The sequence below is a fragment of the Pleurodeles waltl genome, chromosome 8, assembly GCF_031143425.1.
Source record: "Pleurodeles waltl isolate 20211129_DDA chromosome 8, aPleWal1.hap1.20221129, whole genome shotgun sequence".
In the NCBI taxonomy this organism is placed as follows: Eukaryota; Metazoa; Chordata; class Amphibia; order Caudata; family Salamandridae; genus Pleurodeles; species Pleurodeles waltl.
Genome location: NC_090447.1, coordinates 1,540,358,586 through 1,540,502,764, shown reverse-complemented (window position 1 = coordinate 1,540,502,764; position 144,179 = coordinate 1,540,358,586). Strand labels below are relative to the sequence as shown.

The 144,179-nt window shown below is 47.4% G+C and overlaps 1 protein-coding gene across 1 annotated transcript; it reads right to left on the bottom strand.

The window, feature by feature from the left end:
- Positions 1 to 53,021: 53,021 nt before the first annotated feature.
- On the bottom strand, positions 53,022 to 125,684 carry WARS2 (tryptophanyl tRNA synthetase 2, mitochondrial). The gene is made up of 6 exons (XM_069203002.1): positions 125,549 to 125,684; positions 101,333 to 101,587; positions 88,888 to 88,968; positions 78,262 to 78,347; positions 61,339 to 61,457; positions 53,022 to 55,048 (listed from the first exon to the last, which is right to left on the bottom strand). Exons 1-6 carry the CDS (start codon positions 125,648 to 125,650, stop codon positions 54,600 to 54,602), a joined length of 1,092 nt encoding a protein of 363 aa, XP_069059103.1. The 5' UTR covers positions 125,651 to 125,684; the 3' UTR covers positions 53,022 to 54,599.
- Between the last annotated feature and the right edge of the window lie 18,495 nt (positions 125,685 to 144,179).

The window sequence follows — 144,179 nt, the reverse complement described above, 5'->3', positions numbered from 1 at the left end:
CTCGTTCAAAGTGATCCATTCATGACATTCAACGTAATTTTCTGAACTTATGGATTTAGTGCTTTTGATTGAACACCGATTATAAAAGAGGCAAAAGAAAATACGGAAGCACAGAGAAGTCACTCTAAATTTTCTAGGGATACTCCAGCTGGTCTATCAGAGATTTCAGTAGCTCTATTGACTCAAGAACAGTAGGAGCTCTGAGGAGTCATGTGACCCCCGATGACTGGTGAAAGGCTGAGCCAGGTGTGCATGGTGGTAATGATGGACCTATGATTCAAGGTTGTGCTAAGGGGTCTCAGAGGAACAACAGCAGAATCCAATCACCTCCTGCAATGGTGCCTTGTCTTCCTGTGGAATATAAAATGAATAGAATTGAGTCACTCAAACAAAATTTCTCAGGGAGAAGAGAACATTTCTCAAGTGTTACAAACTGCCATTGCCGATTAACTTCAGAACTTGTACAAGAGGACTCTTCACCACTGGAAGTCTCATTTCTGGATCACACAGAAGTGATCCTTTTTCCTTTATTTCTTCCCCCAATAATGCAATCATTTTTTTATTCCTTTGTTAAAGAGGCCTCGTCAGTGAGTCAAATAAAGAACTCAAACAATATCTTTGCTGTCAGAGTTTCGTCATCTATTTTGTTAAGCTTCAAGATGTTACTAGTCACCAACTGATGAGGTAAGGAACACTACCTCCAAGTTAATAGTACTCCACATCCTAATAAACATTGCCTAACATGTTATTATTACCACTGCAGTACCATGCTTTTTCTGCAGTTTTTCCTAAGCCTGAAGTTTGTTCACTCACCTCACTTCATAGGGAATTGGACTGTGCTGTACCAAATCAAACCTGGCACTTTGTTCCTTTTGGGCATTTTTATTCCTTGACTGGAAAGAAGATACTAAAGGCGTATTTACATGAGATTGTGAAAAGTGGCAGAATTTTACCTCTTCATTGCCTTCATTCAGTACTCAAGAAAGATCAGGATCTCCATCCTTGTATTGATCATTAAAGCTTAAATCGGATTACTAACAGGGTTAGATATACTTTGTTTCTTTTAAAATACAGCTCGAGTCCAGTGCATGGAAGAGGATTCTTTACTACAAGCGATTTATGAGGTGGTTATCATCAGAATTAAGACTACTTTGGATTTAGATTTTACTATTATTTTGCTGGCAGTTTTTTAATGATGTTCAAGACTATGGGCTCCCGCTCGCCAAGGTGTAACCGCCGTGCGGCCGCCAATGTGGCCGCACTCGCGCCATGCCCATTTTGACATCTCTGTTGGGCCGGCGGGCGGAAACAGAGTTTACGCCTGCCGGCCCAGTGGGGATGTCGGGCGCAGCATGGGAGCCGGCGGTGTTGCGGCCGTGCGACGGGTGCAGCTGCACCTCTCGCGCTATTCACTGTCGAAAAGCAGTGTGGGGCTGTGCCTGGGGGCCCTGCACTGCCCATGCCAAGTGAATGGGCAGTGCAGGGGCCCCCAGGGGCCCCGCAACTCCCCTTCCGGGCCAGCCTTTCCATGGCGGTTCCTACTGCCATGGACAGGCTGGTGGGAAGGGAACTCGTAATCCCCTGGGCAGCGCTGCCCTGGCGGATTAAAACCGCCGGGACCACTGTGGCGGAAAACCGCCGGTCCTGGCGGTGCGACCGTGGCACTTCCGCCGCGGTCGTAATTGGCAAAATTGTACCGCCAGCCTGTTGGCGGTACAATCGCCGAAACAGCAGGGTTGTAATGAGGCCCTATGTTCTTCCATGTCACGAAATAGCCCATATTGTTCTGACAGCTCTTCATTTTCATGGATTGTTTTATACTATCATTCCGGATAGAAATACTCAATAGCTTTCACATTTTTTCAAAAGGTTTGTGTAAATGTCAACATCAGGGCAGTGCACGCTCTACGGGCGACTGGAATGCAAAAACCCAGTATTTATGAGATAACGTAATTCATGCATTATGTTGATATGCTGTTGTTTAACCTTTTGCATTGCAGAATTTAATCCTGAAGACTTATATTCAAGGTGTTTGTAAATACTGTTCATTTGCAATGTATTGCTGTAGGCTTTCACAGTGTGTCAGGGTGTGGTCCCTTTCCAGGGCCTTCTAGAAGCTTTCTCTGCAGCATGAATGGGGGTGGTTTGTGGGCTGGGCCAGACTCTATATAACGGAGCCAGTCCAGGTCCACGTGCTCACTATTCAGAGGTCCTGGTGCAGAGCAGCAGCATTTTCCTGAGCTCCTGTTCTGGAGGCCTACCTTGATCTTCAAGGCCTTTGCCCTTCATTGTATTGGTGATCCTTGATCAGGGCGGTAAGACGGATTTCGGGCTGGGCTCCGATCCCGTTTTCGAAGGCATTCAAGTTTTTGGGCCTAGTTTTCATGTTGGAAGATTTTTCCTTGTGCGTGTGAATGTGCTCATGGTTTCTGGCATGTACATGTTGATATTCGAATCAGCAAGACCCGCGATTCATTCCGTGCATTTAACTCTTGATACTCATTGTGCGCTACCATTTCTTGGCATTTACATGGTGGCATTCGAATCGGCAAGACGCGCGATTCGTTCCGTGCATTTAACTCTTGATACTCATTGTGCGCTACCATTTCTTGGCATTTACATGCTGGCATTCGAATCGGCAAGACGCGCGATTCATTTCCTTGCTTTTACCTCTTGATATTCATTGTGCGCTACCATTTCTTGGCATTTACATGGTGGCATTCGAATCGGCAAGACGCACGATTCGTTCCGTGCATTTAACTCTTGAAACTCATTGTGCACTACCATTTCTTGGCATTTACATGGTGGCATTCGAATCGGCAAGACGCGCAATTCGTTCCGTGTATTTAACTGTTGATATTCATTGTGCGCTACCATTTCTTGTCATTTACATGGTGGCATTCGAATCGGCAAGACGCGCAATTCATTCCATGCATTTAACTCTTGATACTCATTGTGCGCTACCATTACTTGGCATTTACATGGTGGCATTCAATTCGGCAAGACACGCGATTCATTACGTGCATTTAACTCTTGATATTCATTGTGCGCGACCATTTCTTGGCATTTACATGGTGGCATTTGAATCGGCAAGATGCGTGATTCATTCCTTGCATTACAACTTTGATAATCATTGTGCGCAAACATTTCTTGGCTTTTACATGGTGGTACTCGAATCGGCAAGACGTGCGATTCATTCCCGCATTTAAAACTGATGTTTTAGATCGCTTGCAGAGTGTGCGATCATTTCATGGCATTTACATATCCTTGTTGAAATCGACAGTGTACGCGATTCATTTCCCGCATTTTAAAACTAGGTGTTAAAATTCAAGACCCGGTGGTGCGTTGTTGATGCGCCGAAGCACGAGGACATCTCCACAAAGACGCACTAGTAACAATAACATTGCCAAAGGCACACAAGGTTGCTGGAGACGTTCACCCCGTGGCCCATCACGTACCCCTAGTGTACAATATAAACAGGGTGTATAAAACATGCTAGGTAACGCTTACTGACATACTCGTAGAAAATACTCCGGTTGTGTAGGCCACGATGCTCATTTTACAGAAACTAAACCTCAACAGGAAGCACTTACCAATATAAACGTAGCAGGTGCCGCAGTCGAAGCTCAGCCTCTGGAAAGGACAAGCCACCCTGGCTCTTGGGCTTGGCAAGGATGAAGCACTGCTGTGCGCTCAGAGATCCCATAGCAGAGGAAGATCTGGATTCCTTCCTGGAGGTGAACTGATGGTGTGCTGGAGCGTGGTCTGTATCTGACTGTGACGCGCGGGTTCTATCTTCCTCTCCTGGAGACACAGAGTAGAAGGTTCTCCCTTTATGAAGCACCTGTAAGCTCCGCCCGCTGAGCCACGCCCCGTCCACCCTCGAAGTAGGTAGGGAATTCCCGCCTCTTGCCAGGATGACGGGCAGCTTTCCAAAACGACCCCACTGCGTTTTACCGCCGATTCCGGTGGTGTGTTGTTGATGCGCAGAAGCACGAGGACATCTCCACAAAGACGCACTAGTAACAATAACATTGCCAAAGGCACACAAGGTTGCTGGAGACGTTTACCCCGTGGCCCATCACGTACCCCTAGTGTACAATATAAACAGGGTATATAAAACATGCTAGGTAACGCTTACTGACATACTCGTAGAAAATACTCCGGTTGTGTAGGCCACGATGCTCATTTTACAGAAACTAAACCTCAAAGGAAGCACTTACCAATATAAACGTAGCAGGTGCCGCAGTCGAAGCTCAGCTTCTGGAAAGGACAAGCCACCCTAACTCTTGGGCTTGGCAAAGATAAAGCAAGGCTGTGCGCTCAGAGATCCCATAGCAGAGGAAGATCCAGAATCCTTCCTGGAGGTGAACTGATGATGTACTGGAGCGTAATCTGTATCTGACTGTGACGCGCGGTTTCTATCTTCCTCTCCTGGAGACACAGAGTAGAAGGTTCTCCCTTTATGAAGCACCTGTAAGCTCCGCCCGCTGAGCCACGCCCCGTCAACCCTCGAAGTAGGTAGGGGAATTCCCACCTCTTGCCAGAATGATGGACAGCTTTCCAAGGCGACCCCACTGCGTTTGCCGCCGACTCGCGTGGTGCGTCGTTGATGCGCAGGGGCGCGAGGACATCTCCGCGGGGACGCACTAGTGGCAATGACATTGCCGGGGGCACACAAGGTTGCTGAAGACGTTTTGCCCCCGTGGCCCATCACGTACCCTAGTGTACAATGTGGACGCGGCAGATGCCGCGGTTGAAGCTCACCTTCTGGAAAGGACGGCCCACCCTGGCTCTTGCGCTTAGCAGGGATGGGGCGGGGCTGTGCGCTCAGAGATCCCATGGCGGAGGGGATCTGGAATCCTTCCTGGAGGTGAGCTGATGATGTGCTGGAGCGTGGTCTGTGTCTGACTGGGACGCGCGGTTTCTGTCTTCCTCTGCTGGAGACACAGAGTGGAGGGTTTCTCCCTTTGTGGAGCACCTGTGGGCTCCGCCCGCTGGGCCACGCCCCGTCCACCCTCGAGGTAGGTGGGGGAGTTCCCGCCTTTTTACCAGGATGATGGATGGACGACTAAGTATTTTTTACCCATGTTTCTAATTATGTATTGTATGTGCAGATGTGTGTGTATAGTCATGTGTGTGTGTGTGTATAAATATATATATATATGTGTATATGTTGTTTCTGTGCCTGGCATGTTTCTATGAATTTCTGCTCTCTTTTTATCACACTTATCTACTCATCGCTCTTATGTCATGTCTCTATCAAACTATCCTCCATTCTCACTCGGACTCATCCCAAATCCCTTCGACCACTTCCATCTCCTAAATATCTCTGCCTAAGCTCATCCCTCCACCCCCACATCTAACTCACCAAACCTCACTCTACCTCTGTGACCTCCCACACAACCCTACTAAATTCTCCTGCATTCATCTCACCCTGCTACTATGCTCTCCCTAACCCTTCCACATCCTCTTTCCCCTCCGCCCCCCTTTTATTCATCTCAAGCCTTTGGATTGAGCAAATGAAGGATAAACTCCCAATTAACACTTCTGGATTTCTTTCCTCCTCCACCCCTCCATTACTCCAGTCAATCTAACTAACAAACTCTCATATCCGCAACTCAAATTAACTCATAATAATACTAAAACTGTACTCCTTATTAAATTATACTAATCCATCACTAATTCTTGTTGGGTACCGGAGTAGCGTGCTACTCATCGAAAAGCGCTTCGACGCCTCGTCAGGGGTAGTAAGCGCTATATAAATACGATTACAATTACAATTACAATTATATGTGCATATAAAGTCCTTCATACAATTCCTATTGTGTTCCAGGAAAAGTTCAGATTACTTTTGTTCTCATGTAAAAAAAAGACTATGGGGGTCATTACAACATTGGCGGTATAAGGCGCTTACCGCCGGGCAGAAGACCGACAATACACCGCGGCGGCGGCGGTAGACCGCCACAGCTATTATGACACACATCACGGAATCTGCCGAAATTCAGACACCCACACAACACCGCCATACCAAAGGTCAGCGATAAACATGTGGAAACAAATCCTCCACCTCCACGCCAATAGAAACACGCCCATGCTATTACGACCCACGAATCCACGCAGCGGTCTTTCAACCGTGGTATTCCATTGGCGGTACACACCGCTGCGCTCAAAATACACACACATCTCCAAAACACCGCCACATTGGACAATTCAAAATACACACACCTGATACACATACAGACAACACTCCCACACACCCAACACAATATAAAACACACACACACACATCACCCACAAACGCCTGCAACCAGAAATTCTGAGAGAAGGCCAGAGAGAGAGCACAGCTATTGACAACCCCATCACACAGAGGCACACAACACCATCATCCACACAACATCCACGCACAAAACACCACATACCACTACACTCACCACACTCATCACCACATACACCACCCCACACCTCACACACACCACCCCATGTCACGCCAAAGACACCCCGCTTCTCAGAGGAGGAGCTCAGGGTCATGGTGGAGGAAATCATACGGGTAGAGCCACAGCTATTTGGCTCACAGGTACAGCACACATCAATAGCCAGGAAGATGGAGTTATGGCGCAGAATAATGGACAGGGTGAACGCCGTGGGACAGCACCCAAGAAATAGGGAGGACATCAGGAAGAGGTGGAACGACCTACGGGGGAAGGTGTGTTCCACGGTATCCAGGCACAACATCGCGGTGCAGCGGACTGGCGGCGGACCCCCACAACTAACAACATGGGAGGAGCAAGTCTTGACCATCATGCATCCTGAGGGCCTCGGAGGAGTCGGTGGAGGATGGGACACTGGTAAGTCAAATCTTAACTATCACATCCCCCCACCCTACCTGCATGCTATCACACACCCCCACCCTCACACCCTCCCCTATCACCCCAAATCCTCACTAATGTACCCATAACACAAACCACCCATCCCAACACCAAGCCCTGCATGACACAACTAAGCATGGGCACCCCTCACTAAAGCATGCTCACTGCACATACCCAGAACACCCCCCTAACCATCATCACACAAGCCCCCACACAGGAATGCTTGCACTGGGGTACACAAACACCCACCCATTGCACACCATGGAACACACACATGCAATAATCATGTTCTCATACCCCTGCAGGAACCCGAAGGACCGTCACCACACCAGAGGGTCCAGACAACACCACTCCACCCCCAGAAGAGGCCCACAGTGACGACAGCAGCTCTGCCCCACTGGATTTTGATGACCAGCCCGGACCATCGTGGGCCTCCGGACAGTCGGTTCCCCTTGCCCAGCCACAGCCCAACACCGAGCTGGCACCCTCTGGTAACACCAGCACAGCACCCACCCAGCGGGCCCAAACCTCCCTACCCAGGACAGGTCAATCAGCGGTGTGTCCACCACTACAGGGCACCCAGGCTAACCCACTACCCCAACAACAACAGGGACCTGGGGGCAGTGGTAGTGGGCACACGGTCCAGGAACGGAGGCACAGGAACCCTGGGGAACTGGGAGGGCTGCTGTGCGACAGAGGGAGGACAGGCCAAGGGAACCAACTCTCCACGAGGCCCTCTCCTCCATCATGGGAGCATACCACCACTCCCAGGAGACGATGGCGACGGTCCTAGACAAGTTGCAGGAGACCCTGCGCCTGCAGGAGGAGCAGTATTTGGGGTTCAGGGAGGAGCTCAGGACCATCGGCTCCGCCCTGGGCACCATCGTAGGGGTGCTGACGGACATTCAAAAGACCTTGAGGGACACCGTGGCACTCCAAGGGGCCCCTGACACTAGCATGGACGATGAACTGCCCACCACTTCCGCCGGCGCTAGTGGACAGGACGCCCTGCCACAGGACCACCACACCAGCACCCCACCCCCTGCAGACGGACAACCACCACGCAAGCGGTCCCTGAGATCAAGGAACAGGACAGAGCAAGATGGCAAGACCCCCGCCAGGAAATAAGACCACCCTGATTGTCCTCCCACTGTCCCACTTTGTTACCCTGTCCATATTCGAACTGCCCCAGCTCCACTTCCTATGCCAAGATGGGCAGTGCACCTGTGAGACTAATAGACTGGACTCTGCCATGGACATTCCTCCACCTTCACCCATCACCATTTTACGACCCCCCTTCATTTTTTGAGCACTTAAATAAACACCCTTGAAACACCAAAAAATCTGGAGTCAGTCTATGATTTGGTACTTTGTATTATCAATCACAGTGTCATAATGGGTTACCCATTGTAAGGCTAACATACCTATGTCACACATCACAAGCCCTTGAAGGATGCAAGCAGTTGACACGTAGGTTACCACACTTGTGAAACTGAAATGGAAGGGTACAACTCAATTAACAAATAGTGAGTGAAATGTAGGTACAGGATAGAGGTAGACGTGTGAAAGTTAATGTAATGTTAAACATAAAAATGTTCTCACCTGTGTGTCACTGGAAATATTGCTGTATGACTGAATCCCTGTTGTCGTTTTCTTCTTCCTCAGCTTCATCCTCATCACTGTCCACAGGCTCCACAGGCTCCACAGCTGCTACAACACCGTCATCTGGATCATCCTCCTGCAGAAAAGGCACCTGGCGTCGCAAAGCCAAATTATGGAGCATGGAGCAGGCAACGATGATGTCGCACACCTTCTTCGGTGAGTAGAATAGGGATCCACCTGTCATATGGAGGCACCTGAACCTGGCCTTAAGGAGGCCGAAGGTGCGTTCGATAACCCTCCTAGTCCGCCCATGGGCATCATTATACTGTTCCTCTGCCCTGGTCCTGGGATTCCTCACTGGGGTCAATAGCCAGGAAAGGTTGGGGTAACCAGAGTCCCCCAATAGCCATACACAGTGCCTCTGGAGTTGACCCATCATATCAGGGATGCTGCTATTGCGCAGGATGTAGGCGTCATGCACTGAGCCAGGGAACATAGCATTTACCTGCAAGATGTACTGGTCTGCCAAACAGACCATCTGGACATTCATAGAATGATAACTCTTCCTGTTCCTGTACACCTGTTCACTCCTGCGGGGGGGACCAGAGCTACATGGGTCCCATCAATGGCACCTATGACGTTGGGAATATGTCCAAGGGCATAGAAGTCACCTTTCACTGTAGGTAAATCCTCCACCTGAGGGAATATGATGTATCTCCTTACGTGTTTGAGCAGGGCAGACAACACTCTGGACAAGACGTTGGAAAACATAGGCTGGGACATCCCTGATGCCATGGCCACTGTTGTCTGAAAAGACCCACTTGCAAGGAAATGGAGCACTGACAGCACCTGCACGTCAGGGGGGATTCCAGTTGGATGGCGGATCGGTGACATCAGGTCTGGCTCCAACTGGGTACATAGTTCCTGGATAGTGGCACGGTCAAACCTGTAGGTGACGATGACATGTCTTTCTTCCATTGTCAACAGGTCCACCAGTGGTCGGTACACCGGAGGATTCCGCCATCTTCTCATATGTCCCAGCTGACGGTGCCTACAACAGCGAAGAACCAGTCATTAATCCTCCAGGTATGTACCCACTGTTACACACAAGACTACACAAGACACAAAACCCTTCCTGTATGTGTGTTGAGTGTAGGCCTAGCTATGTGTGACGCAGTAGTAAATGAAGCCATGTGGGCCCCTGAAATGGCGGCTGCCTGACCTCTAAACTGGGACAATGGGATTGTGGGGTAACTGCGCTGGCGTTGCACACCGTCGCGGTAGGCGGTCGTAGACCGCGGCGCAATGCTGCATTGGTTAACATTGGGCCCCATGGGTCCCAGGAGCCAATGAACAGGTGCGCTGGCGGTGATGATGCGCACCGCCGCGGACGTCACCGCCATTTTCATTATGTTCACTCACTAGATACCTGACCTTCGACAGGAGAGGACCTACACTGCTATTGCTGCTGTGACCTCGGTCTGGAAGCGACGATGGCTGCTGCGTCTGGGGAAAGGGCCCCTGCCTTCACTGCACAGGAGTTGGAGAAACTTGTGGATGGGGTCCTCCCCCAGTACACGCTACTCTACGGTCCTCCAGACCAACAGGTTAGTACACAGGGAGCACGTTGTATGGGCTAGGCCTGGGTGGAGAGGGCTGGGTGGAAGAGGGAAGGGGGCAGAGTACATAGAACAGTTATGCATGGGAATGAATGGGCCACATGGCCAGAGTAGGGAGGGGGCCACTCACATTGACGGTGCAGTTGGTAATGACTGTACCTCTTCCCTTGTGCATGTCATGTAGGTCAGCGCCCACCAGAAGAGGGACATTTGGCGTGCCATCGCCAAGGAGGTCCGGACCCTGGGGGCCCACCAGAGACGGGGCACCCACTGCCATAAGAGATGGGAGGACATACGCCGCTGCAGCAAGAAGATGGCGGAGGCTCAGCTGGGGATGGCCTCCCAACGTGGGAGGGGTGCCCGTCGCACCATGACCCCCCTGATGTTCCGGATCCTGGCGGTGGCCTACCCGGAGTTGGATGGGCGCTTGAGGACATAACAGCAGACACAAGGGGGTGATTACAACCTCATTCTGCGGACTTTACATGCAGTGGAGGGGTCTGGGTGGGGAGGTGGCCTGTGGGTGTCCCTAGGCCAGGGCGAATTCGGTAGGCAAGGCCCTTCCGTTATGTAGGCCATGTGGCACTCTACCCCACCTCACCAGAGTGCCAAGTTGAGGTATAGTTGCCCCTGTGGCATCCATGTGCGGAGATGTCCACCATTGCCATGTAGGCCATATCCCAGAAAATGCATGTGCAGAGGGCAGGAGCACGGCGTAATGCAGGGGGCTGCTGCGTCTGTCTTGTCCGCCAACGGTAGCGGAATGCCATGCACTAAAACTCTCTTTCTTCTGTCTCCCCCCCTTTTCCTGCTCTCCCTGTCCTTTTGTACATCAGCATCATCAGGCGGAGGTACAGTGGCACCAGAGCACGAGGGAGCTGCATCCCACATGGCCATGGAGGGCCACACCACAGACTCTGAATGCACCAGTGGGACGGAGGGCGAGGGGAGCTTCACGTCGGCCACCGGATCACCAACCAGCAACACGGACTCGTTCGCCGATGGGAGCTCCCCTGTGGTGGTGGCACCATCTGTGCACCCCACTTATACAGGTACAGCCGCCACCTCCCCTACCAGCACCGCCCTCCCAGCAGCCCCTCAGCGTTCGCCCCGTGCCCACTCACCCAGGAGGGTGGGCATCACCTTCGCCCCAGGCACCTCAGGCCCTGCCCCAGTCACCCCTGCTGCCCTCAGTGATGAGGCCATTGACCTCCTCAGGTCACTCACTGTTGGGCAGTCTACCATTGTGAATGCCATCCAGGGTGTAGAACGAGAGCTGCAACACAGTAATGCATTCCTGGAGGGCATTTATTCTGGTCAGGCTGTCCTTCAGCGAACCCTGCAATCTCTGGCCTCAGCACTGATGGCAGCCATTGTCCCTGTGTCCAGCCTCCCCCCTCCAACTTCCTCCACCCAGACCCAATCTCCTGTACCCCAGCCCATCCCAAGCACACCTACAGACCAGCATGCACACAAGTCAACACACACAAGTAGCTCAGGCAAACATAGGCACCACACACACCACAGGCCCTCACGCAAGCCTCACCCACATACAGACAGACACAGCAACATCCACTGTCTCCACTGTGTCCCCCTCCTCCTCTTCTCCCTCCTCCCTCCCAGTCTCGTATACACACACACCTGCATGCACCACATCTACAGGCACTAGGACTCGCACCAGGACACCCAGCACCACAAGCCGCTCACCTGCACTCACCACCTCCACTGCCATTTACACGTCCCCTGTGTCCTCTCCCAGTGTGTCTGTGACGCCCCCTACCAAAGTACACAAACGCCGGCAATCACTCACCCAACATCCATCCACCTCACGACAGACTCCAGTACCTGCACCTGCACCCAAAACACCTAAAGTGACACCTCCTACAACCACCTCCTCTTCCTCCACCCCCAGACCCCCTCCAGCTACCCATCCCAGTGTTCGTCTGAAACTGTCCCTATGTCAAATTGACCTTTTTGCCCCCCCCCCCCCTCCAATTCATCAGTCCCGTCGTAGCGCCTCCGCCTAAAAGCCTCCAATACCAGTGGTGCCTGTTCAAGGTTTGTGGAGTGCACCGGCCAAAAGGGCAGGCAGTAGGAAACGGAGCCAAGGCACTGGCAGCCCACCCCCTGTAAAGGCTCTAAAATTGGAGAGTGGACGACGGGATCGTGTTAAGACTCCTGGTGGGACAACAAGTGACATGGGTTCGAAGGGGATTGGTGAGTCAGCTGTAACTCCAACAAAGGTGGGGAAGGTCCAGAGGAAGTCTGCCCAGCCTGTTGTGTCACGGCGGAGAAGTGCGCCATCATTTCCGGCGGTCCAGACACAACCGCCAGCACCGTTGTCACTGGTCCAGAGACCACCGCCAGAGTCACAGCCCAGGAGGGCCCAAGTATCGTCACTGGTCAGGAGACCCCCGCCACCGCTGGAGTCACAGCCCAGGAGGGCCCAAGTATCGTCACTGGTCCAGAGACCACCGCCAGAGTCACAGCCCAGGAGGGCCCAAGTATCGTCGCTGGTCAGGAGACCACCGCTGGAGTCACAGCCCAGGAGGGCCCAAGTATCGTCACTGGTCCAGAGACCACCGCCAGAGTCACAGCCCAGGAGGGCCCAAGTATCGTCACTGGTCCAGAGACCACCGCCAGAGTCACAGCCCAGGAGGGCCCAAGTATCGTCACTGGTCAGGAGACCACCGCCACCGCCGGAGTCACAGCCCAGGAGGGCCCAAGTATTGTCACTGGTCAGGAGACCACCGCCACCGCCGGAGTCACAACCCAGGAGGGCCCAAGTATCGTCACTGGTCCAGACCCCACCGCCAGAGTCACAGCCCAGGAGGGCCCAAGTATCGTCACTGGTCCGGAGACCACCGCCAGAGTCACAGCCCAGGAGGGCCCAAGTATCGTCACTGGTCAGGAGACCACCGCCACCGCCGGAGTCACAGCCCAGGAGGGCCCAAGTATCGTCACTGGTCCAGAGACCACCGCCAGAGTCACAGCCCAGGAGGGCCCAAGTATCGTCACTGGTCCAGAAACCACCGCCGGAGTCACAGCCCAGGAGGGCCCAAGTATCATCACTGGTCCAGAAACCACCGCCGGAGACACAGCCCAGAAGGGCCCAAGGATCGTCACTGGTCCAGAAACCACCGCCAGCGTCACAGCCCAGGAGGGACCCGGATGCCACAGCCCCGCTGGGCAATGATGGAACGTCATGCCACCCACCAATGCTCATTGTAGAGAACGTCATGCCACACACCAATGCCCAGTGTAGAGATCGTCATGATACACACCAATGTCCAGTGTAGAGATCGTCACGCCACACACCAATGCCCAGTGTAGAGATCGTCATGCCAAACACCAATGTCCGTACCAGAACCGCCATGGCAAAGCACCGCTGAACAGTCCATAGACCGCCATGGCAAAGCACCACTGAACAGGGCAAAGACCGCCATGGCAAAGCACCGCTGAACAGGGCAAAGATCGCCATGGCAAAGTACCGCTGAACAGGGCATGCACCGTGTAGGAATGAAAAGGCCGCCACATCAGGCATCCTTCTCCCATGTGCAGCTGGGACAGTGACCGGACATGAACTTTCACGGGGAGACTCATCCAGTCTGGGCCCCAGTCCCCCCCAGTACCAGTAGAGAACTGCATCTACTTGAGAGACTGTGGCTTTGCACTCCCCAGGATGGCACAGTGGGCAAACCACCCACTGTAGAGACTTGAGAGACTGTGGCCTTGCACTCCCCAGGATGGCACAGTGGGCAACCCACCCACTGTAGAGACTTGAGAGACTGTGGCTTTGCACTCCCCAGGATGGCACAGTGTGCAAGCCACCCACTTGTGAGACTTGAGAGACTGTGGCTTTGCACTCCCCAGGATACATCAATGGGCATGGAGCCCCGTCGTGGATCTGGCTTCGCATTTATCTGGCTGAGGTGCCCCCCTTCCCTTCCCCCTGAGGTGCCTGTAGTGTTTCTATCTGATGCCTCAGCAGTGTTCTCTCCGATTTTGGTCAGGTATCTATTGTGGGCCTCGCCCATGCATTTTTGGACTGTTGGTGCACGGACATTGTTGTGTACATATCTGCACTACTTCTCGGATTGGATGTGTAAATAAGAGTGATTTTGAGATATGTATATCTGTATATTTTTGTATGACATGTATATTGGCACATTACAATGTTTGCCCGATTTTCACATTGTCTTTGCATTCTTCCGGGGGGATTGTGGGTTGTTACTGGTATTTTTGTGACTGCATTGGTGTGTTGTAGGAGGCTGGACTGGCTTGTAGTGAGTACCAAGGGGTACTTGCACCTTGCACCAGGCCCAGTTATCCCTTATTAGTGTATAGGGTGTCTAGCAGCTTAGGCTGATAGATAATGGTAGCTTAGCAGAGCAGCTTAGGCTGAACTAGGAGACGTGTGAAGCTACTACAGTACCACTTAGTGTCATATGCACAATATCATAAGAAAACACAATACACAGTTATACTAAAAATAAAGGTACTTTATTTTTATGACTGTTAGAAATGGGGTCCTTGGTTGACAGTCAGGTTACCCCCTGTTCAAGCAAAGACCCTCACTCTAGTCAGGGTAAAAGAGAATCACCCTCAGCTAACCCCTGCTTACCCCCTTGGTAGCTTGGCAGAGCAGTAGGCTTAACCTCAGAGTGCTAGGCGTAAAGTATTTGTACCAACACACACAGTAACTCAATGAAAACACTACAAAATGACACAACACAGGTTTAGAAAAATAGGAAATATTTATCTAAACAAAACAAGACCAAAACGACAAAAATCCACCATACACAAGTCAAGTTATTAATTAAAAATCAAAAAGAGTCTTTAAGTAGTTTTTAAAAACACACTAGCGCTGCTACAATGAAAATGTACCTGGTGTGCGTCAAAAATAACCCCGCATGGGCGGGCGTGCGTCGAAAATAACCCCGCACGGCGGTACTCGAGTCAAAAATCCAGCCGCACGATGAGTTGACGATCCAGCCGCGCAGGTTGCGATCTCCCAGCCTCCGTCAGCGATGCTGCGCGTCGTTTCTCCTGCTCCGTGCGTCGATTCTTCGGTCGCGTTTCCGGCGAGCGTCGTTTCTCAGCTGCGGAGCTGGCGGCGCGTCGTTTTTCAGCCGCAGATCGGATTTGCGTCGTTCTTTTCCCCGCACGGCGCTCTGTGCGTGGATTTTCTTGTCCTTAGGCTGCCAGCTTCTCCTTTCAGGGTCCCAGGAACTGGATGGGCACCACAGGGCAGAGTAGGAGTCTCTCCAGAGACTCCATGTGCTGGCAGAGAGAAGTCTTTGCTGTCCCTGAGACTTCAAACAACAGGAGGCAAGCTCTAGATCAAGCCCTTGGAGATTTCTTCTCAAGATGGAAGGCACACAAAGTCCAGTCTTTGCCCTCTTACTCTGGCAGAAGCAGCACTGCAGGAAAGCTCCACAAAGCACAGTCACAGGCAGGGCAGCACTTCCTCCTCAGCTAACAGCTCTTCTTCAGGCAGAGGTTCCTCTTGATTCCAGAAGTGTTTCTAAAGTCTGTAGATTTGGGTGCCCTTCTTATACCCATTTTAGTCTTTGAAGTCACCTTTCTTCAAAGGGGACTCACACCTACTTGTGAAATCCTGCCTTGCCCAGGCAAGGCCTCAGACACACACCAGGGGGTTGGAGCCGGCATTGTTAGAGGCAGGCACAGTCCTTTCGGATGAGAGTGACCACTCCACCCCTCCCTCCTAGCAGAGATGGCTAATCAGGAAATGCAGGTTACACCCCAGCTCCCTTTGTGTCACTGTCTGGTGTGAGGTGAAAAACAACCCAACTGTCAAACTGACCCAGACAGGGAATCCACAAACAAGGCAGAGTCACAGAATGGTTTAAGCAAGAAAATGCTCACTTTCTAAAAGTGGCATTTTCAAACGCACAATCTTAAAATCAACTTTACTAAAAGATGTATTTTTAAATTGTGAGTTCAGGGACCCCAAACTCCACATGTCCATCTACTCTCTAGGGGAATCTACGCTTTAATCATATTTAAAGGTAGCCCCCATTTTATCCTATGAGAGAGACAGTCCTTGCAACAGTGAAAAACAAATTTAGCAGTATTTCACTGTCAGGACATATAAACCACATTACTATATGTCCTACCTTATCCATACACTGCACCCTGCCCTTGGGGCTACCTAGGGCCTACCTTAGGGGTGCCTTACATGTAAGAAAAGGGAAGGTTTAGGCCTGGCAAGTGGGTACACTTGCCAAGTCGAATTTACAGTGTAAAAATACACTTACAGACACTGCAGTGGCAGGTCTGAGACATGATTACAGAGCTACTTATGTGGGTGGCACAACCAGTGCTGCAGGCCCACTAGTAGCATTTGATTTACAGGCCCTGGGCACCTCTAGTGCACTTTACTAGGGACTTAACAGTAAAACAAATATGCCAATCATGGAGAACCAATTACGTACACATTTTAAACAGGAGCACTTGCACTTTAGCACTGGTTAGCAGTGGTAAAGTGCCCAGAGTAACAAACACAATAAAATCAGAGTCCAGCACACATCAACAACCTGGGGAACAGAGGCAAAAAGTTAAGGGAGACCACGCCAAGGATGAAAAGTCTAACACGTGTCCCCCCCAGCTAAAAGTGGGGAGCAACTACCCAACCTCATGGGAGTTCTCATCACTAAGGCGGAAGAACCTGGACAGACCATCAGCATTGGCGTGCTCTGTACCAGGACGATGTTCCACCGTAAAGTCCATCCCCTGTAGGGAAATGGACCACCTCAACAGTTTTGGATTCTCACCCCTCATCTGCATTAACCATCTGAGGGGCCTGTGGTCGGTCTGAACTCGGAAGTGAGTCCCAAACAAGTAGGGTCTTAGCTTCTTCAGTGCCCAGACCACAGCAAACGCTTCGTGTTCTATGGCACTCCACCTACGTTCCCTGGGTAGTAACCTCCTGCTAATGAAGGCTACGGGTTGATCTAGGCCCTCTTCATTAAGCTGTGAGAGTACTGCTCCAATACCATGCTCTGAGGCGTCTGTTTGCACAACAAACTCCTTGGAGTAGTCAGGTGCCTGCAGCACAGGTGCTGTGCACATGGCAGCCTTCAGGGCATCAAAAGCGTTCTGGCAAGCCTCTGTCCAGATCACTTTCTTGGGTTGCTTCTTGGAAGTCAACTCAGTTAAGGGGGTAACAATGGTACCATATCCCTTAACAAACCTCCGGTAATATCCTGTGAGACCTAAAAAGGCTCTCACTTCAGTCTGGGTCTTGGGAGGCTCCCAAGCCAGAATCGTATCAATCTTAGGCTGTAGGGGTGCCACCTGGCCACTCCCCACCTGGTGTCCTAAGTACACCACAGAACCCTGCCCTATTTGGCACTTGCTCGCCTTAATAGTGAGGCCTGCCTTCTGCAGGGCCTCTAACACTCTCCAGAGGTGTTGCAGGTGTTCCTCCCATGTGGAACTAAACACAGCAATGTCATCCAGGTAGGCGGCACTGAACTCATCCAGTCCTGCCAACACCTGGTTGACCAACCTCTGAAAGGTGGCAGGGGCGTTCTTCATCCCAAAGGGCATCACATTGAAGTGGAAGTGCCCATCTGGGGTAGAGAATGCTGACCTCTCCTTTGCCCCCTCAGTTAAGGCAATCTGCCAGTACCCAGATGTTAAATCAAACGTACTGAGGTACTTGGCAGCTCCTAACCGATCAATGAGCTCATCAGCTCGGGGGATGGGGTGTGCGTCAGTCTTGCTGACCGCATTGAGACCCCGGTAGTCCACACAGAACCTAAGTTCTGGAGTGGCACCAGGAGCAGCAGCCTTTGGGACTAAGACCACTGGGCTGGCCCAAGGACTGCTGGAGCGCTCAATAACCCCTAGGGTTAACATTTTGGAGACTTCCTCCTTAATGCAAGCCCTGACCCTGTCAGTCACCCTGTAAACCTTATGTTTAACAGGTGTACTGTCCCCAGTGTCCACATCATGTGTGCACAGGTGTGTGACTCCTGGGATCAGGGAAAACAGCGAGGCGAACTGTCCCAGCACGTGGCGACAGTCCCTCTGCTGCTCCTCAGTCAGGGAGGGGGAGAGGATCACTCCCTCCACAGACCCATCTTTCTCTCCTGCAGACAGGAGGTCAGGAAGAGGCTCACTCTCTTCCTCCACCCCGTCATCTGTCGCTAGGAGCATGGATAGCTCAGTTCGCTCAAAGTGTGGTTTGAGGCGGTTGACATGTAGGACCCTCAAAGGGTTCCTGGGGGATTGTAAGTCTACCAGATAGGTGACCTCGCTCTTTCTTTCCACCACCTCAAAAGGCCCAGTCCACTTATCTTGGAGAGCCCTAGGCTCCACTGGTGCCATGACCCACACTTTTTGTCCAGGCTGAAACTCAACCAGAGTGGCATTCTGGTCGTACCACCGTTTCATATCCTCCTGGCTTGCTTCCAGGTTCTCCTGAGCGAGACTCCTGAAGCGGGCAGTCTGGTTTCTTAGTGCCAGCATGTAGCTAAATACATCCTGGGGTGGTTTACTAGGAGCTTTCTCCAAAGCCTCCTTCACCAGACTGAGCGGTCCCCTCACAGGGTGGCCATAGATGAGCTCAAAGGGGCTAAAGCCAAGTCCCTTTTGAGGCACCTCCCTGTAAGCGAACAGAAGGCATGGCAAGAGGACGTCCCACTTACGCCTCAAGGGCTCTGACAGGCCCTGAATCATGCCTTTCAAGGTGCGGTTGAATCTCTCAACCAGACCATTACTTTGGGGGTGGTAAGGGGTGGTGAACTTGTAGGTTACCCCACACACCTTCCACAGAGACTTCATATAAGTGGATATGAAGTTTGTACCTCTATCAGATACCACCTCCTTGGGGAACCCCATGCGGGTAAAAACCCCCATCAAGGCACGTCCCACCACGGGGGCAGTGACCGTCCTTAGAGGAATGGCTTCTGGGTACCGCGTGGCATGGTCCACCAAGACCAGGATGAACCTGTTGCCCATGGCTGTCTTGGGATCCAGAGGCCCCACAATGTCAATTCCTACCCTTTCAAAGGGAGTACTGACTACAGGTAAAGGTTGGAGGGGAGCTTTGCATTTCCCCCCACTCTTGCCACTTGCCTGACAAGTCTGACAAGACCTACAATAAGCAGCTGACTGCTTGTGCATCAAGGGCCAGTAAAAGTGGGAGACAAGCCTCTTATAGGTCTTGTCCTGCCCTAGATGTCCTGCCAAAGGCACATCATGAGCCAAACCTAGTAGGAAGGCCCTGAAGCACTGGGGTACCACCAGCATACGAGCTGACCCAGGCTCAGGAACCTTAGGCTCACTATACAGGAGGCCATCCTCCCAGTAAATCAGGTGAGTACCTGGCGCCTCGCCAGCCGCCTGGGCTGCAGCCTGCTGCCGCAGCCCCTCAAGAGTAGGGCACTCCTTCTGCGCTGTGCAGAATGCTTCCCTGGTGGGTCCCCCTTCCTGCTGCCACTGTGACAGCTCAGGGACCTCCCCCAGTTCAGCCACCTGTTCCCCTGTAGGCTCCGGGGCATCACCCTCAGGCTCTGCCTCCTCCCGGACCGTGGGAACTTCTGGGGCCGGTTTCCCGCGCCCCCTGCCCTTCCTCTTCTTGGCGGTCCCCTGGGCCACTGTTTCAGGCTCCAGGGGCTCTTGACTACCCTGATTGGCTGCCATAGACAGGGTGGATACGCATACCCACCCAGGCAGACCCAACATCTCCAAGTGAGACCTGTGTTCCACCTCCTTCCAAGGGGAATCCTCCAGGTCGTTACCTAGCAAACAATCAACAGGCATGGTTGGACTCACAGCTACTTTCCAGGAACCTGAGACCCCCCCCCCCCATTCAAAGGGAACCTGCGCCACTCTGCAGAGGCGCTCAGAGCTGTCTACCGCAACTACTTGGTGAAGTACCCGGGGATCAATCTGCTCTTCAGACACCAGGTGACTCCTCACTGTAGTCACACTGGCTCCTGTGTCTCTCAGAGCCTCTACCCTCTGTCCATTGATGGTCACCCATTGCCTGTACTTCTTAGTGTTATCAGGCACTAGGTTTCTCTGGACCATCTCACTGTCCCCTAGTGAGACAAGGGTCATTTCTGCTGGTTCCCACCCACCTGAAACCAACTCCTCCCCAAGCGCTACACTGGCCAAACCCTGGGACGGTGCACCAGTGGGTGCTGGTGTACTTCTGGGGCATTTGGGGTCCCCCCTCACATGACCCACCTGGTCACATGCATAGCACTTACGTGGGGGACCACCTGCCACTGGCTTCCCTTTGGACAACCATGGCTTCTTTTCACTGGGGGGTTGGGAATCCTTACCCTGGGAATCAGTTTGGGGCCCTTTAGAGAACTCCCCCTGTTTGCCCTTACCCCCCCCTTTCTTCTGAGAGGGACCCTGCCCACCCTTGGCGTGGTCTCCCCCATACCTCTTTTGGACCCTGGTGCTCTCCCAGCGGTCCGCTTCCTGTGCAAGCTTCCTGGGGTCAGTCAGCTTGCTGTCAATGAGGTGCTGGCGCAGCTCTGGAAAACATAAACTGTACAAGTGCTCCCAAGCAATTAAATTGTAAAGCCCCTCATACGTGTTTACCTTACTGCCCTTCACCCAACCATCCAGTGACCTGCAAAAAGAATCAACACATTCCAACCATGTTTGGGATTCCTTTCTCTTGTAGGATCTAAACTTCTCCTTGTACTGCTCAGGGGTGAGACCATACCTGGTAAGTAAGGCCTCCTTCATGACAGGGTAGGTGAGATCCTGAGCATCCCCTAAGGCTGTCAGTGTGTCCCTCCCCTCTGCCTCAAAATGCTTCCACAGGGCTGCCCCCCAATGAGCTTCAGGGACCAGGTTCATGTGGAGAGCTGACTCATAACCCTTGAACCACAAGCAGATATCATCATCCCTCTTATAATCCCTCACAAGGTCTTTTGGGATGTGTACCCTTCTCTCAGGCTGCACTGTAGGATTGCTGCCACCATCTCTACTGGACTGACTCCTCTGATATATCTCTTTTAAACTGAGCTCATGAGCCATGGCTAACTTCCTTTCCTCAATGGCCAGCTTTCTCTGTTCCACCTCTAGACTGAGCTTTTTCAACTCCAATTGGTACTCCCTCTCTGCCTGTCTGTCCTGTAACTCTTCAGGTGTCAGACCCTTGGAGGATACACTGCTACTTGCCCTAGAGACTCCTTCCCTGGGAATAACAGGCCCCCCCAATATACCATTCTGTACTGATTGCTCTCTCTCCTCATCCTCAGTGTGCCCTCCAGTGCTTCTGGTTGTCACCCAGGCCCTCAGCGCCTTTTTCAGCTCATCCTTCTTGGAAGAGCTCTTAATGGGACAACCAAAATTTTTACAAAACTGCTTTAGCTGAGCCTTGTTATAACTATCCAATTGCTTCAGGTCAAAAACAGCTTCAACTGGTGCATCTCCAAGTAGAGACATGATAAAAGGTTAAAAGAGTGCAAAGTTCCAAATGCAGAAAAGCAAGTTCTCAAATGAAGTTCCAGAAAAGTCAATCACCGGATCAGCGAAAAAAGAAACTGAATGCAGAGCAAAAACAGTCCAAATAGAAAAAAACAAAAATCACAAGACTAGTAGTATGTGGTCACGTAGTGGTCTGAGATCAAAACAGTAGTGTACACTTAATTACTGTATGTCAAGCACAAATACAAGTCCAAATCCCGACCGCTGATCACCAATGTTAGAAATGGGGTCCTTGGTTGACAGTCAGGTTACCCCCTGTTCAAGCAAAGACCCTCACTCTAGTCAGGGTAAAAGAGAATCAGCCTCAGCTAACCCCTGCTTACCCCCTTGGTAGCTTGGCAGAGCAGTAGGCTTAACCTCAGAGTGCTAGGCGTAAAGTATTTGTACCAACACACACAGTAACTCAATGAAAACACTACAAAATGACACAACACAGGTTTAGAAAAATAGGAAATATTTATCTAAACAAAACAAGACCAAAACGACAAAAATCCACCATACACAAGTCAAGTTATTAATTAAAAATCAAAAAGAGTCTTTAAGTAGTTTTTAAAAACACACTAGCGCTGCTAGAGTGAAAATGTACCTGGTGTGCGTCAAAAATAACCCCGCACGGGCGGGCGTGCGTCGAAAATAACTCCGCACGGCGGTACTCGAGTCAAAAATCCAGCAGCACGATGAGTTGACGATCCAGCCGCGCAGGTTGCGATCTCCCAGCCTCCGTCAGCGATGCTGCGCGTCGTTTCTCCTGCTCCGTGCGTCGATTCTTCGGTCGCGTTTCCTGCGAGCGTCGTTTCTCGGCTGCGGAGCTGGCGGCGCGTCGTTTTTCAGCCGCAGATCGGATTTGCGTCGATCTTTTCCCCGCACGGCGCTCTGTGCGTGGATTTTCTTGTCCTTAGGCTGCCAGCTTCTCCTTTCAGGGTCCCAGGAACTGGATGGGCACCACAGGGCAGAGTAGGAGTCTCTCCAGAGACTCCAGGTGCTGGCAGAGAGAAGTCTTTGCTGTCCCTGAGACTTCAAACAACAGGAGGCAAGCTCTAGATCAAGCCCTTGGAGATTTCTTCTCAAGATGGAAGGCACACAAAGTCCAGTCTTTGCCCTCTTACTCTGGCAGAAGCAGCACTGCAGGAAAGCTCCACAAAGCACAGTCACAGGCAGGGCAGCACTTCCTCCTCAGCTAACAGCTCTTCTCCAGGCAGAGGTTCCTCTTGATTCCAGAAGTGTTTCTAAAGTCTGTAGATTTGGGTGCCCTTCTTATACCCATTTTAGTCTTTGAAGTCACCTTTCTTCAAAGGGGACTCACACCTACTTGTGAAATCCTGCCTTGCCCAGGCAAGGCCTCAGACACACACCAGGGGGTTGGAGCTGGCATTGTTAGAGGCAGGCACAGTCCTTTCAGATGAGAGTGACCACTCCACCCCTCCCTCCTAGCAGAGATGGCTAATCAGGAAATGCAGGTTACACCCCAGCTCCCTTTGTGTCACTGTCTGGTGTGAGGTGAAAAACAACCCAACTGTCAAACTGACCCAGACAGGGAATCCACAAACAAGGCAGAGTCACAGAATGGTTTAAGCAAGAAAATGCTCACTTTCTAAAAGTGGCATTTTTAAACGCACAATCTTAAAATCAACTTTACTAAAAGATGTATTTTTAAATTGTGAGTTCAGGGACCCCAAACTCCACATGTCCATCTACTCTCTAGGGGAATCTACGCTTTAATCATATTTAAAGGTAGCCCCCATTTTATCCTATGAGAGAGACAGTCCATGCAACAGTGAAAAACAAATTTAGCAGTATTTCACTGTCAGGACATATAAACCACATTACTATATGTCCTACCTTATCCATACACTGCACCCTGCCCTTGGGGCTACCTAGGGCCTACCTTAGGGGTGCCTTACATGTAAGAAAAGGGAAGGTTTAGGCCTGGCAAGTGGGTACACTTGCCAAGTCGAATTTACAGTGTAAAAATACACACACAGACACTGCAGTGGCAGGTCTGAGACATGATTACAGAGATACTTATGTGGGTGGCACAACCAGTGCTGCAGGCCCACTAGTAGCATTTGATTTACAGGCCCTGGGCACCTCTAGTGCACTTTACTAGGGACTTAACAGTAAAACAAATATGCCAATCATGGAGAACCAATTACGTACACATTTTAAACAGGAGCACTTGCACTTTAGCACTGGTTAGCAGTGGTAAAGTGCCCAGAGTAACAAACACAATAAAATCAGAGTCCAGCACACATCAACAACCTGGGGAACAGAGGCAAAAAGTTAAGGGAGACCACGCCAAGGATGAAAAGTCTAACAATGACAATATGCCAAAGTATCTTAGAGTGTACCCTCAGTGAGAGGATAGGAAATATACACAAGATATATATACACAATAGCAAACATATGCAGTATAGTCTTAGAAAACAGTGCAAACAATGTATAGTTACAATAGGATGCAATGGGGACACATAGGGATAGGGGCAACACAAACCATATACTCCAAAAGTGGAATGCGAACCACGAATGGACCCCAAACCTATGTGACCTTGTAGAGGGTCGCTGGGACTATTAGAAAATAGTGAGAGTTAGAAAAATAACCCTCCCCAAGACCCTGAAAAGTGAGTGCAAAGTGCACTAAAGTTCCCCTAAGAACAAAGATGTCGTGTTAGAGGAATAATGCAGGAAAGACACAAACCAACAATGCAACAACGCTGGATTTCCAATCTGGGGTACCTGTGGAACAAGGGGACCAAGTCCAAAAGTCACAAGCAAGTCGGAGATGGGCAGATGCCCAGGAAATGCCAGCTGCGGGTGCAAAGAAGCTTCTACTGGACAGAAGAAGCTGCGGTTTCTGCAGGAACGCAAAGGGCTAGAGACTTCCCCTTTGGAGGACGGATCCCTCTCGCCTTGTAGAGTCGTGCAGAAGTGTTTTCCCGACGAAAGAACGCCAACAAGCCTTGCTAGCTGCAAATCGTGCGGTTAGTGTTTTTGGATGCTGCTGTGGCCCAGGAGGGACCAGGAGGTCGCAAATTGGACCAGGAGGTAGAGGGGACGTCGAGCAAGACAAGGAGCCCTCTTAGCAGCAGGTAGCACCCGGAGAAGTGCCAGAAACAGGCGCTACGAGGATGCGTGAAACGGTGCTCACCCGAAGTTACACAAAGGAGTCCCACGTCGCCGGAGACCAACTTAGAAAGTCGTGCAATGCAGGTTAGAGTGCCGTGGACCCAGGCTTGGCTGTGCACGAAGGATTTCCGCCGGAAGTGCACAGGGGCCGGAGTAGCTGCAAAAGTCGCGGTTCCCAGCAATGCAGTCTAGCGAGGTGAGGCAAGGATTTACCTCCACCAAACTTGGACTGAAGAGTCACTGGACTGTGGGAGTCACTTGGACAGAGTTGCTGGATTCGAGGGACCTCGCTCGTCGTGCTGAGAGGAGACCCAAGGGACCGGTAATGCAGCTTTTTGGTGCCTGCGGTTGCAGGGGGAAGATTCCGTCGACCCACGGGAGATTTCTTCTGAGCTTCTAGTGCAGAGAGGAGGCAGACTACCCCCACAGCATGCACCACCAGGAAAACAGTCGAGAAGGCGGCAGGATCAGCGTTACAGAGTTGCAGTAGTCGTCTTTGCTACTATGTTGCAGGTTTGCAGGCTTCCAGCGCGGTCAGCAGTCGATTCCTTGGCAGAAGGTGAAGAGAGAGATGCAGAGGAACTCGGATGAGCTCTTGCATTCGTTATCTAAAGTTTCCCCAGAGACAGAGACCCTAAATAGCCAGAAAAGAGGGTTTGGCTACTTAGGAGAGAGGATAGGCTAGCAACACCTGAAGGAGCCTATCACAAGGAGTCTCTGACGTCACCTGGTGGCACTGGCCACGCAGAGCAGTCCAGTGTGCCAGCAGCACCTCTGTTTCCAAGATGGCAGAGGTCTGGAGCACACTGGAAGAGCTCTGGACACCTCCCAGGGGAGGTGCAGGTCAGGGGAGTGGTCACTCCCCTTTCCTTTGTCCAGTTTCACGCCAGAGCAGGGCTAAGGGGTCCCCTGAACCGGTGTAGACTGGCTTATGCAGAATTGGGCACATCTGTGCCCAAGAAAGAATTTCCAGAGGCTGGGGGAGGCTACTCCTCCCCTGCCTTCACACCATTTACCAAAGGGAGAGGGTGTAACACCCTCTCTCAGAGGAAGTTCTTTGTTCTGCCTTCCTGGGCCAGACCTTGTCGCGTGGGCTCTCATTATCCTAAATGAGACTACTGGATTTCTAGGCAGCAGGATCGATAACGGTGTGGGGGACTGAGTCTGACCCACGTGTAAGGAACTCTGTCACCCTAAATCCGGTTGTTGCTCCGGCTAACTAGCAGTGCCTCATTTCTCCCACGGGGAAGAAATGATTGGGCAGCCGAGCGCATGACATCTTCGGAACTTCTCAGGGAAGTCGTGGTCACTCAGATCCAAACCAACTCTCTCATTCACAATATGGTCTCATATACAAATGACAAAGACAGTATAAGTTTTATATAATGTTTTAATAAAACGACTGTATTTTAGATATTAAGGCGTGAGCCGCAATAACCAGAACAATACAACATAGTAGGATTGATATAGTAACCAGGAGAGTAAAACATAGAAATAAAGCTATCATAATTCCTAACCGTTTCTACTCTCCCTCTGCTTGTTCTATTTAGAGCACAGCATGTTAAGCTTTCAGCTTGCCATTCTGTATCACTAGGGAGACGGACACACTCATACCTGAGCAAAGGCCTGTGATCTGGTTCAGCATCTGCAACGAGGCAGTCAGCGTCTAGTTGTGGTTCCCTGGTCGGAATCTCCCTCTTGATGTATTGGGACAAGGAAGTGATTTTATAACTAACATGTCATCGTGATCACAAAATGTTCCTGCGCAGGAATGGCAAGTCTAGACTCCTACCACGTCTATCGGCAATGTACCAGACTGTATCCTTGACTAAAGCACAGAGTGAATATGTTATGAAGAACTCCAGTGCTGAAGTAGGCAAAACAGTGTGATATGAATAAAAAACAACACCGTAGAACTGGCTATTCTGTAAAATAACAGTACGAAGCCTAATAGAAAGCATTTAGAGTAAAGTGCACAGAGGCTCTAAGCTGTTAGCAAATAAATAAAATATATTTAGGGCAAAGTGCACAGAGGCCTAAGGCCTGAAGCTAATGCGCAAAATATACGTAAAACTGACCACACTACACCCTCCCCTTGTCGGTAGCAAGTGGTTCTAACAACATAAAAAAAAAACATGACCTAAATTTAAACCCAACATTTCGACAAGATGAGAAGACAGCAAAGTCATAAATTTAGGAAACATGTGACGAGAGAGCGAATTGCAATATAGTGTCAATTTAGTCGGGAGAGAGAGAAAAAAAAAATCCAATTGTCAGACAGAAGCAATAGAACGTAGAAGCTCCTCCACTTCGAGATATGTCAATATCGGAAGATCCACGCCACAAAGTACCATGGAGCAGGTGTGTTCCAAAGCCCCAAAACCATTCAGGGCGGCACCCCGTGTAGTGCCAAGGAAAGAGACAAAACCATCTTCCTCCAGGAAGGGAATCTCATAATCCGCTTCACGAAGCAAACGCAACCGTAGTGCACAAGTCTGGGAATGAGCCCTAATCGGGAACATCAACAGATCAAGATCAACCACTGGAGAGCGCTGCAGTGAGAGACAGAAAGCCAGTGCATGTTCAAACGAGCACCAAAGGCATCGAAACACGGGTTGCACACAATCCAAAACCGGTCGGAACGACAAAGACCAGTCACACTCCAAATGAGCCAGGAGTGTTGCTCCAAAACACTGCATCATGCGTTCACGACACAGCTGCGCTGACGGGAGCAGCAATACACGATCTCGTTGCGGCGGGACAGCCATTGCGAAAAAATAGCAACAATAGCAAAACTCCAGCCAATAAAGCCAAAGTAATTGGGAAACCCCCAAAAATGCTTCCGAAAATAGAGTGTATAGCCGAAGGTATCAAACCGAATATGGAAGAGAAGGTGTGAACGAAACCAACACCAACGGCTTTGAAAAAATGAGCAATACCAGCAGTGCTGGATGCATTAAATATACGTCCCACAAGTTCACCGAAGTGACTCGGAAAGTTAGTATTCAAAAGGGACTGTATCTCCGCTGATGACCTTGCCACTTGAAGTGCGTAGGTCTCGCTAGCAGATGTAAGGGCCACATGCTTTTGAAACAATAAAGCTTTCAGCCGACTCAACTTGTCGAAATCAACCTTGGAAGTAGCAATATGAGGCCAGATGTCCGCTACCTCCCTAAATTCAGTAGGGGGAAACAACACATTCCCGCAGCACGTAGCGGCCTTGTTGACAACGACGATGTAAACTATTCCGGCACGCATGCCACAGCAGCGTTCGCTGTTAAGAACAATGTAACTGCCGTTAGAAAGCACCTGGAAAGTGTTTTTAATTACCGGGACCGGAACTCCCTTCAGATAACAAGCTAAGTTAGCAATCGAAGCATTACACGCTCCGTGCAAGGACAGCTGTTTACAAACCATGGAATGGCTAACAGAAGTTTCGCAGTCGCTACCGCTAAGAAAAACTTCCCGCAAACCATTAACACATCTGTACTGAAAAGGAAGCTCCCACACCTCGTGTATGTAACTGTCACCCAATAGTTCATATCTTCCCACCGGAATGTGCTTCAAACAAGAAGTAAATTGCAGAGTGGAGATAGGCAAATTAATAACCCCATGAATCAACCACTCAGCTGACGGAATCTCAGCCACCGTAAAAGGCAGTTTCTCCAATTTTTCAATATTTAACATAACATACGTCGCTTCCTTCTTAGCCATCAATTGTTGTTGACGAGTTAAATTAAAGGAGATAAAGATCTCTCTGGCACGAATGTGCTGCCATGGAACGCGACCCGCCTTCAAGGTCTGAAGAGTCCAACCCAGCTGCATGATAGATCGTGTCTGACTCTGCCCATGATATAAAGAAGACATGTCTGATTTTATAATGTCAATAGCAGAAGAGACAATGCTGTCAATCGTGTAAACACGGTCAGAAAGGGTATGCATGCCATTATCAACAACAGACAAAGGGGGTTATTCTAACTTTGGAGGAGGTGTTAATCCGTCCCAAAAGTGATGGTAAAGTGACGGATTTACCACCAGCCGTATTACGAGTTCATTATATCCTATGGAACTCGTAATACGGCTGGTGGTATATCCGTCACTTTACCGTCACTTTTGGGACGGATTAACACTCCTCCAAAGTTAGAATAACCCCCAAAGTCTGCAGCAGATTTTCTCGATCAATCTGTCTTAACCTGGCTGCAGCCTCCTGCTGGGAAAGTTTCCAAAACTCATTATACACTTCGTATAAAAACCTTTTTCTCCGGGGCACCTTGGGACCTGACAAGAAATCTTGTAAATCAGTACCATTAGACAGTAACTTGAGGTGTGACTTAACTGCACCCAGCGTGGAGTACTTCAACCATTGTTGACAAAGTTTCCCCACACTGTATGTAGTTATTATATCTACATGTTCTGGTGAAATGTAACGAGGGTCTGCCCTACTAGTCCTGAACCCCCCAGAAGAGGTAACAAAACGTTGATGACACTGATTAGTGTCTACAGGCCACAATAACCACCCGCCCGGATGTAACGATGAAGCGTTAAGCGTACCATTCTGGACCCAATGCGTAAATTCACTAAAAGTAGCATTCACATAGTGCTGCCAGTTATTTAATTTAGAAGGGACAGGTATGCTAGGCAAAGTCAATTCTCTAATCGACGCCAAGCCCAAACAACTAGTCTGTTGTACTGTGTCATTGAGGAAAATCATTTGCACAGGGATAATGCATGCTCGAAATAATGTATCTGTGCCTTGCATCTGCCAATTTTTCGTACCCCAAACACTTTTCAAGTCAACAGTCTTCAACCAGTATTCATATCCTTCGACCGAAAGTTTAGATACAAACGAATTAGAATACAATAATTTAGTATCGGTCAACAAAATCTGCTTATTAGAATACGGTGTCACTTTAAAATAGTAAGACTTAGCGCTTCGCTGATCATGCCCAGAAAAATATGCAAATTTATCATTATACGTTTTCGAACTCCCTTGTGGAGGAGTCGAGCAATGTTCCCATTGTACATAATGAAAGATGGACTTAGGGCTACTCGCTTTGTGAATAAAGTGGTGTCCATAATAGGTGTAGCAAAACATATCACCATGATTATCTTTAAATTGGTAAGCATCTTCATCGTCATAGACAGTATAATATTGCAAATCTTTTAGCATAGCATCTACTGTCTTCACATCCCAATCATCAGAAACAATGCCTGGAATAACAATATCATTCATTGATAACTTAAGAACATACGGTATTTGAATCAATTCAGTGGGACCATATATTTCAAACATTACTTTATCCCACACAATTCCATCCGGAATTGGTATTGCAGAAATGTTCACATTGGATAAGTCTCTTCGAACCATATGAGACGAAAAATGTGGTCTCAACACAGTCTCCATGTGCTCAATGTCTGATCGATCAGGAAGAAAATGACCATGTATTACCAGAAAAAAGGTAACCACAAATCCCAACCACAAAAAAATAGTCAGTACAGCCATAAAAAGCCACAAATAGTTCCAAGGAACAACAAAATATGTACGTTTAAGCCAACTTAGTAGCTTACGTGGACCTCGGATTGAAGACAGTGAAGACGAAGAGCTGGATACAGCTGCATCCGCGTCGTTGAAGCAGCCAGAGGCAGTTCTCGCAAAAGGTGCAACAGTGAACAAGGAAGCTGATGGAGGTTCTCTCCTAGGCACGCTATAAATCACATGTTCAGAAACATCAGTAGAACGTACAGCAACTTGAGAAAAAGAATCGATATCAATCGTTGACTGTGGAACAATCGCAAGATCATCTTCCACCCTCCCCAAGCTCGGAGAGGAAACATGGTCGGTGCTAATCACCTGCAGCGGGACTTCTTCCCCAGTAGTGAGAGGGATGCCGGAACTACTGGGTGTCCCTCTTGGTCTGCTGCGCAGAATCGGCCACATGTTGTAACTTGACATTATCAATGGAAACAAAACGATTTCCTTTGGCCCCTTGCAGCGGCGGCAAAATCACAGTTCTCGTGCCGCTCACCCCCAACACCGGGACAGGTGCTCGATAAGAAGGACCAAATTATTTCTTTACTGCGACCTTTTCACGCACTAGATCCCCAATCCTGGGTATCCAACCAGTAGGTGTTACTGGCTCATCCTTAATTCCAGAGGAGGCAGCACTTGCAGAAGAGTTATCTTCACGGAATTGTTGTAAATCCTGCAAAACAGTGACACGATCATTTATGTCAAAGGGCGTATCTGCCGCCTCCACACCAGGACCATCTAGATCAGGAACATACATTTGTGTTCCGAACAGGCACTCATATGAAGTACGACCCCCCAGTGACCTTCTAGGCAAGTTATTAAGTGCTCTCTGTACTCCATACAGGTGGGCTAGCCAACTACGACCCGTACCTATAACCCTGGCTGTTAAGGATTGCTTTAAATCACGATTTAAACGCTCCACAACAGAATTTCCCTCGGGATGAAATGGAGACGAGAATTGGAGTTGGACCCCCAACGAAGCCATGGTGTCCCTGAATGCCTTAGAGGCAAAAGCAGGGCCCTGGTCCGAATGAAAAGCCGCAACTGCAAACGTATCGACAAAGATACGCAAATCTTTAATAACAGTCCGAGCGTCAGCCGAGCGCTGTGGCCAGACCCACACAAATCTGGAGCACGAATCTACAGCAACCAATATGTATTTGTATGCACTATCTGGTGTCAGTGGACCACAATGGTCCAAGTACACACACTGTAATGGTCTATTTGATATCAGAAGAGGAGTCTGCTGCGGGCGTCTAGCCGACGATGCTTTAATTTGTTGACAGACGTCACAACAAAGGACATACTGCTTTGTCTCCTTATAGAGACCAGGCCCCCAATAACGGGCCTGTAAAAGCGAAATCGTGGCAGCCATACCAGCATGCGCAGATGCCACCCCTTCATGCGCTGCAGAAATTAATCGAGGTCTCTCAATCTTATTCGGTAACTCACGTACACCAACGCCTGGAATATTAACAGCAGCATTTAGTGCACCACTCAAGCAGTAACTATATTTAGAAGGGAATCCTTTAGGAAATGGCGTGCCATCAGCCGTAGCTTTTATGGCAGCCGAAATCTCTATGTCTGGTTTTGAACTCGAACGAGTTACCGCGGCTACAGTGGCGATAGCCACTGCCGACTTTGCAGCCTCATCAGCCAAAGTATTCCCAGCAACGTGTATTCCAACGCGCTGGTGTCCAAGTGTATGTACAACATGGACTTTAGGAAGCGTTTCTTTCAGACCCGCAACCTTACCCCACAACAATTTATGTTTAATGGTGTTGCCTTTAGAATCTCTGAACCCATTCATTTTCCAATAATGCAGATATTCATTGAAGGATTGCACACAGTAGTAGGAGTCACAGACCAGCAAGGTCAATATCGCCGGCTCTGCATGCTCCAACGCTAACAAAAGAGCTTTGAGCTCAGCCAGCTGCGCCGTGCAATCTCCCAAGGTTTTAGTATAAGTATGTCGGGGGCAGAAAACTCCCCCCTCCATAGTCCCGCTCACCACCGCACAAGCAGCAGAATACTGTTGTTTAGTCCCAACCGCCGGTTGCGCAGAGCCATCGGTATACATGACTACTTCATATTGGTCAATAGGTAATGTGCCAGCAGGAACCGGGTACTCTATTTCATATTGAAGAAATTCTTGAGTCTGCAGCTTAGGGTCAAATATGTAATCCACATCAGTGGCCGTCAAAGACATAGCCCATTGTATCCACCGCGGGTGTAAAGCTTTCGAATTAGGAACACTTGCTTTTGTAACAGCCTCCAAGGCCGGAATTGGGGAAACGGCAATAATGCGTTGGCCCTGGGCTAGCGGTCTTTCTTTGATCACAGCCATCTGTACTGCAGTGAGAATGTTCTCAGTCTGTGCAAAACGTTGTTCTGCAGCAGAATACAAGTGGGACTTGTATGCTATCGGGACTGTCTCCCCTTCATTAAAGGTGACATACGTAAATCCAAGAGCCCCAGGAATCACCCTGATGACCAAATGAGTTTTATTGTCCCGCGTGTGTAAATGTTTAACCGCTAAGAGATCATTCTGCAGCTCTCGCAGTATGTGTGTATGCTCAATCGTCCAAAATCTACTTGAAAAATTCGGGCGAATCAGTTCATATAGGGGTTTTATACGTGTAGCATAATCAGGAATGTAAGTTCTGCCAAAATTCAGAAACCCCAACAAAGACTGGAGCTTCCGAACAGTATTAGGAGGCTGCAGTAAAGCACATTTCTCCAAAAAATGTGGCGCCAGGCTCTTGCCCTCACTCGATAACTCATATCCCAGGAAAATAACACTGAGGAAGGCAATCTTCGATTTCTTAAAATTAAACTTATAACCAATATCAGCAAAACCCACAACAATGCGCGATACGCGACTGAGATGTTGTAGAATCTCATCGTCCGTCAAATAAATGTCATCAACATATGATAACGCCTCAGGGTCCAACTCGTGCAGAAGTTCAGTCACACGAGCCGAGAACAGTCCTGGGCTATTCTTATACCCCTGAGGTAAACGACAAAACTTTTTCTGAGAGCCAAACGCACTGAAACCGGTATAGTCCCGACTTTCGGGTGCTATATTCTGGCAGAAAAATCCATTTGAGATATCCAAGGTTGTTTTGTATTTTTTACGCACTATATTATTCATAAGCGCAGCGCTATGTGAATTCTGTATAGCATATGTGCTTGTATGACTATTCAAATGTCTGTAATCCACCACTATCCTATAGGAATGGTCCGGTTTAGCAACCAGAAATAAGGGATTATTCATCGGCGAGACACAAGGCTCAATCACACCTTGGTACTCCAATTGTGTAAGAATTTTCCGAACCGATGCCCTTGCTTCAAATTTAATAGGATATTGCGGCTGTGGCTGAGGTTCTCCTTTAATGGGAATGACATGATAAGGTGATTGTTTATCCCACCCCACATTATTTCTATATAGGGCGGGGGCTTGTGCTAGAGCCCATGATTTACCATATGATTCCGCTAGTTCTCTCGGAACAAGTGGTGAAAAGGAAGGCGCAATAACCTCCTCCCCAACTGGACAGTCGCGAACAAAGTCAGGTGGCCAATCTTGTTCGGCCAACAGGACATCATATGATTTCACCATATGGTCCCAAAAGATGGCGTGTACAGCGCGGTCAATGTCCCCTTCTAATCGTAGAGTCACAAGATATACTTGATCAGGATCAGAGACTCGCATATCCGCCGTCTCGACTTGTATGAAGTCATCAGTTGCTTTCGCCTCCAGATGCTCTAGAAGACTCCGGCGAACTATTGTGACCTCTGCCGCGCTGTCTAACAGCGCTAACGCCCATGTCTTGTTCGTCAAGAGAACTCTTCTTGAGCGGCATGTCTAACTGAGACTGCTGCCACTTTCTTCTTTTTAAACTGCTGTTTTTGTTGCAGCGGTTTCTCTTCTTGTTTAATAGAAACCTCCGCTGAGCGTTGTGAATCCTGTCTCGGTTTCACGTACTCCGTCCTCCGCTCTGACCGCCCACCTCTCTCACTTCTTTTATCCGAGGAGTCCTGAAAGGAACGAGATTGGCGCGTATCAGTATATTGATATCGATCAGGCGTCTTCAAAGTATCCCTATTCCTGAGATTATACTTATTTTGTGGGGTCTCCGGTTGCGGAGACTGCCCACCATCTTTCTTAGGTGTTTGCTGTTTCTTATCCCAGCGCTTTTTCGCACCCTCAGGTTGCTGTTGCTTAGAATTATCCTTATTATTTTTACCCTGCAATTGTGGTTTCTGCGGTTGAGCCCCTAGGCTATCACGACCAATACTAGAATATGTTTCAGCTATTATTCTCGGAAGTTCCCGCTCCTGATTAATCTGCGGAACGTCCCGAAGACGCATTCGCACTGCTAGTGCTACAGCCTCCCCCTTGAGATTACTCAAAATAATAGAAGAAACCGCGTCAAAATTACCCATCAATTGCATGCCTAAATCCAAGGCAGGGGCAGCCCCATATTCATCCTGAATTTGTTTAAGCACCTCCGGCAAATTAGCCAAAGTCGGTGTACCGTGTGCTGTAGTATAGAGAGCGGCAAACACCGTGCCCCAAGTATTACAAAGATCCACCGTAGGAACCATCCCATACGGCAAACACATCGTCAAAATTCTATGCTTATCCTGAGGTCCCGTATGGGGAAATACTGCTTCCAGCGTATTAATTTTTTGCGCCAGCCAAAATGGAGTCTCCTCCCGTTTAGCTGGTACCTTGCCCATTACAGAGTGTACAGTGGCCGGATTTATTCCCGGCACCACCGCATGTGGATGAGCTGGAGCAGCACGCGCTGCATTAGTATTTAATGTCTGCATCACAAACTGAACTAATCGTCTGTACGTTGCAGTTAATTCCACATATAAACGACGCACTTCAGCCACTGCCACATTTGCCACTCCAGGATATGGTGTATATGTAGCCAATAAAGGCCAGGTCGGACCATCATTACTCAACGGACCTAACCGTACTGGTGTTACTGAATGTGGGAGGGCGCCATCAAGCCAATTATGGTGTTCTTGATAAGATAAAGGTATTTCTAAGTATGCATAAGCCCTGTATTGTCCAGGGACATTCGCAACAGTATATTCGTGAAAAGTATTTGTACCCCCATCAGCTGCTGGAAATACGACCCAAGAATAAAAAAGTTGTGATCTATAGGCTGCATGGGCGTCCACCACAAAAGTGACCGGACCCCCCTGGACCGTCAGTCCATGTGCTATCAGATGACCCGTGAGCGGAAATCGCATATTAAGCGGTATATCTACTACAACTGGATTCGCCATTAGTATAACAATAATAGCTCTAGGACAGAGAAGGCACACCAATATCGGGGTATTTCCTTTCAAAGTTCAAGCTTGAACAACCAACCACAAAGTATGAGGATGTACCCAACCCGTGGTGGCGGAAACCCTCAGCCCCACGGACGTCTCCGCATACTGAACCGAGGAGTCAAAATATATACGAGACCGAGAGAGTCAGTCGGACCCAAACATTAGAGCCAGACCAAACGTTGGCGGCGCCATGTCGCGTGGGCTCTCATTATCCTAAATGAGACTACTGGATTTCTAGGCAGCAGGATCGATAACGGTGTGGGGGACTGAGTCTGACCCACGTGTAAGGAACTCTGTCACCCTAAATCCGGTTGTTGCTCCGGCTAACTAGCAGTGCCTCATTTCTCCCACGGGGAAGAAATGATTGGGCAGCCGAGCGCATGACATCTTCGGAACTTCTCAGGGAAGTCGTGGTCACTCAGATCCAAACCAACTCTCTCATTCACAATATGGTCTCATATACAAATGACAAAGACAGTATAAGTTTTATATAATATTTTAATAAAACGACTGTATTTTAGATATTAAGGCGTGAGCCGCAATAACCAGAACAATACAACATAGTAGGATTGATATAGTAACGAGGAGAGTAAAACATAGAAATAAAGCGATCATAATTCCTAACCGTTTCTACTCTCCCTCTGCTTGTTCTATTTAGAGCACAGCATGTTAAGCTTTCAGCTTGCCTTTCTGTATCACTAGGGAGACGGACACACTCATACCTGAGCAAAGGCCTGTGATCTGGTTCAGCATCTGCAACGAGGCAGTCAGCGTCTAGTTGTGGTTCCCTGGTCGGAATCTCCCTCTTGATGTATTCGGACAAGGAAGTGATTTTATAACTAACATGTCATCGTGATCACAAAATGTTCCTGCGCAGGAATGGCAAGTCTAGACTCCTACCACGTCTATCGGCAATGTACCAGACTGTATCCTTGACTAAAGCACAGAGTGAATATGTTATGAAGAACTCCAGTGCTGAAGTAGGCAAAACAGTGTGATATGAATAAAAAACAACACCGTAGAACTGGCTATTCTGTAAAATAACAGTACGAAGCCTAATAGAAAGCATTTAGAGTAAAGTGCACAGAGGCTCTAAGCTGTTAGCAAATGAATAAAATATATTTAGGGCAAAGTGCACAGAGGCCTAAGGCCTGAAGCTAATGCGCAAAATATACGTAAAACTGACCACACTACAGCCTGGCTGGACCCCAGGAGGGCAGATGCCTGTCTGAGGGGTTGGCAGCAGCAGCAGCTGCAGTGAAACCCCAGGAAGGGCAGTTTGGCAGTACCAGGGTCTGTGCTACAGACCACTGGGATCATGGGATTGTGCCAACTATGCCAGGATGGCATAGAGGGGGCAATTCCATGATCATAGACATGTTACATGGCCATATTCGGAGTTACCATTGTGAAGCTACATATAGGTAGTGACCTATATGTAGTGCACGCGTGTAATGGTGTCCCCGTACTCACAAAGTCCGGGGAATTGGCCCTGAACAATGTGGGGGCACCTTGGCTAGTGCCAGGGTGCCCTCACACTAAGTAACTTAGCACCCAACCTTTACTAGGTAAAGGTTAGACATATAGGTGACTTATAAGTTACTTAAGTGCAGTGTAAAACGGCTGTGAAATAACGTGGACGTTATTTCACTCAGGCTGCAGTGGCAGGCCTGTGCAAGAATTGTCAGAGCTCCCTATGGGTGGCAAAAGAAATGCTGCAGCCCATAGGGATCTCCTGGAACCTCAATACCCTGGGTACCTCAGTACCATATACTAGGGAATTATAAGGGTGTTCCAGTAAGCCACTGTAAATTGGTAAAATTGGTCACTAGCCTGTTAGTGACAATTTGTAAAGAGAGAGCATAACCACTGAGGTTCTGGTTAGCAGAGCCTCAGTGAGACAGTTAGGCATCACACAGGGAACACATACCTATAGGTCACAACCTTATGAGCACTGGGGTCCTGACTAGCAGGGTCCCAGTGACACATAACAAACATACTGAAAACATAGGGTTTTCACTATGAGCACTGGGCCCTGGCAAGCAGGATACCAGTGATACAGTGAAAACACCCTGACATACACTCACAAACAGGCCCAAAGTGGGGGTAACAAGGCTAGAAAGAGGCTACTTTCTCACACAACCCTCCCCCCAAACGAAGGACAATAAGGCTAACCTTGGCCAGTTGAGACTTCATTGTCTAAGTGATGATAAGTAGAGAGTAGTTCTGCAATAGACTGGTTACTCCCTTTATCATCCACTATATGGTTACTTCCCTGTGGGGATGTAAACCACCCTGTTTGAAGTTTTTTAGCTAAGCAACAATGTGAAGATGTAGTTTCTATTAGTAAGTTTTAGTTTAGAGCAGTGGGAATTGTCCACTGAACCTATTTGTAGTGATGGAAATACCAGACAGGGATGCTGTCTCAGAAAAGCCATGGCTGGGCAAAAACTTTGTCCATAAGGCTGGAAGAGAGAACAGGGATTCTGTTTCTCTTGAGTTGGAGCAGGGCAGGGATGCTGTCCTATGAGCTCCACACTAGGGCAGGGATGTTGTCCTAAGTGTTGTGAGGCAGTGCAGGGTTTCTGCACTAAAGTTTCTCTGGGAGGGTTGGAGGGATGCTCCATGTTAACTAAAATGGTGCTCTTTTTGTCACCAATGTTAGTTATCCCACAGAGAGGTACTTCTACATCAGGGAGTCCAGCTTTGCCAGCTGATGATTCCCTTGGAACAGGTGCCACCCCAGGAGAGGTTTCTCCCACCACAGGAATGGTATCCTGAATGGCAGGGTGGTTAGGGGATACTGTGATACCCTTTTTACCTGTTGATGGAGAGGGATCCTGAGTTTTCAGGCCTTCTCTCCTTTGCTTTTTCATTTCAGTAGGAATGAGAGGGAACAATTCCTCTGGGATGCCCAGCATGGCTGCATGGGCATAAAACTCTACATCAGCCCAACCTGAGGCCTCTAGGTCATTACCTAAGAGACAGTCTACAGGTAAGCTAGGTGATACTACCACCTGCTTAGGGCCAGTAACTCCACCCCAACTAAACTGAATTATAGCTAAGGGAAGAAACTTAGTGGAGTTATGGACATCAATAATTTTATACTGTTGTCCAATGATGTGTTGTTCAGGAGCCACTAGGTTTTCAGTCACCAAAGTGATACTGGCACCTGTGTCCCTGTAGGCCAAGGCCTCAACACCATTTATTGAAACTGTCTGCCTGTACTTATCCATTGTAAGGGGACAAGCATCCAGTGTGGCAAGGCCAATGCCACTAGGTGTGACAGAAACTGTCTTGGGACTGACTACCCCAGTTTCTATTATGGACCCATAAGTGAACCCAACTACACCCTTAACTTGACTGTTGCCAGCAGTCCCACCACTAGTCCCACCACTAGTACCACTACTGCTAGGGGCACTAGAGCTTGATGTATTAGTGGTGGTAGGCTCAGGGGGGTTTACCTGGACAGGACTTATCCCCTGGCCTATGACCTCTGTTTTTACACACAAAGCACCAAGGCTTTTTAATGTGTGCAGTTTGAGAAGAAGAGGAAGAATTTGTTTTATCCCCACCCTCTGAAGAGTGTTTAAGATTTGAAGTGGGATCTTTGGTTTTACCCTTATCCCCATGCTTATCTTGAGATTTTTCACCATCTTTCTTCTTATTGCCATCTTTGTCACCCCCTGTATGAACTTTTCTGTTCACCCTTGTTCTGACCCATTTGTCTGCCTTCTTTCCCAATTCTTGGGGAGAGGTCAGATCAGAGTCTACCAGGTACTGGTGCAACAAATCAGACACACAATTATTAAGAATATGCTCTCTCAGGATCAAGTTATACAGGCTGTCATAATCAGTAACTTTACTGCCATGTAACCACCCCTCCAAGGCCTTCACTGAATGGTCAATGAAATCAACCCAGTCTTGTGAAGACTCCTTTTTGGTCTCTCTGAACGTTATCCTGTATTGTTCAGTGGTTAAGCCATAACCATCCAGGAGTGCATTCTTAAGAACTGTAAAATTATTGGCATCACTTTCTTTCACAGTAAGGAGCCTATCCCTACCCTTTCCACTAAATGATAGCCATAGGATAGCAGCCCACTGCCTTTGAGGGACATCCTGTACAACACAGGCCCTCTCAAGTGCAGCAAACCACTTGTTAATGTCATCCCCCTCCTTATAAGGGGGAACTATCTTATGCAGATTCCTGGAATCATGCTCTTTTGCAGGATGACTATGGGGAATACTGCTGCTGCCACCATGGGTTTCTAAACCCAACTTCTGTCTTTCCTTCTCTAATTCTAAAGACTGTCTATCCAAATCCAGCTGTTGCTTCTTAAGCTTCAGTCTGGTTTGTTCCACCCTCAACTTATTGAGTTCCCTTTCTAACAATCTGTCATCAGGGTTGGTGGGAGGGACATTTCTAGATACAGAGGTATAATGGGAATGAAAAGAAGGAGACCTGTCCCTTACAGAGGGCACCCTAACAGCTTGGCTGACAGTGTAATGTGAGAGCACATCATCTGTATGATGTGACTCCACCTCGGTACCAACTATGCTAGACTGTCTTTTAATGGGAAGGCTAAGAAGTTTCTTTCCTGAACCTTTTCCTGGGGGAGTCCCTGGATCAGATTGAGAACCATTAGCTACTTTTTCAACAGATGGGGCACTTTTAGCCTTATCTTGTTCTCTAAGCATGTTAAGTAACAGTTCCAAGGAAGGATTCTTCCCTACACTCAAACCTCTCTCTATACAGAGACTCCTTGCTCCTTTCCAGCTAAGGTGATCATATGCAATCTTAGACAGGTCAACATTTTGGCCTGTGCCAGACATTTTTAGAGAGAGTTAAAGTGATAGAAAAAGAGAAAAAAGTTTGTCAGAGCTTTTAGAAAGACAGAGAAAAAAACTTTTTAAACTTTTTAGAAAGTTTAGAAGTACTTTTCAGCACTTAGAAAAGAGTGAAAAGAGGAAATGCAAAACTTTTTGGCTATGTGTACATACACTGACCTTGTTTTGTATATTTTTCTCTTATGAAAAGTACAATGACAAGAGTGGTACGTAGTCTCAAAGCACTTATCCCACCGCTACACAACCAATGTAGGAGGCTGGACTGGCTTATAGTGAGTACCAAGGGGTACTTGCACCTTGCACCAGGCCCAGTTATCCCTTATTAGTGTATAGGGTGTCTAGCAGCATAGGCTGATAGATAATGGTAGCTTAGCAGAGCAGCTTAGGCTGAACTAGGAGACGTGTGAAGCTACTACAGTACCACTTAGTGTCATATGCACAATATCATAAGAAAACACAATACACAGTTATACTAAAAATAAAGGTACTTTATTTTTATGACAATATGCCAAAGTATCTTAGAGTGTACCCTCAGTGAGAGGATAGGAAATATACACAAGATATATATACACAATAGCAAAAATATGCAGTATAGTCTTAGAAAACAGTGCAAACAATGTATAGTTACAATAGGATGCAATGGGGAAACATAGGGATAGGGGCAACACAAACCATATACTCCAAAAGTGGAATGCGAACCACGAATGGACCCCAAACCTATGTGACCTTGTAGAGGGTCGCTGGGACTATTAGAAAATAGTGAGAGTTAGAAAAATAACCCTCCCCAAGACCCTGAAAAGTGAGTGCAAAGTGCACTAAAGTTCCCCTAAGGACAAAGAAGTCGTGTTAGAGGAATAATGCAGGAAAGACACAAACCAACAATGCAACAACTGTGGATTTCCAATCTGGGGTACCTGTGGAACAAGGGGACCAAGTCCAAAAGTCACAAGCAAGTCGGAGATGGGCAGATGCCCAGGAAATGCCAGCTGCGGGTGCAAAGAAGCTTCTGCTGGACAGAAGAAGCTGCGGTTTCTGCTGGAACGCAAAGGGCTAGAGACTTCCCCTTTGGAGGACGGATCCCTCTCGCCTTGTAGAGTTCCCGCCGAAAGAACGCCAACAAGCCTTGCTAGCTGCAAATCGTGCGGTTAGCGTTTTTGGATGCTGCTGTGGCCCAGGAGGGACCAGGTGGTCGCAAATTGGACCAGGAGGTAGAGGGGACATCGAGCAAGACAAGGAGCCCTCTTAGCAGCAGGTAGCACCCGGAGAAGTGCCAGAAACAGGCACTACGAGGATGCGTGAAACGGTGCTCACCCGAAGTTACACAAAGGAGTACCACGTCGCCGGAGACCAACTTAGAAAGTCGTGCAATGCAGGTTAGAGTGCCGTGGACCCAGGCTTGGCTGTGCACAAAGGCTTTCCGCCGGAAGTGCACAGGCGCCGGAGTAGCTGCAAAAGTCGCGGTTCCCAGCAATGCAGTCTAGCGAGGTGAGGCAAGGACTTACCTCCACCAAACTTGGACTGAAGAGTCACTGGACTGTGGGAGTCACTTGGACAGAGTTGCTGGATTCGAGGGACCTCGCTCGTCGTGCTGAGAGGAGACCCAAGGGACCGGTAATGCAGCTTTTTGGTGCCTGCGGTTGCAGGGGGAAGATTCCGTCGACCCACGGGAGATTTCTTCGGAGCTTCTAGTGCAGAGAGGAGGCAGACTACCCCCACAGCATGCACCACCAGGAAAACAGTCAAGAAGGCGGCAGGATCAGCGTTACAGAGTTGCAGTAGTCGTCTTTGCTACTATGTTGCAGTTTTGCAGGCTTCCAGCGCGGTCAGCAGTCGATTCCTTGGCAGAAGGTGAAGAGAGAGATGCAGAGGAACTCGGCTGAGCTCTTGCATTCGTTATCTAAAGTTTCCCCAGAGACAGAGACACTAAATAGCCAGAAAAGAGGGTTTGGCTACCTAGGAGAGAGGATAGGCTAGCAAAACCTGAAGGAGCCTATCACAAGGAGTCTCTGACGTCACCTGGTGGCACTGGCCACTCAGAGCAGTCCAGTGTGCCAGCAGCACCTCTGTTTCCAAGATGGCAGAGGTCTGGAGCACACTGGAGGAGCTCTGGACACCTCCCAGGGGAGGTGCAGGTCAGGGGAGTGGTCACTCCCCTTTCCTTTGTCCAGTTTCGCACCAGAGCAGGGCTAAGGGGTCCCCTGAACCGGTGTAGACTGGCTTATGCAGAATTGGGCACATCTGTGCCCAAGAAAGCATTTCCAGAGGCTGGGGGAGGCTACTCCTCCCCTGCCTTCACACCATTTTCCAAAGGGAGAGGGTGTCACACCCTCTCTCAGAGGAAGTTCTTTGTTCTGCCATCCTGGGCCAGGCCTGGCTGGACCCCAGGAGGGCAGATGCCTGTCTGAGGGGTTGGCAGCAGCAGCAGCTGCAGTGAAACCCCAGGAAGAGCAGTTTGGCAGTACCAGGGTCTGTGCTACAGACCACTGGGATCATGGGATTGTGCCAACTATGCCAGTATGGCATAGAGGGGGCAATTCCATGATCATAGACATGTTACATGGCCATATTCGGAGTTACCATTGTGAAGCTACATATAGGTAGTGACCTATATGTAGTGCACGCGTGTAATGGTGTCCCCGCACTCACAAAGTCCGGGGAATTGGCCCTGAACAATGTGGGGGCACCTTGGCTAGTGCCAGGGTGCCCTCACACTAAGTAACTTTGCACCTAACCTTTACCAGGTAAAGGTTAGACATATAGGTGACTTATAAGTTACTTAAGTGCAGTGTAAAATGGCTGTGAAATAACGTGGACGTTATTTCACTCAGGCTGCAGTGGCAGGCCTGTGTAAGAATTGTCAGAGCTCCCTATGGGTGGCAAAAGAAATGCTGCAGCCCATAGGGATCTCCTGGAACCCCAATACCCTGGGTACCTCAGTACCATATACTAGGGAATTATAAGGGTGTTCCAGTAAGCCAATGTAAATTGGTAAAATTGGTCACTAGCCTGTTAGTGACAATTTGAAAGAAATGAGAGAGCATAACCACTGAGGTTGTGATTAGCAGAGCCTCAGTGAGACAGTCACTACACAGGTAACACATTCAGGCACACTTATGAGCACTGGGGCCCTGGGTTACCAGGGTCCCAGTGACACATACAACTAAAACAACATATATACAGTGAAAAATGGGGGTAACATGCCAGGCAAGATGGTACTTTCCTACAGTGACTAAAATGCTGTGCACAGGACGTGGGCCCTAATCTTTCTGCAAATGCTGTATCTCTCGGAGGCAAACACTGCTGCACAGACTGAGCCCTTGCAGGGCACTCTCTAAGAGAGGATAGTGCAGTTACGCAGCAAGGACCGGCACTGAGATAGCTGCTGAATGAGTCCCAGTGGGAGGATCAGCTCTGCAATCACATTGTGGTGAGCACCTTCTAACCACAGCTACAAGTATGACCCAGGGGCTCTCAAAGGAACCTTGGGTATCCTGGGTCATCCTTCCTGGTCTGTAAATAGCTGAAAGGGAAGGCCATGCAAGGATAGAATGAGTAAAGTCCAACCAGCGGGTTGTAAATCTGCCCAGCAGAGATATTCAAACTTAAATCCCCAGTATCTGGGAGCTTGTAAGTGCTTACCACATCCCAGTTGGCAATGTGGAAGGCACGGTCACAGCAAAAGCTGAATACGTTCATCAGGTTCTTAGATACGCCCCCATGGAAAACATTAAGAAGGACCTGCAGATCTATAGGTAAAGCCATTTAAAGAGTGACAACTTAAAGATAGCACACCTGCTTAGAACAGTGTCGTCCTTTATTGATGAAAGTTCCTTTGAAGCGTAAAGTCTGAAAAAGTCTTAACTGCGTTGAGATTTCCCAAGTATAACTGTTCTGCCCCATCCTTTCACTGGCTGCCCCAGGATTCCACTGCCTGGGCAATGGATGCACCTCTAGGCTCCCACTGGGCTCCGTGGGATTTGCACTCGACCTTCAGAAGAGCAAACAAGAAGCTCTGTTGGTGTCATAGAATCCATCCATGAGGGATTTGTAAAGCGCTGGAAATCACCCGTAAGGGTCTCAAGGCGCTGGAGTTGCTAGCTGCTTAGTGGTGGCCCGTCCAATCAAATAAACCAATCAGGGATTTGTGGAGTGCTGTAAATCACCTGTGAGGGTCTAAAGGCGCTGCAGTTGCTAGCTGCTTAGTGGTGGCATGTTCAGTCGAATCAATCAATCAGGGATTTGTGGAGCGCTGCAAATCACCCATGAGGGTCTCAAGGCGCTGGAGTTGCTAGCAGCTTAGTGGAGGCGCGTTCAATCGAATCCATCAATCAGAGATTTGTAGAACGCTGCAAATAAACCTGTGAGGGTAGAATTGGGCTGGGCAAGGGATGCTTGGGCAGGACACAACCTTCACTGGCAGCAAGGCACCCCCCCATGAACCTCCATGCCTGCAGCGTCTAAATAGTGTGGAAAGAGGGCCCCAGTCTGAACTCCTGAGCTAGGTGAAACTACAAAGAAGAAAAATGCTACTTACCCTGTAACAGTTTGTAGCTTTTGCTGTTGAATTAGATGCTCTGCACTCTCCTGCCATCTGGTGTTAGGGGTGGACATTTGCAAGGTCTTTTCCTCCAAAGAACTCTTCGAGCATGCAATATCTCGACTCCTCCCAGTCTCTCACGGAAGATCAGAGCAATAATTCCACCTTATACTCTGTTTTGTCCCCAAGTGGGTGAGTGTAGCAAGTGGAGAGCCACGCAAAGCAGCAAAGTCACTGTGCACAGTGGCTTAATACAAAAGGTGAGAGAAAACCTCTGAAGCCCTAGGTTGTCGCATGGGAGGCGGGCGGGCACATGTGAATCTACAGCATTACAAACTATGAACCTACAGTAACAGGTTAGCATTTTCAGTTTGCAGCACATGCTACTTGAGGCCACACGCTGTGCAGACTACAGCAGTGCACGCCCCTAAAGGAGCGACCACCGAGAAGATGTGCCAGATGTGCTAAACAAAGGTCTGAGCACTCTTTCAGCAAAAGGAGCCTACTTCCGGGCCAGTGCTTAGTGAAATGTGCAGCCCAGGCAGCAGCCTTACATATGTCTGCTAATGGTTTGTTACCTTACAAGGCCATTCTAGCTCCTTTCTAGCAGAATATGTTCTGATTCAAACAAGAGCCAAACCAGACTCTGGAATTGGATTCATCAAGTGAGGTTCTGCAGAAGCAAGAGAGCTGCACTCTCTCATGGACAGACTTGGTTCTATCAGTGTTAAGCATTAAAGCTCTCTTAACATATATGTGCAATGCTCTTTCTGCTACAGTCTTTCGGCGCAGAAAGAAAATTGGCAAGTCACTGGCTTGGCTTACAAGCAACATAGCACATCGGGAAGAAAACAGGGATAAGCACCAAAAACACCATTGCGTACCTGAATGAAATTCTGCTATTCGCACCTACAATTCACTTACACTTCTTAAGGAAGCGAGCACCACAGGAAGAGCCACCGTTCACGAGTGGTACTGCATACCGCACAAATGGCAAGGCTCAAAAGGAGGTCCCAGAAGCCCTGGAACTGGCAGTGCTCCTGGAGGAATAACCCTTCTTAGTCCCTCAATGAATTCTTTGATGACTGGAAGTTTAAACAGGAAAAGGTGGTGTCTGCGTTGCATGTAAGAAGCGGCCGCTGCATAACGTAACTGAATCGATGCGTGTGCCTACCTTGCGTTTTGAATGTGCATCAAGTAGCAGACGATTTCTGCACAGATGACTTTAAAGTCTCACTCTGTTTGCTTATGTAATAATGGACATAACACTTCCATTTTGATGCGTAACATGCACATATACTACACTTAAAGGCCTCTCGCAGGATTAGCGTACATTGCTCAGGTACTCTGAGGTACGACATTTCTAGAAGCACGGACAGCTGGGGCTGTCTTGCCCACGTTGGTGAGACTTGAATAAGAATACTTATGTTTACTTAAAGTTCCTCCCTACATACGGAAGAAGAGGTCCTATAGGATAAGAGTAAGCAAATGTCCCTGACCAGCTCATCCGTCGTGCATTGCACGTGGACTGCATTACCCTTGGACAGTGGGCACCTGAAGGTGAAGCTAGATCAATTGAGGATAACCCCGCCCCTTTTTTTGTGGCAGTAAATCCAAAGGACTTCAAATCATCTCCCATCCGATTAGTTGTTGAGGTGTCCTACTAAGCAGGCCGGCAAAGCTCTCGTCTGCAGCCAGCAAGTACTCCGCTAGTAGCTGTATCCGCTTGCGAATGATCCAAGTCTGGGCCATGCATGGGTAAGCAGACTCCTAAGCTGCACGAGTGCCTCCTTATTTCTCAATTTCAACTCATGCCACTTATGTTGTCATGTTGTGGCTAAGGGTCCAAAAAGGGCCAGCCCAGTGAAATTTTTGTTAATCCACCATTTGAGGCTTCGTGGATTCCACCAACACTAGATTTTCCCAGTGACCCTTGGCTTTTGACCGCTGCTTGACCAGACACTCCTGCAGCCGGTGCATATGCAGCGTGCATACTGTACTATAGTTATAACGGAGGCCGTCATCCCCAATAGTTCCATTACTGTTCTCACAGATAGAGGACTTAATGTCTGGAAAAAAGCACCAGTCTTCGAACTGCCACCTCCCTCTATGGAGTGGGGTAGGCTCCCAGAATACTCCCAGAAAGGTCTCAATCTGCTGAGGACGGAGGCGGGGCCACTTGACATCCTTGCAAGAAACCCTAGCTAGGGTAGGAGCCAGACTGCTACTCGAGTGTGTGGCGGGTACAGCTGGCACCTGTCGCCAGGTGGTCTCCAGTGTACAGAGAGGCATGATGCCCTGCAGGGGTGTCAATTCCAAACGCTCTGACAGAATGTACAAATTGAGTGGCCTGAGGTCGAGAACAAGCCATCCTTTCTGGAAATGAGGAAACAGTGAGGACACACCTTGGCCCACTAGTACTTGGGGACAGCTTCAATAGCCCTCTTCTGAGAAGTGCTTGCACCTCCCCACCCCACAACCCACAGCAGTCGGATGCACCGGACTGTGCGACATTGTGGGGATATGTTTGGTGGTGTGGAACTCCAAGCAGTATCCTTGCTGTACCATGGACAGGATCAACTTGTTTGATGTTATTATAGGAAGCATTGATTAGGTGTGCTGAACCTCAGGAAGAAACTCTGATACCCTTAAGCAGGCACACCTCTGAAGGATGCCATCGTGCACAACTCTAGAGGCAGTGTTGGCTGCATACAGGGCGCATCTGATATTTGCACTGAAGAGTGTGTTCCCCTCCAGCACCAACTCCCGGTCTCTCTTTCTGCATGCCTGACGAAGGTACTTCTCTCTGATACTTGTCGTTCTTAGTGAGATCTCCCACACTGGAAATGAACCAGTGTTGCTGCCCCTAAAGCAACATGTTTTCTGTCTCCATCTGTCTTGCAGCCTTGCCAGGAATGTGAGCATTGCCTGCCCAAAAGCTCGCTTGCGACCTGCATGTACCACCATCCTATCTCGAAGAACACAATCGCAGATACAAAGTTTTTCTACAGCCTAGAAGTGTCCACTCTTGTGGTCTACCGCTATTTAAAGAACAGCGTTTGTATGCGGGGGCATCACATGACAGCAATGCCTTAGGGTAAGGTTCTAAGTGACCAACATTTTGAGGATTCACAGTGTAGTCTTCCCACAGCTCATCCTCTCCTGTGGTGGAATGGTTCATGTTAAGGACTCTGCATGTCATCTTGATGACCCTGATCAAAGTCACTATGATGCGAATCCTGTGCGAACGGTGACCCGCGTGGGGATTTTGGTGGAGGTGAATTGGGCTCCGCTGTGGTGGCTTGGACATATGGTGGCTGATGACAGCTCAGATCTGTGCCTACTTCGTGCAGGAAACAGGATACTCCTGAAGTTCCTCAGAGATCGCCTATTCAAAACTAACTCTTCTCTGTCCGCGGAGTGTGGTCTGGCTCCTGTGGTGGTGGTAAACGCGCCACAATTTTCTCAGATGTATGTAGAGCTTCCTGGGTTTGACATCTGGTGCTTTTGGAAGATAAATTACTGGTAGCGATTCACTTGAGGCTGAAGCTTGAGTCAAGGTTTTTTTGGGTGACTGAGGGCAGACTTCGGCACCAAAAGAGTCAGCAGAGGTGCAATTTCATACCAAGGCTCATAGCCTTCAGATCAAAGATTTCGCACAGTGGTGGGCGACTCTCTGAGCCGAGAGAGCCCTGAAACTACAGCCAAAGCAGCAGAATGTTGAGTGTCCAACTGAGCAGTTCCCGATCTCTACGCATACATCGTCTTGAAACCAAACCCTAGAGGGTCAGTCCTCATTTAGAAGGAGGCATAGTTGCTTTCTGGGTATTCGTTGCTCTTGATGCTAAATTCTCCCCCAGAACTCATTGCCTTCTCTATGTCAGTGCCGGCTGAGAAAAGGCTGTTCTCCACTTGCTCTTATGATACACATGAGATGGACTTTGCCATTCAGGGTACTGCCCCATGAAGCATTCTGGTCTAAAGACAGTCTCCAACAGGGGGATTTTCACTGCATTTTGCCCAGAGACGCTTGCCCCTGAATCAGACAGCCTTTTGGTTTGTTGAAGCGCTTGCAGGCCGAGCAACTGAATTCCTCAAGGTCTCGAGTAAAACTGAGGCTACGTACTTTGTGATGGTCAGAACACAAAAACTTGGAAGGGCATTTACGGCACAAATGGAAGGGCGTGTTCTCCTTAACCCTCTGCCGATTCACCATATTTGTTTTTTCGTAACATCTTTTGGACTTTCTGATGTACATATGCCATTGGTAGGTCACTCCGAGATTTCTTCCCCTTTTTCTTTCATTTTTCTTAATAGTGTCTTCACGTAGTTGGGTTGACGGGTTGCATGATCACATGGTTGTGTTTCCTTTTTAGCTCACTCTATGGTTTTATCAAGAGTGGTGGATGTTACGAGTTTCTTAACCTGGCACGTCACATATCTGATTTATTTGCACATGTGGTTTGTTGCATGGAGATCAGTAGTTCGGTGTTTATATACACATGGCACACCAATCAGGATGTGTAATAAACACAGCATACACCATTCTATACTTTTTTTTTTTAATGGTTTGTGGTAAAGTCACTTTGGCCTACTGAATTCCCTGTTATCGTACAACAATGTGTTTGACTGTATTCCTCTATTGTATGTCTACTTCACAGCCTTGAGGAAGTCTTGTTGACGAAACACGTGTTGGTTATTGCATCTTTTCGATTTGCATCGGATGAATAAAACCTTTTGGATATTTACTCACTTACAATCGGACTTTGATTGCTTCAATACTATGAGGATTGGACTTTCTATCACTACTGAGTGGCTTGGCATATTAATTTTTGATTCTCCTTGACCCTCGTCCCCACCAGAGGCAACCTCATACGACCTGGTCCTCAGTCACCCCCCCCCCAAGCAGGGCTGAATTGGAAGGGACAACAGTTAAGTTCTGTCATTTGATGCCCTTTCCTGGAAATTAGATGCAGGGCATCAAAGGGTTCCCAGTAATAGCTTGACAATCCCAAAACTGAACAAATACCCAAACCTAACGACCAAAAAAAAAAAAATCTGAGTTGGAGTCTTTGTCCGGATGCATTGTGGGACTCAGAGAGGAGTTATGAGATATCTTGAGACCGAATACATTTTGAAGAAAAACAATGTTGAAACATCCACTTCCAACATTAGATGACAGGAGTGTGCAAAGCATCTACAGCAGCACACGCTATAAGCACAAATTATTATCAAAGACAGCACCAACTAGCTCTCAGAAGGTAACACTCCCCCGAAAACCTTGAGAAGTGTCTAGTGGTACTAAGGTGAAGTCTAAAGCATTATGATAGTTGGAAATGGCCCTCTCTGCAGAGTCACCACTAAACCGTTTTCCTTTCTCCCCTCCACTTTTTGCTGAATTCATGTTTTTTCGCCTTAGGACTCTGCTACCCAGAGCTAAAGTCCTTGTGCTCTCTCTCTAAAACACCGTGGACCTAATTGCCATTTTTTAATCTACCTATAAGTCTTTGGTAAAGTACGCTACATGTGCCCTGGGCCTGGAAATTAAATGCTACTAGGGTGCCACCCACTTAAGAAGCACTTTAAAACATGTCCCAGGCCTGCCATCGCAGCCTAAAGGCAGTGATACACTGCCATGCCGATGTGGCATTCAAACCCTTTGCAAAGTCTTAAAATCTCCATTTATTACATATGCCACTCCTAAGGTAGGCCCTAGGTAGCTCATAAGGCAGGGAATTGTGTACCTAAAATCCAGGACACATAATTTTAAGGTTTACATGTCCTGGTAGTGAAAAAAACTCCAAAATCCGTTTTTCACTACTGTGAGGCCTACCTCTATCATAGGATAACATTCGGGATATTACATCTAATAAGCTGTAACTTCTGACTGGGAAGGGACAGACCCGTCATGTTTTGTAATGATAAATCCCCCTTATGGTTACAATTTTGAAACTGTCACTTTTAGAAAGTTGCCATTTTCCTGCTCTTAGACCTGTGTGCCTGCAGCCTGTTTCCAATACACATCTGGGATGGGTGACGGCTGAGCCTTGTGCATTCCCTCTAGACAGGCACACACAAAGGGAGCTTAGGTGTGACTGATGGGCCACCCTGGACAGGAAGGGCGGGAGGAGCTGGGCAGTCTCACACTTACACCTGAACAGGCTGTGTCCCCAAAGGACTGCTTGACCCCTGTAGTGAGTCTGGAGCCAGGGCAAGAAGGGAGGACCTTGTGCACTTCAAAGCCCTTCTTTGAAATCTACCCAATTCAAAGGCACCACTATGTATAAGAACTGGACTTCTGAAACTACCAACTCAGTGCACTACCGGACCTGTGAAGAACTCTGCCAGAAGGAAGGACTGCTGTGCTGCTACAAGGTCTGCCACTCTGGACTGCTGCTCTCGAAGAACTGCTTTTCTGCTGTGCTTCCCTGCTAATCTCTCAATCAATCAATCAATCATAGTATTTATAAAGCGCGCTATGTACCCGTCAGGGTTTCGAGGCGCTGAGAGGGGGGGGGGTGGAGCGCTGCTGATTTAGCGGTCGAAGAGCCAGGTCTTGAGGAGCCTTCTGAATGCGAGGAGGTCCTGGGTCTGGCGAAGAGATGTGGGGAGAGAGTTCCAGGTCTTGGCGGCGAGGAAGGAGAAGGATCTGCCGCCAGATGTCTTGCGCTGGATTCGGGGTACGATGGCGAGGGCGAGGTTGGCGGATCGGAGTTGACGTGTTGGAGTGTAGAAGTTCAGTCTGGTGTTGAGGTAGGAGGGTCCGGTGTTGTGAAGTGCCTTGTGAGCGTGGGTCAGGAGTTTAAAGGTGATCCTCTTGTCTACCGGGAGCCAGTGGAGTTCCTTTAGGTGAGGGGAGATGTGATTTCGGCGGGGTATGTCGAGGATCAGTCGGGCGGAGGCATTTTGGATGCGATTAATCTCTGCCCTGCTGAGGAAGGAATGGACCCATCTAACTTTAACCCGAGTGACTTCAATAGCATGTGGGCTTGCTCCCTGTTCCAAGTCGCAGGGACATCAAAGTTTTCTGACCATCCTGCAGCAGCACCTGGACTATGCTTGCTGCAAGGCTGGCCCTGTCATGTGGTGCCAATCCAGTCGTAAGCCCTTGAAAGTGGGTATAAGGTACTGCAACTGCGTATCGATGCTGTTACACCGATTGGAACTGATGCACCTCCCTCAACGCAGATGCGTCACCGCTGCTGCGAGAATCACAGACACCAAACCACAAACTGCGCAGCACTTCCCCTATGCTGCAAGGATCGCAGACACCCAATCGCCGACTGAGCGAGGCATCGTCTAGAGCTTCCACCGTATCTCCAACTTTGCGCGGCTCTGAGCTGATGCATCTCCTACATCCGAAAGATCAACAGCGATGCATCCCCTCCTCTGCGCCCTGCATCTCGCCGCATCCAAGAACCAAGGTTCTTTTTCAGTGGGCCAAATATCAGTCACTGTATCTGACCCGTGCTCCACTGCGGTCAGCTTGATCTTTTGGATTTACACTGGTGTAATGTGACCAGATAGCCCCAGAAAGAGCTTTAAGCACTGCAATCTCATTTCATCTTTAAAACTTCATAACTCTGGTTCTACGTATTGGGTTTTTATCGTTTTGGTCCTGTTTTGTTCACAAAAAATGAAGTTATTTTTCTAAACTGGTGTGGAGTCTTTTGGTTGTGTTTTCACTGTGTTACTGTTTGAAGAGTTGCACAAATACTTTACACATTGCTTCTCAAGTTAAGCCTGACTGCTCTGTGCCAAGCTACCAGGGGGTGAGCAAAGGTTAATTTAGGGAGTGTACCTTGCTTACCAGGACTAGGATTGTCGTTCCCGCTTGGACAGAGTGCATACATACCTCTGCCAACCAGAAACAATGTCTAACAATGATGAACAGCAAATACTTACAATTATGATAGACCACATGTTAACTCCAATAGGCCATTATGTGAACAGCCCTTTCTAAAGCCAATATGTAGAGGTCTATTATAAAAGTCTGCTTGTTAGTACATGTAGGTAGTGGTTTATTGGCAGTCAGTCAAAAGGAAGGGTCTAAATATTGTTTAAAGACTTTATTAGATTGCTCGCTTTTTCTCCATGTTCATTTATGGTTTCATGTGCAGTATTACAGCTGTCTGTAGAGCAAAGTACTTATTTTGAAAGTTAAAGCACTGGCTGGATTGATAGCGCTATTGCTGTATATTTGTGGAGTCACAAGTCTCTAGGCCGATTCTCTGAGCAGGTCTTACACTGTTATCTTGAGAGGCAACCGCTATAGGAGTGTACCTGGTGCTCAGTCTTGGGTCCAAGAGGAAGGTGCACCACGACAACAGGGAAAACGGTCCAGTTGACGCAAGCGGAGCCTGGTGACCCACAATCGTCAAATATCAACTCCCCAATCGGTCCCTACACCAGATGACAGCAGCTTACGTTTACCTCTCAAAATCTGGCAGCAGCATAGAAAAATTCCCCTGCAACAGGCAGAGCACAGGTAACAGCACTGCAAACTTTCAGCATGCACAGAGCAGGCACAACAGAGCCCGTGTAAGCTTGCCACATTGTTGGAAACGGTACAGCGTGGGCCGCAGAACTTCAAGCTTCATGTGCACACGGAACAGCTGCAGCAGTGTAACAAGGGCAGCCACACTACAAACGTTCCTTATACACAAAGCAGTTCACGCTGAGCGATAAATTTACCTCACACTGCAGATAATGGTACAGCAGACACACAAGGCTGTCCAGATTTTGCTCTTTCACTCGGACTCAAACAGTCCAAGTTCGGTAAAATGTTCCTGAAAGAGCTTAATTATTAACTCTACAAAGCTTTTGTAGCAGGTCATCTTCACCAGTTATTTTGGAAATGTATTACACCTTTTAACACTTGGAGGAAGAAGTAACTACGCTAGAAAGTGTTGAGAAGTGACAGTCAGCTCAGATCTCAAACTGCTGAAGGATGGAGAAGTGCAAAGTGTTCATCCAACAGTAAAAAGGACCATCATTCCTCCCACTCCCACAGGTATCACTTCACTCAACTCCACAGCAAGGGCTACTGCATAACCAGGGAGTAGGGTCAGTCAGAAGCCTCATGGTCGCGTAGCACTAACACTGCCCCCAACTCAATGCAGAGATCCTCAATCTTCTAGTGTCCACAGAAGGGAGATTTTAGGGGTTTGGGCAGAAAGGCTGTGTTTCAAAGAAAAAGACAACCAGTAACTCTACACTAACTAAAGTCAGTGGGACCACCGATTGTGTTCAAAAGTGAGAATGTTCTGCAAGGGATGAGTTTAAGATCTAAAATATACATTTACACTGATAGGAGCAGCAGTCAATTAAAATTATTGTGCCCTAAGAAGGTGTTGTGTTCCTTTCCAAGCCTCCCAGGCTATGGACGTGGTGCAGAAATATTTTCTAGCACAATCAGGATCCTTGTGGTTTGCTACCAGCCTGCAAGATCCCATAAATCTTGGATATTCTGTACAGTGAGACACCGGTTTCAGACCCAAAACAGGCGGCTGGAGAATCCTTCTCAAAATAACACATCCCTAACCTCAGTACGACCAGGAGTCCTGCATGGTCACTTGCAAAGGTGAAGGAGATAGTGAACACAGAAGGATATACGGAATGCTCTTTGGAAATCAGCGGAAGCCAACCAGTCTCCTCACTTCCTGGTAGACTGGGCCCGCCAGCTCTTTGGCTTTCTCTGCTCCACGGTCCAGCACAGTCCGCAGGTATCCAGGGTCTGCCTTCAGGCGCACAATCTCGTCCCGGATTGGGGAAAGTGTCTCAATGACTGCCTCGGACACCACTCTCTTGTAGTGCTCAGTATCAAGGCCTACATTCTGGGCAACAACCTCCTCCGGGGTCAGTCGCAGCACAGCAGCGTGAACAGAGATGAGGTTGGAGACTCCCGGTCTGCCTTCTGGGTCATAGGTCACCGCTGATGTGCAGTCTGTCACTGCCTTACGGAATTTGAGCATAATCTCCTCTGGACTGTCAGTGATGGTGACCGTGGCAAGTTTCTGAGGGTCCGACTTGGACATCTTAACTGTGGGATCTCGGAGGGACTTCACTTTTTTTGTTGCACCTGGGGGTAAACGAAAGCAATTTCAGTGATAGTTACAGAATCAAACCAAAGGACCATTGGTCAACATATGTTCCACATGGAGTACAAGCTCAGCACAACTGTAACCTTCATTCCGATCGGTGCGTATGAAACTGCATTGACCTTAACAGAATTTATAAACTATTTTCTTTTTTACAAATCCATAAAATCCCATTTCTCATACAAGCAGCATAGCAGTCTTTCCTATTCAGACTCCTATTTCTTTGATTGATCTGAGGTCATCTTTCTACCCCTTTGTATGCATTCACAAACAGTCCTCTTTCTGTGTCTTTTCAACCATACACAGTCCTGTTTCTATCCCTCCAGACCCACACAAAACAGTCCTTTTACTCTCTTTATACTCATCTAGTCCTCTCTCTCTCTTTACACCTGTGTACAAACAGTCCTCTTTCTATCCCTTCACATTCATACACAATCCTGGTTGTATCCCTGCACACACTCCTAGACAAACAGTTCTCTTTGGAGCCCTGCACACCCATACACAGTCCTGTTTGTATCCCTGCGCACTCACACACAAACAGTCCTCTTTTAGTGTCTTTTCACCCATACACAGTCCTGTTTCTATCCCTCCAGACCCACACAAAACAGTCCTTTTACTCTCTTTATACTCATCTAGTCCTCTCTCTTTACACCCGTGTACAAACAGTCCTCTTTCTATCCCTTCACATTCATACACAATCCTGGTTGTATCCCTGCACACACTCCTAGACAAACAGTTCTCTTTGTAGCCCTGCACACCCATACACAGTCCTGTTTGTATCCCTGCGCACTCACACACAAACAGTCCTCTTTTAGTGTCTTTTCACCCATACACAGTCCTGTTTCTATCCCTCCAGACCCACACAAAACAGTCCTTTTACTCTCTTTAAACTCATCTAGCCCTCTCTCTCTTTGCACCCGTGTACAAGCAGTTCGCTTTTAATCTCTTCACAACCATACCCAATCCTGGTTGCATCCCTGCACACACTCATACACAAACAGTTCGCATTCTATCCCGTTGCACCCATATAGGATCAGTCTTCTTTGTGCCTCTCTGAGACCCAGGGCAGATAAGGATGAGAAGTTCATGGTTTCACCATGAACACTGATGCTCACTCAGCAATGATGTACCTCATATCACCCACCTGCTCACTGGTGCAGTGCTGTTGCTACTTTTATTGCGCTACATAACCACCTCACAAGTGCCGGTGCACTTATGCAACCCTTTGCAGATAGTTATCTTGCCCTTAGCACTTTTATCTCAGCCTGGGAAGGCATGGAAGTGCATGGAATGGGTTGTACTGGCAAGTGCGTGGCACTTTACTACCCCTTGCACGTCTCAAAGCACATTCTGAGTGAACGAGTGACCTGGTAGTGCCTAAAACCCTCATGAAATCATGAAGCACTTTGGTTCACATAAGGTTCTGCGTGCCTTTCAGAAAGCATGGTTGAAAGGGTGTTTTTTGAAGTTTGTGATTTGTGGGACATCTTTGGTGAAGTGTGTGAGGTTTGAAGCAAGTATAGAAATACTCTGCGGATAATGTCACTGCACTCAAGCATGGGGTGTTGCAGGGAGTGAGAGAACAGATGCAGTCGCACATGGAGTCACCTACCATATCTTGGAGTGAACTGCTTCCTATGTAGAGGCTATCTCTGAGGTTCATTAGCTTCGTTCTCCAGAGCAAGTACTATCGGGACCCCACGCAGAAGCGACGGAAGACGAGCCCCACCGGGGCACTGTTATGCCACCAGAGAGTACTATCGGGACCTCAGCCAGAAGCGACGGAACGAGCCCCACTGGGGCCCTGTTAAACCATCAGAGAGTACTATCAGGGGCACTGTTATGCCACCAGAGAGTACTATCGGGACCCCACCCAGAAGCGACGGAACGAGCCCCACCGGGGCACTGTTATGCCACCAGAGAGTACTATCGGGACCCCACCCAGAAGCGACGGAACGAGCCCCACTGGGGCCCTGTTAAACCATCAGAGAGTACTATCAGGGGCACTGTTATGCCACCAGAGAGTACTATCGGGACCCCACCCAGAAGGAATGGAATAACCTCCAAAAAGCACATATAATCCTCTTTTTTCATAAAGCCCACTGACTGCCCTGTCCAGCTGCTACAGTCAGTCAAGGGCAGGGACTTAGCTGTACTCCAAGTTATTGTCTATCCCTAGAAACGGCAAAACTGAGCAATCTCCTCTAGCAGCGGAGGAGGATTCACTCTCTGGTCCTTAGCCGCGGGATATCACCCCCTTGTACATACAGAGTAAGGCTGGTCGGCCTTTAATGTAGATCTCTGTGCTATCTTTAACTAAAAGATAATCAGTGCCTCTTTTGTGTCAGTTTCCAGGGTGTTTTCATACTTAGTGAGCAATTGGGGAGCCACCTTATCCTTGCATGTCTTGTAGAATTCACATGTCCAGGAAAGGGGAACGTTAGAGCCCATGCACCCTTCCAGGGTCGTCATTACCTCATCAGTGTCTAGGGAGCTCACCAATGCTCCATCGGTCACCCTAGTTTGTAGGCGTGTTACCACATCCAGGCAGCAGGGAGTCAATGCCATGCCCACTGTATAGCAAAGACCCCAATAATGTCCTCTTTCTTAGCCATTAAACCACCAGCAGACCCAAACTCTGCTAAAGTAACCGCTCCACGTCCTTCCAGATCTCTCCCTCTCATTGTATATATATGTGCGTCCAACCTAAGGTCAAACAACGGGGCCTCCCTTTCACCAGGGCTTGAAATTCAGTTAATTCTGCCTTGATCTCTCTCAGTATTGTCGTAACCCTTCTTGTGGCATACCACACTTCCCTTCACCTAAGCTCTAATTCCAAACTGTCCAACTGGCAAATTATGGTTCAACTTGGCCACACAAATACGCCTAATGGATCCCTTAAAGCAGTCCACACCAGGCCCTGATCCTGCACTGATTGCACATTAGTGTTGAAATAAAACCTTAACTGGTCTGCACGGAAGACTCATCAAGCTGAGCTGTACTCTTGAAGAACCGGTGCCAACAGTCCCTGCAAGTCAGAGTGTTAGGCAGGCCAGATCTCAGAGAGAGCGGACAGTGGACATACTAGGACACGGGAATTCTCTCCTCCTCAGCCGGTGTTCACAGCTAAAGGATCATCTGCCAGCTTTGCACCTGACACTCAGGACATGGTTATTCCTAAAAACATTTTAGAAGACCCACCTTCTGCCCTTGTTTTGTCAATTCCTTTGCGCCATGATTATGCTACAAGTAATCGTGCACATTACTAATCTCAGGGGCACTCAAGGGGTGGAGCAACCCCACCAGACTGGTACAAGGGGGGCGCAATCCCACTGCAGGAAGCCCGCAGCACTGTGAGTGAGGCAGGCACTGCCAACGAGATGGCATTTGTGGGCTGCAGTCTGTTTCAAGTGCATGGTGCATGAAGTGACAGAGAAGGGCTGGGCCGAGCACAAACAAGATTAGACGTTCCTGCGAACACAAACACGTCCACGTTTCTAACTGAATGTCAAGGAGTAGACTCCAACGGGGAAAGGCTTGGCGATCACCTATCTTGCTGGCCTCAGAAGAAATCAGGTAAATAGGAGATATAGTATGAAAGGACAATGCAATGTGCATGAGACTACACTCCAGTCCCACCCACACAGGAAACACTCGAGGCCACATCAGATGCACCCCAGCTGTAACCCGAGGACCAAGTCAGACATCTCAGAGACAGATCCATCAGCACCTCGGATTACGTCTCTTCTGTGATTATCCACTGAACTTGGACCACACATGGCGGCACAGGAGATGCTGGGAACATTTTAAAATGCAGACCGCTCGCTGAGTTCACAGCATTGGACAGGACCCGGACTACGATTTCAGGCGTCTCATCCTGTATCCGGCGGTAAGGTGTCTGAGATAAGGTCTAGTTAGTATGACGCATGCCCAGACTGTACTGCGAAGGGACATTTACGATAAAATAGGCCTCAGGACTAAATGGCAACGAAAGACCCGAGGCCAGTTTAACATGCAACTTGTCAATAGATCCAAGAGTTTGACACTCCAAGACTACTGGAATGTACTGGTTAACAAAGTGTATAGGCTCATGCCCCACAGACTGAAGGCAGAGGCCAAGAAGACTTTACCATGCTTGTTACAAGGGAGAAGAAACACACGTCAGCAGAATTTAGGAAGCGGTTATGAAGCTCTGGAGATGAAGGCTAGAAGCAGTGACGGCCGCATGACCCGTCTCGTAGACGTAAAACTCCAGACAATCGTAGAGCGACGGAACCGGTTACAAACGCGCCTCAAAGGCAGCAGGACCTGAATAGACTTGCGAATAACTTTTATATTATCTTTGTCAGAACCCTTATGGGCCAAAAAGAACTGATGCGTTCAACACCTTCGATGAAATGAAAACAGTCGCCCCTCATTGACTGACTGATCTAGTGCTCACCCACAACATGAATAATCTCGTCCACGTGCAGGACCCCAGAGCACTTCTTAAGCGTCGATGTCACCCTTTCCGCAGGAGGCCAGGATAGGCACTTCATTCATTAAAATGTCTTGCATCCTACAAATGAGGGCATATTGGCCAATTCCTTTAATTTGCATCCAAGAAAGCATCAATATAGAATTAAGAACAGGAAAATCAACAGGAGCCGAGTAATTTGTCCATGTAAATCTCATTCACAAACGTTTTTTATTTTTTTATTTTTAAAGAAAAATGGAGAAGGAAGAGGACAACAAGAAGTAAGAGGACAATGTGGACATATAGGGTGCAGCTCTGCAGCTATGAAAAGTGACTATGCCCTTAAGGGCTCACAGCCCCCCAGAATCCCATCTTGCCGAGCAGGAAGCAGCTGGCTCAGCATTTCTTTTGGACTTCTGGTAACAGGATCTTGGAGCACTGATTTCAGCCTTTTTGGTGTTTTCCTTCAGAAATTTTACATCAGACTTTTTGTCAACACCTCTACTCTATTGTTTTGAACATTTGCAGGATTTTCTGTCATTTTCCGACAGGAAAACTATTTTTCTAGTCAAATAAAATGCATCTTTATTTGACAAAGGCCCTACTGGGGCCCAAATCAGATCCTCGTGATTGGTGTATTATGTGCCTTCCTGACAGATGTCAGCACTGGAAGGCCCTTTCCAGGCGTACACTGAAGGTTAATCTTCACGGAGCTGAAGAGCGACAGACAGCAGGAGGTGCAGTCTGGAGGTGAGCGATCACCCGAGCGAGGAGAGGGTCAGTCCTCTACTAGAGCTTTTCCACCTTCCTCTGAAATGAAGGTCTCCTCAGTCCAAGTCCAGATCTGGCTAAAGATGGCGAACAAGAGTAACTTCTAGACCGCCGCTCTCGGCACTCCTCATCAGGTCATTCCTCTAGGCGCAGCTATAGATGTTATCCCAAGTCCATATTCAAAACTAGGTCACACTCCGGACAGAGGTGTTTGTATTCTGCCTCTTCCTCTAGCACTGGAAGATACTCCCCAAGTGTGTGGCCACTTAGGAGGTCTGGACTCTTGTGGATTCTCACTCTCCAGACTTCCCTGCTCCACTCCTCTTCTGTGGACAAATCTATTTCAGAAGCAGAAGAGGACTACATGACGCAAAGAAGAAATCAAAGAGAACAGTGATCCCTACTACACATCAGCAATGGTTGAGATGGCCTGGGTGATGATTCTACAGTTTGCTTGTGACCACAAAACAATTATTACCTGTTGCGCTGTCTGAGCAACGCTGGTTCGGTGCCTGGAGTTTGATTGTTCAATCAATCAAATCAATCAGGGTTTCTAAAGCGCTACTATTCACCCAGTAGATTATGGTCTAGTACTAGATGGAACTCATAAAATATAATTATCAGTAAGTTAGTCTAGAAGCTCAAGAAGGTGCCCTTGAACTACTCTCACCCTGTGAGGATCCCTGCAACTGTTCCCACCAGTGCTCCCTGCAAATGATGCCCAGAGATCTCTCTGTAAATGCTGCAACCAGAGCTTCTAGAAGTGCTTATGAACAACTGCTACTTGCAGGACCCTTGGTAGCACTCACAATCAGGGCCCCTGGAACGCTCTCACCGGGACCACTGGACACGCTCCAGACACGATCTCTGCAGCTGCTCCAATCAAGAGTCGTGAACTGCTCCATTCGGGATCACTGCACTTCTGTCATCTAGCCTATGTTCAAGAGCCTCTTTGCAGTGCACAGGTTTGGATTGCCTGGTGAGACAAGTGTTCTAGACATAAAGCAATTCATCTACAATAAAGCAACGTGCTTGAGGACTTACTCAGTATTGCTTTCGGCACCGGAAAGAAGTCACCGTATTTCTTGTTGAAGATTCTTGCGGTTTCCTGGGCCAGTTCCATGTGAGTCACTTGATCGTCTCCCACGGGAACATGAGTGGACCTTCCAATAAAACAAGATCGGTACCACGAGAAGCTGTTAGACCACGGCTGCCATCTGATGATGCACAAGGAACAAAGTGCATTTTCCCACATTTCCCATATTTAATGTAATGGGCAAGTAATAATATATCCCAGGCAGGCAAGTATGGCTCTAAATATACTGCAGAAGTACCAAACAAGGATGTGCTTTTAAACTGAATGAGTGAATGAATCAAGGCATGACTACTTCTACAGTGCACCCACCACCACCCAGGGGCTTTTTGATGCCAGGAGAGAAGGTTAAGAAAAACTCCAGCGAAGAAAACAACTAAACCATGGAGTCGTCAAAGTGAGAATTACAACAGAACAAGATCCCCAGTGAGCTGCTAAGAAAGACACATTTTATGTTGCTGCTTCGGTTACTTTTAGAGCGAGCTCTCATCAGCGTTTCATGGTGCTGAATGCCCACACAACTACAACAACATACTTAGGGGTTGAACTGAAAGATTAAAAAAAAAAAGTTTTTAAAAGTGGAGCACTGAAGGCTCTCTGCTTAGAAAGAGAGAGACGAGTGCATTTTAGTTGCTGCAGCAACAGAAGACGCTCAATCGCCGTAGGTCACCGTCTTGGCTCGCAAGACACGTAACAGATCTTAAAGGTTCTACAGTTTGTGCATCTACATTTAGAGGACAGAAAAACCAGGAATCCCATAATGGTCAGTGTTCAGCCTCAATATCAATTTAAACATATCACGATACACCAATATTGTTAAAGACGGAGTATAATAACAATACTAATGCGGAGCACACTACTGCAGGTAAGAATATCTTTTAATGTTGAAAATATCAAAGGATTTCATATCGTTTTATTTAAAATTATTGCATAACCTACCTGTCTTTGATTTGTTGTAACATTTTATTAGTTTTTGTGTGTTTTAATGTCATTTATGTGTAATTATTTTTTAGTAAAGTTAATTGACTTGAGTTTGCAAAAGATTTAAATAATTACATTTTATTGAGGATTTTACAGTTATAAGTATTAAGCAGTTCTTTAAAACTGTTTAATATGTATTTTAATATTTGCTATTTTTATTTAAATGATTTATTGTTAGCTTTGATAAGGTATAATGATGTTTAAATTTGCTACTTTTTGGTGGGTTTGCTCTGCGTGTAAGGAAGTACTGCGGAAGTGTTTTTAAATATTAGTTTTCAGTTTTAATTATTGCTTTCTAACTGGTAAAACGATTTATTCATTAAATTAGGTGTTTAAATAATTTATATTGACTTTAGACGTTTTTAAATGTTATATACATTTTAAAACAAATTGCATTTTTAATTAAGCTTAAATGCATGTTTTGTTACTTTTTAATTTTTCAAATGTTTGATGTATATTTTTTATGTGATTTTCAATTTCAAATTGTATTTACATTGATATTTATTTTCATTGCTCATGATAATCTCACTTAACTAAGAAATAACAAAGAAATTAACTCAGAAATAACCGCTACCTGCACACAACTAAAAGACCAAAAGGATAAGAGACTAAAGAAACCTATCAAAAGGCTGTCTAACCTCAGAACTTGAACAAAAATGTCAAGTCTTCCCCACATCTTCAAATTGGCCAAGCAGTATGCCAAACCTAGGACCGTGATTACAGATGTTGTAGCCTCTGCAATTCAGGAAATAATCAAAACCTCATCTATGTGGTTTTCGAATTACCTGAACGATGAAAGGAGAACCCTACACTACGCTGAAAGGAGATGACGGCAAAACCCATCAGCAAGTGCCCTGTCCACACTTCAACATGAAGAAGAATCTACAAACAACATATCTTTATAACGAAAGCTCAGTTCATGAAACAACAACTTAAGTGGAAAAAGCATTGACCCAATCTGTTTGAGATTGTGAAAAATGCCACAAAGCCGTCTGCCACGGCAATCACCAATAAATGCAAAGAAGAAACCAAAGAGGTCTCCTATTGTTTTGCAGAGGGGGGAAAAAGAAAACATGAAAAGACAAACTCCCTAATCAACTTACCTAACGGCCACGACATCTACAGCATAACCAGAAAATCTAAGAAAAATGTAAGCACGTTCCAAGCAGACCTGATCATCAACATCTTCAAACCCAGAGCCGCTCCCACCCAGGGAAACCCATTCCCCAGCCTTCTTTGAAAGAAATTTAAGGTGTGTTAGTAAAAAACTCATACCATTGATTTGGTCAGACCAACTTGCCATACCTTTCCGTCTAAGCATATGTACTTTTTCTAACTTTACTCCATATACAGTATCGTCATTTAGAAGATCTTGGAAACATGAGTCGTATGGGTTGCTCGCTATTCTCATAATGAATAAATCCAGGGAAAGATCTGCCCACACCTCTTTTATCAATCCTAATAAATTGTAAACATCGCTTAACAAAGCTATTCAAAGGGCATTATACAGTGGTACGCCCCTGCAGGAGACATATGAGAAACCGGATACCTAACCCCAGCCCCTGGTGCACCGCAGACCTTACTGAGCTCCATCTGGAACTTCACCAACGTAAGAGGCACAAAACATCTTACTCTTCAACCTCATCATGGGTTATTGAATGAAGGCTAAAATATAATGGGGCAACACCCATCATAGCAAACATGTAGAGCGCGCACCCAATTTACCTAAACAATTGCAAAGAATCCTCAATGAGCTGCACTCCTCCCTCCTAAACCAAAGCAGCCCTATTATTTTTATTTATTTGTGTGGTTTTCCATTGTTCTAACAAGACCCAGAGGCATCAGAGCGCCTTCTATAGGAAGGTAAACATTGGATAGTCAGAACTAAACTGAAAATTAAAAACAAATCTAAAAACAAAAACAGAGACTGCCAAAATGTCCAGCTTTATAATTCACACCCGGATGCCAGGCAACTTTAGAGGCTACAACACATGCAGGGTAAAAAGTGATTGAACGGTGGAGGGAGTGAGGGATGGAGAGCTTGGGTGAACCAGTCTTTGACGCTGGCCCTAGGCGGCTTAAGAATATCAGTAACAGGTGACCATAGGTACAGGAAGAAGGCTAATCCATAGTTTGAAGTGTTTCTACATTATTGGTCTTCTTTCTAAGCCGGGTGGAAACAGATTCTTCAAAGCAGGAGGTGGCATTTAAACAGAAGGATGTTTAGATTCATTTTAAGTAGATGGAGAGAGGTAATTGTTCTGATTTCCAGGGTTATGGAATTTCACGGCGCATGGGGCATTCCCCGAGAACTATAGACCGTTTCTGATTACTTCATTTTAGGAGTTTCGAGGAGGGTGCTTCCACACTGCTTAGCGGTCTTTACTCGCCTGAGAAGACTTAGTGAGCTGCATAGGTGTGACTTACTGCACTGCTGTGAGTGGAGCAGGCAAACGCAAACTGGATCTTGCTTTGGTAGACAGCCGGTGCAGCACGATGAGATTGAGGAATAAATTATCAAATTTTCTAGTTCTTAAGACTATCCTGGCAGCAGCATACAGTCTTGCTTTGATGAGGGCAGGTGGATTTTGGGAATTCCAACTAGGATGGAGTTTTGGCAGTCCAGTCTAGAGAGGACTAGAGCCTGTGCAACAGGTTTAAAGTTTCATTCTAATCTGACGTCCTTAATTCATCTTACATGTTGGAGTCGAGTGCCCTTCAGGATGTCGTTGATGTGCGTTTGCAGCCCTAGTTGTTTGTCCAGGCAGAATACCAGAGATCTCACCAATCCGCTGTGGTTGAAGTGCTGTTATTAAGTGTGTTGTCTGTGCACCGGGCTTGTATCTGGGCGCTGTAATCAGTGGCTGTGATGAGGATGAAGTCTGGTTTTATTGGTCTGACATTCAGGTAAGTAGCAGTCCAGACTTGAAACACATGGACTTGGAGCAGATTCTTTGAATAAGGATATTTTTAAGCATAGTTGTGTATTGTTTGCATAGAGGTGTTTTGGATGTTTGATTTGCTAAGAATGAGGGCTAACGTTTTCATGCAGATGTTGAATAGTTGACAATATTGATCCTTGGGGGATTCCTTGGTAAAGGTTTGTTTGTTAGAAAAAAAGTGGTTGATGCTGATTTGTTTGCTCGAGTTTTCCATGAATGAAGCTGTTAATGTCCATCCTTTCTTTGTGGATCGTCAGAAAAGAGTCATTATTCACTGTCAAAGACTGCTGGCATATCTAGGAAGGTGAGAAGGCCAGATGCCACCCTTATCTAACTGCACATTACTCTGCACCACCCTGCTGTATGCCACTGCTCTCAACGGCAGTTCACTCTACACCACTCCAATATAGGTCACTCCACACAGTGCCACTCTTCTGTATGCTACTCTGCTCTGTGGCACTCTACACCACTCCACTGTACGTCACTCCACACAGGGCCACTCTTCTGTATGCTACTCTGCTCTGTGGCACTCTACACCACTCCACTGTACGTCACTCCACACAGGGCCACTCTTCTGTATGCTACTCTGCGGCACTCTACACCACTCCACTGTACGTCACTCCACACAGGGTCACTCTTCTGTATGCTACTCTGCTCTGTGGCACTCTACACCACTCCACTGTACGTCACTCCACACAGGGCCACTCTTCTGTATGCTACTCTGCTCTGTGGCACTCTACACCACTCCACTGTACGTCACTCCACACAGGGCCACTCTTCTGTATGCTACTCTGCGGCACTCTACACCACTCCACTGTACGTCACTCCACACAGGGCCACTCTTCTGTATGCTACTCTGCTCTGTGGCACTCTACACCACTCCACTGTACGTCACTCCACACAGTGCCACTCTTCTGTATGCTACTCTGCTCTGTGGCACTCTACACCACTCCACTATAGGTCACTCCACACAGGGCCACTCTTCTGTATGCTACTCTGTGGCACTCTACACCACTCCACTGTACGTCACTCCACACAGGGCCACTCTTCTGTATGCTACTCTGCTCTGTGGCACTCTACACCACTCCACTGTACGTCACTCCACACAGGGCCACTTTTCTGTATGCTACTCTGCGGCACTCTACACCACTCCACTGTACGTCACTCCACACAGGGCCACTCTTCTGTATGCTACTCTGCTCTGTGGCACTCTACACCACTCCACTGTACGTCACTCCACACAGGGCCACTCTTCTGTATGCTACTCTGCTCTGTGGCACTCTACACCACTCCACTGTGTGTCACTCCACACAGGGCCACTCTTCTGTATGCTACTCTGCTCTGTGGCACTCTACACCACTCCACTGTACGTCACTCCACACAGGGCCACTCTTCTGTATGCTACTCTGCTCTGTGGCACTCTACACCACTCCACTGTACGTCACTCCACACAGGGCCACTCTTCTGTATGCTACTCTGTGGCACTCTACACCACTCCACTGTACGTCACTCCACACAGTGCCACTCTTCTGTATGCTACTCTGCTCTGTGGCACTCTACACCACTCCACTGTACGTCACTCCACACAGTGCCACTCTTCTGTATGCTACTCTGCGGCACTCTACACCACTCCACTGTACGTCACTCCACACAGGGCCACTCTTCTGTATGCTACTCTGCTCTGTGGCACTCTACACCACTCCACTGTACGTCACTCCACACAGTGCCACTCTTCTGTATGCTACTCTGCTCTGTGGCACTCTACACCACTCCACTGTACGTCACTCCACACAGGGCCACTCTTCTGTATGCTACTCTGCTCTGTGGCACTCTACACCACTCCACTGTACGTCACTCCACACAGTGCCACTCTTCTGTATGCTACTCTGCTCTGTGGCACTCTACACCACTCCACTGTACGTCACTCCACACAGGGCCACTCTTCTGTATGCTACTCTGCGGCACTCTACACCACTCCACTGTACGTCACTCCACACAGTGCCACTCTTCTGTATGCTACTCTGCTCTGCGGCACTCTACACCACTCCACTGTACGTCACTCCACACAGTGCCACTCTTCTGTATGCTACCTGCTCTGTGGCACTCTACACCACTCCACTGTACGTCACTCCACACAGTGCCACTCTTCTGTATGCTAATCTGCGGCACTCTACACCACTCCACTGTACGTCACTCCACACAGTGCCACTCTTCTGTATGCTACTCTGTGGCACTCTACACCACTCCACTGTACGTCACTCCACACAGGGCCACTCTTCTGTATGCTACTCTGCGGCACTCTACACCACTCCACTGTACGTCACTCCACACAGGGCCACTCTTCTGTATGCTACTCTGCTCTGTGGCACTCTACACCACTCCACTGTACATCACTCCACACAGGGCCACTCTTCTGTATGCTACTCTGTGGCACTCTACACCACTCCACTGTATGTCACTCCACACAGGGCCACTCTTCTGTATGCTACTCTGCGGCACTCTACACCACTCCACTGTACGTCACTCCACACAGGGCCACTCTTCTGTATGCTACTCTGCTCTGTGGCACTCTACACCACTCCACTGTACGTCACTCCACACAGGGCCACTCTTCTGTATGCTACCTGCTCTGTGGCACTCTACACCACTCCACTGTACGTCACTCCACACAGTGCCACTCTTCTGTATGCTACTCTGCGGCACTCTACACCACTCCACTGTACGTCACTCCACACAGTGCCACTCTTCTGTATGCTACTCTGCTCTGTGGCACTCTACACCACTCCACTGTACGTCACTCCACACAGGGCCACTCTTCTGTATGCTACTCTGCGGCACTCTACACCACTCCACTGTACGTCACTCCACACAGGGCCACTCTTCTGTATGCTACTCTGCTCTGTGGCACTCTACACCACTCCACTGTACGTCACTCCACACAGGGCCACTCTTCTGTATGCTACTCTGCTCTGTGGCACTCTACACCACTCCACTGTGTGTCACTCCACACAGGGCCACTCTTCTGTATGCTACTCTGCTCTGTGGCACTCTACACCACTCCACTGTACGTCACTCCACACAGGGCCACTCTTCTGTATGCTACTCTGCTCTGTGGCACTCTACACCACTCCACTGTACGTCACTCCACACAGGGCCACTCTTCTGTATGCTACTCTGTGGCACTCTACACCACTCCACTGTACGTCACTCCACACAGTGCCACTCTTCTGTATGCTACTCTGCTCTGTGGCACTCTACACCACTCCACTGTACGTCACTCCACACAGTGCCACTCTTCTGTATGCTACTCTGCGGCACTCTACACCACTCCACTGTACGTCACTCCACACAGGGCCACTCTTCTGTATGCTACTCTGCTCTGTGGCACTCTACACCACTCCACTGTACGTCACTCCACACAGGGCCACTCTTCTGTATGCTACCTGCTCTGTGGCACTCTACACCACTCCACTGTACGTCACTCCACACAGGGCCACTCTTCTGTATGCTACTCTGTGGCACTCTACACCACTCCACTGTACGTCACTCCACACAGTGCCACTCTTCTGTATGCTACTCTGCTCTGTGGCACTCTACACTACTCCACTGTACGTCACTCCACACAGGGCCATATGGCACTCTGCTCTATGACACTACTTTACTCCAAGCTACTGCACTTCACGCCACTCAACTCTACACTACTCCACTCTGCTGTACAACACGGCTAAAAGACACTGGCAAAGCTAACAGTTCTCGCATAACAAAAACCTATTGGCTGTGCCAATGCTTGTTTAAATAGGTTGACTGGCACATGAGGAAAAACTGCCCAAACTGCCAATCATGGAAAATAAAGCCTAAGTAAGAAGGCGACAAGAGGAAACTAAAAGAATGAGTAAAAGAAGATCATAGGAGGAACAAAACCAAAGGAGGTGTTTCTGAGAACAATACAATCACAAACCACTAAGTTTAATTAAAAGAATGGTAAAATAGAAAAACAGCTGCACAGTGTGGAAATAGCTTGGAAACAAGCATTGGCAAAGCCAATAGGTTTCGCCTATGCAGAATCTATTGGCTTTGTCAATGTTTTTTACATGTTGCACAGCAGTTGCGTTACCCTGAAACCGGTCCCAGGATGCTTGTTTCTGGTCCAGGGAGGACCTGGGCTGGACTGTACACATAGGAAGCAGGTTCAAGACTGATTTGCATATGGCTGGGTCCTAACTGGGGTGGCGTGGTGAGCAAAAAGAGGATGGATTAAACCCAGATCCTTGACTGGGGGTGAATGTTTGCGTTGTTCAGCACTCCATCCATCATCTGTTCTTTTTGCACGTGGAGATAAGAGCACAGGATCAACATACAAGGTAAGGTACAGTCCAGACTTTGTATTGCCTAATCCCACCAAATACAACTTTGAACTTTCATAAAGAACTTCACTATCAGTCCAATCCAATCCAATTCAGATAGATTTGTATAGCGCGGCTAATCAACGGAGGAGGCATCCAGGCACTGACCTTATTTACCATCAAGGAGGTAGGACTCAATATTATATTTATTAGCACACATGCCTCTTGGCATAGGTGTGTCCACAAGCCTATTAACATCTGTATTTCCTAATGTAACGAGACATCTGGATCCTAGAAGCCTGTCCTGTCCACTTGGGAGCCTTAGAAGACACCAGAAGTGACTCCCTCAGCATCTATATTATAATTAGTTCTGAATTTTGGTTGTAGCAAGAAATGTTAGCAAGCGGTTTGTTTCACTATTGGAACTGTGATTGGAACCCTTTAAACAAGCGCCAGGAAGACTGAAAGCACTGGAGTGTATCAACATGGAGGATTTTGGCTCCGCCTTCAAATTCCCAGCTTCTCGAGGGTAAAACAGTTTGCTGGTTATGGTTTCTTCTTGCAGTGTGGTCTCTGGTTGCTGATTTTGGGCAATGCACCTAGACTAACAGTGTCTACTCCCACGTTGTGGCCATGACAACTTTTAGAAGTTTTTGCTTTAAATCATAAGGAAAATGTCACTTACCCAGTGAACATCTGTTCGTGGCATTAGTCGCTGCAGATTCACATGCTGTGCACATCCCGCCATCTGGTGTTGGGCTCGGAGTGTTACAAGTTGTTTTTCTTCAAAGAAGTCTTTTCGAGTCACGAGACCGAGGGACTCCTCCCATTTCGACTCCATTGCGCATGGGCGTCGACTCCATCTTAGATTGTTTTCCCCGCAGAGGGTGAGGTAGGAGTTGTGTATGCTAGTAATAGTGCCCATGCAATGGAGTGAATGCGTATGTACATAATAAAGTTTCAAGTAATCTATTTACAAATGTACAAATGTTTAAGATCTACTTCTAAACGGCTACAGGCTCCCGGGGAGGCGGGTGGGCGCATGTGAATCTGCAGCGACTAATGCCACGAACAGATGTACACTGGGTAAGTGACATTTTCAGTTCGGTGGCATGTGTAGCTGCAGATACACATGCTGTGCATAGACTAGTAAGCAGTTATCTCCCCAAAAGCGGTGGATCAGCCTGTAGGAGTTGAAGTTGTCTGAAATAATGTTCTTAAAACAGCCTGTCCTACTGTGGCTTGTTGTGTTGTTAACACATCTACACAGTAATGCTTAGTGAATGTATGAGGCGTAGACCAGGTGGCTGCCTTACATATTTCATTCATTGGAATATTACCTAGAAAGGCCATGGTAGCACCTTTCTTTCTAGTTGAGTGTGCCTTTGGTGTAATAGGCAGCTCTCTTTTAGCTCTAAGATAGCAGGTTTGAATGCACTTAACTATCCATCTAGCAATGCCTTGTTTTGAAATTGGATTTCCTGTATGAGGTTTTTGAAAGGCGATAAATAGTTGTTTTGTCTTTCGAATTAGTTTTGTTCTGTCAATGTAGTACATTAGTGCTCTTTTGATGTCTAATGTGTGTAGTGCTCTTTCAGCTACAGAATCTGGCTGTGGGAAGAACACTGGTAATTCTACCGTTTGATTCAAGTGGAACGGTGAGATTACTTTTGGTAAAAATTTGGGATTTGTTCGCAGAACAACTTTATTTTTGTGTATTTGAATAAATGGTTCTTAAATGGTAAACGCTTGAATTTCACTCACTCTTCTTAGAGATGTGATGGCAATTAAAAATGCAACTTTCCACGTTAAGTATTGCATTTCACAAGAGTGCATGGGCTCAAAAGGTGGGCCCATGAGTCGTGTTAAGACAATGTTGAGGTTCCATGAAGGAACTGGTGGCGTTTTTGGTGGTATAATTCTCTTTAGGCCTTCCATAAACGCTTTTATGACTGGTATCCTAAATAATGAAGTTGAGTGCGTAATTTGCAGGTAAGCTGAAATTGCAGCAAGATGTATTTTTATGGAAGAGAAAGCTAGTTTTGCTTTTTGCAGATGTAGTAAGTATCCTACTATATCTTTTGTAGATGCGTGTAAGGGTTGAATTTGATTATTATGGCAGTAATAGACAAATCTTTTCCATTTATTTGCATAGCAGTGTCTAGTGGTAGGCTTTCTAGCCTGTTTTAGGACCTCCATACATTCTTGTGTGAGGTGTAAATGTCCGAATTCTAGGATTTCAGGAGCCAAATTGCTAGATTCAGCGATGCTGGATTTGGATGCCTGATCTGTTGTTTGTGTTGTGTTAACAGATCTGGTCTGTTTGGTAGTTTGACATGAGGTACTACTGACAGGTCTAGTAGTGTGGTGTACCAAGGTTGCCTTGCCCATGTTGGTGCTATTAGTATGAGTTTGAGTTTGTTTTGACTCAACTTGTTTACTAGATATGGAAGGAGTGGGAGAGGGGGAAAAGCGTACGCAAATATCCCTGACCAGTTCATCCATAGCGCATTGCCCTGAGACTGATGTTGTGGGTACCTGGATGCGAAGTTTTGGCATTTTGAGTTTTCCTTTGTTGCAAATAGATCTATTTGTGGTGTTCCCCAAATTTGGAAGTAAGTGTTCAGTATTTGGGGGTGAATCTCCCATTCGTGGATCTGTTGGTGATCCCGTGAGAGATTGTCTGCTAACTGATTCTGAATTCCTGGAATAAATTGTGCTATTAGGCGAATGTGGTTGTGAATCGCCCAATGCCATATTTTCTGTGTTAGGAGACACAACTGTGTTGAGTGTGTCCCTCCTTGTTTGTTTAGGTAGTACATTGTTGTCATGTTGTCTGTTTTGACAAGAATGTATTTGTGGGTTATCATGGGTTGAAATGCTTTCAGCACTAGAAATACCGCTAACAGTTCTAGGTGATTTATGTGTAACTGTTTTTGCTGTATGTTCCATTGTCCTTGGATGCTGTGATGATTGAGGTGTGCTCCCCACCCTGTCATGGAAGCATCTGTTGTTATCACGTATTGTGGCACTGGGTCTTGGAAAGGTCGCCCTTGGTTTAAATTTATACTGTACCACCATTGAAGCGAGATGTATGTTTGGCGGTCTATCAACACCAGATCTAGAAGCTGACCCTGTGCTTGTGACCATTGTGATGCTAGGCACTGTTGTAAGGGCCGCATGTGTAACCTTGCATTTGGGACAATGGCTATGCTGAGGACATCATGCCTAGTAGTTTCAGTATTATTTTGACTTGTACTTTTTGATTTGGATACAAGGCTTGTATTACATTGTGAAATGTTTGTACTCTTTGTGGACTTGGAGTAGCAATCCCTTTTGCTGTGTTGATTGTTGCTCCCAAGTATTGCTGTGTTTGGCACGGCTGCAGGTGTGACTTTGCGTAGTTGCTTGAGAAACCTAGTTTGTGTAGGGTTTGTATGACATATTTTGTGTGTTGTGAACACCGTTTTAGCGTATTGGTTTTGATTAACCAATCGTCTAGGTATGGGAACACATGTATTTGCTGCCTTCTGATATGTGCAGCTACTACTGCCAGGCATTTTGTAAAAACCCTTGGCGCAGTTGTTATTCCGAATGGCAACACTTTGAATTGGTAATGTATCCCTTGGAATACAAACCTTAGGTACTTTCTGTGTGAAGGATGTATTGGTATATAGAAATATGCATCCTTTAGGTCTAGTGTTGTCATGTAGTCTTGTTGTTTGAGCAGTGGGATTACGTCTTGTAGAGTAACCATGTGAAAATGGTCTGATTTGATGTAGGTATTTAATGTTCTGAGATCTAGTATCGGTCTCAGGCTCTTGTCCTTTTTGGGTATCAGGAAGTACAGTGAGTAAACTCCTGTGTTTAATTGTTCTTTTGGTACTAATTCTATTGCTTCTTTCTGTAGCAATGCCTGAACTTCTAGTCCTAGAAGATCTATATGTTGTTTTGACATATTGTGGGTTTTCGGTGGGACGTTTGGAGGGAATTTGAGAAATTCTATGCAATAACCATGCTGGATAATTGCTAAGACCCAAGTGTCTGTTGTTATTTCCTCCCAATGTGTGTAAAATTTGTTTAGTCTCCCCCCCACAGGTGTTGTGTGTTGGGGATTTGTGACCTTGAAGTCACTGTTTGTTTTGAGGAGTTTTGGGACTTTGGAACTTTCCTCTGTTTCTTTGAAACTGTCCTCCTCTATATTGTCCCCGAAAACCTCCCCGCTGATACTGGCTTTGGTAAATGGGCTTTGTTTGTGAGGTTGTGGCTTCTGTGGTTTGCCCTCGAAACCCCCCTCGAAATTGTGTTTTCCGAAATGTGCCTCTGCTCTGCGGGGAGTAGAGGGCGCCCATGGCTTTGGCCGTGTCAGTGTCTTTTTGAAGTTTTTCAATTGCAGTGTCCACTTCCGGCCCAAACAACTGCTGTCCGTTGAATGGCATATTCAGCACAGCTTGCTGTATCTCTGGTTTAAATCCTGATGTACGCAGCCATGCATGCCTCCTTATCGTTACTGCTGTGTTGACAGTTCTAGCAGCTGTGTCTGCAGCATCCATTGCTGATCGAATTTGATTATTGGAGATATTTTGTCCCTCTTCGACCACTTGCTGCGCTCTTTTTTGAAACTCCTTTGGCAAGTGTTCAATAAGGTGTTGCATCTCGTCCCAATGGGCCCTATCATATCTGGCTAGCAAAGCTTACGAATTTGCAATACGCCACTGGTTTGCTGCCTGTGCCGCCACCCTTTTGCCTGCCGCGTCGAATTTTCTACTCTCTTTATCTGGAGGTGGCGCGTCTCCTGAAGTATGAGAGTTGGCTCTTTTGCGCGCTACTCCTACTACAACAGAGTCTGGTGATAGCTGTTGTGTGATGTACACTGGGTCTGTTGGTGGCGGTTTATATTTTTTATCTACTCTTGGACTAATGGCTCTCCCTTTGACAGGCTCTTCAAACACCTGTTTGGAGTGTTTTAGCATTCCGGGCAACATTGGCAGACTTTGATATTGACTGTGCGTAGACAACAGTGTATTAAAAAGGAAGTAATCTTCAATGGGTTCTGAGTGAAGGCCGACATTGTGAAATGCTGCTGCCCTTGATACCACTTGAATGTAGCCTGTACTATCCTCAGGTGGCGAGGGTCTTGCTGGATAGCACTGAGGACTATTGTCTGACACTGGTGCGTCGTAAAGGTCCCATGCGTCAGGGTCATCTTGACTCATCCCCGTATGTGTTGGGGATTGCATCATTGGTGGAGTGGCTACCGGTGATAGTTGAGGAGAGTGATGTGGGGATGGTGGTGGTATTATTTGTTTAGCCACTTTTGCTTGTGGCTGTTTGTCCTTGTCCTTGTTTTGGAAGGCAAGTTTTCGTTTCATTCTGATTGGGGGGAAGAGTGCTGATCTTCCCTCTATCTTTTTGAATAAAGAGCCGCCTTTGCGTGTGATCTGGCTCTATTGTTTGTAATGCCTCTTCAAATCTGTGTGTCTTCATTTGAGAGGACAGTCCTTGTTCCTCTGAATAGGAACTAATTTTCGGTTCGGATGCCGGATGTTTCGGCACCGAAACCTTTTCTGCTGCTTTTTTCAGCTCCGAAAAAATCTTTTTGCTTTTCGGCGTCGTGCCCTCTCGGTGCCGACCAACTTCGGTGCCGCTGTCTCGGTGCCAAATCTTTTCGGAGCCACTCTCACTGGCCCGAGATTGCTGCGTGCCTGTATCTCGACCGGAGTCAGATGACTTCGACACCAGCTCGCCCTTTTTCGGTGCCGATGGACAGTCACCTACTTTTCGGGTCAAGCCATGGCCTGTTGGCGGTGGCGACCCCTGGGCTTTGGCATTCTTTTCGTGAGTTTTTTGTTTCGACGTCTTACTCACGGTTTTCGGCGTTTCTTCGGGATCGACCTCCTCCGAGTCCGAATCCTGGATGGAGAATGTTTCTTCCTCCTCCTCGAAACACCCTTGTCCTGTCGGCGCCGACGCCATTTGCAGTCTTCTTGCTCTTCGGTCCCTGAGTGTCTTCCTCGACCGAAACGCTCGACAGGCCTCACAAGTATTCTCCCTGTGTTCCGGTGACAAACACAAGGTACAGACCAGGTGTTGATCTGTATATGGATACTTGCTATGGCATTTTGGACAGAAGCGGAATGGGGTCCGTTCCATCAGCCTTGAAGAGACACGTGGCCGGGACGACCAGGCCCCGGCGGGAATCGAAAAAAAGCCCGAAGGGCCACCGGAGCACTTCTCAATTCGGTGTCGATCTGTTGTAACTAACCCGATACCGAACGCAAACAATACAGACGATTTTTCCGAGATTCTAACTAACTTTCCGACCCGAAACACGGAGCGAAAAGGAACACGTCCGAACCCGATGGCGGAAAAAAAACAATCTAAGATGGAGTCGACGCCCATGCGCAATGGAGTCGAAATGGGAGGAGTCCCTCGGTCTCGTGACTCGAAAAGACTTCTTCGAAGAAAAACAACTTGTAACACTCCAAGCCCAACACCAGATGGCGGGATGTGCACAGCATGTGTATCTGCAGCTACACATGCCATCGAACACATATTTATCTCTGGTTTACATATGTTTTAAACCACTTTTGTAATATTTGCCCATTTTTCTTGTGTTGTTTTAAAATTTGTTTTTCAGTTTTATTGTGCTGTGTTCTTATTGTTAATACTGCTTGATACTGCTGGTGCCCCTCTTCCCGGGTGTTTAACATAGTTTCAATGAACTGTCTTGTTACGCAGCCAGATTGCATGGGAGTTTGAAGACAAGTCTCTTGCATGCAGAGAGTTCTCATGATCTAGTTTGTTGGTGGGCTGAGCTTGGTTCATAGTTTCCCTAGTGTTGTCCGATAGCCACTTGAACAGTGTCTTCAGCATTCTTAGGTTGTGGAAGCGGGGTGAGACCACAGCATGAACTTGGGCAGTCATGTCCAGTTTGTTGTCTATGATGATTCTGAGGTTTCTTGCTTGCGAGCAAGGCATGGGTTGGGTCCAAGGTCAGTAGACCATCACGTGAAGTCCCATGGCGCACCATCTTTCCCAGAAACCACCACTTCATTCAGTTTCAGGCAACTGAATTTAATTCACTTGGCCACTTTGGACATGCATGTGGTGAACTTGTTCTTGGAGTTAAAATGATTTAATCTTGCCAGTAATATTGGTGCTCACTTCTTTGTAATTGCAAAACATGTGCACTTCAATAGATGAATAAAATGATATTATAATTATGTGCATGACACACCACATATACTCCGATATATCACACAGGAAAGAGCACAGGGAGAACTCTGAAACTGGCCATGTTTGGGCTGTGGGTCACTAACACTATTTGTGAGAGGTCACCTCGAGATGCAATTCTGGTGAAATGTACTAGTGCAGTAACGCCACCACAGTTCTTTTCACTACCTGTTCACTAAACAGACTATGGTGACTCGTGTAAAGATAAGGGAATACATAGCTAGTTATTTCCTCGTGGACACAGATTGCGGTTTGGTGTGCTGGAACCCACTGGTGCACAGAAGTTGTATTGCGTTATTTGATGGCCGCGTGCTCTACGAGTGGGACTGGTTGCAAACACAGCTGAATGACTGCATCTCTGCTCGGCTCCCAGAATGCTTAAATGCTCATTCACAATGGGGTATATTGCTTTCAAATCAATTTACTGGGTGTAGGTTAGCCGAGGCAGATGTTAATATTACTGTGATTAAGTGGGGTGAAAAATTGTTTCTTCAGTGTAGTTGTGCATCTGAAGCCCATTACAGCTGTAACAGGTATTTGCGGCTTCTACATCCATTGATAGGTTGTTCCCTTGAATTCTGGCTCCATGGAGGGGTTATTCAGTATTTAGGTATTTGAATAGTTTGCTCAGAAGCTTTTGTAAGAAGGGGAGATGTGAGTTGAAGTGTTTGGTCCACTGTCTCTCAAGCTGTCTCTATTCCAGTTTCCTGAATGTACAGTGTTGTGTGTATTGCATGACACATTTTGTTGTGTGGCAGCAGATTACTCAGTTAAACCTCATGACTGAGCTAAGAAGAACAGATTGTAGTGTTGCGATTACTAGTGAGGGATGTGGCTGGTACTTTACAGAGACTACTCGAGTGTCTAGCTCATGTGCGCAGAGCTTTGAGTAAACCTCCTTGAATGTCACCAGTCACCCTCCCATCGTCACTGCAGTGTGCAGCATCACAACGTAAGAGTGGAGGGAGTTTGTACGACTCACTGCACCACCAGAGCCTAAAGGCGGCAGCTCGACAGGATGCATGCAGGACTGAGTGTAATTAGACTCCTACCTTTTTGCACAGGATAACAACAGTTCTAGGCTTTGTACTAGACTACAATTTTGTGTTGAATTGGTATATAAATGATACATTTAAGTCTAAAAATGTAAGTATCATGGTATATCACTGTTAACATATGTAATCAAATATTACATGCAGACTGCTTCCTATCAGCATACTTAGAGTAGAAAGGACGTTCAACAATACGGTCTATAGCAAATACGTAGCAGTAGGTGTTCCGCGGTTATACGCTGTGGGACATGTCGTGGCCTACAGTGTTGTTCGATCATAGTCTGGCTAGGACAGTGGACCCAACGCCCCAGACCTCTTACTTGTAAAGCAGGATGTCCGCACACTGGAGCACCGGGTAGGTGAAGAGGCCCACGCTGCCCTCGCTCTTCTGCGTCTGGCTCTTCACCTGTCGAAGTGGGAAAAACAAGGCAGGCTCAAGGATTCATGCAGATTTCATGGCGAGGCGAGGCCGGATTTTCACAACTCAGATAACATGACCCTGACAAACAATGACATGACGGCAGTGACTTCGCCAAACCGTATCATCACAGGCTCCTCGCTACTTCAATAAAAAGACCTCATATCTCCTACAACTATTGGTTTATTATGGTACAAGATTTCATCACCCTCAAGGATTGTTTCTATCGTCGGATCGTGCTCATGACATTGCATGGATGAGCAAATAAAATTCTATTGAGTCATCATTTGGGACCACACCCCTGTCACACCCCTGCCCACTCCACGGGCGGCAATGAGTCAAAAGGATTTTTTTTAAAAGACTGTCTTGCTAAGTCATCTGAAGACTACTGAACACACCACACCGCTACTGGACAATGTTTACAACAGCAGACACCCCAAACTAGGCGTACTCACCTCAAGTCACCTCTTGATGCTGTAGCTTCAAAGGCTTTGAGCATTTTTCAAGGATTATGAAACCAGTATGTGTAAAGCGCAGCAAATCACCTTTGAGCGTCTCAAGGAACTGCATTGTAGGCACGGGGAGATTTTGGGGGTCATTATGACCCCGGCGGTCGGTGATAATGTTGCGGTAGTACCGCCAACAGGCTGGCGGTACATACCAACATTGGCGAGTTGGCTGAAGCCAAACCGCCAATATACCACACCGACCGCCATGGCAGTACAAGCCGCCGGGCCGGAGATAATCTCCAGTCTGGCGGCCGCTAATGTACCACCAGCGGCATTTTGACCCTGCCTACCGCCATGGTTTTCATAGCGTTCATAACACCACGAAAACCATGGCAGTAGGCACTACCAGTGACAGGGAATTCCTTCCCTGTCACTGATAGGAGGCCTACCCCCCCAACACTGCCTAGATGCCCCCAAAACCCCCTCCATCCATCCATGCTCCCCCCTTCCAAACCCCCACCCCTCTCCCTCCATACACGCACACTCCCGCTAGGCCTTATTATTTTTCATAATATGGCTGGTGGCAGCCTACTGGCGTGGCGCTGCTGGTGGTAGTAGCGCCACTTTACCGTCCGCCAGTATGGCCACAGCCGGATTTTCCGCCATTCTTGTGGCAGAAATCCGGCTGTGGCCATAATTTGGTCGGACAGATGTTAGCCACAGCGATGGTCTTTTGGCAGCCGTCACCATGGCGGTAGGCGGCACTTACCGTCAATGTCGTAATGTGCCCCTAAGTGATCTGCCCAGAATCACAGGATACTGAGCTGGTGCTGAAGCCTGAAACCTGGTTCCCCAGGTCTGAAGTCAGCAGCTCAGGCCCTTAGGCCACACCCTCTCTCCCTTATTTGTATTTTTTATGGTTTATTTACCTCAGGTACATTATCATAATTCAATGTTACATGTGTTTTTTTACTTCAATTGTTTACATTAATTTTACTTTTCTGAAAATATTACGCCCTACAAATCAAAGAACGTGGCCCAAAAGAGATATTGAGGTATTCCATAAGATACCAGCTGTGGTTTAAGTCTGAGCTCACTCGGTCATCCATCAACCAATGGAGTGGAAGATCCAGTCTTAGCTATGAGGAATCAGTGGTAATCACGTGGGCATTGCAGGAAGGACTAAAGCTGCATCATCTGTGGGAGTGCAGGGTTTGAAAAATCTACAAATTACGAGCAAGATCCACAGGCCGAGTAACTTAAAGTTTGACACATTCACTGGAGATTAACATTTTGTAATATACCTCAAAGGACGAAGTAGGTGAATCAGACAAGAATAACTTCAAATTTACTAGAAGTGGTGATCAAGTTTTTGGCTAGTAAAATGTGGTAAACAAAGGAAATCATACCCACTCATTAGATAAGTGTCTGAGGTTTAGCCTTTCTGGCCCCCAACTGCAAAGCAGCAAGGGATGTTGACAGGAAGTAGCCTAAAATACCAAGATACGTTTGTATTACATTATGACATTAAGGTTAATAAATAAAATTTCAGAAGCCAATGATGATAAATGCTTCAAGGCCTTCATTACGAGTCTGGCAGTACTAGGACTAGCAGACTCGCGGTGGCGGTCGGAACGCCGCCAATGCAGCGGTCCGGCCTCCACATTATGGCTGTGGCGAATGCACCACGGTCGAACCACCAGCGCCGCCGCTTTTTCACCGGCCGATGGCCTGGTGGTGTCGGTGGTCTCAATCCGGCAGGGCAACACTGCACGCTGTGCTGCCCTGGGGATTACAAGTCCCTTCTCTGTCGGCTTTTACATGGCAGTTGCACCGGCATGTAAAAGCTGGCGCAGACAGGGCACCTCACTGCCCATGCATTTGGCATGGGCAGTGTAGGGGCCCCCATGGCCAGCCTCGTTGCGGTTTTCACGGTCAGCATGGCAGACAGTAAAAAGCCCGACAGGTGCTGCTGCCCCAGATGCACTGCAACATTGTCGCCGGCTCTATTATGAGCCGGCGTCAATGTTGTGGGCTGTTTCCCGCTGGGCCGGCGGGTGGAAACTCTGTTTCAGCCCGCAAACCCAGTGGGAAATTCGTAATAGCCCTTGTGGTCAGGTCAACGCACGGGTGGTTTTCTGACCGCACGGCTTCGGCGGACGGGCTTATCCGTCCGCCGAAGTCGTAATGAGGGCCTAAGTGTTCTGGCTCTAATTTGCGTGGCACAAAATCAGACTGATCACATATGACCAGCAGAACAATGTTCTTCCATGCCCCAAGAGCCTCTTTGTAAGGTTAAGATGAAAACTTTACCCCCTATTAATTCTAAAGACAAACACTTTACCCCTTATTAATTCTAAAGACGAAAACATTACCCTCTATTAATTCTAAAGACGAAAAACGTTACCCTTTACTAAGTCTAGAATAAAGAGTAAACCCCACAGAGCTCAGACCATTGAAAACGCAAACGTAGCAGGGTATTAGGCTAACTACAACATCATTAAACAGCAACCTAATAACGGAAAGGGTTTCTGAGAAAATTACTTTTCCATCCGTTTCTAACACTCCTGAGCTGCATGACTCTGCCACCTTGATGGAAGAGCACATGTTTCAAAATATGGACCAAATTTATCATATCAGTCCTGGAACGGCTTGAGAAACTGGTATCGGATGTACAAGAAATTAAAACCTCACAGTATGAAACAGCCACAATGGTCCAACCTAAATCAGATGATGTAGACCAAAAACTTGAACATTTAAACAACAGCTGTAAAAAGCTTGAACAAAGAGTTTCAACCTTGGAAGACCTCAAATAAAGTGTCAGAAACAAATAGTGGTGTTTCAGAAGGAGACGGGGGCTGCCAAAATAAACTTGAAGAATTTGACAATCGCTCCAGCAGATAAAGTTTAAGGATGGTGAGGGTTCAACAGAAAATGGATCAAACCTCTAACATGGTAGATGCATTAATGGAGTTAATTTTCCAAACATATCACAAGATGTGGAATGATTAATCCGTATCTATTGCAAGAGCTCAGAGTCCACACTGTTGAAAAGGGGGACAGATCACAAATCATTTTGGTTTATTTTCAAGATTTCAGACTAGGTAAAAAGGCTTTTGCTACAGCCATTCAATTAAAATCTATTAAAGTTAATAGAGATTTAGGTTCTAGGATTACCCGGATGGAAGCTTCAAAATTTTTCACCGACGTTGGGACTTCAAGTAGATTCCAGAGAATGTTTTTTCAATAGAGGCACAAATGCAACTTTTTCAAACAGCTAAACTCACAAGCCTCGGATGTGGCTGCTTCCACAGTTTTATCAATGTTCCTAAAGCTCAATAAATTTAATTGTAATTTAGTAACCCCAAATTTTGCCTAATAGATGTACTACGACTGCTAGGTATTAATTATTACTGTATCTGGATTTAATGCCAATGGTTTTTTTGCCTCATTTTCTTTTTTCATTCCAAGGCGCATTGTCAGGGCGCCAAGAAGCAAGATGCAGGTGCATAGCGCCCCCTTAGGGGAGGAAGGGATGGTGGCTATGCGTAGAGAAAGGATCTAAAGTAGGTGCATGGGAGTCTTAGTTGGTGTAGCGTAAGAACGTACAACCATTGCATAGTATTTAAGAACAATTACCATGTTTACAACAAGAGCGGCGGTCCAAATAGTTTAGAACAGTTCCATTAGCTTTAATGGCAATGAGCTGAATAACAAACGAACGAGAATGCGGTCATGTCCTAATTAAAACATCTCAATCACTCAGTTACTTTATTACAAGGAACATCTTATAAGAGGGCAAGAAGGTAAAAATATTAACTGTTCATGGAATTATGAAAGCCCCCCCCCCCCTCGCCCCTGTTAGCCCCCACAGCCGACAGTGGAGTGGTTGTTATGATTAATAATAAAACTCACATTCAATACAAACTTACTATTCCAGTTAGAGACTGCAACTGCGTAATTTGCCCTGTGCGTTGTGATACACAGATGTTTAATACGGTTTCCCGTTGTGGTCTAGTAACCGGCAACTTAAGACCATCATACGTTCTTTGGAGACAGCTAAGCACATCACCAGGGTCCACTCTGAGTGGGAGAGAAGGGATTACGTTTTTATCAATCGTACACTTAGACTGTACCAAGTGTACAATTAGAATGGGGAAAACACCTAGGGTTTTAAAAATTCTTTGTCAGCCTTCAAGTTTAAAATCAGTACATGGACACGTAATAACTCAGGGGAAATTATCCATTCTTGCTTTTCGGATACAATCCGCTCAGCTTCCAGGATCAATTATTTTTTAGTTCAATACACACCACCTGGAATAAAACTATGATATCAGCCAGGATGTTCTTCAGAACATTCACAGAGGTATTAGAATTCAAAACTAACACCACAGATACCTTCCCCAGAACATACATATGGTCATAAGATCAAACTTCAGTATTCGCTGTTAACAGAAAATCTTTGACCATAGAAAAAACAGAGATTACTTTTCATACCAGCCTCTGACAATCGAGAAAAAATGTAGGAGGTTATAAAAATATCTGATGGTGACTTTAATATCATTAAAAACACAGTGTACTAAGAAAGAAAATGAGTTATTGAACTCCCCACTGGATGACTTCAGTCTAGCCTCGCAAAACTATATTATTAGATAACATCTCATTATTTTAAAAAAATGTTAACACGCATTCTGATTTTTATCGCCAAAAAGAAACAGTGGCCCATAAACCATTTGAACAGTAAGTTTATGGGGGAGATGGAGGTGGCGAGAAGACCCTGGTTTTACCCTGGTCAGCAACAGTAAAAGCAATTGAAATTTGATTAATTCAGAGAACCCACCGCTAATAAACAAATAACACGCAAACCGCCAGAAACGGTCTTTAAATTATTCTACCTCTTCATATAATCAGACAAGGCTAAGGAGTAGGGAAAGTCCTTGAAACGTTTACATTTGTGAAAAATATAGACATTCCCAAATTATCTCAAGATAAAGTCCAATTCATTCACAATTTAATTTCAAATTCCCTTTATCAAAGTTCCGTAGGAAGTGACTTTAGCACCGGATTTTATTAAATATTTGTGGATCAATTAACTAGACCATTAGTCATACTACTTCATTCTATATTTGCTAGAGATACGGTCCCTCCCTCCTTTAGGAGTGGTGTATTGATTCATGTTCTAAAACCCTGAAAATCAGCAAGAGAATTAAGTTCTTACTACTCCATAATGTATTAACTACAAACTTTTAACAAAAATAATATCTAACAATTTTAATATATTGTTATCACATTTAGTCAGCTTAGATCTAAGTGTTTTGCTTTTTACCTTGTTCCAACCTCTCATCAAATACACATTATATGTCAGAGAACACTCATCTTGTGACAGCAGATAAAATCCCTGAATCTATAATTCTGTTAGATAATAAAAAAATACTTTCAACCTAATGAGCTCGGAGTTCCTTTTTAAAATCTTGGAGAAATATAACTTCTCACCCCAGAGCACTTCTTCACTCAATAATACTACCGCTGGTCAAATTCCCCCTAATAAAGGTGCTCATCATTGATGCTCCCCTATTCTAGTTAATTTTTTTAATTGAGATTTTGGCAAAATACATCCATTCTAACATGTGTATCCATGCTCCGTCGCCCAAGATTCCTAAATTGAAACCAAACGCAGGTTATACTGCACTTCTTTGAGCTCGCTATTACTAATATGTAATCTGCCCTTGCAGCAATTAAAGAACATTAAAAATTGAGTATCTACTGGCTTAATGCAACAAAAATTGAATCTCTTATTTAATAGGACCAAAGACGTATAAGCTCCTGTTCTAAGATGTATTCACATTATGTGCCATTATTCAGCAAGGTAAAGAAGCTTTTTTTTTTTTTCCTTTAAAAAAAAATAATATATCAATTGTTGGGAGACCATACTTCTACCTGTAATTGGGAGAACAGCTTCAATTAAAATGTTTTTTTCTCTCTCCCTTCTTTCTCATTTTTTTGACAATTCAGTGTATGCTCACATGAACCATTTTTAATAAGATGGAATAACTTTTTCCCAGTTTTATAACATGCAATAAAAAAGTTCTGAGTAAAAATAAGCGCTTTTAAAATTGCCACGGCTCGAAGGTGGACTAGGGCTGTGAGATCTTAGTCTCCACTATATGGCTGCATCATTTTTACAGTTCAGAAGATTTTCAGATTTACTCATATTTTGTTAATACTATCACCAATATTATTTTCAAAAGATTAGATTGCCCAGATGACTGAAAATCCCCAAAGCCACTAAATAGGTGAGACGTAGGTTCCTCTCGTCTCTTTGGTATGAGAGGGATAGCTACATTCACCAGGTTAACCTTCATATTATCTTGCTGAAATTCCTGTTCAAGATTGCACAAAACTATAGCCAATTGTCAAAAAAGAACTAGTACTAGGGTGGCAAAAACAGGGCATAGCCAAATTAGGAGACGTCTGTACAGGTAACTGCCAAGAGAAGTTATGGCAGACACTGCTGGTTCAGTTAATAGATTATTTTTTTCTACACTACAAAAACTAGTTATGTTTATGACACAAAGCACTTCTATCAGAGCCAAATGGGATAACCAATGAGGCTAGAAAAAAATGGGTGGATCTAACAGATGTTTACATTGACCTCAAAGATTGGAAAGATCATCACTGTGTGGGCGATACTATTTTAAAAGGGGCTAATTTCCATCGTATCCTTATTTGTAACGGATAAAATATCCCTGGTAATTACAGAGGTTCAAACAAGAGCGATTAACTGTTTAAGTTCAAGACGTGTGGAGAAAACACAGTTTCGGTATGAATTTTCTGGAAGTTAAAGACACTGGTATTAATATTCAACCTCAACTCAAAATTGCATTTTTGGAATATTAGATAACCTTTAAATTAGGATACTAATTTAAAAATTACGTTTTTATTCCAAAGTTGACCTGATCCTTACTTACAACATATTGGAAATCTCCAAGTAGCCCCATTTCTCAGAATGGTGTGCTGAAATGTTAAAGTAAGCCACCACAAGTCTTCGTATTCTGCTTGGATACATTAAAAAAATATATATTTACAACTTTGAGGGCGTTTTGCACATAGTGAGTATGTACTTCATTAGCACTCGTAATACAACAGGGTTACTTTGCAGAAATGAATTAATTGTGCTGTGTGTTTTTAACTAGGATGAATTCTGTTTAACACATTCTTAAATTGCACTTGATTGGTTTTGTCTGAATATTTGTGGTTGTTGTATTGAATGATATTGATATAAATTGTGTACATTGTAGGGTGACACATTCAAATAAAAAAAATTAAATGTTGATGGCAGATCCAATGGCAAATTACATTTATCTGTATCTTGAGTAAAGGTTTCAGTGCAGCTCCAATAAATGTCTGTTGTGATTATCATTGGTAAGGACTTACTGAGAGGCCTTGGATTGAAGGCTAAGCTCGAAGTCGTATCTTCCAAAGCAAAATACAAACCCTCCTTATTTATATCACAAACACAGAACAACAACTGAGTGAAATGTCATATTTTTGCAAAGTACACTTCGTGCAATGGTCTGAAGTCTCTGGAGGACTGCTTCAATCTAAAAGAAACTTGTTTCTTCCTGTACATGATCACAGAAAACACATTGTGGATGTGAAGATTCCCCACTACAATATCCATGGCTTTCTGTCCAATTTAGTGGTCCGCTGTATAACACTTCAGGCCTTCTGACCTCCCAGACTAGGTGTGCGACTTGTAGGAGTCAGCTCAACTATATTTGTAATTATGCAGCACCTCTAACAGATGACAACTCTCAGAGGCTGACTGTGTCCCTGAAATAAAACAATGCCTCAAACTTTGCCCATCATCTTTGTTTCCTTCATCTCATGGTCATTGCTGCCATTACAGAAGCTCAGTGAATCAACACCCTTCAGGAAGAGTCGCCTTCACCTATTTAAAGTCACTCATGCTACCAAACAACAAGAACTACAGCTTCAGCAAGTACTTGTGGGCCAGAAAGTCTCCTCACCGGTTGAAAGTCTGAACCCAGAAGGCTCACCACTGAACCCACACTCTCAGCACGTGCCAGGAACTTATGTTCCATGTACGCTCTACAAATACCAAGCTCTCAGGAATAATATAGACATACTTGTGCCAGAGGTCGTGATTCAAGCTGCAATCCTGAATCATCAAGGATGTTGGATCAGAGTCCAAGCCGCTCATCAGCCGCCATGTCTCAAGGTTTCTCACGCCTCCATTTACCATGCAGTAAACAGATTACTTCGCTGGCTGCTACCAGCACCCTATGGGTTTCGATTCCGCCATCTTTCTGGCTGTATCCATGACTGGAAAGCGTTACAACATCCAACAGTCATTTCTCAACTTTCATTTGCACAACTAGTATCAAAAAGGTACATTCTATGCCTGAAACATGTATACGAGTGTCACCCCCCAGCTGCCTACATCAGTCAAGAACAAACCTTACTCCTCTCCGTTCACACTTAACATACTGCTCGTCTTATTAGTGCCACAGCAATGCTTTAGTTAGACAGGAACTGCCCTAAGAGGTCTCCTTAAGAATTGCCTTTGAGGAATATATTTGATTTAAGTATGAACTGTGACAACTTTAGGAAAGAGAGTTGTAAAAGCAAAAACGTAATGTGACCCCATTGTTTTCATTCTAATTCTTTCCACCTATATAGCTTTCCAGAAGACTTCACCCAGGCCTTAGGCAAAAATAAAATTAATTTCTAACCAGCCAAGATGGCAGTTCTAGGGAACAATCTGTGGCAACTCTAGAGGCTTCTCCTACATACTCTAAACTAGTAACAGGAGCTAGACAAAGTTAAGGCTAGTTCAGTGCAGGGCTTTTCAATGCAGAGTAAGTCAGGTGGCCTTTTTGAAGAGGGGGGCTTCTTCCTAAGAGCTATGTGTGTCACAGATGAGCACAGATGCCTGCCTCTAGACCAGGAGTGTCTAAATATGAGGTGACGTGCAAGGCATAGAAGAGCCACAGAGCCACGTGTAGGGTTTCTAGTATTAAGTAGGTGCTGTTGCAAAGGAATGTGTAGGCTCCGAGACAGAAAGCGTGGCAGGAGATTCACTGAACATATTGCTTTATTTCAGAGTCGTATACGGGGCTGAGAGACAAGACTGCATGTTGTCCCAAGACATGACGTATGAGTAAAGAACACTACATATGGTTCGGAGATGAGAAGTGTGTGTAGCAGAACCATGTTGGGAGCTACCACACTTGTGAAGCAGTGCGAAATGTATATTAAGATTCAAGTAAGTAAAAAAAGAGGGTTACATTCATATAGTTTTAAATATGAAATATCTATGTGGTAATAATATAGGGAGAAGTACTAACTTGTAAAATAAAAAGTGCCTGTGTCGAAAGGTTTGGCCAGAAGCGTGCACTCAGCGCTACCAAGGCTGCGCAGTCCTGATCCCACCTCAGGTCTCTTCATTCCACCAGCAGACACTCCCTGCCTCTATCTCATTTATCCAGCTTTTTTCACCCCCACTTCCTCCCTTTGTCACTGTTTTCAGTCTCTCTTCCTTCTTTCCCTCTTTTGTGTTTTTCTCTCTCTAGTGCCGGATCAACTACAGTAGACCCCACCCGCAACCACTGGCACAAATTAAGCACTGACATGAATCTAGCCAAAAGGTAGCAGAGCCCTGAATACAAAGATAAAGTCAAGGTATGATTTGAGGAGCATCTGGTTTCTAAGATCAAATGTGGACTGTTACTACATCCTGATACAAGAAGACTTAAAAAGATGCCTGTTAAGGTCTTTCCTAAACTGAAACAGGGTTGGAACTTTCCTGATTTATACAGCAACATTGTTCAGATCCTCGATGAAATGCAAGAGCTTAAAGAGCAGAAGCGTTATCAAAAAATGTAATGGTGAGAGGCCAACAATCCAGCATAGCACAATCTCATGTACAAACATTTTGTAAGAGAAACGATGGGCGTGGGATGAGAAGCATAAGGGGTAGAACACAGGAGAGAGACAAAGAGACAGAGATGGCTCTGCCACGATTCACACCCTGGACTCGGGTTATCGCTCATTACCTTCCACTGGGGCAGGTGTCGCACACGCGGTATGGACGTCAGGCACCCCAGGATCCAGGCCAGCTCTGCGTGCTCCGACACCTGCAAGTAAAGCACACCAGCAGTTGTTAAGCGCTCACTATGTACACCTACACACTGTACTGCTTCCGCAAGTAGGTTCGCAGTCCTGGATTATGTTGTGCACCAGCTGGATAATATGCAGACTGCCTCGTCACTACCTAAAGCCACCCAACATCCATGTTCCGACCACACTCTGAAACATAGTGGCACATTAGAGTACTTTACATAAAGACACCTCTTTAATTAGTCCCAGAGTTTTCTATTTGTTGCAGCTCAAATGAAGATTGTTCCTAAGCAGAGGGCCCTAGACAAGGCGCCTGAATCCAAAGTTTCCCCTTTCTTCTTGTTTCTTGTATTAGGAGCACATGATTCAGTCTCACTGCCCAGCCATGCACAGCTAGACTACTTGCCACTGGCTGCTGACTGCTGAAAGGGAGAACCAGGGCAGTAGCAGAAGCATGGCTGAAACAGTGGGAGGGAGCCACCTCATGCCTAGAACACAAGAATGTGCTCTTCATGCCACTGGTAAAGAAGCATGGACTCCCCAGTAGAATGCACTGTTCGGGCACCCAGAACTTGGCCACCATGGCTCCATACTCCACAGTAGGGGAGGCACTGCTAGCAGGATGGAGGCAAGAACCAGGGGCTTGTACACAACAGCAGCAGGCTTCACGTGGAATGGGCGACCCTCTAAAGTAGACAATACATTACCAGACAAATTAACAATGAGGGGCTCATTGGGCAGCACAGAAACTGTTTGCCATTGTTAGCGCAATGGTGTGAACACAAGTATGATAACGGTCATAGATGCACTGAAGCACAGAGACCGACATTTCACAGTTTACGAGTACAAGTTCAAAAAGGGTAATTTCATACCCATCTAAATAAAAGGTTTAGAGATCTTCCCAGGACATACAGTTCTTCAACACAGTCTCCTGCACCATGGAAAATAACAGGGAAAAAGCTACTCTCCAGGTCTATTTCCAAAGGACTGACATGTTGAGTGTTCGATCGGAGGAGGATTATGTTGAGGAACTAAGAGGGTAGTTCAAATGGGAGGGTCACTTTAGTGGGGCTACCCCATAGTAAAGCCATTTGGATGAATATTTTAATCCAGTCTCATCATTTACACAAATTCTACTTCTGCTTTTTTCAGAGAATTTATGGTGTACGCTATTTTTGCTTGGTCACAATATGTCAGAAGTGCAATAGGTCTATTTTGATTGAAATATTTCTCCATTTGTGTTTCCACTTTTTTTTTTTTTAATGTGAACATACATCTGGCACCGGTGCCTACGGTTCCCTGAATATTGAGTGGGAATAGGATGGGCGTATATTCAGCTAGCTCCGCATGCATGAATCCATACTTTCTATAGGTGCTTAAAACACGACTGGAACCCCAGAGCAAGATGAAGAAGAGCGTTATACAGGAAGGGCACATCAGATGATCAGCTGCTCACTCAAAGATGCCGCATTTGTAATTAGAAGTAGCTGAAATAATTCACCAGAGCCTAAGCGTCATACCAACATATAAAACAATTAAAAACGAAAAACCACATAAACTAATCTCAAAGGACTAAAAACAGGAAAGTGCCCAAATGGTCCACTTCGCACCTCCATTTCTTGATCCAGATCTACAAGTAAAGAACTTCCCTTCTAAAACATGGGAAAAGGTGCAGCAGGTCAGCAAGAAAATGGCTGCACGTAATGTCCTTCCTCACACAGATGCAATAGTCTTTTTCTTAGGTCAGGGGCGCATGCATTACCAGCGCCCTTGCAGGTGGATTCCACCAACATCAAAGGACGCCACAGCACAATGATCCTTCCGCGGTGAGGGTGCGCTTGTTTCTTCACTGTGCTGCTGAGCTCTGTCCTCCCCGCACTTGACAAGGGGCTGAGATCAACTTTCTTTGTGTGCACCACTTCCTGCTATTTTGACATCCGGTTGAGCTTATACTTACCTTATGGAACGCACACCCAACGTGTTCCGCTCCGTTCTTGGTCTCAGTACACACCGTGGTTTCATTTGCTACAACAGGATGAAATGCACTTGGTTCCTTGGTGTTCTCACCTCTTATCCATCACATCAGGCAGTTCATCTAGTTATTCTGTCCAGTTCCTCCTGCAAGCTCCTGGTTTTAGAGATGACTTTTAATCACAACAGGCTTTTCCTTGCCACAGCTAATCTCAGGTGTAAGCTTTCCTCCTCCTGTACTGAGGCCTTCTTCAGCTCATCTGCAGTGTCATCATTGGAGGCAGGTAAGAATGGAGCTGGAGCTTAATTTACAGAAGACCTCAGCCACTACCTGTGAGATGTTGCTCCTTTTCCAATGGACAGCTGAGAGCCTCCAGCGCCATGAGGTTCCATTCCCAAGGTTTCAGCCCAAGGCACTATATAAACATAAGTATGTTTTAAACACCATATTTTTCAAGATTTAAATAACATACATAATATGGTTCGTGAATAGGTAAATACAAAATAATGTTTATATTATTAGAGAACAGTGTTTTCTCCTTAACAAAAATGTGCGAAATGTATCTGACAACCAGCATGATCCCGATCGACACAACAGACAGAGCAAGCGAGTTTGCTTCTCTGGATGCGGAAAGACAGGCCAGGATGATGGGAAATTAATTTGCTTCTTTCTGATGGAAAATTAATGAGCAGTTCGGTCCAGATGGCCTAGCAGCCAGCCACGCAGAGAGCCTCAGTGTAGGGTTTCCAGCCTCAGCAGTGAGGATGTGGGCAGTGATGAACGAGCCTCGCTACAGGCTGGGCAGCCGACCACGAGGCCCAAGACGGCGGCTTCTCAGGTATGCTTAAGGAGCAAAATGCCTTTGGAACAAAACCTTCCTTCATAGGAAGTGTTTCTTTCTGGTCTGACAGAAATTGATGTGATCAGGACCCCCCACAGAAACCCCATCCTGCTGCGACTGATGCCAAGGGCTATACTCAGTTTATCATTTATATCAAGAGGCTACCAGTTGGCTGGAATCTCAATCTTCTCTCTCTCTCTGGGGGTGGCCGTCGCATGTCCTTGCCTGGAGTCCACTTCTCAGAGGATAGAGCTGGTAATAACGAGTGAAGAGACTTGTACGGTGCAGAACGGACTCAGCTTCAGGAGCTCCCACCCAGGGAAGCGCCGATCGGGAGAGTGAGGAGGTATCTGCCCAGCTTCTTTCTTAAGGCCCAGGAAGCACTTCGGTGCCCGGGAGTCAAATTCCATCATCCCACGTCTTCGAAGAAAGAGCGGTCACCTCTGGAGCTGCTGTGAATATTATTCTACTATTATTTTATGGCTAAAAATTTAAAAGAAAACATTTGTTGTGTTTCCACAGGAACTCACTGGGATTCCGTTACAACTGGACATCCGTGGTGCACAAGAACGTACGGAGTTAGGAGGTGCACCGTGCAAACACCCGGTCCCTGTGCGCACATGGCACAAACACTGTAGCAGCGCTCTCCTTTAGTGAGGCCCACGTCTGGGGCTTTCTTTAGACATCGAGACACAGGAAGCTAGGTTTATAGCCTGGATATATACATATATGGAGTCTTCTTCCTCAGCTCAATGACTGCAAAAGCACCTGAGGTCCTCCAAGCACTTGAAGAGAAGACAATTAGTTCACTTGGAACTACCCAGCAGATGTTCACGTCAGACACTGAAGCCGAGAGGAAGGAGATGGTTGGTCCAAATGTGGACAGGACCTGTATGTCCATGGAGCAGGTCCAGGGACCTCAGTCTACAGGTAAAAACCTGCACTGGCATTGTATCTTACTACAGAGATAAGATACCTACTCAGGCTTTACTATATATAATGGTTTACAAGCACTGTGCAAGCGCTGATATTTCTATTTTCCAAATTAGACCCTCCTCTCAATTCAGGGATGCTGGAGGCACACAGACGCCCGGCAGTGAAACTGCTGAACCTGGAATGATGTCAAACGTAGCCTATGTAACCCAGACTGCCATTAGTCTCATCAGCACATGCCCAGGGGGCACTAAGCCCTTGCTCAAGGTGAAGTGGTGGATGCTGTAAAAACTGAACCTCTAAGACAAGGGATCTGGAATCTGAGAAATAAATTTTCCTTACAACAACCCAGCCTTAGCAATACCTTTGGAACCTTCCTGCAGCCCCGGAAATGCTGGAGATCCAACTGAAGGAGAATAAGGTGGAAGAACTAAAAGAGCAGGGAAATGCTATGAACTCCCAGTCAAGTAAGCTTGCTGTGACTGAATCTGAAGGAGACCCACCTTTCCTTATCCAGAACTGTGACTGCGTTAGTCTAATTACTTCAACAGATGCAAAACTAGACCACTACGCCCAGAATCCTTTACACTATCACACATTTGAACATGAATTCTGTTGTCACCGTCTGACTCTGGGCCCAGGATGTCTGTCTGGGCCAGATGTCATCTATTCACCTAAAGACATTACAAAGGAATAAATTGGAACTTTTCAACTTTCTATGATGTGCCGTGGTTTTTCTGTTTCACTATCACACAAGAGTCCAGGACTGGAAACAGTGCCTGTAATGACTCGAACATCCGTGTTCAGCCTAACCAGCACAAACATACAGGAACTGTATGTGTCACACTAACTGGAGGCAAACCATTACTACACGGATTACCCATCCTGACAAACTTCAAGCCTCCTCTGACCCTTTAGGAGGGTCCCCAGCCAGGTCAGCTCCTGAGACACTGATGGATTCAGCTAGTGAAAGGCACACTGGGAGGTGCGGCAACTCCAGGTCTCTAAGGAGAAAGGCCTTATATTACAATGAAGTGAAAAGGGTGGAGAGACTGTGGGATTGTGACAGCATCAGGCCAGGGAAACTTCAATAGTACGTATAGCAACTATTTCAAAAGTCCTTCCTCCAGCCAGTTACCACTCCTGAAACAGGACTTAACTTAAAACTAGAAGAACACCCCAAATACTGCAGGAAATCCCCCTACTAACAACAAAGGGACAAAGAAAGGGGCAAGTTTCAATCAGACATGAGCCTCTGGTTCTGGGGCAGCACCCAAGCATTGATGATGCAAGGTAACTTCTGGAGCAAACCTACAAGGTTATTGCAACCTTCCCTTATGGCAAGAGAAGCTTCCCATTGGGAACAGCCCCACCGCAAGGGCCAGAAATACACCAGAGACTAAAATCGGACAAAACAAGAAACTATTCCTAACTAGAGAGCCGCACAAGTCAACTTCTAGACAAGGAAGGCAGGTCTTGACAAAATATAGAAAATAATAATCAACAAATGGCCGCAAAGTCTTGTAGCTCCTGTAACTTCTTGAAACTATCAGACCCAGGATGTCTTGTCGCCACTCATCCAGGTCTAGATGCAACATTTATTTTTTAGATACTAATTTGATGATTAGTAATTACTTTATTTCAGTAAAAAAAAAACATGAAAGCATACATAGCTATATAAAATTGTACATTTGTTAAACACTCCATATAAAATACACATATGATTTTAATAATTTAGGACAAAAGAAGAATATATTTTTTAAAACTACTTAGAATGAAGCTTTAAATACAGATACAAATAAAAGGAGGGAATGCATATTTCAAAAAAATGCTAATCTAATAGATCACCAGCTGCCCAAGACAGAATACAGGGAACCTTATTAATTACCTAGAAATGTGCACTGATATCTCTTCCATTTTATCATGTATGGAAAGCCAAGATTCTACCCAAGTATATATGGAGGAAGGAGACAATTCACCTCCAGAATATATTATTTGGAACTACTGAAAGTACCATCTTAAAGTGCGTTGTCAAAGAGTAGACCAGGGACACGTTTAGTGATAACAGAGCTCGAATATATCATCAGCGTCTGGTTGCCTCTATAAACACTGAAGATGCCGTATGTACAGGCAATTAGTTACAAATTCCATTAGGGCAACCCCTACAGTCTAATGTACCATGGCTGCTCTAGGTATTTAGTGATGCGAATACATTCACAGCCTTTGGGTCGTGTTTAAGAATTCTCAGGGTCTCCCTATGATGCCTGACACACAGACGTTTGCAAACCGCAATTATCCAATTTCTGCGCAGCTGTTTATACTGGAGGGAAAAAGAAAAAAGAGAAAATGAGCCCGAGTTTCGATATCCGATAGACAAAAGGGGCAGAACACTGAAGAATCTTGCTTTACTCATTTGGCCCTTACGGTTTTTAAAGGTAAAAACCCACATCTAAATTGAAGATACAGCCATTTTGCAACGGGTGGGTAGATTTCAACCATGAACTCCTCATAAGCTGGAGAACATTTGACATTTAAAAATTGCCCGGTCAGATTCTCGTTATCATAGTTCAGCCAAATCTGTTCTAGGGCGCGATTCCAATAGGCATTTTTCACTGTCTGCCTGGCTCCCTTAGTGGCAACTGCTGGCGAGTTCCAGAGGTCTATCATTTCAGCGTCTCGCACTGCGTCTTAACATTCCTGAGCCATAGTTAACTACCCTGGTATCACAGGAAATCAGATCACTTAGGGAGTCCCTAAAAGGTGCCATCTCCTCATTTGACCACAGTCTTACCCAATCCAATAAGGGTTTTAAAGTCACTTCCAGGTTAATAGGTTTAAATGCTAAATCCAAATCTCAGTGGGACTGCGGCTCGTACCCTTGGCAATCTTAAATAGACCTGTGATAAAAGTTAATTTCACCCACTAAGAGGGCCGTTGCGTCCGCAAATCCCCAGATTTCAGCCCCATAATTTGCTGCCGGTAAAACTGAAGCTTTGTAAACCTGAAGGACCGGGGAGACTGCCCCCCACACCCGTCAACTTCTGTTTCCTACTAATCGGATAAATTCTCTGATTAAGAAGTTTTTTACTCTTCTCTATTTGGTGGGTCCAGGTCAATGTGTCAGACAGCCGAACCCCTAGATAGACAAAGTGTTTGACCTGTTCAACTGTGGAGCCTTCAATTACCAGTCTCCCCTTGAACGATTTATGGGTATTAACGCCCATAATTTTTGTTTTCAGAGGGTTGATTTCAAGGCCCCGCATCTTGCAGAAGGCCACAAAAGACTCCAGCTCTGCCTGAAGACCCGTAGGGGTTCTAGAAATGAGCAAAGTATCATCCCCGAACATTAAAATTGGGATTGCGGTTCCAGCTAACTTAGGGGCATCTTGCATACATTGGGAGAGCCACTTAACTGCACCATTGATGTAGAGGCTAAATAATGTCGGGGTAATGCACATTCTTGTTTTACTCCCCGCTTGATAGGAATCTTGCTCGTTAGGTCCCCAACCAAATGGAACCTTACTTTTGCAAGGGAGTTTGTATGGAGAGCTCTTAAAATCCATAATAGTTCACATGGGACCCCACAAGCTTCAACAAACTATCCCTTGGGACTAAATCGAATGCCGACCGCAGATCTATAAAGGCAACGTACAAATGGTCTTTCTTCAGGGTAATATACTTCCAACACAGCAGCTTGAACCGGAAGCCCTGATCAAGGGTACTAATACTGGACCTGAAGCCTGCCTGAGCGTCTTCAAGAATATGATTATCTGCAACCCAGGACTGTAGCTTCGCCAATACCAGCCTACAGATAGGGTGTTATCCAGCAATCTAACTGGTCCATATTTGGCAGGGAGGTCCCTACTCCTTTTTTAATCGATTGGTACAATAGCTGCTCCTCGCCAAGTGGGCGGTAATTCTTCACCCCTCATAATGGAATTACTAAGGGCATTAAGAAAGGGACACCACACCTCGGGATGGAATAGAAAGAGGTCAGCCGGAATACCATCAATCCCGGGGCCTTTTCCTTCTTCATTAGCATTAGCGCTAGCCTTGTTTCTTCCAAGGTGAAGTGGGGGGGGGGTCTGATTCAATGTTATCCACCCTCTGTAAAAGGTTAGCTCGAGCCACTGGAGCATCAAGGCAACCCACCTCATTATGCTCCTACAATGCATTCCCAACGTGCTGCCACCCCTTCTCACTGTACAAGGCCCTGAAGTGTTCTACCCACCCCTCAGGCTGCACTACTGTGTCAAGTTGACCATCAATTATCTTTGAGCTGGATGCTACCAGTCTCCAAAATCCCTTCGTCTTCTTGCTCTTAAGTGCATTGGTCAGCTCATACCATGGATCTCCCAACTCTTTTTTGCTTTAGATAAAGTAGACTTATTATGATTCCTTGCAAAGGTTGTTTGTATTTTGGTGCCAGACTTCAGGACTACCGAGAGCTTCGTCTTAGCATCCGACATTCCTTGGTGTACCACCCAGGGAACATCCTCTCTTCCTATCTTTAAAGAACAAGGCCTTAATTGTGCCATTAAGGGGCAGTGCACAGAAACCATTTCGGGCATACACCCTCTCTTGTTAGTTGCCTCAGCTAAATTGTGCACAAACCACGCATAGATTTGGGTTTGGATAGCTTTATTATCCATAACTTGTGCCCATTTGACACTCCTTCTATTAATACCTGCCTCTCCCAGACTCATATTGTAAGTTGGTGATAGGTTACTGCTTGTGAACATAACCGCTGCAATCACAGCACTTATAGCGTCATGGTCGCTATCTGCTCTAGAGAGGTCACCCTTATCCATTAAAGAGCCACACATCCTGATCCAGCAAGAGGCAGTCGATGTGAGATTGAACAGGACCTCTCTTAAAGGTCGGCTTGGGAGGGATATCTGATCTAGTGCTGCCATTTGCAATTCTTAAGCCAATGCTCAAGGATCAGATCCTCCAATTGAGTTGTGACCGCACTCGAGGTTTCTATGAGTTGATCAAACACCCCGTGGATAACCATTGGACTAATAGGATATGGCAAGCAATCTAGCCTCCTCTGCCCTATTCCGAGCCTCGTGTTACATTCACCAGCAATAAGTTTCAGAGAACTACCTTTAAGACTCTGCAAAGTACCATCAAGGTTTGCCACTATGGGGGAGAGTACATTATAGGTGACAGATCTAATAGACATTAATAGCAATGTGACGAACCCCCATGGACGTTTTTACTTTTACATCTACCCCAGCAAATCCTTAGTCCCGCTACAACTTTTTTCACTACTGGGAAGAGATCTAGTTTCAGCCAAATAAGCAATCCACGAAGTAACCACGTCTGCCATAAAAGTGACATACCCACATCTAAGTACCGGAGCCACTGCCCACGTTTCCTACAGAAGTAATATTTGATGGGAGTCCATAAACTCTCCCCACTCCGGGTCTGCTAGCTTAGCTCGAAGACCTGCCACATTCCAGTAGTATTCTTATTGAGTCGTTACCAGGTGACCCTCTCCCAGTCGTCCACCCCCCACTATTAATAACCTGGACTTCCAGAGTAGGGATCACCTCTGCATACAAGGCTATATCCCTTCTATCTCTCCTAGCACCTAGCTCAGAGTCCTGGAGCATCCTTCCTCTACTAGTAGGAGCCTGAGATTCCAGAGTAGAGTTCGCCTCTGAGTGGAAAGCTGTACCCCTTCCCTTGTCTCTACTGGCACCTATCACTGTGTGCTGTGTCAGCAGTACTCTGCCGGCCCATCCAAGCCACCGTAAGAGAGTTGGTTACAGGTAGCTTCAAGCCCTGCGTTCCCTTGTTGTTAATCAACCTCGGCTAACATGGAACACTCGTCCTTAAAAGCAGGGCAATGTAAAGAGGCTAGGGGATTGCGTGCTAGTGAATTTAGGTTGCCCTTTGCTGGGTTAGGGGCCGTGAGTTTGAGTCTTATATTTGCCCTTTAGTGGGGCTTGAATCATAACTCCCAGGCTAAGAACCCATTCATCTTTTTATGGCTCCTTAATTTCAGCCCTATATATAGTTGATTTAGAGTCCTGCTGGGCTACAGCAAGTAGCATACAGGATGTCATCGCTAATTACCGACATACATCCCCTGGTGTAACAAAGCCAATGGATTACTTCGTTCACACAGGAACATTATGATTCTCTACCTCCAAGCGGAAGTCTAGGGACATCTATCAAGTAGATGTCACTCGAGTTTAGCGTGTGCTCCGTGTTACTGCTGGAACCACGGTACCCAGAGGGATTCTGGTCTCTCTGCCTGGCATTTCTCCAAACAGGTTGTATTCTGTGGCTACTATTCTGCTGACAAGTGTATCTTCCCTCAACGAGCTCACCTCTTTCAAAGCCTGCGGGTAATGCCCTTGCTAGAAAACCTTCCTTGCCTGGGACTAACTCTGGAGCCCTTTGGCAGTGCAAGCTTGGGGTTTGCCTACTGTTCTGAGTCACTACTTTAACAGCACCTATTTTAGTACAGATGTTCTCCACCAGTAGTGAACGTTTAGCCACCTTTATGTCTGAATGGTTAACCAGCTTGCTCATACACTCACGCAAGCTTTTGATCTCTCCCCTTAGTAGGTGGAACTGTCCAAGAGATTCGCTCAGATTGGACTGGCTAATGTCTCTCAAAACGACAGGCTTGGACGTGCAGGAAGGATCCTTCTTCTGGGTGAAGCCCCTGCACCAGTGGCCAGGGGAGCAAAGCGATTGGAGCAGTGACTATTGATTACAGGTGAGCTTTTCATCTGGAGAGTTCCCAAACGCTGATCTCCATCGGCCACTGACCCGCGTTTAGCAGGAAGTTTTTCACACAGGGCGGTGTTGTCTTCCTGCCTTACCAGCCATGCTACCCAGACTGTGGAGGTTTTATTAAAGTATGAGAGTCCCTTATAGGTATTGTCTCTAGACTCCCTCCGCTGGGAGAAGACCGCAACATTAGATGCCAGAGTGCCCTCCACCTCTACTATTAGATCATCTATTTCATTCAAAGTCCTTTTTCTGCTGAGTGCCTTGGTATCTTTCTTATAAACCTGCTGCCCCCGCAGGTTTCTCAGTAACTTTACATTTGCCCATAATTAAGAGAGCAGAGAACGCAAAGAGTACGTTGAACACTAACACGGTCAGATAAATCAAACAGGTCGCACCCAACGCATTCCGGATGCGCCCTACCTCAGGAGTTATAGACTGGCAAAGCAGCTTAAAGTCGTTCACCCACAAAGTGCTTGCAGTCTTTTATATGGTTACCCAGTCAAACAGCAGTTTATTGGCCTTTAGGACCTGGTGTAATGATGATGGTTCTTTGTTACAAAACAATCTCAGATATATCCGCCCTCATTGATAGCCCAGGTGCGCATACGAGATCCTTGATTCACTCAGCACTTGCCCCTTATGAAGATATTAACGAGTAAAGCCAAGAAGGGTGGCCATGCCCTGCCTCTTCCTGTGGCTCATGGGCGCAGCATGGGCCCGCCATTGGCCTGCGGGAGCCCCGCACTGCATTGAGAATGAGGCATTGAAGTAGTGCAGAATCAGGGCAGGTGTGCTAATGACAAAGGACCGCCTCCTGGGGCCCAGTGCCTGCTGATAGCTGGAGACTGCCCCTGTAAAAGCTGGTTGTCTAATGATTAGCTTCTTTCAAATAATAGATATTTTAATTCATCAAAACAATTTTGTGCTTCCTTTTTAGCATATAATGCAGTGAACCGGTCACATGTTATGGTGCAAGGGATGTGACTGCGATTTGTGACTCCACCCTCTTTTTAGAAGGGATCCCAACAAGCGAGTGAGTTCACTCAGCTCTTCTGGCTTCTTAGTGTCACTGACTGACATGTGACACCCAGTGACCGTCACTCTTTCAGAGGCAGTTCCTTGGCATAACTGACTTCATCTCCCCTTCAGGCCTGTCAGATGTGAGCCTGGCATGTGACCAACCATTCCTCTGTCCCGAAAGCCCTTCAATGGCGATGCGGACATGAGATTTACTATACTCCCACCCTGCTTGCATATCAAAGGTCACTGTAACATTAAGCCCCAGCGCTCCCATTGCCCTAGGTCATGTCTATCTCCTTCAGCCAATCCACGCTTTCCGAAGACTCACACCCCAGGCTCCTACGGCTTTTGGCTACAAAGACAAAACCGGTTGAAGCCATCACTCAAGATAAGGGACCACTTGTCAATTATGTATCAGACTGTTCCCCAACCATGTCGACCTTTCAGAGGCAGGTTAGGAGAGATGCTCCAAGAAACAATACACTGCAACCTTACAAAGCAAGTCAGAGATGTGTTACCATAGTAACCCAAAGACTTCTAAGATGCTACAGAAATGACAATCTGACCTTCTGCATTTCCAGAAAGTTCTTCCAGTAATTTGATTTCTCATTTGCGCAGCGTGGACACGCACACATACAGAAGAGGTCACATAAACAACTCTAATGCTCACAAATCTGGCATGGAACACTTGTAAGAGACGTCAAGACACCAAAAACATTACCAGCTTGGTTCCATCTGTATTTAGTCTCTTCTATCCAGTCTGTGTACCTTTATGTTTACCATGTGAAATCACCCTGAAGTGGCACAGAGTTTACACATATGAACTAGTACAAAGCAAATATAATAAAAATGAGCTGACCTCAGACTGCTGGAAGAGTATGGACTTCTCCGGGTCGATGCCACATGCTAGCAGGCAGGCAGTCATGTCCAGCACGCTCTGCCGCAAGGTAGAGGGGTCCTGGGGGATGGTGACGGAGTGGAGGTCCACAATGCTGTACAAGACCCTGCTGAACTGCTCCTGCAGCTGCACCCAGCTCTCGAGGGCCCCCAGGTAGTTGCCCAGGTGAGGGATACCCGTAGGCTGGATGCCAGAGAACACGAGGGCCTTGGCGTTCTGCAACAGAAAGGGAAGAAACATGGAGGTAAGCGAGGTGCAAAAACACACTTCTCTCAACCACAGATGTAATGCTCAGCAACTGCAGGCAGGTCCTAATCTACAGAAGAGGACTGAGGGATGCCAGGCCCTTTCAAGGTACCATGGGGAACTTGAACTCAAAATTGGAGTAACCAGCTCAAAGCTGTCTGATGTGCACAAGGATCACCACCCATCTGTACAGCTCTCAGGACAAGGGCTTGAGATCACGAACTGCGTGTTGCACAAATCGCACAGGAAGCCTGGGTACTTGTGGAGGACGCTGAAGAGGACAACAGAAGAGCAGGTGATCTGCAGCCCTTCGTACTGAAAAGGGCACCATCCAGTGTATGCAGGGTGCAAGGTGTACTGTTCGTGCAACTGGTGATGCGTTGTCGTCTTGGAGAGGGACGTGGCTAGGCTGTCGCCTCAGAGGCTTTTTGCAGTTGCCAAGTGCCTATGCTTTCCCACCTCTGAGAGGGTTGTGCAGTTGGTAACCGCCAATGCTTCATTGTAGCTCTTCGTTGTGCACAGCTAGCGAGCATGCATGCTTTGTCGCATCTCAAAGGACTGTGCATTTGGAGTGCACCTATGCTTTTTGTGCAGCTGGCGAGTATGTTTGAGTGTTTGTATCAAATGTTTTTGCAGTCGAGCACCTATGCTTTGTCATGTCTGAGGCTTGTGAAATCGATGAGCAGATACGCTTTATCGAGTCTGAGAGGTTTGAAGTCGGAGAGCACCTAGGCTTTGTCCCATATGATAGTGGGAATTGATAGAGCAGACAGGCAAAAGCAAAGAAAGCAGATTTCAGTACCTTGGATCAGCCAGAGAAACTTTACCACAAATCCTAGTCCTGAGTGAGAGCTGTTATCTGGTAGTGAACACACACCTACTCCCTCAAAGTATGCTTTATAGTTTAATTATCATTGGTTGTTCAAGGGAATCAAATACGTTAGTCATAAAACTGAAAACTGAAAATAGCAAATTAAGAACACATAAACAGATATACATGTATCAATCAACTTAACTCAGCTCATAAATAACAATAAAACCAACTAATCAGATTATATAGAGGCACCAGTAACACCACCATAGAAACAATATACGTATCGACCTCTATTCAAGTTGCAACTCTTAAATGGGATTTGACAAATAGCTGTTGTTGGGCACTTTCTAAGACCAATGAACGGCAAAACATCCACATCCCTCCACGTCCGAAAAAGCGCGGGATTCTTTTCCATGCCCGACCTTCCACTGCCAGGACATGAAGTTTAGCTTTCTGAACCAACCCTCCAAATTCGTGTGTAACTTTGTCAAACCCGACAGGTTTGGCGGGGTGTCACAAACCCTTGGTGTCACAGACCCTCTTTTGAGGGTCAGTCTTTACCATTTCCATACCAACACTACCCAGCCACCAATGAAACACTTCATAGCTCTTTCCGACTGTCACAGTTTTTGGATGGAAAAACATAATTTGCAGTCTATTGGGCAGTTAGAGTGTAAGGCTTGCAGCAAGCTCAACGGAGACAGACCGGTATCACTGCTTCAACTCGTCAGTGGAAGGTGGTAAACCCTCTAAGTTTCAACTTGTGGAAGATCTAAGTGAACAACACCAAGCACATCAAATAATGCACCGTGAATGAAATCCATTAGGGTCTCCAGCCTAAGGACCTGATTAAAGTATAGAGGATGGGTTTCTCCATCACAACGGTGACAGATATCGCGTCCGCTGAAATCTAAATCCTATAGCATATGGGATTGTGACACAGTAACCTATACACAGAGTTCTAAATCAGTCCACTAAGTTTCTTTGGAGCCAAATGTAGGAAAGTACCATCTTGTCTGGCATGTTACCCCCATTTTTACATGTATGTCAGTTTGTTTTGGCATGTCACCCTGGGATCCTGCTAGCCAGTACCCCAGTGTTCATAGTTGTGGCCTGAATGTGTATACCTGTGTAGTGACTGTGTCACTGAGGCTCTGCTAATCAGAACCTCTGTATTTATGCTCTCTCTGCCTTTAAAATTGTCACTATAGGCTAGTGACCACTTTTACCAATTTCAATTGCCACACTGGAACACCCTTATAATTCCCTAGTATATGGTACCTAGGTAACCAGGGAATTGGGGTTCCAGGAGATCCCTATGGCCTGCAGCATTTCTTTTGCCACCCATAGGGAGCTCAGACAAACCTTTACACAGGCCTGCCATTGCAGCCTGAATGAAATAACGCACACGTTATTTCACAGCCATTTTCACTGCACTTAAGTAACTTATAAGTCACCTATATCTCTAACCTTCACTTGCTGAAGGTTAGGTGCAAAGTTACTAAGTGTGAGGGCACCCTTGCACTAGCAAAGGTGCTCCCACATAGTTCAGGGTCATTTCCCCAGACTTTGTGAGTGAGGAGACACCATTACACTCAGACACTACATATAGGTTAATACCTACATGTAGTTTCACAATGGTAACTCAGAATATGGCCATGTAACATGTCTAAGATCATGGAATTGTCCCCCCATTCCAAATCTGGTATTGGGGAGCCAATTCCATGCATCCCCGGGGCTCCACTAAGGACCTAGGGTACTGCCAAACCAGCTAATGGGGTTTTCCCTGCAGCTACCGCTGCTGCCACCCCACAGACAGGGTTCTGCCCTCCTGGGGTCTGGGCAGCCCAGTCCCAGGAAGGCAGAACAAAGAATTTCCTCTGAGAGAGGGTGTTACACCCTCTCCCTTTGGAAATAGGTGTTAAAGGCTGGGGAGGAGTAGCCTCTCCCAGCCTCTGGAAATGCTTTGAAGGGCACAGATGGTGCCCTCCTTGCATAAACCAGTCTACACCGGTGTAGGGAACCCCCAGTCCTTGATCTGGCGCAAAACTGGACAAAGGAAAGGGGAGTGACCACTCCCCTGTCCATCACCACCCCAGGGGTGGTGCCCAGAGCTCCTTCAGTGTGTCCCAGACCTCTGCCATCTTATTTCCAGAGGTATGAGGGCACTCTGGAGGCCTCGGAGTGGCCAGTACCAGTAGGTGACATCAGAGACCCCTCCTAATAGGCGCTTACCTGACTAGGTGGCCAATCCTCCTCTGAGGGCTATTTAGGGTCTCTCCAGTGGGCTTTTCCTCAGATTACGACTTGCAAGAATCCAGCAGGACCCCTCTGCACTTCTCTCTTCGACTTCTGCCAAGGAACGATTGCTGACTGCTCCAGGACGCCTGCAAAACTACAACAAAATAGCAAGAAGACTTCCAGCGACATTGTAGCGCCTAATCCTGCCGGCTTTCTCGACTGTTTCCTGGTGGTGCATGCTCTGGGGGCTGCCTGCCTTCACCCTGCACTGGAAGCCACGAAGGAATCTCCTGTTGGTCGACGGAATCTTCCCCCTGCTTCAACAGGCACCAAACTTCAGCTTCACCGGTACTCTGGGTCTCTCTCATCTTGACGAGCATGACCCCTGGAACACAGGTGGTAGACCCAAGTGACCCAGACTGTCCAGTGGTCCAACTGTCCAAATTTGGAGGAGGTAAGTCCTTTCCTCCCCCTCCAGACAGTAATCCTGTGCACCGCATGATCTACATCTACAAGGGCTTCTATGCACATTTCCAAGAAATCCTGCATGCACAACCGAGCCTAGGTCCCCAGCCCTCCGTCCTGCGATGCTCAGCTCCCTGAGTTGATCTCCGGTGTTGTGGGACCTCTCTTTACAGTGTTGAGACAACTGCTGTGTACAGACTTCTTGAACCCGTGTTCAAAGACCTCTGCAGGTGCTTCCTGCCTGTGCATGCACTCTCTACGTTGCTGAGGGCCCCCTCTGTCTCCTCTCCCAAGTGGCGACATCCTGGTCCTTCCTGGGCCCGTGCAGCATCCTTTTTCTTCAACCACGACTCTTGCAGCTAGCAAGGCTTATTTGTGGTATTTTGCCAAGGAAACAACTCTGCATCCTCCAGCACGCCGTGAGACATCTTCTGCACGAAGAAGAACTTCCTACCTCCTTTCGTTGTTGCAAAACCTGCAGCTTCTTCCAACCAGAGGCAGCTATTTCGCACTTTCATCTGGGGTTTAGTGGGCTCCTGCCCCCCGGACACTTTAGCGACTCTTGGACTTGGTCCCCTTCCTTTGCAGGTCTTCAGGTCCAGGAATCCGTCTTCAGTGCTTTGCAGTCTGTTGTGGTCTTTGCAAAATCCTTTATCATGACTTTAGTGTGTTTCTGGGTAAAATAGTAGTACTTTACTCCTACTTTCCAGGGTCTTGGGTGGGGTCTCTTTTACTTTACACTCTTAGTGTGTTCTTACGCTCCCAGTGACCCTCTACACACTACACTAGCCTAGGGGTCCATTCGTGGCTCGCATTCCACTTTCTTAGTATATGACTTGTGTTGCCCCTAGGCCTATTGCATCCTATTGTATTCTACAGTGTTTGCACTACTTTCTGACTGTTTTACTTACCTGATTTGGTTTGTTGTGTATATTCTGTGTATGTTACTTACCTCCTAAGGGAGTATATCCTCTGAGATATTTTTGGCACATTGTCACTAAAATAAAGAACCTTTATTTTTTAGTAACTATGAGTATTGTCTTTCTTATGATATAGTACCTATATGATATACGTGGTATTGCATGAGCTTTGCATGTCTCCTAGTTCAGCCTTGGTTGCTCTGCTATAGCTACCTCTATCAGCTTAAGCTGCTAGAACATTACTACACTCTACTAATAAGGCATAACTGAACCTGGCATAAGTTGTAAGTACCATTGGTACCCACTACAAGCCAGGCCAGCCTCCTACACCCAGTGAGCGTCTCAGAAGAGGCTCATCAGTGCACAGTGGGGGTGAGTACAGAGGTGCCTGGTGTGAGCCTCGTGTCATCAGTGCACAGTGGAGGTGAGTATAGAGGTGCCTCGTGAGAGCCCTGAGAGTGTCTCAGAAGAGACTCCTCATTGCACACTAGAGGCGAGTACAGCGGTACCGTGTGAGAGCCCCATGAGTGTCTCAGGAGAGGCTCATCGGTGGACTGTGGAGGTGAGTACAGAGGTGCCTCCTGAGAGCCCTGTGAGTGTCTCAGAAGAGGCTCATCAGTGCACAGTGGGGGTGAGTACAGAGGTGCCTTGTGAGAGCCCCGTGAGTGTCTCAGAAGAGACTCCTCATTGCACACTAGAGGAGAGTACAGCGGTACCTTGTGAGAGCCCCATGAGTGTCTCAGGAGAGGCTCATCGGTGGACGGTGGAGGTGAGTACAGAGGTGCCTCCTGAGAGCCCTGTGAGTGTCTCAGAAGAGGCTCATCAGTGCACAGTGGGGGTGGGTACAGAGGAGCCTTGTGAGAGCCCCGTGAGTGTCTCAGAAGAGGCTCATCAGTGCACGGTGGGGCTGTTTACAGAGGCGCCTCGTGAGAGCCCTGTGAGTGTCTCAGAAGAGGCCCATCCACGCACGGTGGGGGTGAGTAGAGGTTCCTCGTGAGAGCTCTGTGAGTGTCTCAGAAGAGGCTCCTCAGTGCACAGTGGTGGTGAGTAGAGGTGCCTCGTGAGAGCCCATTGAGTGTCTCAGAAGAGGCTCATTAGTGCACGCAGGGGGTGAGTACAGAGGTGCCTCGTGAGAGACCAGTGAGTGTCTCAGAACAGGCCCATGCACGCACAGTGGGGGTGAGTAGAGGTCCCTCGTGAGAGCCCAGTGAGTATCTCATAAGAGGCTCATCAGTGCACAGTGGGGGTGAGTAGAGATGCCTCGTGAGAGCCCATTGAGTGTCTCAGAAGAGGCTCTTTAGTGCACGCAGGGGGTGAGTACAGAGGTGCCTCATGAGAGACCAGTGAGTGTCATCAGTGCACGATGGGGGCGAGTACAGAGGTGCCTTGTGAGAGCCCCACGAGTGTCTCAGAAGAGGCTCATCAGTGCACGGTGGGGGTGAGTACAGAGGTGCCTTGTGAGAGCCCTGTGAGTGTCTCAGAAGAGGCTCATCAGTGCACAGTGGGGGCAAGTACAAAGGTGCCTTGTGAGAGCCCCATAAGTGTCATCAGTGCACGGTGGGGGTGAGTACAGAGGTGCCTTGTGAGAGCCCCGTGAGTGTCATCAGTGTATGGTGGAGATGAGTACAGAGGTGTCTCGTGAGAGCCCCATGAGTGTCTCAGAAGAGGCTCCTCAGTGCATGGAAGGGGTGAGTACAGAGGTGCCTCGTGAGAGACTCGTGCGTGTCTCAGGAGAGGCTCACCAGTGCACAGTGGGGGTGAGTACAGAGGTGCCTCGGGGGAGCCCAATTAGTGTCTCAGACGAGGCTCCTTAGTGCATGGTAGGGGTGAGTACAGACTGGTGCTTTGTGAAAGCCCCATTACTGTGACACGAGTGCATGGCACAATTTATATTAAAGGGGCCATGGTGAACTCTTGGGGGCATATTTATGAGCCTTTTTGCTATGCTCTTGCGCACATTAAGCCCTCGCTTCCAACTGTCACAAGAGCAATGCAAATGAAAAATTAGATTTATGATGCTACACAAAACCACAGTGTGTGGCCATGCATGGCTTCATAAATCTCAAATAATGTAACGCAGCTCGGTGCCTTGACTTACTCTGCGCCAGGGAGGCATTTCCATGCATTCCCAGATTTACAAGATAAACCTGGGAATGCACCAAAAGATAGGTCTCCTCAGGAGAGACAGAACGGGAAGACTGTGGTCTTTGCAAAATCCTTTATCATGACTTTAGTGTGTTTCTGGGGAAATAGTAGTACTTTACTCCTACTTTCCAGGGTCTTGGGGTGGAGTATCTTTTACACTCTTAGTGTGTTCTTACACTCCCAGCGACCCTATGCACACTACACTAGTACAGAGGTGCCTTGTGAGAGCCCCGTGAGTGTCTCGAAAGCGGCTCATCAGTGCACAATGGAGGCGAATAAAGAGGTGCCTCGTGAGAGCCCCATGAGTGTGTCAGAAGAGGCTCATCAGCGCACGGTGGGGGTGTTTACAGAGGTGCCTCATGAGAGCCCTGTGAGTGTCTCGGAAGCGGCTCATCAGTGCACGGTGGAGGTGAATAAAGAGGTGCCTCGTGAGAGCCCTGTGAGTGTCTCGGAAGCGGCTCATCAGTGCACAGTGGAGGTGAAGACCACAATATCCTTGAAGCCTCCCAATCCGGATTCAGAAAAAACCATAGCACTGAAACGGCCCTCCTGGCGCAACAGACGATATCCGCTCCCTGCTAGACAAGGGAGAAATGGCGGCACTCATCCTGCTAGACCTCTTGGTGGCCTTCGACACAGTCTCCCACCACACCCTAATACGCGGGCCACCGCGGCCACCCCCAGGGGCTGCGGGCCATCTCGGACACCTCCAGGGGCTGGCGTCCACCTCGGTCACCCCCAGGGGCTGGCGTCCACCTCGGCCACCCCCAGGGGCTGGGGTCCACCTCGGCCACCCTGCAGCACCTGGAGCTGCTGTCTCAAATGAGGACTAACGTCCTACCGAGACACGTGGGAACCCAACAAACATGGACTCATTGATACTGTGCACACCAGGCTCTTGTGACTTTCACCTCTTCAACAACAGCTTCTGGCGTCATCCAACTCGAGGTCCCCCGTGTCACAGACCCTGGGAGGATGAGTCATTAGGACCCCTCAGGATGCAGAGATATGAGCTGTCACACAGATCTCTGCAGCCTGTGCTCAGGCCACTGAGCTACCTGGGCAATGTCTGGGGACATTCAAGGGGCTTCTTATGATGTCAGAGAAGAGGGACCGGGCCCCAACGCCCCTCTAGACCCCCAGGTGAGCAGTCTAACTCCCCAGGGACCATCCAGCAGGTCTGTCCTGTCCTGGTGTTAATGCCGCAGGGTTTGGTATGTTCAGGGCCAGTGGGATTATGCGATTCTGCGGCAGCGATTTTCGCACAATTATAGTTTTGCCGCATTCGCCAGATAATCCCTCATTTGCTGCATAATCAGCGATTTTTAACAAAAAAATGCTTCTAACTCAAACGGATCAAAAGTTTTAAAAAAAAACACGGTGACTCCAGTTCCCACGCACCAGGCAGCTGTTTGCAAAGGGAGACTGGTCATCTTTTAGTTACTAATTGCTGTATTTGGATGTTAAATTGGTACTAATGAAGGTGAACTCTTTCCTCAGCCGCGGTTACCAGGTGAAAACAAAAATCACAAAATGAGATAGTATGACAATATGTGCCGCATAATTTGTCTTTTCTTGCCGCACAATTTGGCTCTCCGCTGCCGCATAATTCAGTGGCCCTGGTGTATTCAGGGCCCACGCAATAACCCCAGTTTGTGCTTCCGACCAAAGACCACCGGTCTACGCTATGGCCACCAGGGTGGCACATGACCCTCGCTTCCCACAGCTGTGTGCAGCCCAGGCAGTGTGTCATCACCTCCCCCACACGCTCAGCACAAGCAGGTGGCGAGCGGGGCTCTGCCTAGCGCCTCGGAGGGTGGAGTTGGCGCTCCAGAGATAGCCGGGGCTCATGCGCCAGGAGCAGAGGGATCCCGCCGACAGCTCTGACGGGATGATGGATGGCTTCCCGCAATGGGTCCCCCTCAGTGTCCGCGGCCGGTGGGGGCCACAGGCGGAGCGAGGTGCCCAGACAGAGGTTTGCTGTGCCAGCGGCAGGGGGGCCGAGCGCATGGCTGCCACTGGACGGGCCATGATTAATGGGGTTCAAATGACGCAGGACAGCGCCGGCCCTGGGGGGGCAGCCCCACCACATCTGCAGGAATATCATCCTGTCGGCCGCGGAAAAACAGAGCATTCCTGGCCAGCTCGGCGAGGGCTTGGCTACCAGAGCTGGAGGCTGCCGACTTCCGAGTCTATCAAGAACTAATCCATGGCCAGGCTTCGGCGTCACCGCGCCTTTACGCACAGGCCCACACACTGGGCCAGCCTCCGGGGGCCAGCCTGGCCTGCACCAAGGGAAGCCCCCAGCTCCCCGGTCCCCCGGCTGACATGCGGCAGAGGCAAGGCCTGGGGCTGATACACTGGACGCTCACACCATGGCAGTGTTCACCCCCCAAGGGTTGGCACACGCGGGAGAGGCGTGCCGCTCACAAAGCGGGAAGCGTTGCGCCCTAAACTGCTGGAACCCTTAAGCACACGTGGAGAAAGTGCGCAGTTTACAACATAGGAAGTGATGACCCCCACCCCAAGGCTTGGCACCCCAGTATGGGAAGTGTTGACCCTTCCACTCCCCAGCAGTGGCACCCCTCGGCACATGTGGGAAAAAGATCTGCCGCTCACCACATGGTAGCGTTGAACCGCCAAGGACTAGCCCCCTTTGGCACATGTGGGGTGCTCAGTCCTGTTGGGGTCACTTTAGGCCTCTGCACCAAGAGTGAGGCTGCAAGCGTCTCCCTGCTAAATAGGCTAAAGATTAAATCAATCAATCAGGATTTGTAAATCAGGACTAATCACCAGCGAGGGCATCGAGGCGCTGAGAACATAACTGCTAAGGGGTGCAGCCCAGCAGCAGGCCTCGGGTCCTTTCCTGAATTCCAGCAGAGAGGATGAGGTCCTTAGATGAGGGGAGAGGTCGCACCAGGATCTCACTGGGCGGCAGGAGAAGGAGCGTCCTCCGGTGTTGCTTCGACGGATATGGGGGTGTCTGCGAGGGAGAGGGAGTGGAACACAGTTGTCTGGTCGGTTCGTTCAAGTTCAGGCGGTGGTTGTATGCTGATCCTTGATTGTGAAGGGCCTTGAAGGCGTGGCTCAGCATCTTAAATTGACATCTCTTCTGAGTGGGGGCCAATGCAGCCTCTGGAGATGGGGGGGTTGGGTGATGTGGGTCCATTTGGGGAGCTCAAGTAGGAGCCTGGCTGCTGAATTCTATATGGTCTGCAGTCTCTTCAGGAGGTGGAGGTGATTCCTGCGTAGAGCGCGTTGCTGTAGTCCAGTCGGCTGGTGACTAGGGCTTGAGTGACGGTTGGTCTGGTGTCGACAGGGAACCACTTGAAGATGCAAAGAGGGAGGAAGCAGGCAGATGAGACTGCATTGATCTGTCTGAAACGAATGATAGATGATGCTTTCAAGTCAAATATCGTTTCCAGAATTTTCAGCCAATTTTTCAAACTTTTGTTCACTGCAAAAGAGGCCGCATCAAACCGCCAGCACTTGAGCTGAGGCCTTTGGTTTCAGGAGGTCACTCCATCCGTATCCAGGGTCCTCTACTGGACTCAGTGTATGGTGCATGCAGACAGAGGGAGCTGCACGCTGCCAGAGACCGGTCATCATGACTGCCATTGAGGGCACAAAGGCTCAGGACACAGAAGAACCTGCTCAAATAAGGGGAGGGATTGCGCCTGTCAACGAATCTAGTTCCCCATTTAGGTTTTGACCAGCACGTGCTAAGGTTCCAACAGCGGTCCCCACTCCTTCCAGCCAAGCAGGAGAGCAAGGCTGGGGCCACCTCTCCTCCTTTCTGTGACTCTCAGGACAACCTCCGCTAAGGACTGATGAAGACAAGAGCACTGAATGTTAGAGTCCCAACTACCACAATCCTGAAACCCCCCTCTCTCACACACACACACATCACCTGATCACAACTTCACACATGTGCATACTGAAGGCACCAGCCAATCACATTCTAACTCAAACGCACTGCAGACCTCACACCAGCACACCACTACTCCGGAACGAAAACATTGTCACCAACCAGCCACTGAAAACTCCCCCACTGTCTCATATTTATTAAGAAACGCCCTGCTGTCCCACATGCAACCAAGCCTGACATTTTCACCTTGAATAACATGGAACCATTTTGATTGTTTCACACCAACCACATTCTATTTCCATTAATTCCTAATGCACCAGGACAACAGAAAAGGACATGCCAGATGCAACATTACAGTCATCCTCCAAGCTGCGCGACTCTGCCTCCTCCAACAATCACTGTCTTCAGCACCTTCAAAATCCAGGCCAGCCGTCTTCCCCAGACTACAACAATCCAAAATTCATCCATGAGATATCCAACTTTACCAAGGCTGCCTCCACCAGCTCATCCAATGACCTCTTTCTTGGTGAGTTCACCATCTGTCAGATGCTCTACAAAGCAGAAACTGGAAACCAACATCACACAAGACATCCCAAAATCACCAACAAAATGTGCCCCTCTGGTTCACGTCTGCCATCAAAATTCCATGAGGACTAAGAACAGATCCTTAGTAAAATATGTGTCTAGATGCCACCCCAAGGCCATGGCACAATTCCGAGAGCCTCATCAAACCCAGCACTTATGTAAAAACACTCCTACAGAAAGTCACCATGCTTCTAATGACAGAAGACATCATGCATTCACCAGCCAACTCGCCACTTTTATCGAAGACCACAATATCCTTGATGCCTCCCAATCCGGATTCAGAAAAAACCATAGCACCGTAACGTCCCTCCAGGCCGCAACAGATGACATCCGCTCCCTGATGGACAAGTGTTGAAACAGCAGCACTCATCCTGCTAGACCTCTCAGTGGCCTTCGACACAGTCTCCTACCACACCCTAATACGCAGACTTCATGAAGCCGGCATCAGAGACAAGGCCCTTGACTGTATCCAATCCTTCCTCTCAGGCAGAACTCAACGAGTGAGACTCACCCCCTTCCTCTCAAACCCAACGCCTACCACCTGCGGAGTTCCCCAGGGGTCCTACCTCAGCCCCATGCTATTTACAGTCTACATGGCCCGCTGATGGACATCTTCAGAAGCCACAAAATCAACATCGTCTCCTATGCTAACGACACCCAACTCATCCTCTACCTCTCCAACGAACCTAACACAGCCAGACACAATTTCCGAGAAGGCATGGGAGTAGTCACCAATTGGATGAAAAACAGCTGCCTTCAACTCAACAAGAACAAAACAAAAGTACTCAACATGGGCCCTCAACCTGAGGCGTGGAATGACTCCTGGTGGCCACCCACCCTCGGAAGTCCCCCTACCCCCACAAAGCAAGTCCGCAACCTCAGACTCATCCCGGACTCCAAACTCCACACGGACCGTCAAATCAACGCAGCCGCATCCACCTGCTTCCGCACCCTCCGCCTCCTATGCAAGACCTTCAAATGGATCCCCCTCGAACACAGAAAGACCGTCACACGCGCCCTTATCACCAGCAGACTGGACTTCGGCAACGCGCTCTACGCCGGGATCAAGAGTAAACTCGCCTGAAAACTACAGAACATCCAGAATGCCGCCGCCAGACTGGTCCTCGACCTGCCTCGACACTGTCACATTTCTCAACACATGCACACTCTTCACCGGCTCCCAACAGAGAAAAGAATCACCTTCAAGATCCTCATCCATGCATACAAAGCCCTCCACAACACCGGACCAGCCTACCTGAACAGGAGACTCAACTTCCACGTACCCCACAGGGCCCTACGCTCAGCCCACCTCTCTCTCGCAGAAGTACCCCGCATCAGGAAACCAAGAGCAGGGGGATGCTCTTTCTCCCACCTCGCAGCCACAACCTGGAACGTTTTTTCGCTCCACCTCAGACAAACTACCCCCTCCTCAACTTCACGAAGGAGCTGAAGACATGGCTTTTTGAAGAACCACCTTACTGATGGACGCTACACACACCCCTCCTCCCCCGCAGCGCCTTGAGACCCTTTGTGGGTGAGTAGCTGCACTTAATAAAAACCTGATTGATTGACTGAATTACTGAAATTTTTAACCATGAAGCTCAAACCATCTACAAGCAAAAAACCTCAAACCGCAAACTCAACATCTGATGGCCAGAAAAGAAAGTGAGATAGGCACAGAGGTGCTCACCACCTTGAAATAACCCCGTATCACCCAAAGTGAACTCCTAAAGCCAAGATCACATACTACAAAAGCAGAAACAACAGTGAGGACTTAAACCAAAACAGACATGTCACAGCCATCAAACATTGCCTAAGCCCCTTAAGAGAACCAATTATCACATTGAAAGGAGAACTGTCACTAAAAAAATTCTTCCAAGAGAAGATTGAGATGATCCAACACCACAACACCAGTACCCTAATATCTAACCTCTGCACTTCAATCGCACCAATCATCAAGTCTTCTGAGAAGACCAGAAAGACATACTCCAGTCTGTGAAGGCCACCCTCCAAGAAAAGGATTTAATCCCCCAAACACAGAATGTAACAGGGGCAGTACTCAAACCTGTACAAAACACTGTCTACAGGTAAGCTTCGCTTCAGCCCCGACATGGGAAAAACCATCCAACTCCTGAAACAATCCATCTTTCAGCCAATTACCTTGCTGTCTACTGCCTAAAAACAAGCATTGGCAAAGCCAATAGTTTCAGCTTTTGGGATTCATCCCTAATGGAGTACACTATGGCTAATAAATATGGAAAAAAGCCCTACACGTCTGGATGAATTAGTAGGTGTGCACCATGCATGCACACACCTGCAAACATTTTTTTTCTTTTTGTTTGTCAACCAGAGTTGGATCAATAAAAAAAAGAAGTAAAGAACGCTAAGAAATCAGGTGGGGGTGTGTGGAGCAACACAGAGAGCGGACTCTCAGAGGATGGACAAGCAAGAGGAGGGCAGTCTGGGAGCAACACAAGGGTGAGCAGGTAAAACGTAACAGGGCCCAGGTGGGGAAGCAAGCTAGAGGAGAGGGAAGCAAGCAAGGGCAGCAGCAGAGAGGGGGGCTGAAGTGAGCAAGAACGAAAGGGCAACGTGGAGTTAAATCGCACTGAAAAGCGGCTCAAAGCTGTGGAAAGTGACATTTTAAAAATGTCACAAAGGAAATGTGCTGAGAGAAGTGGGCAAACAAGCTGAATGGTAAAAACACACGCACTCTCATGGAATGCTTAAGAAAAGCACGGCTTAAGTGTTTTATTTTATGACTATTAACATTAAGAAAAGAAATGTGTATATAGAAGTATAGGACGGAACAGGAAGCGGAAAATCAAATCTGTAGGAAATCGTAAATGCACTGAGAGTGGCTCGAAAGGAAACAAGTGTTGGAAGCAGAACTTTAATAATGTTATGAAAATAAATATGCTGGAGAAGGGGGGAACAGGGGAAACTCATGCACTCTCATGGAGTGCTTTTAGAAAAAGATACAAAGTTCCTGAAAAGCAGACACTTATGAAGGGCAAAAAGAACCAGTCAGAGACATGGTAAATAGGTTGTGCTCCACAGGAGGGACAAAGACTAGATATACGGGCTAAAACACATAAAACCATTGAATAGAAAGCAAGAAAATAAGAGTGACAAAATGGAAAGTCAATGGAAATCAATGGGTGAGGTTGCTTTCTAGGTCAGATATCGACGAGGCCCCTCTAAATCCTTTGCAGGATACACACTGCACACAAAACTAAGACTGTATGACATCAACTTTTCCAGCTTTACCAAATTAAACCTTGGTGGCTGAAAGCTGTAGTCTCTTCTCGCCCATATGGAGGTAATATTTACTCCTCTGAAAAGTACTCTTCATGTCCTGTCTTGCCTCATGAAAGTTTGACAAAGACAGGGGAGGTCTCACGGAATAGGTGTTCTCTCTTCACCTATGTATCCTTTTCAAAGCTAGTTAGATCATATATAAATTGGTCCATGGTGGTGTGCTGAAGTGTCTGGCTTCATCATATCAAGAGGTCTCTAAGAACCTGTGGTCACACCTTGGACAGCAATCTAGAGGTCAAGAGAGGAAAGTAAGAGAAAATAAGATGCCAGGCCATCTCCAGCTACACTCATTGAGTGTGAATTGACATCCAGGTAACATTATTCTGGGCTTCATTCATCCTCCACTTGAGAAAAAAGTTCAAGACTCTGCTCTTCAAGCAACACATCATCAATATAGAGCAATGTATTCATGAGTCAGCATGTCTCAAGAGATTCAACTGACTGCCCCTGTTACGTACCTAGGTTTGACAGTCAACTATCCTTAGACCTTTACTCCTTTATCAGCACATGTTCTGCTTATATTATTCCAACTCCCTGCCCCGTCAACAGTCGAACCACCTCTGTAATGCTTCCACTCTGTGCAGGCAGACATTTTAAGGCATGGGGAAGTGTGTCCTGCATCATCTCTGCACCCTTTCCCACATATTATTGCTTTTAAAGGATTCTGCAAAGGAGAGAGTCATCCTTTGTCTGGACGCCGAGAAGGCATTAGATCGAACAAATGGCCCTATCTCTTTCGGATACTCCAGTAGTTGGAATGTGGGGACAACTTTATTCCCAAGGTCTAATGGCTAAACGAGGAACCCACAAAACAAGTCAACTGTAGAGGTTTCCTTATGGACTCCTTTGAGTTCAAGATGGGGACCCACCAAGACTGCCCTCGGTCTCCTCTGCTGTTCTTACTCACCGTGGAGCCATTAGCAGCTACCATTCAGCAAAATGGAGCACATACTGTTCCAATGCCCAAAGCTTTCTGCATATTGGACCTCCGTATGGACCTCACTTAGTGAGGGTTTGCATACTCCCATTACCCTAACAGGACCACTAGTCCACCTCCGTGACACAACTGATTTCCCATCACTGACGAATGTGACGTCTACTCGCCACACGCCTTACAGTGGCCAAGATCTGTATCCGGCGCCATTAGAGAGCACACCATAAACACACAAGGAATGGCTGACTGAGATGTATATGACGACCTTGTACAAATGAGTTATATGTAGAGGGCAAGATACGGCAGACACCTTTCTTCACATGTGGGAACCCTTCCTCACTGACAGGGCCCGCACCCCTAGACTGATAGTGACGGATGTCACTGACAATGGGAGAGCGATAGGTATGCATTTAGACATCCTCGCTCTAAGAGATGATCTCCCCCCAGCCTCAACTCAGAGTCCCCGCCCCTCACTGTTCACACAGATGGTTTGATTATTTTGCTTAATATGCTTTTAGATGGCCCCATGCAGCCATACGTTATCACTGGTGTTCTTGATGGTGCTTTTGTTGCAAATGAGAAGTCACACCTGTGCATTCTGCACTCGAGAACTGCTTGTATTTTTGCAACTGCACTTCCTTCTTTGCTGTACAAGTGGTATCACTGTCTGTGTTTAGGTTCCTCACATCATGGTCTCTGCTTCGCGTGGTCCATGTAAATGATGGTTGAATGAGAAGGTGACACAGTAAAGAAATACCACAAAAAAGGCGTGGGCAAGTGCAAAGGGCCTTCCCTTGTCCACGAGCCCTCTGGCAAGGCGCGTCACAATTCCGGCCATAATAAAGCTACTCATTAAATAAACTGCTTCTTTTTCTAATTTCATAGCTGAGCATCCTGAACAGAAACTTAGGGCCAGAGTTACTAAGAATATGTGGTGAGGCAAAGTCATTCCACATGACTCAAAGGAGCACAAACTCTTGCAAAACTATCTACATTCCAGCACAAAAGGTGAGAAAAGGTGCCCTTTTCTCAGCACAAATAACACTGTGTTCCTTTAAACAACTATGCAACAGGGAAGTGGTACTGGGGATCAGCTTGGAAATACTAGAACAGGGGATCAGCTTGGACATATTAGAACCAGAACCTATAGTTCATGACACTTAACTTAGTTTATTGTGACAGACATACCAGGTTTTCCCTCACTAATTAATAAATCTGGCCTTTAGTGTGCATGCCTGGCCTGCCCAGCCGTAACTCGCACACTCAGACAGGTGGCAGCAATAAAATGGAGGAATTGTTTTTCTGTCTCAATTCAATCTCCTTAATTAACTTTGCCTCATTTGCCTTAACCCCATTTCTTCTTCTCAATGTGCTTTCATTCTCTCTGTATATATTTCAGCTCTCTCTACTTCACCTTTGTGTTCCTCACCTCTCTCAATATACCTAGAGTACCTCATTCAACTTCATCTCTGTCTCGAGACATTGCCCCTAGATCACTTTTGGAACCCTCTGTACATACAACTATCACTCTCGGGCCCTTCTTTAGACCCATCTTTCGCTCTACCTCATCCTCCCTCTTTCTGACCTACCTGTAAAGTGAAATGTCCGACAATCATGCCGTACAAAGAGCGTGAAATTAAAGGCTGTCCGTTTTTTTTATTTCTTTTAAACACACAACACTTAAATAGCTTGCAAATAAACTGCACAAACATTTCAAAATATGTTTCAGTAGTTTGCAAAGCACATTTTCATAACTGTGTGATGAAAAAAAATAATAAGATGAAAAATCAAAAGAGTTTACTTGGTGATTTGCAAGTGAAATATTTCTGCTGAAACCCAGTTTCCAAAGAGTTTTACCTCTACACTATATAGTTTTATCACAAAAACTGCATGCTAGTAGGAACGTTTGTGGCAACTTCAAAGGAAATGTGCTGCTTTTAAATGGCAGTGTGCTATCACATCAGGCTTTAGTAATATATTATTACAAGTAAGTTTTTAAACAGGAGCTGAGAAACATTCCGTCCCCCGTCCTGATGACAATACTATTAGGGTCCTAAGGGGCACATCAGGGGGTCATGTGTACCCTGTTTGTGGGCTAGATTCTTATTATACATGAAGCAAAGTCAATTAAATCAAGCAAAAGAGTTTTTGTAAATCAGAAATGCTGAACTCGCGTATTTGAAGGGGCTCTCATGTAATAATGAAGAAAAAGGTGACTCTGTAAAATAAAATATTTGCCTAGGATCAAGCAATTTCAGACCAGTTTCCGGGTCAAGAACATTACAATTTGGTCAAATAGATTATTCAAGTTACTAGATTTGCAGGTTTGACTTCTAATTCAATAGGGCTTGAATGAGTCAAAAGGGACAATAAATTCAAACTTGCTCTAATAAGCAGGGGTCCCAAAACATATCTTGCCCTGAGCCCCACAAATTCTGAAGCTATCACTGTGTACAGGCTTCTCTACCTAATGTGTCCTGGTGCTAGGATACCAGCTGGAGAATACAGGAAAGACATGGTTAGTGTTCAAAAGGCCATGCCTTAAGCAGCATTATGAAAGCCAGGTGGATGCTACAATAGAGGCGGGAAGCTCCAAGCTTTAGCTGTTTGGGAGGAAAATGAGCGTCCACCCTGGTACACTAACTGATGTTAGGGAGCGTCAGGTAGCATGAAGACAACTGCTTGAATCACCAAAAAGTTATCACTCACAGGGGAAGATCTACTTCAAGATTTTTAAGTAATGAAAACAACCAGAAGATAATTTGGAAACTTGTGAAATAAAAAAAAAAGCGTTTACTATCCAAAGTCATCTCAAAGTTTTACATTGGAGTGGAGTAACGGCACACATTAGATGGACACTATTGTTTCCGCCAGACTTTGGAAGGACCACCTAGAACAAAGAGCTTCGTTTTCTCAGAGTTTAATTAGAAGAAGTTGTTCTTCATCCAATCCGCAACTGCTATCAAACAGTTGCAAAATTTGGATTTGTCAAGGTATTACTTGCCATCTAGATGGAGAACCAGCTGTATCATCTTTATAGCTTTTTAGTGTGCAAAAAGGATCCAATTAGTCTGGCTAATGGCGCAATGTAAAGATTACAGCGTGGGCTAAGGGAAGAGCCCTCAGGAAACTGTCAAGAGTCTTCCAGAAGGACTAAGAATAAAATGGTTAGCAACATTCCTGAGAACAACAACCCAAGACAGAGTCAGCCGTGGCAATAGTTTGCCCTTCATATGGACCTCGTGTACTTTGGAAATTAGTACTGCATGAAAAGCGGTATCCAACGAAGCAGGCTGGTCCAGGGGTGTGAGTGCAGGAAAAACTCCCTGAGCTTTGATCATTTTCAGTTCATTCTAAACATACATTAACACAACTTCTCAGAAGTGGAATGACCCAAGCCTCATTGATTTTCTCTAAAAGCGGCAAGGTGTTGAGAAAAGTAGAGATCTGGGCACTGAGCTCCTTCTTCACAATCTTTGTGGCAGACTGAAGCTGTGAAAGCAGTGATAAGAGGTTGTAAATACTCTCAACAGCATGTTCTGCAGAGGAACAACTACTGGTGTTTTCCTGACAAGGAAGGAACTGATCCCACACTGAAGGCAGAATTAACAACACACATAAGCCAGAGATGATTGGACGTGCAGAGCTGTTCTCTTGATGTAACCTGGAGAGCATGCAGAACCTGCCAGGTACTAGGTTCTCTGGTACAAGGCTCTCCGTGTTTTTACTTGTGTTATTCACATGTGCTTTTATAGTTGTGTTCAGTTTCATTTTGGCTGCCTGGCTGGAGGTTGCTGTGGTTTTATTTACTGCTTCACATATTCAACCTATGTGCTTTCTAGATATATCCCTTGGTGTCCCTGAACATAAATTTATAGGTGGTGGGGAAAAAAAAGACTATAGAATCGCCTAATGGAAATTTGTGTTAAAAATTCAATGTAGACATTGTCTGAAGAAGTGACTTTTCACACAAAAGCTTGCAAATAATTGATTTATTTGGATTAATATACATTTGAATATACTCTTGTGAGCTAACCAATTAGTCTGGGATGATTTTATACATTTTTGTTGAATGCATTAAAATAATAGCCTGTATGTCTGAAGCAAAGGAAGTTGGCCAGAAACTTAATGACCCCTTCTGGAAATATTTTCTAGTGCAGTGTTTGAAGCAGTGTATAATCTTTTCAGCTTTTGGATGTATTCCACTGCAACCCATGTACCACCATATCTGACATGATGGCTCAAATGAACCCGGACCAATATGAGATGTGCTTTATTTTAGACCTACAAAATGTTTGCCCCTTTTCCACCGATAGCTGGGAGACCCACAAGGACTAACATAAATTCCTTCTGCAACTATTCTGCAAAGACACAAATACCAAACACAGAAATGATCAACTCGTACTGGGCCAGTCCACCAGATAAATGCAAAGAACCAGACCTGGGGTGACAAAATTAAACAGGGGCACTTGAGGTGTGGTGTAAATTAAGCTGAAGTATGCAGTCTCTTCAGTCACTGTAGATGATTTTAGTTTTCAGCTTACAGTTTCCACTTGAGGGCCTTGCGCCCCTGCTGGAGCGTAAATTTTAGTAATGCTTTTAGTGACCCAGATGTCAGCAGAAGGTTTCATGTTTAAAAGCTTAGTGTAGAGAAAAGCTGCACTGACACGCATTTTAAAAGGGCTCAAGTTTTCATTGTTGATGGACACCATTGTGCCTACCAGGTTTAACAGTGTGCTAACAAGATTTAAATAATGTCCAAGTATATTTTAAACACAGCAACTGCTAGTAGTCAAACAAATTTGATTTTATAATGTTTAATGTGTGATTTATGAGTTTAAACAGGTGTGTGTGTATAGAAATTCACTTCTGTCATATTTAACGTAATGCTTTAACAAGTCTGCAATTCATAATGAAATGTTTTAATTATTTGGACGATACATTATTAATGGCGAATTTAAAAGTTTGCATATTATGTGTGTATTATTAACTACGATGTTAATGCATTATATTTCTACTGTTAGCATAATTAGGCCTACAGACCTCGTATTTGCAGCCAAGTAAAAGTGATCAATCATTTTTCTAACATGAATTTTTCCATTAAGTTGTTCTTATGAATAGTAAAGGGTTCCTTTGTTTAACTTTACAAGACTTGTTTCTAAATGACCTTGGTTTCAGAACATTTAGGCCTTTGGACTAAAATGTGAAACAAATTGTTTCTACTGACGTGCTTTCACACGGGAAAAAGACAACTCCATTATATAACCTGGGAAGCATTCATCTTGTTGCAAATGAATAGAAAATGATAACTGACAGCTGGATTCACATGAAAGATGACTTCAGACCAAACCTGAGAAAACTTTGCAATAGTTCAACTATGACTTGCGTTTAGACTCTAATTGGCTATCGCCCCTTTTGCGTGATGTGGGACCACTGAACTGTTGAACTGGAGACATTTGGGTACTTTACTATAGGGATGGACTTCGTAAGTTTCAGTTGGTTGCCCCGGAAGACTGTTCTTTGTGCAGCTTGTGTTCTGCAATTACCCCTATGGTGCTTCTACCAAACTTTGCTGATGATCTACATGCTTTGCTGATAAAGATACCTTGAAGGCTGACCCTAGGAGAGGTAAATCTCCCGGTTAATGTTTTTTCCCTTGACTCGTCCTTAGTAGCTAGTATGCTGACACCTACCTATTTTATTTTGCTAGTTAGTTTCTCTTAGTCTAAGACAGATTGTTTAACTCATACTCAACCCTTATTCTTGATCTGTTTAATTTGATTTGTCAAATGTCAACACAGTCTGATTTGAGATATGTTTCTGTTGCTCAGATTATAACTTTAGTAATATGTATTATTCTTCTTGAATGCTTAATGGTGCTGATGCCAAGTAGATTAAACTTGTTTTGTAGTTTTGGGCAACCAATGATGTTGATTTATCTTTATAATTCGATTTTGAGCACAGTGTACGTGACTTTAGCTTTGTGGATGTAAAATAAAGCCTTGACACTTTGACTGATTGGAGTTTTCCTTCTGTGGCCACATTGGTCATGGTGTTTGAATTTGTTTGAGTGGGTTTGAAATGATTGTGTATGGTTAACCACACTTTAGTGAGTCAAAAGGTCTGTCGACCTCGGTGAAGCATTTTGATTTCTGTGAGGGATGAGAAAACGTGTTAACACCCCCAAAGAACTGATTCCTCTCAAATAAAAAGACAGACAGGCATGCAGGGTTTCCTGGAGCACAAGGAATAACACGCTGTCTTCCTGCATGAAGGTTTGATGTTAGCGCAGTAAGGGTACCCTCAGAAAGGTCAATGCACTTCTACACATATCACCAAGAGGTGCTGTCCTGCAGTGAAGAGATCCCTGACAACAGCTTCTGTTCTCCTGCACGGGTCTCAAGCAGTGCCGCGGTGGAGCACTAAGGACAGCAGCTGCACTCCAGCTGCAAGCCTTAATGAGAGTGGTAGAGCTCCTGCAGAAGAGGTCTGTGAGAAGAGATACTTTCTTCCTGTAGCAGGCCTTCGGAACATCCCTGTCCATTTTCATGGAGCCCTTAGAAAAGTTGGTGTACATCCAAGAACTGGCACTGGACCCCTAAAGGGAGACCTGAGAAGAGCAGAGGTCTTCCGGCAGCAAACTATCAGAAGAGCAGCTCTCGTCTTACACAGATCCCTAAGTAGGGATCCCTAAGAAAGAGACTCTGCCCTCCTGCAGCAGAGATCCCACAATACCTCCAGTGTGAAGCCTTAAGAAGAGGGCTCAGAAGAGTCCTTTTTCCCCTGTGTGGATCCCTGAGAAAATATGGTGCCCTCCTGGGAGAGTCCTGAGGAAAGAAATGCTCTACCCTTAAAGGGAGCCCTAAGAAGAGCCAGTGTCCAATTGCAGTGAGCTTTTAGAAGAGCTCCTGTTCTCTTACACACATCCCTACGAAGAGAGCTACAATTAATATTTATAGCAGATCTGGAGTGCAATGGGTGAAAGAGACTATTGCATGATTAGAAGGTGGTCTTAGCAGAGAGTGATGTGTTCACTTCTTGGAACGATGGGCCATGATGTGCCATGGAAACGCTCACTGAAGGTGGAAGTATTCCCAGATCAGAAAACAGAGGATGTGTAATTGGTCTTTGTAGGTGGATTCTGGCATATTATGAACCAGGGTTCTCTGCAAATGGGTGGAACCTTTCCGCCATGCAGCCTTTCCTCCTTCTGAGGTAGATAAAATGAGTGCCACTGAGTTGGGTAACAATAAACACGTGTTATTTCAGGCAGCACTAAGATACCACTGCTGGTCTGAACATATGTTTTATCAATACATATCAAGTTATGTAAAATGTCAGGGTGGCATATATAGTGAGGTTGGATAGTATGTGCCAAATGTCTTTAGATGCTGGTAGATAGTGTAAATTACTGCAGGTACAGAGAGGACAATGGATTTTTTTGGCATCTGAAGTTGGAAAGGATTAAGTTCACCTGTGTTGGGACTTTCGCCACATGGCAACATAATAAACAGTTGATTTTTTTCTGCACAGATTGCATGATTGGATGTAGGAATATTTGCACAAACGATTTCCAATTTAAATACAGAAAATAAGAAGTCAGTTTTTTTATGAACACGCTACGTATGTCTGCAAAGAGGGATATGTTAAATGATATGGTTTATTTGCAGTTTATATAGTGTAAAGCAGTGTTAAATGTGTAACCACATTACCGCAGGTTGACAATAACGTAAATAGATCAGTGAGTGAAAAATGGAGGAAAGGCAAAAAGGAAAATGTGAGTCGTCACAAGAGAACCAAACCAAGGAAAGATGAGGGCAGGGAAGCAGGTGCATCAGTGAGAGGAGGCACTGGTCTCCTAGGGAAAGGGCTAGAGCAGGATGTGTTTATCAGCAAACCAAAGAATCTGCATATAAAAGAGGATGAAAGAGGAGAAATAAGGTTGTAGTGAAAGATGGAAACAGGTATTAACTGAGACAGACAGGCCCAGCTTAGTGGCTTGCGGGAACTCGCTGGAAACGCCTGTGCATCGTGTTAAAATCGTTAATAACCTTGCAGGAGGGCTGCAAGTTCAATGAAGCCCCTTGTAAAGCCCAATGCTGTGTGGAATGAATCTCATTACTTGGACACAACTGTTTGGTTCTGCGGACCTAAAAGTGCCACAGACTGTGATATAGGGACTCATTGGAGACATAGCAATGTCACACACATCCACACCTGAAACCTGGCAGCTTCACATGTCTGGTTTTTGCCCAAAGTGCCTCCCAGGCCACTGCTCCTATAAACCAGCAGTGACAGAAGTGTCACGTGTGCACCAAGACGCACTGTGCTCATGTGTGCTCCAGGCAGGGTGATGCGCCTCCATGCACCAGTCATGTACAGAGTGGGCTGCAGTGTCCTCTGTAAACTGACATGTATGTCATGCGCTTCTACACCAAGGCGCACGGTAACATGGGCCGCGTCATGACGCTCGATTACGCTGCGGTTCACAGGGACGTCAGATCTGCTTGTCCCTGTATTACGTGGTTTACGCTAAAGCCACATTGCTGTGCTGATGCTCTGCCTTCCGGTGGCTGCGGAGGCCCCCCTCGTTATCTCCCGTACCCCCACAGCCCCTCACCCCGGCAGCGGAGAGTACCTGAGGGACCGGCTCCGCTTCAGGCCCGCCACTGACACCCGCCAGGCCCCGCAGGAAGGGCCGCACCCCGCACGCCGCCCTACATGCCCTGTGCAGCGCCATCTTGGAACCCCTGCGCGATGACGTCAGGCGAGGTCACGCAGAGCAGCCTGCACAGGCGGCGTCCCCGCTGATTGGTTGGCAGCCGGCAGGCGTCTCGCGCTGGGGGAAGGAGCACGTGTCTGTGCAGCGCTTCACTGCCCAGCCCCGGGGCTTTAAATGAGGCGGGTCCTGGGAGGTCTCAGACCTGGCATCAATTAAAAACTGAATCTGAAAGGGTCTCTTATCAGGCTCTCTATTCATCTCATCAATGTACAGGAAAAATACTGACCAATGCCTTGACAATGACTATTAACACCTTTGAAATAATCCATGTCAGACCTGATTATATTCTGGCTTTACTTTACCTTCCTGTTCAGTAAGATTACTTGCTTTTACAGATGTTTTGTCCTTGTTTTAAAAACAACAAACCTTTTGTGTAGTGCACACTGTGAAATGAGTGGCCTCCAGTAGTCTGGGGGGATCAGGTTGTGGGTGGGTGTTTACAATGAGGCACTATTGGGAGGTCTGAGGCTGAAGACAGTGAGACTACCTCACAGTTCCTGTCAGTGTGTAATAAGGGTGGCTGGGCTACAAGCACATCCAGTCATTGGCCTAGTGGTGGCCATGTATCATTTGTAAATTTATTTATTTATTTATTTATTTAATGCGTTTTTATATAGCGCGGACTTTACCCGAAGGTGTCAGAGCGCTTCACAATAGGCAAAGTAAAGATACAAGAGGAGACAAATTACAAGTGAGCCAGTTACAAAAACAAGCGTTACATTACAAGAGGCAATCGTGATAATTGTGCACGTATCAAGAGCAAAAAAATAAACGAGGTAGCAAACGATACGTTATGAGAGGAAAAAGTGACGTGTGCAGGTTACAAGAGTAAATAAAGTACGAATAGAGGTAAAAAAGTTGCAATCAATGGTAGACACTCAAAACACTAAAACAATAGTTACGTTACATGAGGCAGTGGTGGCCGTTGTGCATGTATCAAAAGCAAACAAGATATAAGAGGTAGCAAATGATACGTTGAAAGGAAAGGTGCCGTGTGCATGTTACAAACGAGTACAAGATACAGGTAGAGGTAAAATACTGCACTAAATGGCAGACACTCAAAACACAAAAACACCCTGGGAAGGCACTTCTATAGGCATGGAGAACAGAATATCCTATAATGGAAGGACTTCCTTCTGAAAACAGAGGGCTTGAATTAACTTAGGAAGGAAATGTGGGAAATCAAATCAAATCATAAACATTTATAAAGCGCGCTACTCACCCGTGTGGGTCTCAAGGCGCTAGGGGGAAAGGGTTACTGCTGCTCGAAGAGCCAGGTCTTGAGCTGCCTCCGGAATGCGAGGTGGTCCTGAGGTTGGTGGGGAGGGAATTCCATGTCTTGGCCGCCAGGTAGGAGAAGGACCTCCCACCCGCCGTGGTGCGGCGGATGCGAGGGACGGCGGCGAGAGCGAGGTTGGCGGAGCGAAGATGACGGGTGGGTGTGTAGAAACTGAGGCGACGGTTGAGGTAGTCGGGTCCCTTGTTGTGGAGGGCTTTGTGTGCGTGGGTGAGGAGTCGGAAGGTGATCCTTTTGTTGACAGGAAGCCAGTGCAGGTGTCTCAGGTGGGCGGAGATGTGGCTGTTGCGGGGTATGTCGAGGACGAGGCGGGCGGAGGCGTTTTGAATTCGCTGCAGACGTTTCTGGAGTTTAGCGGTGGTTCCTGCGTATAGGGTGTTGCCGTAGTCCAGGCGGCTTGTGACAAGGGCGTGGGTCACGGTCTTTCTGGTATCGGCGGGGATCCAACGGAAGATCTTTCGGAGCATGCGGAGGGTGAGGAAGCAGGAGGATGATACGGCGTTGACTTGTTTGGTCATGGTGAGAAGTGGGTCCAGGATGAAACCGAGGTTGCGTGTGTGGTCTGAGGGGGTCGGTGCGGTGCCAAGGGCCGTTGGCCACCAGAAGTCATCCCAGGCGGTCGGGGTGTTTCCGAGGATGAGGACTTCCGTTTTGTCTGAGTTCAGTTTCAGACGGCTGAGTTTCATCCAGTCTGCGACGTCTTTCATTCCATCTTGCAGGTTGGTCTTGGCGCTGGTGGGGTCCTTGGTGAGGGAAAGTATCAGCTGAGTGTCGTCGGCATAGGAGGTGATGATGATGCTGTGTTTGCGTACGATGTCGGTGAGGGGGCTCATGTAGACATTGAGGAGAGTCAGGCTGAGCGAGGAGCCTTTTGGGACGCCGCAGATGATCTCGGTGGGGTCTGAGCGGAACAGTGGGAGGTAGACTCTTTGGGAGCGGTTGGAGAGGAAGGAGGTGATCCAGTCCAGGGCCTGTCCTTGGATCCCGGTGGAGCGGAAACTGCGTGAAAGAGTTACACAGCTGTTGAAATATGGAGAGCACCAAGGGAAAAGAGAATGTGCTGCTTACAGGTGAGTGGATGAGGTGTGTGCATTGGGGAGATGATCAAGTGGAAGAAAATGAAGAGAAGTCTGTGCAGAAAGAGACAGTCACAAACTTGCCAAAGAGGAAAGAGATGACGTGTGAGAAATGAAACTAAAACATTTCAGAAGTATGTGGGCAGTAAAAGGGTTACGCATCAAATAGAGGGGGAGACTGCAGAGGAAAGCGGAATGGGGGGAGCACAAGCTTGAATGAGACAGTTGAAGATCACTGCCCCATTCCCAGACCTTAGTAATGTTTAATTCTAGTCCACTTGTTTTCAGAATTGAAATAACTTCAATTTCTAAGCTTCAACAAAATCAGTGTTGTTACTCATTTATTTTTTGTTTGTTAACAAGCATTAACAAAGCCAGTAGGTTGGCTTGTTTTACAATATGATCACTGTTGTATGATATGTCTTAAGGCACTATATGAGGCTGGCATGGTTTGTAGTGGGTACCTTGGGTACTTACACCTTATACCAGGTCCAGTTATCCCTTATTAGTGAACTGTAGTAGTGTTCTAGCAGCTTAGGCTGATAGGGGTAGCTATGGCAAAGCAGCTTAGGGTGAACTAGGAGACATGCAAAGCTCCTGCAATACCACTTATAGTTGCACAGTACTTGAACACAAGGAAAGAAAATACTAATTTTTACCAAAAATAAAGGTTTTTATTTCGGTGACACAGTACCAAAAATATCTTGGAGACAATACTCCTTCTGGAGGTAAGTATTATACACAATATATACACTAGACACCAAAATGAGACAAGTAAATAATCATAGAACAATGCAAACAATAGGAAATGCTATAGATTGCAATGGGAGAAAATAGGTCTAGGGGCAACACAAACCATATACTAAGAAAGTGGAATGCGAATCACAAATTCCCCCCTAGACAAATGTAGTGTGTGCAGAATCGCTGGGAGAGTAAGAATACAGTAAAGGTAAGTAAATGACCCCACCCTATAGCCCAGAAAAGCAGGAGTAAAGTACTGCAAGTTTTCTTAGGACACACTACACCTCGTCATTGGGATTTTGCAGTAGCCAACCAAGTCTGCAAAGAACAACTGCTGAATTATTGGACCTGAAGACCTGCAAATGAATGGGACCAAGACCAGAAGTCGAAAGAAGTTCCAGGATGACAGGAGCCCATGCCAACCCAGAAGAGGGTGCAAAAGAGTCCACGGTTAGTTGAAGACTGCAGAAATGCACCCTAGGAACATAACAGCGGGTTCCTTCATGATGCAAAGGATGTCCCACAACGTCAAGATCGTTGCAGACGTAATTTCGTGTTGGAAGTCGCCAACAAGCCTTGGCTACTACAAAAGTGTGTTTTGCGTCAAAATGGCGCTGGATGGACCCAGGAGGGACCTGTGGGCCTCAACTCTGTGTGAGGAGAAAGAGGGGGCTCTCAGCACTTTAGAGAGCCCTCAGGATGCCAGCTAGCACCCCTGGACGTCCCAGGACACAGGGACAAAGGAGGTACAAAATGCAGTTGATGCAGCACAACAAAGGAAGGTTCCACGCCGCTGGAGAACAGCTCAGCGAGTTGAGCGTCACAGGATAGAGTGCTGGGGACCTGGGCCAGGCTGTGCACGAAGGAATTTTGCAAATAGTGCACAGAGGCCTCAGGAGATGAAGAAGACGCAGTGCACAGAGGCACCGTCGCTCTCTGGGAAGGCAATGTCTTTCCTCCTCCAAATCGCATCAGCAGGACCTCAGGACAGTCTATGTTGATGATGTCCACCCTCTGTGTCCTTAAGAGCACACTCGTCGCTGTGAGAGGAGTCCAAGGGTACGTTCGTCGTCTTGGAAGGTGCCTGCTTGGAGCAGGGGAGTGACTCTGTCACCCCACAGGAGATTTCTTCAGGTCTTCTGGCGCAGGATGAAGACAGGGAGTCCCCAGAACGTGCACACCGTGGAAACTGTTGCAGTTGCTGACTTGGAGCTGAGGTTGCTGAATAAAAGTATCTCTTGTGGATACTTTGTTGCAGTTACAGCGTTTCTTGGAGGAGGCTGCAGTTGATCCGAGGTCAGAGGAACCTGAAGTTGTTGCAGAGGATTCCTGAAGGAAACTTGCAAGCAGAATCTGAAGAGAACCCACAGGAGAGACCCTAAATAGCCCTGAGAGGGGGATTGGCTACCTTATCAGGTATGGACCTATCAGGAGGGGTCTCTGACGTCACCTGCTGGCACTTGGCACTCAGAGCCTTACAGAGTGCCCCCACACCTTGCAAAGCAAGATGGCTGACGTCTGGGACACACTGGAGGAGCTCTAGGCACGGTGATGGACAGGGGAGTGGTCACTCCCCTTTCCTTTGTCCAGTTTCGCGCCAGAGCAGGGAATAAGGGGTCCCTGAAATGGTGTAGACTGGATTATACAAGGAGGGCACATCTGTGCCCTTCAAAGCATTTCCAGAGGCTGGGGGAGGCTACCCCTCCCCCGCCTGTAACACCTATTTCCAAAGGGAGAGGGTGTAACACCCTGCTCTCAGAGGAAATGCTTTGTTCTGCCTTCCTGGGACTGGGCTGCCCAGGCCCCAGGAGGGCAGAACCCTGTCTGTGAGGTGGCAGCAGCTGTTGCTGCATTGCAAGCCTCAGAGAGCTGGTTTGGCAGTACTGGGGGTCCATGGTGGAGCTCCCAGGATGCATGGAATTGGCTCCCAAATACCAGATTTGGAATGGGGGGACAATTCCATGATCTTAGACATGTTACATGGCCATATTCTGAGTTACCATTGTGAAGTTACATATAGGTATTGACCTATATGTAGTGCACATGTGTAATGGCATCCCCGCACTCTCAAAGTCCCGGGAAATGGCCCTAAACTATGTGGGGGCACCTTTGCCAGTGCAAGGGTGCCCTCACACTTAGTAACTTTGCACCTAACCTTCAGCAAGTGAAGGTTAGACATATAGGTGACTTATAAGTTACTTAAGTGCAGTGAAAATGGCTGTGAAATAGTGTGTGCACTATTTCACACAGGCTGCAATGGCAGTCCTGTGTAAGGGTTTATCTGAGCTCCTTTTGGGTGGCAAAAGAAATGCTGCAGCCCATATGGATCTCCTGGAACCCCAATGCCCTGGGTACCTAGGTACCATATACTAGGGACTGATAAGGGGGGCGGGGTCCAGTGTGCCAATTGAAATTGGTAAATGAAGTCACTAGCCTACAGTGACAAATTTTAAAGCAGAGAGAGCATAAGCACTGAGGTTCTGGGTACCAGAGCCTCAGTGACACAGTCAAGCACTACTGACAACACATACATTAGGCCACAAACTATGAGCACTGGAGTCCTGGCTAGCAGGATCCCAGTGACACATAACAAACATACTGACACACACTCACAAACAGGCAAAAAGTGGGGTTAACCATGCTAGAAAGAGGTTACTTTCTCACAGGCACCCAAAGTCTCTTCAGGTGGCACACTGTGGAATGCACAGGATTTTAGTTTCCTTTTTTAAGCCACACCCTTAATTACATGGGGTGCTCTTGAAAAGCATTTTTTTTTTGCTTTTTGGCCACTATCTTTTAAGAGGCTCCCCCCCTTTTCGTGCCACCTAAACCCCTGCATAAACAAGGCTTTGTGAGTGGAGAATGAGAAACTGGAAAACCGTAACCAGCAGGGTGCATGTGGAATGATCTCTATGCATGATGGAGAAACCAAACTTTACAGACTGAATGCACGCTGTCACCATTTTGATGTACAAGTTAATATATGATGGTGTTTGTTCTAGATTAGAAGATAAGTTCTCCTTTTAAATTCACTTTTGATTACTTTTGTAGATTGGCGGTTATTTCCACATGAAAGTACAAACGTTGTACCAAACAATGCGTTCTTCAAGCAGAGCAATGTGTTTTTGTAAAACGCCATTGGTGGCCTTCGTATTCCTGAACCTAAATCCTGCATTGTCCTTGTTCAAATCAACACAAGCTTTATTCGGTCATAAATAACCATCAAAGCATAAAACCACAATAATCCAACATTACATATTGAGTAAAAAAGAAATATAAATTAGAAGCATTAAAAAACATCAATCAGCATTTAAAAAGAAGATTAAAAAACTCACATTTCATATCCTACAGCATACATAATTACAAATTACTATGGGGGTTATTCTAACTTTGGAGGAGTGTTAATCCGTCCCAAAAGTGACGGTAAAGTGACGGATATACCACCAGCCGTATTACGAGTTCCATAGGATATAATGGACTCGTAATACGGCTGGTGGTAAATCCGTCACTTTTCTGTCACTTTTGGGACGGATTAACACCTCCTCCAAAGTTAGAATAACCCCCTATACTTTTAAAAGACGAGTGCGTATATGCCATGCGGCCACAAGGAACTTGCTAACAACACAGATTAAAACAGGTGAAGTGTTGCTCTTCAGAATCCTTAGGGCGATACCATATTGTCCTTGTTCAATTCATCGTGTACATCACGGAGGTGCTGAAGGTGCAGAACACTACATTATTGCAAATGCCAGCAGAGTTGTATCTTTCAATGTCAACTCACCCTTATTCTCAGAGAATCACCCTTCCTCTGCTCATTTTAATGCTCCAAACGAGCAAAAGGTCTTCCTTATTCTCCCATAGGATCACAGCAGTGAAAAGCTTCCTCACCATACAAAAATGTTCATATCCAGTGCTTTAAATGGGCAGGTACTGTCCTGTACTGAGTACCAGCACTTTTTTATTTTGAGTGGGAGAGTACCTGCACTTCTCAAGAAAAACGCAATAGTTTTAAATGGAGAGTACCAGCACTTCTTAGAAACAACAGGGTCTCTGGTACAGAGTACCTGCATGTTAGAAATGGGGTCTTTGGTTGGCAGTCAGGTTATCCCCTGTCGAAGCAAGGACCCTCACTCTAGTCAGGGTAAGTCACACACAATCCAAATTATCCTGTGCCCACCCACTGGTAGCTTGGCACTGAGCAGTCAGTCTTAACTTAGAAGGTAATGTGTAAAGTATTTGTGCAATAAATCATACAATAACACAGTATAGCACCACAAAAATACACCACACAGTGTTTAGAAAAATATATAATATTTATCTGGATAAATGCAAGTCAAAATGATCAAAGATGCAATAAGTACATGCAGAGATATCACTGAAAAGTGACATAAAGTATCTTCAGCAAACAAAGTCTCTTTCAAGCACAAAGTACCTGGTTCGCGTGAAAAATCTCCGCAAAGGGCCGCAGAGGAGGAGCAGCCTGGAAACAAAGGGGTATGCGTCAATTTCTCGGGCCGCACGCGGCGATGCATCGTTTAGTTTCCATGCAGGGACAGCTGTGCGTCGATTTCCGGCGCTTGGTCGTGGATCCTCTTCGGGTTGCAGGGTTTTCAGACGCCCCGGGGTCTGTGCATGGAATCCTGGGCTTGCGGAGTGAAGTCAGAAGCGCTACGTCGATCTGGTGGGCGTTGTGTGGAATTTTCTCCCGCACGGCACGTGCTGCGTCGATTTCCCCTCTGGAAGTTGGGCTGCGTCGTCCCAGGTCGGCTGTGCGTCGATCCGGTGGGCCGTGCATCGAAGCTCCGGTCGCAACGGAGGCACTGCGTCGATCTTCTCCTTGCGAAGTCGCGCTGCATCGTTCCGTCCGATTCGGCATGTGGTGAATTTCTCACTACAGGGCAGGCTGTGCGTCGGGTTTAGCAAGCTGTACATCAAAGTTTCGCCGCACAAGGAGTCCAGTTGCAAGAGAGAAGTCTTTTTGGTCCTTAGACTTCAGGGAACAGGAGGTAAGCTCTAACCAAGCCCTTGGAGAGCACTTCTTCAACACACCCAGAGAGCAGCAAGGCAGCAGGCCAACAGCAAGGCAGCAGTCCTTCACAGAAAGCAGTCAGGTGAGTCCTTTGGGCAGCCAGGCAGTTCTTTTGGCAGGATGTAGGTTCTGGTTCCAGTTATCTTCTCCAGGAAGTGTCTGAGTTGGAAGGGGCAGAGGCCCTGTTTATATATGCCTTTGAAGTGGGGGAGACTTCAAAGAGTGGCTTAGAAGTGCACCGGGTCCCCTTTCAGTTCAGTCCTGTCTCCAAGGGTCCCAGTAGGGGGTGTGGCAGTCCTTTGTGTGAGAGCAGGCCCTCCACCCTCCCAGCCCAGGAAGACCCATTCAAAATGCAGATGTCTGCAACTGAGGCTGAGTATCCTGTGTTTGGGGTGTGTCTGAGTAAATGCACAAGGAGCTGTCAACTAAACCCAGCCAGACGTGGATTGTAAGGCACAGAAAGATTTAAGTGCAGAGAAATGCTCACTTTCTAAAAGTGGCATTTGTAAAATAATAATATTAAATCCAACTTCACCAGTCATCAGGATTTTATATCACCATTCTGGCCATACTAAATATGACCTTCCTACTCCTTTCAGATCAGCAGCTACCACTCAAACAATGTATGAGGGGCAGCCCCAATGTTAGCCTATGAAGGGAGCGGGCCTCACCGTAGTGTAAAAACGAATTTAGGAGTTTTACAGTACCAGGACACGTAAACTACATAGGTACATGTCCTGCCTTTTGCCTACATAGCACCCTGCCCTATGGGTTCCCTAGGGCATACCTTAGGGGTGACTTATATGTAGGAAAAAGGGGAGTTTTCAGCTTGGCAAGTACTTTTACATGCCAAGTCGAATTGGCAGTGAAACTGCACATACACGCCTTGCAGCGGCAGGCCTGAGACAAGGTTAAGGGGCTACTGAAGTGGGTGGCACAATCAGTGCTGCAGGTGCACTAGTAGCATTTAATCTACAGGCCCTGGGCACACATAGTGCACTCTACTAGCGACTTATAAGTAAATTAAATAATCCAATTGGGTAAGATCCAATGTTACCATGTTTAAAGAGAGAGAGCATATGCACTTTAGCACTGGTTAGCAGTGGTAAAGTGTGCAGAGTCTAAAAACCAGCAAAAACAGTGTCCAAAAAGTGGAGGGAGGCGGGCAAAAGTTAGGGGTGACAACCCTAAGGCTGTCAGGTCCAACACTGCACTTCTGTTTTTCCATTTCAAGCACTGTTCATATCCATTGATTACAATGGTGTCACCGTCAGTATCTGCTCAACCTCACCTGCCTTAGAGACTGAAAGTGTTTAAAGGAATGGCTTTCAGCAGCAGCTCCTTATGAAGGGCTTCAGAAGCACTCTCTAGCTGGATGTGTGGATTGTGTGTATCTGAGTGGCGTAGTTCAACTTCGATCCCCTCACGCAGGTTCAATCCATTTTATTTAGCAGACATACTGTGCATGGTTGAGTCAGCACAGTATATCTGCTAATATGTGGCTGTCAGGGCACACACCAGTGTATGCCTGAAGCCTATGAGAAGCCACACAGAGCAGCAGGGGCAGGATTCCCGGTGCTATCCCAGCCTCTCTCACCTTGGTACTAAGCACTTCTCTCCCTTCTGCCACCTTACCGGATATATGGAAACAGGCCACAGTACTCCCTCAGCTCCAACAGCCTTCTGTGGACCCAACCATGCTCGCCAACTACAGGTCCATCTCCCTGCTAACGTTCCTAGGCAAAGTCCTGTAAAAATGTATCAGCATACACCTCACCAACCATCTCAATAATGGCCTACTCCCCAACATCTGGCTTCAGACCCACCCACTGAACAGAAACAGCTACAGAAGACATCCGTATGATCTTAGACAGAGGACACGTGGCTATCCTCAACCTTCTGGCTCTCTCTGCAGCATTCATCCCTGTGTCCCACCACATCCTCATCCACTGGCTGCTTGAGATTGGAATCCAAGGACCCAGATTCCATTGGATATGGTCCTTCCTGACTGGAAGGACACAGTCAGTCATCCTGGGTCCCTACTCTTTGGCTCATCTGTGGAGTTCCACAGGGATCCTCGCTGAGCTTGATCCTCTTCAACGCTTAAGGTGTCCCACTCCAGGAAATTGCACTAAGTGTGAAGTTTTGAAATCTGTGAAAAATCATGCCGAAAAGTACTCACCAGATTCTGATTATCTTGTTGTCTAAATTCATTAAAAAAATGTGTTATTTTCATAAATTGGTGTTGGATTTCTTTATTGAGAGTGTTTTTTGCGTACTGACTTTTTTGTGTGCAATCAATCAATCAATCAATCAATCATAGTATTTATAAAGCGCGCTATGTACCCGTTAGGGTTTCGAGGCGCTGAGGTGGGGGGGGAGTGGAGAGGCTGTTTAGCGGTCGAAGAGCCAGGTCTTGAGGAGCTTCGGGGATGCCCGGAAGCATTCAGTGGAGGGTCCGCGGTTGAGGGCGCGGAGCTCTTCGGCCGAGAAGTGGGCGCGGGAGGCGCGAGGACCAGGGGGGGTGGCGCTGGGCGCGGTACAGGCGCGGACGGGCGCAGACGGGCTTGCCTCTGGCGCGCCTCCGGCGAGTAGATGCTTAGCACTAGATGCAATAGATGCTTAGCACTATCCTTTTATAAGCCTAACTGCTCACCCACACAAGCACAAAAGAGAGCTTTTAGGGTTATTATTTTAACCCCTTGTAGGGAATAAGGGTCATCCTGGACTATCTGCCCAGTGTCTCCCTACATTGGTACTTTACATAGCTTCCTACAGTCTGGTAAGAATAATATGAGTAGCAAGACACCAACTCTTCTGTAAACTTCTGGACTGGTGAATACTCTGCCAGGAAGGAGTGTTGTGCTGCCACAAGGACTGTCACTTTGCTAAACTGCTGCGCTGAAGGACTGCTGCCCTGCTGTGCTGACTGCTGCCTGTTGCCGTCCTGACTAGGTGAGTTGGACTGGACCTGCATCTGTTGAACCCAGGACCCCAGAGTGACTCCAAGGGCAAGTTGGCTGGCCTCCTGACTAGAGCTTCCGAGACAGAAGGCTCCAACCACTTTGAACCCAGCACCTGGACTCTGTCATCTGTGAGTCCTACCCTGCCAAGTGATGCCACCCCAGTCCTGGACCCTTGGAAGTGGACATGGAATGTGCTCTACCAACCCATCTGCGTACCCAGCAGAGCCGATGCATCCCCTCTGCTGCGCGGTGCAGTCCCGAGCAGAACTGACACATCGCCTCTGCTGCGAGGGTTCTCTCAGTATGGCTGCTGCACAAACCTTCATCATCCCCGACCCTCACATCGCAAATCTCTTTGCCGATGGCAGCCTCGACGACAACGCAGGTTTTTGCATCGCAGCATCACAGCTCCTTGGAACAGATGCATTGTCGCAGTTGTGCGACGCATCTTCAACACCGCACTTTGCATCGCAGGCCCTCATTGACGGTTCCTTGACAATGACGCACGACCTCGAACAGCATCTTCACAGTTCCTCAGAACTGATTCAGTGCTCCTGTGGCGCGACATATCCTCAATATGGGACCTCGCAATGCTCCACAACCAGGATTTAAGGTACTCTTGTTCATCAGGGCTAACTGGGTCCCTGTAGCTAGCCCATGCTCCATCTTAGTCGGCCTGAACCTGTGACTTTGTTCCGTTTCGGCACAACCAGATAGCTGCAGTTGGTGCTTTGTGTTTTTTGCCACTATGGAATCTTTCAAATTGCATATCTCTGATTCTACCGTTTGATTTATGTTGTTTTTGTCATGTTTCATTAATTGAAATCTTCTTTATTTTTCTAAATCTGGTGTGAGATTCTTTTGTGGTGTATTTACACCATGTTAATGGGGCTCTAGCATCTCCCCTCACCAATTAGTCGCTGCGTCTGCCCCTGACCCAATTCCTCACCTCTCTTTACACCCTTCTCTCCAAGTATTCTCTATGTAGAGGGAAGGGGAAGTTGCTGTGACGTTTTTGTATCTCCGCTGTACTGAAGTCAGAGACATGTCTGAAATAGAAGCAACTGTATCCAACCCTTCATCCCTTTTTCTTCCAAATTGGCTTTGTCCGCACTCTCGATGACATTTCAATGTTAATCACTCTCACAGGTAGGTTGCTAGACAGCAAAATGGAAGATTCCTCTTTGCACCATATCTGTTATTTTGTCAACCTGGTGCTAAAAAAGATTGCAGTCTTTCACACTCTTTTGGTCATCATTATCATCCAGTAATATTAGTTTTCTAGGCCCTATGCCTCGCACTTAAACGCTCTGAAGGGTTAGTGCAACTCATGTTCACCATACAACTAGGCCTGATTTGTATGTAACGTTTGTTTTGTCAGAAAAACCGCGCCACATATGGAACCCCTTCATGGGAGACAATCAGCAGATAAATACCCATTTACCCCAATTTTGTATGTTTTATTTCTCATAAATTATGGCAAGCAATTTCTGTTAAAGACGTTCAGCTCTAAATATGTATCCCTGACTACATAGGGCCTCATTATGACCCTGGCTGTCTAATGACAACAGAGTTGCTGTGGTGGTCGGACCGCCAATGCTGTGGTGGTCGGACCACCACCAATGTGGCATTCTGAGTGCCATATTGCAACCGCGGCGGTAGCGCCACGGTTGAACCACCAGCACTGCCAGATTTCAACTAGTTGATGGCCTGGTGGTGCTGGAGGTCCTAACCTGCCAGGGCAGCACCCGCTGACCCACAGGGAATCCTGTAAAATGTTTGAAAATATATACCCTACGTTATGCAAACCTGAACTTAATGTTTCTGTACATAATTCTAAAATACTCTTTCCTGCTATTTTAATATCTGCTTTGTCTGTTGTGTTAGATACATTGTTAGAAGTGGGGTCTTTGTTTGGCAGGCAGAATACCCCCTGTCCAAGCAAGGACCCTCACTCTAGTCAGGATAATAGAGAATCACCCTCAGCTAACCCCTGCTTACCCCCTTGGTAGCTTGGCACAAGCAGTAGGCTTAACCTCTGAGCGCTATGTGTAAAGTATTTGTACCAACACACACAGTAACTTAATGAAAACACTACAAAATTACAAAACACAGTTTAAAAAAAAAAAAGGAAATATTTATCTAAACAAAACAAGACCAAAGCGACAAAAATCCACAATACACAAGTCATCAAGTAAAAAAACTAAAAGAACCTTCATGTAGTTTTAAACACACACTAACACTGTTAGCTTGAAAATGTACCTTGGGTGCGTCAAAAATAACCCAGTACGGGCAAGTGTGCGTTAAAAAGGGCTTGCGATGCGTCGATTCCACTCACGAGCGGGACCTTGCATAGTTTTTCCTTTTGTTGGGTCGGGCGCGTCGTTTCTTCTCTCTGCAGGAGAGCAATGTGTTGATCCGGTCAGCACTCTCGGGTCCGGGCAGGCCCGGCGTTGTTTTTACACGCCTAGCGGTGTTTAGTTGGAAATCCAGCCGCACGATGATCCAAAAACCACTCAGCGCGGGTTGCGATCTCACCAGCCTCCATAAGTGATGCTGCGCGTCGTTTCTCCAGCTCCATGAGTTGATTCTTCGGTCGCATTAGGCGAGTGTCGTTTTCAGCCGCGAAGCCAGCGGCACGTCGATTTCTCAGCTGCAGATCGGAGTCGCGTCAATCTTTTCCCCGCACTGCATTCTGTGCGTGGATTTCTTCCTCGTAGGCTGCCAGCTTCTCCTTTCAAGGTCCCAGGAACTGGATGGGCACCACAGGGCAGAGTAGGAGTCGCTCCAGAGATTCCAGGTGCTGGCAGAGAGAAGTCTTTGCTGTCCCTGAGACTTCAAACAGGAGGCAAGCTCTAAATCAAGCCCTTAGAGATCTTCACAAGTTGGAAGGCATACAAAGTCCAGTCTTTACCCTCTTACTCTGGTAGAAGCAGCAGCTGCAGGATAGCGCCACAAAGCACAGTCACTGACAGGGCAACTCTTCTTCCTCAGCTCTTCAGCACTTCTCCAGGCAGAGATTCCTCTTGGCTTCTAGAAGTGTTCTAAAGTCTGTGGGTTTGGGTGCCCTTCTTATACCCAATTTCTCCTTTGAAGTAGGCCTACTTCAAAGCAAAATCTCTCTTGAATGTGAAATCCTGCCCTGCCCAGTCCAGGCCCCAGACACTCACCAGGTGGTTGGAGACTGCATTGTGTGAAGGCAAGCACAGCCCTTTCAGGTGTGAGTGACCACTTCTCCCCCCCCCCTCCTAGCACAGAAGGCTCATCAGGATATGCAGGCTACACCCCAGCTCCCTTTGTGTCACTGGCTAGTGTGAGGTGCAACCAGCCCAACTGTCAAACGGACCCAGACAGGGAATCCACACACAGGCACAGAAATGGTTTAAGCAAGAAAATGCATACTTTCTAAAAGTGGCATTTTCAAACACACAATCTTAAAATCAACTTTACTAAAAGATGTATTTTTAAATTGTGAGCTCAGAGATCCCAAACTCCACATGTCCATCCGCTCCCAAAGGGAATTTACACTTTAATCAGATTTAAAGGTGGCCCCCATGTTAACCTATGAGAGGGACAGGCCTTGCAACAGTGAAAAACAAATGTTGTAATATTTTACTGTTAGGACATATAAAACACATTACTATGGTGGTCATTAAAACCCTGGCGGTTGGTGTTAAAGCGGCGGTAAGACCGCCAACAGGCCGGTGGTAAAAAATTTGGAATTACGACGATGGCGGAAACCGCCAACAAAGACAGTCACTTTAACACTCCGACCGCCACGGCGGTACAGACAAACAGCTTGGCGGTCACCGCCAACAGACAGGCGGAAGACAAAGTACCGCCCACAGTATCACAACAGGCCAATCCGCCACCTTTTCCGGGGCAGATTCACTGCGGATAAAAACACGGCGGAAACAGGAATTTCGAAGGGAAAACGCTCACCTCTGCACACTCCACGAGGAACGACGACACCATGGACCCAGAAATCCAAATCCTACCCGTGATACTCTTCCTGCTCCTGTACCAGGAGCACCAACGCCGGTGGCGAAGACCACGGTGAGTACTGCACCTACGACACAGGAGAGGGGGAGGCAAAGAACAGGGACACACACACGCAACACCCCCACCCCCACCCACTACAACACACACACTAATACATATCTATACATTATAGTAACACCCCCCAACCCCCACGGAAGAATGCAAAGACAAAAGGAAATGAGTGTAAGCTTGGAATATATTAAAATGCAGTACGCAAAAATATACATATAAACACTACTTACAAAATATACACCAAGAATAGTAGTCCAGGTATTACACCATTTATAGTCCGTGGACCACTGGGCCCAAAAATTCATGGGCGAGGCCCACACACAATACCAGATCAAAACAGAGAGAACACTGCAGGGGCATCAGATAGAAATACAACTGGCACCTCAGGGGGAAGGGAAGGGGGGGCACCTCAGCCGGATGAGTGCACGACACCAGATCCACGAGGGGGCTCCATGCCCAATGATGTATCCTGGGGAGTGCAAAGCCACAGTCTCTCAAGTCTCTACAGTGGGTGGTTTGCCCACTGTTCAATCCTGGGGAGTGCAAAGCCACAGTCTCTCAAGTCTCTACAGTGGGTGGTTTGCCCACTGTTCAATCCTGGGGAGTGCAAAGCCACAGTCTCTCAAGTCTCTCAAGTGGGTGGTTTGCCCACTGCTTCATCCTGGGGAGTGCAAAGCCACAGTCTCTCAGGTAGATGCCTTTCTCCACTGGTTCTGGAGGGGGACTGGTGCCCAGAGTGCTTCATCCTGTCAAGGACAGAGGTAGTGGTTGCATGTCTCCACTGGTTCTGGAGGGGGACTGGTGCCCAGAGTGCTTCATCCTGTCAAGGACAGAGGTAGTGGATGCATGTCTCCACTGGTTCTGGAGGGGGACTGGTGCCCAGAGTGCATCACGCACCACGTGACGGTCCCAGTTGCGTCGGTGCCCCTGCCGCTCATGGGCTAGCGGTGCTTGAGTTGGCGGTGCCCTGTTCAGCGGTGCTTGAATTGGCGGTGCCCTGTTCAGCGGTGCCTGAGTTGGCGGTGCCCTGTTCAACGGTGCTTGAGTTGGCGGTGCCCTGTTCAGCGGTGCTTGAGTTGGCGGTGCCCTGTTCATCTGTGCTTGAGTTGGCGGTGCCCTGTTCAGCGGTGCCTGAGTTGGCGGTGCCCTGTTCAGCGGTGCCTGAGTTGGCGGTGCCTGTTCAGCGGTACCTGAGTTGGCGGTGCCCTGTTCAGCGGTGCTTGAGTTGGCGGTGCCCTGTTCAGCAGTGCCTGAGTTGGCGGTCCTTCATTGCCCAGCTGTGCTGGGGCTGGCGGTCCTTCATTGGGCAGCTGGGCTGTGGCTGGCGGGGCCCTCCTGGGCAGCTGGGCTGTGGCTGGCGGGGCCCTCCTGGGCAGCTGGGCTGTGGCTGGCGGGGCCCTCCTGGGCAGCGAGGATGGGGCTGGCGGGGCCCTCCTGGGCAGAGAGGATGGGGCTGGCGGAGCCCTCCTGGGCATCGAGGATGGGGCTGGCGCTGGCCTCCTGTGCAGCGAGGATGGGGCTGGCGGTGGCCTCCTGGGCAGCTGGGCTGTGGCTGGTGGGCTCTCCTGGGCAGCGAGGATGGGGCTGGCGGTGGCCTCCTGTGCAGCGAGGATGGGGCTGGCGGTGGCCTCCTGGGCAGCGGGGATGGGGCTGGCGGTCTTCTCCGCCATGCTGCTCCTCCCAGACTTGCCGGGTTTCTTGTGGCCCTTCCCCACCTTGGGAGGAGTCACAGCTGAGTCCACACTCCCACCGGGACCCCTGGGAGCGGCTTGGGTGGCTGGAGTCTTCCCCCTCTCCCGCCGGGCACTGGCCAACTTCTGGTGCTTCACAGGGGGGGGGACTGGCTGTGCTGTGTCTCCGTGCCAAACTAGCGGTCCTGGTGGCCGGTGCACTCCACATACCTGTGACCACAGGCACCACTGGTCCGGGAGATGTTGTGGCTGAGGTGCAAGTTCGGGACCTATAAGTTGGACGGGGGGAAATAGGTTAAGGCTGGACAGGAAAAGTTGTTTGGACACACTGGGACGGGTAGCTGGAGTGGGTTTGGGAGTGGAGGAAGAGGTGGTAGTTGAAGGGGGTGTACGTTTTGTGGCTATGGGTGCAGGTGCATGCGCTGGAGGCTGTTGTGAGGTGGATGTCTGTTGGGTAGGTGTGTGCCTGCGTTTGTGTATCTTCGGAGGGGGCGTCACAGATACACTGGGAGAGGACACAGGGGACGTGTGTATGGTAGTGGGGGTGGTGACTGCACGTGAGCGGGGTGTGGTGGTGGGTGTTCTGGTGCGGGACATAGTGGCTGTAGAGGTAGTGCATGCAGGTGTGAGTGTAGACGAGACTGGGAGGGAGGAGGGAGACGTCGAGGGGGGGATCACAGTGGAGGCAGTGGATGTTGGTGTGTCTGTATGTGTGGGATGCTTGCGTGAGTGCCTGTGGGATGTGTGGTGCTTATGTTTTCCTGAGCTTCCCTTGTGTGGTGAGGTGTGTGCAGGCTGGTCTGATGGTGTGCTTGGGACAGGCAGAGGTACAGGGGATTGGGTGTGGGTGGAGTAAGTTGGAGGGGGGAGGCTAGACACAGGGACAATGGCTGCCATCAGTGCTGAGGCCAGAGTTTGAAAGGCTCGGTGAAGGGCCGCCTGACCAGAATGAATGCCCTCCAGGAATGCATTGGTTTGTTGCAACTGCCTTTCTACACCATGGATGGCATTCAAAATGGTAGACTGCCCAACAGTGAGGGACCTGAGGAGGTCAATGGCCTCCTCACTGAGGGCAGCAGGGGTGACAGGGGCAGGGGCTGAGGTGCCTGGGGCAAAGGTGATGCCCACCCTCCTGGGTGAGTGGGCACGGGGCGAAGGCTGAGGGGCTGATGGGAGGGCGGTGCTGGTAGGGGGGATGGCAGCTGTACCTGTAGATGCGGGGGGCACAGATGTTGCCGCCACCACAAGGGAGCTCCCATCGGAGGACGAGTCCTTGTTGCTGGTTTCAGCTCCTGTCCCCGCCGTGGTGCTCCCCTCGCCCTCCGTCCCAGTGGTGTATTCTGAGTCCGTAGTGTGGCCCTCCATGACCATGTGGGATGCAGCTCCCTCGTGCACCGGTGCCACTGCTCCTCCACCTGATGATGCTAATGCACACAAGAACAGGGAGACCACAAAAAAGGGGGGGGGAACAGAAGAAAGACATGTTGAGTGCATGGATTACCGCTACCGTTGGCGGACAAGACAGACACAGAAGCTCCCTGCACTACGCCGCGCACTTGGGCTCTACAGTGCAATGCATGGGAAATGGCCTACATGGCTATGGATGACATCTGCACACATAGATGACACAGGTG

What these genes read in the sequence shown, in the direction of transcription:
- WARS2 (XM_069203002.1), bottom strand. Translation starts at nt 125,650, where the DNA reads ATGGCGCTGCACAGGGCATGTAGGGCGGCGTGCGGGGTGCGGCCCTTC. An exon ending in TACTCTTCCAGCAGTCTGAG is followed by an intron (nt 88,969 to 101,332) that starts GTCAGCTCATTT and finishes CTTTACTTGCAG; the next exon opens with GTGTCGGAGCACGCAGAGCT. An exon ending in GCGGACATCCTGCTTTACAA is followed by an intron (nt 61,458 to 78,261) that starts GTAAGAGGTCTG and finishes TTTTATTGGAAG; the next exon opens with GTCCACTCATGTTCCCGTGG.